We start from the raw sequence: 144,179 nt of genomic DNA, 5'->3' as shown, positions 1-144,179 counted from the left end.
CCGCCATCGCCGCCGCCTCCTAAAAACAAAACCCCAAAAGGAATGAAACACGGGAAGAAAAAAAAAATCCCCCCCCCCAAACCCCCAAACGCATTGCGATTGTTTCGGTTCGGCCTTACTTGGTCAAACGATTGCAGAAGGATGGCCGTAATTTCTGAGGCCTAAGGGAGCAGGGCAGTCCATTCGTCATAATTACACGCGCGCTCCGTGGCCCACGGTAAGCCACGCAATAACTTAATTACTCCATTTATCAGGACGGCGACGGTGTGAGCCCGCCAGGGGAATACGGCACGGGGCTGCACACGCACATGATCTTTGCATCGGCGGGCACTGAGCAAGACTAATGGCTTTTATTAATGGACTAAGCAGGTCACAAACATTGGCCGTGCCACAGTTCCAGGTCGCTTCCATTTACTCTCCTCTCCCTCCCGTTCGCTCGTTCGCTCGCTCGCTCGCTCCCTCCCTCCGGCTCCCTACCTGCCCTATCTTTATCTTCCTCTCCCGTCTCGATCGCCGTCTCTGTTCCTTCCCATCTACGACGGTCGCCTCGCCGCGTCTCCCTCTGCTTCTCAGTTCGAGCGCCCTCTCCCACTCCCGTTCAAACCACGCATCCATTCATCTCTCGCTGCCTCTCTAATTCGCGTCCGTGTCGGGTGTGCGTCCGTCTCAATCGCTCTTCCCTTCTCTCACTCCCCATCACCCTCCCTCCCTCCCTCTACCCACTTCCTCGCTTCAACCTTCCCCGTCCACAGCCACCGGTGGTCTCAGATGCTCAAGGTCCTCAAACTCTCAAGGTTCTCAGCGTCAAAGTGTCGCCGTCTCTGGCCCGCTGCTTTAGCGTCTTAGTGAATATTTCCCCGGGTCGCTGGGCAGACGCGGAGGTGGCACGCGACTTGGAACAACAGCCCCGTCGACGGGTATGCTGGATGCGGTGTGCCGGGTGCGACAGTGTCCTCTTTTTTCCTGGTCGCCGCCAGCCTCCCTCCACACCCCCCCCCCCCCCACGCCGGGAAACAAGAGCCGGTCGAAATGAAACACCCTGGGCTCCCCCCCCCCGCCCTGACTACCTGTGAAACCGATTTAACGAAGCCAAAATCCATCGTTCCGTGGCCTCCTAACACCACAAGGCTGGGGACAAATTGTGTGGAATTTGCACCTCGTGTTTATTGCGTCGGGGTCTCTTTGCCCGGATCAAGTGGGCTGAGATGGTGCTCTTGATACCAAGTTGACGTCAATGCGAGAGATTATTCCACCCGCCAACCAACAACAACAGAAAGTCGCCTTGATAACGGGTGTCATCACGTGCCGAATCCCCGATAATCAGCGTGCGACTGGAAAATCCGTGAGCAAGACGGTTCGAAGTGGAGTTTTAAGGACAAGCCAAAAAAACACATTCATCACGTTCATCATTAACACCCTGTTAAAGCAGAAACACAAAGGCATATAAAGTTACTTTGAAATAGGGCTGTTGCCCAAAACGTTGCCTTATTACAAATGTTTTATGTTCTCCGAGTTGACAACGACTACTTTGGTTGTGTTTTTTTTTAATTCCGTGCCAAATATCCACTTCCTGCATTATTTGCGCATTTCTGATGTTTTTGTTTCCCGAGATATTTCATCAGCTTATTGTAATGCTGGATATTAATCATATAAACTACATTTGTAGTTTTGAGGAGTATGAAATGTGTGGGAAAAAATAGAATTCCGGAGCGTGGAGCGGTGGTGCAGTGGTTAGGCGCACTGCACTACGAACCTCACGCTCCGAGTTTGATTCCCTGCTGAGGCTAACATCAACGGCCAATGATACCTGAACCCGATCCTGGGCCCTCTCCTTCATTCACCAAAGCGGCGTCGACCAGCGTGGTCAGATATGTAACAGAACAACATCAAAAACGAAAACGCACACGGTGTAGGGAGGCCTTCATCCAGCAAGCAGTCGAGTGACAAAGAGCTGAAAATTATAAGAATTATTTATAACAATGTAATAACTCATGCAATTGCTCCAATGAAGCGACGATCAGTAGGAGAGGACATTTTATGAAAACAGACAAGGCAATTTGCGCGTAAATAATGGAGCAATACGCCCATGTATATTTTAAATCCCAAAGTATAGATAAAATAATCCATTGTATCGACCGCGGTGTATCAATACCAGAACATGCGCTATCACTAATCACAGGCACTGACTCTCATGGCCTCTCTTCCCCATCCCCCCTCTGGTTTTGCCGCAGCACTTCGGAGTTAACGAGCCTCCGTGTAGGTTAGATGTGTAATGGCAGCAGAGGTTGCACTGCTTGCATACATCAATTTCAAGATCGCACTCGCCGTCTTAAAGATCCTCCATGGACCCGCGTCTGCCTGCCTCTCCCCCCCTCGTCTCACTGTACTCCCCTCCACACTCGCTCCTACCTCTCTCCTCTCATCTCACTCCACTCACCTCCACACACTCTCCTATCTCTCCCCTCTCATCTCACTCTACTCCCCTCCACGCACTCTCCTGCCTCTCCCCTCTCATCTCACTCTACTCCCCTCCACGCACTCTCCTACCTCTCCCTCTCGTCTCACTCTACTCCCCTCCACGCACTCTCCTGCCTCTCATCTCACTCTGCTCCACGCACTCTCATACCTCTCCCCTCTCATCTCACTCTACTCCCCTCCACGCACTCTCCTACCTCTCCCTCTCATCTCACTCCACTCCCCTCTACTCGCTCTTCTGCCTCTGCCCTCTCATCTCACTCTACTCTCCTCCACACACTCTCCTACCTCTCCCCTCTCATCTCACTCCACTCCCCTCTACTCGCTCTTCTGCCTCTGCCCTCTCATCTCACTCTACTCTCCTCCACACACTCTCCTACCTCTCCCCTCTCATCTCACTCTACTCCCCTCTACTCGCTCTTCTGCCTCTCCCCTCTCATCTCACTCTACTCCCCTCCACGCACTCTCCTACCTCTCCCCTCTTATCTCACTCTACTCCCCTCTACTCGCTCTTCTGCCTCTCCCCTCTCACCCCACTCTACTCCCCTCCACGCACTCTCCCACCGCTGCCCTCTCGGCGAGTGGGTGAGTGTGTGAGTGGGTGAGTGTGTGAGTGGGTGAGTGTGTGAGTGTGTGAGTGGGTGAGTTTGTGAGTGGGTGAGTGGGTGAGTGTGTGAGTGTGTGAGTGGGTGAGTGGGTGAGTGTGTGAGTGGGTGAGTGTGTGAGTGTGTGAGTGGGTGAGTGTGTGAGTGGGTGAGTGGGTGAGTGTGTGGTCGCGATCCGGAGTGCGGTGGTTGACCGCGGTGTGGACGAGACGAGGCAGCGAGGCCGGTCGAACGCGCGTGGAGGACGCAACGTGAGCGGGGGGGGGGCAAGAAAGACACACAAACAACGGCCACCACGAGCCGTAGCGATGTTCGAGTAACAAGGAGGCGACTGATGGCCGGTGAGGAGCGAGCACCCCGGAGTGAGTCGGCGAGTGCTGGACACCTGTAGCACGCGATCTTTAGATTTTTTTTTATTTAACCCCCCCCCCTTCGCGTGTCCACACCGCTTCCTAGGCGCACAAGCCCCCAGAAACTGGGGACACGCACCGCAGTGGAGGTCGCCACTGACGTCTACGCTGAATCGTTACCAGCAGGGTCCACAACCCCCCTCCCCCCCCACCACCCCGGGCACTCACCACTGCCTTTCCATTTTAATAAACCCTCTTGATAACATTCAACTTCACTTCTCTGCAGGCGTCCGAATTATAAGCTCCGCTTAATACGCTTTAATGGCACGCGGCGCTTGCAGGTTTCATTTGCTGCTCGTCGCTACAACGCGATGCCATGGAATTTGGAATTAACTCAAAAGTGTGTGAGTGCCTGTGCATGCAACCTCAAGACGCTGCAGTGACTGGCAAATGAGGGGTGGGGGTTTTTCTCTCTCATGGCCCAGTGACATGACAGTGCATTGGAGATGCGAACGAATGCACTCCATAGACAGACACGGTCAGCATCAATCGGAATATGTTTTTATATACTGGAGGAATCTTACGAGCTATAAAGATCTGGTGTCACAGATGCCGAGTCAATCATAGGGCAGAAGAGAGAAGGAATTCTCGAGACTCGGGGGGATTATAGACAAAATGAATAATATGCACGCAGTTCTGTTGAGCTGGTGGTTTAGACAATGCTGACAGCACTGTACATGCAATGTAGTGTTCACATAACATGGAGGCAAGGCATGATGGGATTCGTGCCTCTCGACCGTGTGGAACCACACGCACGCAGTGGTGTGTAGTTACATCTGTCCATATCCAGACTGCACGAATTCTCCCGCCGAGATGACATTTCTCGTCATTTGTGTAGAGCACGCTGGATTCCGAAGGAAGGGAATTCTTCCACACTGACTGCACGATAGGGGCAGCAGAGGAGGGTCCTCATATCGAGCGAAGTGAAGGTTGACTGACCGAAGGTCTTGGGCTGCCGGAGTGGAGGACAGAGTGAATCGTTTATTAAATGAGTGGACACTGGACAGAATGGTTTGCCGGTGAAGGCTTGCCTTTCTGGGAATTCCGCCACAGCGGTGGTGCAACGGTCAGTGCTTTGTGCTACGCAAGCTGCCGTGTTGAATTCGATTCCCCGGCCGCGGTGAGTGACGTCTGAACCGGTCCTGAAATCCCCTCTCTCCACTCACCCACCCACCCTTCATCAATCCACCCTTCTCCCTCCTTTTCTTGTCGTAAGGCTGCTCATGTAGATGCAGAGCAACATCCTACAATCTCACATTCGGGTGGTGGTCACGCCAGGTGACCCACGCTGACGAGCGTGGAGAATCGTGGTCTACCAAGCCTCACGACAGAAACCGCACGTGAAGAAGCCTTGGACTGAGCGAGGGTTGTCTGTACATTACGTTACATAATTACAGTTGAACCTGGGATATGAGCACGGGACTTGGGAGCAAGGCCACCCCTGCTTACGTGCGGAATTTCGTGCTTGTATCAGAAGTTGACCTTTGACCCCCCCCCCCAACCTCCTCCCATCCTGCCAGTGTAATGTAAACAGGTGTTGCCGATGCCAGAACTGTGCGTATATCAGGCGTGCTTCTATCCAGATTCTTCTACGGAAGAAACGGGGGGAAGGGCGGGGCTCGAGTTGAGCTTTGGGTCGGATCGCGCGAACACAACGTTGAGTTGTGCACCCTCCTCCACCCGACACAGTGAATTAAATAACAAACCGGGCGTTTAGTCATCGCTCCAGCATGCCCGTGTCTTGACGAGCGACTCGCACACTAACGTTACATTGAAGTGCGACATTTCGTTGTCCCTAATTCACCGCTTTGATCGACATCTGCAATTGAATTCTGGCAATCGCCTGATGGTGCTGGCGGAAACCAGCCAGCGAAACGTCGTACCTAGTTTGTCAAATGTGTGTGCGGATCGCTCTTCATCACACCGATGTGTGCTGAAGCAGTCTATAGAAACTGGTGCTCTCGTTCCGGTGACGACACGCATTTGGTCGTGTCGGGTGGAGGAGGGATGCAACAACACAACAGTTGGCATCGGCCCTCGTGCTATCCGACCCCAAAAAACAGTAATCAATTATGATTCGTAACATCGGTCGTAACATTTTTTTTTATTGATCCCGACGTATTTCAAGTCGCAGGCTTTGTTAAATCCTCCTTCTGGAGGCCATACATTACAACGTAATAACATTAGTTTGAGCTCATTATCACAATTAGGGCGTTTAATGAACAACAATGCGGGTTTACAGAAAACCTGAGAACATCATAATTGGACGGGCCCACGCGAACCGGGCAATTTCGCGACAAATTTAAAAACGTCGCGGGCGTTTACTCTCGCTGTCCGTCTCCCTCCCGTCTCCACTTAACTCTTTGCATTCTCTCCGCTTCCCTCAGCACACTTCTCTCTCCGGCTCTCAAATCGCAGAGCCTCTTTTGCATGACCACCGATCGTTATCGTCATCAGTCATGATCAGTCCACTGCTGGATGAAGGCGTGCTCCAACCCTTGGCCATCATTTCTCACAATCCCGTACATTTTGTGACAATCCACCCACTCAGCTACTCATTCTGCATAACAAAACTGTACGCTCAAACGTAAGTCTTATGAGTGTGTGTGTAAGGCACAAGGGATATGAATAATGTGCATGCACAGACCGTTTATCAATCCACTGCTGAATGATGGGCTCCCTATGCCACGTGGGGTGGTGGAGGGTTATTTGACCAGACGTCACCACGGTGAGTGCTGCTGGTAGGCAGCGTAGATGTTGGGGGAGGGGGGGGACACAGAAGTATAGTACAACGGCAGATATGCCGCACCGCCCTCCGCTGTCCGTCACGTAGCCCCGCCGCCTACACCACCTGCTATGCATGGTGGCTAACCAATATCCAAAGCCCTCTCCGCCAGGCTCAAAACCCGGCTTAGCCTCCTTGATCCTCATGAGCTCGGGCGCAGTGCGGAGCGATTTGGTCATCAACGCGCCCATAAACAACGCCGACTTGAATGTGTTTCTTAGCGCTAAGGAACATGAGAAAATATTACAAATGTAAAGTGACGCAATGCCGGTGAAGAAATATAATTACTTTCATCGACCAGACTCTCTTCAAGGATAACAACAACAACAACATCTACAATTCCGCAAAGCGTCTGGCAAACTCTGCCAATTGCCTTGGAGGCAAACGAAGTACATTTCTGTGAACGCGCCGACTTGAAAAGTTAAAGAACCATAAAATAAAAACAAACATCGCGACGGGGGTGACGCCACGGCCGCTGCAGGCTCGGTTTCAGAAAACGTCTTTAATTAACACGGCCTTAATTAAAACTGATGCGAGCATAAACCCACCTCCGTCCATTATACCGCGTCGGCTGTGAGCACATTGAAGCAGGTATTCCTCGTCGGCCTCTTCACATGGACATACAATTAGATGTTTAGTCGTCATCCACCCACTGGCTTTCGAGACGATGTTTTTTTTTCAAGCAACATTTGTTTTCCGTAAACAAATTCTGGACTGGTTTTGACCTTCGTGGTCTCATCAGCATACAGATAGCCTCGTTAAACAAACGCTGCTGGATGATCAGATGCCTGTTGCGACGGGCACACTATGAAACTGTGTCTCTGAGTTAAAAAGCGTGGCCTAAACAATAACAGTGGCCACACGTTCAGCCCTTCCGAGTTGGTGGCTGAGACAAGGCTGAGTGAGAAGTTCTGTGCATGTGATGCGGTGGTCACGTGACACGCACACAGGGCATTATGGGAGTCGTGCCTTCCCTGCTATTTAGAGGGCACGGTGGCGAGATGTTAACTACCTCTCCTCGTATACAGGAGGTTGTGGGTGTGATCCCGACGATGAAGCCTGTATATTCGGAGTGTGCATGCTCTCTCTCCCCGTGGTCGTGTGGGTTTTTCTCCGGGTCCTCCGGTTTTTCCCTCCACATTTAGAATCAACTCGCCCTCAGAGTATTTGGCTGACATACATTTCCACGAGATAAGCCACTCCGTTGAGCTTTCATTTGTGACCACAGGTGGCTTCTAAAAAAGAGCTATATAGCTCAATGGGGCCTTACCTGGTAAAGTAGCTTAGCTTAGCTTGTGAGCAGTAAACCATTGGGTGTGTCCTTGTTTATCTTAATTTCCAGCCTGCCAAAACAACTCTCCCATCTTGAGATGGGGGTTTTTCATCATTTACAGAAATTGGGCTGGCCGGACTTGTATCACTGAATGCCGTTGGCGAGAGGGCTTCATTTTAATTCTCGGTACCTCGTTCAGATGACCGTCGTCGGGTTTTTGTCTTGTTCGAGCCAGAAGCGAGGAGGCCCATTAGTGACCTGGAGAAGCTGTTGTGTAGCCAGGTCAAAGGTCAAGGAGGTAGAGTCTTTCCATTGATTCTGAAGGAGTGGCACGTTTTAGCAGCCCTTTGCCCTCCTCCTAATTAAACTTAAAGGCAATATCTGTGTTTGATGACCATTAAATAGATACAATCAGATAATTTAAGCCAAAATAAACAATTCTAAAGTTGTGCAAGGTCTATAAAGTCACGTGCAACTCGTTTCACGAATGGTTAACCCCTTGGCGTTGGCTGACGGATTAAGAAGCTCACCACTGCACACAACGCTTCGCTCCCAAACGCATTGCTCCGAATTCCTGCGCTCAACGTGGCGATTCGTCGACGAACATCGCTCACAACGGCGTGCGCGCCATCGCGTCGCGTACGTGAGAGTGAACCTTTCGTCGATTCACGCAAGCCATCCGCCGCCCTCGGAATTCGCGCGGTTGGCCACGCACGGCGCAAAAGAAGTTCAACATACGTACAATCCGAACGTTACATTTCGGCCAATGGAGCAAACGCAAGTGCAAAAACGGGGCAGAGAAAAAAAGAAAGACATACGGATGAGTATTGGTAAAAATGTTTTATAATAAATCGTTGAATCGAATCGTGGCTCTGAATTGTGATAACTTATCGGATCACCGAGAGGGGGTGAGATATCACGGCACGGGTTTCCGCGGCTGTGCTGCTGATTCGCTCTCCAATGCGTTTTTGCTTCGTACCGTGCGTTGTTTCAGCATGCATGTCCGACGTTTCGCTACCACGCAATGGAAGCTTCATTGGGAATTCAGCTTCTCGAGATCCTAAAGAAGCGACCCCACTCCCACCAGCTCCCCCGGCACGTGGTAGCGAAACGTCGCACATCGTGACGAAAGGATGCGCGGTACAACCCGAAAACAAATCCGAGTGGGAGACGTGTAATAGTTACGCCCCTTGCTCAAATCACAGACGAGGAAGATTTTCTCGAGCGCTAATTTGGGAGTAACAATTACGTTACGCCACGGTAATGTTTATATGATGGAGGTTTCTTTGGGAGGTTAGATCGCGTAAACAGAACGCGTCAATTCTTCACTAGTACAGCACACCGGTGTGTTGGAGAGCCAAGCCACAACATTCACAATCCGAGCACGACGTTTCGCCAGTAATTACAGCTAGCTTCATCAGGCGGCAACCAGACTAATGGAGAAATCCCCTTGTTTTGTTCTTAAACCACGTAATGTTTCTGCGATTGCTCTCTAAATCATACGGGTGAGGGCCTCCTTAAACGTCTGCATGCTTAATGGCGTGTTTTTTTCTCTCTCGTACAGACACAACGCTGCACTTACATGTTTGTTTAGAACGTGCAGCAAACACACACACGTGCGCACGTCTCAATAGAGTCACTCACTTGTTATTAATCTCCTTTACAAGTCGCCGGGACACATTACGAACATTGCACCACCTTTGAATACTAAACTGAAAACTGCCGCCGCCGGTGTGAAACGATGCCCTGGGAAACGAACCGAACCACGTGGCTTCTTGGCAAGGTGACTTGCGATCCAGAGGTCGCTGGTTCGACTCAATCACCCGGCGCGGAAAATGGACAAAGTTGAACAAATCGCTCCCCCTCCCACCCCCCCCACCACTCACAGTCTCCATCCACCGCAGCCGTATTAATAGGCCCACCACAGTTGGTCGATCGGCAGAGGTCGGATGTGGTGAGTCAAAGTGTTGAAAATGTGTTAAAATCTGGGTTTAATTTCCTGCTCTACTCTCCAACATTGTATATTCTGCCCCTTGAATGCTCTCTATGCTGCTCTTATGTTTTAGACATGTGCCATTGTTTTTTTTTCACGCCAGAGTTTTTTTTTGTATGTATAGTATTGCATACTTTTTAACTGTTCAGTGCTTTGAGCGTGGGAAAAGTGCTATTTAAATAAAGTGAATTATTATTATAATTATTATTAAAGTGTGGGTGGTACTCCCACGGGCACTTCCGAAACGTGTGACCAGCGTGGAAGAGTAGGCCAAAATACCCCACAGTGAAGGCCCATCCACCAGCAGTGGTACGAGCCGGCAATTTCAGGGCTGCAACGTTACCTTTATTTGACTCCTCTCTGGGCAAGGAGATATTGTGGTTTATCAAGTTATTTTTTTTTCTATTCAGGCAAAAGCCCTGGCTTTCGCCCTCCAACCAGGGCCAATCCGTTGAGCCGTTGCGAAGTTGTTCTGCCCCGAAGCAATGCGGGTTTACAGAAAACCTGCCATCGACGGCCCGATAAAAGAGCACCACGCTGGTGTGAAAGGCGGGCTGCTGTAGGTTTGCGCCTGAGCAAAACGTCGCGCGAGCCCCCCTTTAATAGGCTGGCTGACCCAGATCTGTAGTGCCACCAGAACGTGGAAGGCGTTGGCCCAAAGTGAAACATATAATGTATATACAAATTTAAACAAGCTGGGCATGCAAATCCAATAAGCGAGCCTTCAGATTTAAATTATAAAATCCATTTAAATGTAACTGAGCGCAACACGCGACAGATTGTTGGCGCAGGGCAGTGGCACACCATGAAATTACATTACGGACGGCAGGCCTAAGATGTACAGTGGTGGAGTGTAATTTTTTATTTCATCCTTTATATTTTTTGTACAGACGCAATAAAATGTAATCAGCTCGCGTTCGTGTCTATATTTAACCGTGGCAAGCTTCACATCACTGCGTAAAAAAGCCTTTCGGCTAAACAGAATCAGAATATTTATTTATACTGGAGGAAGCCGATGAGCTTCAAGGCTCTTTTTCGCAGATGTCCAGTGGGGGCGGGTAGAACGTTACACCGACAAACAGTACAAAAACATGATAGTAGTATAAAGTACAAGAAAAGTAAACACATCATGCAAACACATACCAACGAAACTAAACCATCCCCATCCTACGAAGGCAAAGCCCACTGAGGTATTAACTTTTTTTGGAGGGAAAAACCGGGGGACAAAAGCAAAGCGCCGTCAAGGCAGAGTCCGTGCGCTTTGCAGGCCAGCGGATTCGCTGCCCGTTGCAGAGGTTCACGGTTCGAACCCTGGGGGCCACCCTGATTAATACCGCGGGTGTGACAATCCCCCACGGATACGCACCGACCGCTTCGCTCTAGACGCAGGGAAACAAAAAGTTATCCGCGAGAGCGCGCCGTTGTGCGCGTCGCCGTCAACGTGTCGAAATTCACGCAAATTGCTCGATTTAAAGTATACACGCGACCGTCGCACCCCTGCAGTGGAGGCTTGGCAGGACCTTTCTGAAGAAGAGCCATGAGACTCAGCGAGACTTTACTAAGTGACCAAGCATGATAATGAAAAATAATAATAATGCTGGCATGCTGCAGGGTTTTAAAGATGGAATTGCTGATGTGACCCAGTGACTCAGGAGTTAGAGAATTAAAGCGGCACAACTGAGATCTTGGATCTGAATCTGGGTTCAATTATGTTTGGTGACCTTTAACACCAATGACCCCGACACACCCTCCCACTTTATTCAACTCTGTTCATGCTTCACATATGATGCCTATCACGCGTGAAATTATATTTCATCTATGTTACATTTAAGATCCATTACACCACATTCAGGATTTCAGGACTCTGTTAGGATAATCACTTTTTGGAATTTATTTTTGATGTAATTCTTAATTAATTGCAAGCAAGGGAGATGGCCGGATGGCTCAAAAGTCCTGAGGTGGCACCACTGAGATGCTGGGTTCAAATTTATCAGACAGCCATGATTGTGTCTCGGTGATGAGGTGTTATTGCGCTCGCCTGGTATACGGGCGAGTGTGGGTTTGATCCCAATCCTGACAACTGCTGTATATTTAGAGTTTACATGTCTCTCTCCCCGTGAATGCCTGGATTTTTCTCCGGGTCCTCTGGGTTTTCCCTCCACATTTAAAAACACGCGCTTAGATTATTTGGCTGCGATAAATTTCCACGTGATAAGCCACTTCGTTGACCTATCATTTGTGGCCAGGTCGCTTCTGAAAAATTGCTATTTGCTCAGTGGACTTTACCTAGTCAAATAATATAGTTTAATTTAAACAGGGTTCTCAAGTGTGGTGAGTCAATGCTTTCAGCTCAGCCAGCAATGACTGTAAAAAAAAACATTTTCATATGATGTGTATATTTAAAATCTATTCTATATGTGTATTTTAAATCTATTTGGCAAAAATTCCAAACTTGAAGAATCAAACATTTTGGTTCGACTTCACATGATGAACATCTCTACGGCGGCACCCCTCGCGTTGATGTGAGCTGTCACTTTGAAGGGATCTCACAAGTAGCTCTGTATCATCTACTGCTGCGAGCCATTCTCTGACACCCGGGGTGGTACCGCACTGCTTAGTGAGAGATTACAATGGACACTTTGTCGACAACTAGGCATTGCTGATAGCACAATTCGCGTAGGGTTGTGAAAAAAAAGATCAATCAAATGTGTTTTTTTTACTTATAAAATGTGGGATTATGCCAAACACAACCCAGCAGGTGAATTACATCCCCAGTGTTAAAGCACCGCCCCAAGTAAAAAACACAGCATATCCATCAAGTGACCGAGGCTCATTCCAGAGATTATTATTCAGGGGTCCTGTTTCGAGACATTTGGGCGATTCCCAAAGCGCCCAGAGAACTCCCAATATACCGACAAGGATGCAATCGCAAACCTCCATACAGAGAGATGTCAGCATCTCGGTCTATGCTGCTATCTCCAGCCCATGCCTACGAATCCGATGCAGGCTTCCCTCTCTGTATGCGGGTTCGATTTGCGCGCTTTTGTGTCTCATATGCGGCTAACCTATTTCCACCTAAAGTTCGCTCCACAGGATGCTGTTTGAGGTCACTTGTGCGTGCTGTGCGCGCGCTATTCGGCATGCAGCTGTCTCAAGAATCGTGTACTTTTGTGAAGTACACAAAAGTGCACGATGCGTGCATTCCACTTATTGATGTAAACTTGCAGTAATTGGCCAAAAAACATCAGAATATAGAGAGGCCCACAGAGCTTGGGCAATTGCTGGCTCCCGATCACGGCCTGGCTGCCCCTCCCACTCACCCGTGGTTCCTCCTTGTGCCTCTGGGTCATTCTGTGTGGCAGCGTGCATGAAGTTGAGACCGTTATTGTAATGCACCACCACTGTGCATCAAGTGTTTAACACGGTAGTATTATTATTCATGTTTACTTACACTAGTAGAGCTATGGTGCTGAGAGTTGGAGCGCTTTTACCAATAATTACATCCGGTAAACCAGCTGTTTAATTTATTTATTAAGCAAGCCTGGCGTGCCGATTAGTCCCAATAATAATAATTTTATAAAGAATAATTTACGTGAATAGCATCCCACGATGATGTACGTTCAGGAGCCAAATGCCATTTTTCGCAAAACTGCCAAGCAACTGAAAACCCTCAGCACAATAAATACGAGTAGCCAAATAAAGAAATGGCACCAAAACAAAAGGCACGAACAAATAAACAAACCAACAACAACAACAACAACGGCAACAATTATCACAGCAGAGAGATGAGTCCGTTAAGTCGACAGACCGCGAATCCTAACTCCTCGCACACACTCAAGCCACGGGAAAACACATCGCGGCAGGGGCTCGTGAGTGCCAAACACGTTTAGGACTAATTTCGACCGATCAGTCAAATCCTCAAATCGTCCAAATCGTCCAAATCAGGCGGCTGCTGCGTAACGCGAGTTCAGAAGAAGACGGTGGCGCTGTTACCGAGTGTGCAGGCGGTGCTACTGCACCGAGGAGGGGGGGAGGGGGAGGTGCAGGGTGGGTCACAGGGGCCCAGGACTTGGGCTAAGAAGAGGTGAGAGGGGGGGGGGAACAGGGAGCGACATTAAATACCGAGCACCGGGACCAGTGCCAACCACACAGTACACAGGGGAGGTAGATCTATTTATGACTCGTTTAGTTGTATGATTGTATTACGCAAAATGTTACACAACAGCTCGTAATTATGTGTGTGAATATATATACTGTATATATGTAACGTGTGCGTCCGTGTGATTCTGTTCACAATCAGTTCGGTTGATTGATGATCTAGAGCTCACTAATTCACCCCAGTCACTCGCACACCGGTAGTGAGTCGCTACTACTGCTACTATCATGGTTACTGTTCCTGTGAACTTTACGCATCGATTCCTCCACACATGTTGAGCGACTCGGTTCTATCAGCCTGAACTGTGTTGTCTCGTCCACACTGTGTGAAACCAACATGCCGCGGGTCGCAACACCCACCCACTCATTCACTCACTCAGCCACTCACCCGCCCACTCACCCACTCACTCACTCACTCACCCACTCACCCACCCACTCACCTACCCACTCACCCACCCACTCACTCACTCACCCGCCCGCCCACTCACCCACTCACTCACTCACTCATCAACTCACTCACTCACTCACTCACTCACACTCACTCACCCACTCATCAACTCACTCACTCACCCACTCACTCACTCACCCACTCACTCACTCACCCACCCACCCACCCACCCACTCACTCACTCACCCACTCACTCACCCACTCACTCACTCACTCACTCACCCACTCATCAACTCACTCACTCACCCACTCACTCACTAACCCACTCACTCACCCACTCACTCACTCACTCACCCACTCACCCACTCACTCAGCCGCCCACTCACCCACTCACTCACTCATTCACCTACTCACTCACTCACCTGCCCACTCACCCACTCACTCACCCACTCACTCAGCCGCCCACTCACCCACTCACTCACTCACCCACTCACTCACCCGCCCACTCACCCACTTACTCACTCACCCACTCACTCACCCACCCATCCACTCACTCACCCACTCACTCACCCACTCACCCACCCAACCCACTCCCACACGGCTCCACTTTTACAAATCCCCCTCCCATTGTCTCCCCATTCTCGAGCCGTCGCAATAACCTCGCTCAGTTCAAGCAACGCGTCGACTCCGATCAATGACAAACCGATGCTCAGGTGGGAAAATGTAAAACTCTCCAGTGCTCGTGGTGCCACTGCGCTCATCCAGGACAGAGACCGTAGCCACGTATACCAACGCAATGCCCCGATCCACAAACACGGAGGAGACATCGCAGCGATGACGCAACTCCCTCCGCTCCAGACGCCGTCATTTGGACTCGACCATCCTCAATGTGAAATTGTAGTCGTCGCTCTTGTTTTTTTTAAAATCCTTTATATTAAGTTAACTTGCTTGCTTGCTTACGACCGTGCAAATCTTTCAGTCGTTTTTTAACCCACTTCCCGTGATCCAATCGAGCTGACATTTTGCACACAGACTCGTCGTGCGTGACAATGTATTTTCCGGAAAAAAATTCCAAAATTTTACACCTTTTAGGAAAAAAAAAATTATATTTAATTACCAATTGCTTAATGGTGGCAGACAATCATCTGACCCTTAGGTGGCAGCCATCTCAAGCCAGAGGACGAGAGGACTCTAGCCGCCCGTTTCAAAGACCAATGTGGGCTGGGTTGTGGCCCATTGAACACGCATATAAAGGATTTATAGTGAAAAACTTTGTTTTTACGGGTTAATTTTTTCGACATGAGCAGCCCCCGTGCGAACGAAAGAAAACGACGAACTTTTGGCCGTGCTGTTCGTTGCTGTCCGCCCGACGTTTGGGGCCGCCGTGTTTCACCGCCGCTTTCTCGCCCAGCTGCTGAACGAGCCCGGTGGGTTGTGGGGTGACGGGGGGGGGCGGTGCCATTCTGTCCAGGTGCTGATTTACAAACGTGCTGTCTGAAACACAGCAGCAGCAGCAGCTGCGTCGGCGGCCCGTGCAAGTTAAAAAGGAAACCCAACGCCTACGATTAAAAATGGAAAAAATAAAAATAACAAAACTAAACCCGAAATTAAAAGCGAGGCCGTGTAGCCGCTGCGTGCAATTTGCTGGGCCCCCAAGCTCCGCACGTGTGCGGTGGGCCCGCATCATCGTTACAAAAGACATCTGTGGAGCCGGTTTGCACGAGTAGGGCTCAGGGGTGAGGAGCGCTCTGCTGGTGCCACAAGAGGTCCTCGGTTTGAATCCAGCCCGGTGACCAGCCGGCTCGAGACGCCACAGTGCCGAGCTGGTGCTGCTTAGACGCTGGGTTCGATTGCGCGAGTCTCAAGTGTACGAGTCGATGGTCGTCGGTCCGGTCACCGATGAGTGCACGACTAAAAAACGAACGTAAACAAGGCGCCTGTGCACTCAATTGGGCTAATTTCCAGCTCGATTTCACGGCCACGTGACGGACATCAGCTCTCACGTGCATGGCACGCGGAACGGCGCTGCCCTCTTTCGTGTGGAACGGAGGCCACTTGGAATGGATCTCGGAGGAAGCTCTCTGCGAAATCCGCTCCCCGCGCGCCGTTTTCGGGATACACTTTCCCGAGAACGGCGCGTGAGGGATCCGAATGGAAGTCTTCGTCTCAAGGCATGGCGCCGATTAAGCAACCACTCCCTTTAACTCCGTGGGAGAAAAAGAATTCCGTGGAAATTTTTGTTAAATAAAACATCTGTGCAAGCCGCGCTCGCTCGCTCGCTCGGCGTTGTCTGTAGCCGGAGAAGGCGGCGCTTTATTGTTTGGCTCGCTCAGGAGTGACGGGCAAAGGTCTGTGTACTTTACATTGAGCTGTTTGCACTGAGGGGGTAATCAGTTGTGCAGAGAGGCTTGTGGCTTTGAGCAAATGAGATCAATTGGGGGGGGGCAGGGGAGGGAGAAGTGCAGCGGCAAAAACCCACGGCCGGACGGGTTTTTAGTTTTTTTTTAATCCAAGGCCTTCTTCGCACTAGCAGCTCGCACTGGCATGCCTATCAGGCACGGGATGAGGCATATAATACTGAACAAAACTATATATATTTTTTTTATTTCACCAGGTAAGGCCCACTGAGCTATATCGCTCTTTTTCAGAAGCGAGCTGGCCATAAATTAGATCTCAACGAAGTGGCTTATTGTCGTGTGCAAATTTGTAGCGGCCAAACACTCCACACGCGTGATGTTGATTCTCAATGAGGAGGGAAAACCGGAGGGCCTGGAGAAAACTCCACGCGACCACGGGGAAAGAGACACCGCAAACTCCAAATATACAGCAGCAGGCGTCAGGGTCGGGATTGAACCCACGACACCACGCGAGTTAGTTAACATTTCGCCACCGCGGCTCCCTGATACATATGGGAGGGCTACATTTCAAAATCATCCCAACGGAAGACTTCGAATGGGCTTGCGACCCAAATCACCCGGAGTATGCCAATTCTCGTCAGATCTTGCAAGCTAAGCAGGGCAAAATAAAAGCGAGCCATGGACAGTTCCGGAGAACGCCCGACAACCCCCGTGACACTCAGCACTCGTCTTGTTGCCCTCGAGACCGGCGGATCGATGATCGATATTCGGTCTCCCCGTTGATGGTACTCGCCGTGATTTCTCGCTCAACGTGAAGGCTGCCCCCATCTTCCACTCCAGCTCACGGTCCGCCCCTGAAACGCATCTACTGCACAGACCGTGGCAGCAGAAGGTGCGGATGGGACCTGATGCACAAATTTAAATTGAAACAAAAAAACCTCTCCGGTAGTGGCGTGCCACGTCGGGCATCGACGACAGACCGTGACAACGAAAAACGACGCAACGCCACCGATTCACGGCCGATACGAAGGAGACATCGCGACGATTAACTCCGCTGCTCCTGACGCGGCTGTCTGGGCTTGACCACCTGTACGGCTACACCAGCTGCGGCTACACCAGCTGCGGCTACACCAGCAGCAGTACAGGAAGAAGAAAGAAGAAGGAAGAGGAGGAGTAAGAAGAAGACTGAGTGCCGCAAATCCGCCAGGCGAGGCCTGCCCTGCCCTGCCGCTGCTCGCAACATTCGAAGCACCTAGCCGGGCCCCCCCCGACACACAAAGCCACCACGCTCAACGGCCGATGAGATCCGATGAGATTGGCCGCGTTCTTTAGGTCGAGGCATTCACGTGGGTCATCGGCGCAACGCGAACGGCAACGTTCATCGGAGACGACGCTGATGTCGCACGACAATGCTGCAGCGTTGTTGTTGTTGTTGTTGTTTTTTAAAGTGGCTCAAACAAAACGAAGCAAGCGAGACCTCGAACGTGGTCGTGGATGCGTGAAGGAGAGCCGTTGGCGCACGCCTGAGCATCGCTGGGCGAGAGAATTCATCGGTCAATGATTTGGATATTTATTTAAATGGGGGGGGGGGGGGGGGTGGACAAAAGGCCAGCAGGAAGCAATATCAAATTACCATCGAACGCATGTATGTTTGTTGAGCTTATTAACAATAACAATTGTGGTTTAATTTCGCCACGAAGTGTTATTACCGTGGCCATTATGACGGTTTTCATTATCATCATCATTATCATCAACCGCAGTCACCAACGATCGTGACGTCTGCGATTCGTGTAATTTTTTCTGTAATGGGTGAAGAGAAGTGACCCGGGTATATGAATCAGTGTGACGGCTATCAGTCCATCTCTCTCTAGACTTTTAACTTTGGGGACCGTATAAGGAAGCGCAGACGTTCCAGAAGAGACACAGAGAGGTTTAAATTGGGCCATAAAAACATCCCCCCCGCCACAGCCAACAGGTTCTCAGCACCTGGCACGAACAGTTTTCTTTTCAAATGTGTCACTTTTATTGCCTGTTTTTCTTCTTCTTGAAATGTGTTTTTTTTGCGAACAAATTTGTGTTCACTTTTTAGCAGAAAGCTGGACATAAGCACACTCCTTTGGGATAGCAAGGCCCGACGAAGCAAGGCCTGGCAGACTGACAACACTGACTCGAACTTAAAACTAAAAAGCTCACTGAGCTATAGAGCTATTTTTCAGAAGCTACCTGGCCACAATTGATAGCTCAACAAAACGGCTTATCATGTGGAAATGTATATCGGCCAAATACTCTTAAACGCGTGTTTTTAAATGTGGAGAGGAAAAAAACAGAAGACCCAGAGACAAATCCACGCGACCACGGGGAGAGAGACACGCAAATTCCAAATATACAGCAGGCGTCATGGTTAGGATCGAACCCACGACCTCCTGCATACCTGGCGGGGGAGTCAACATCTCGCCACCGTGGCACCCCAACTTGAATTCTCAGTGGCTGAGCACCTTACACTTTAGTTTTAACGGCCTGACTCTCGGCATAAAAGCATTAACTTTTGACAGCAAGAGAGATAATTCCCGAACACCGTGAGTCTTCGCCAGGGTTGCGAACGTGTCGTGAGCAATTACTCGTCGCGTGTGGTCCAAACTGCGCCCTTTTGTTCGACGCGAGTGACACCAGTTAATTGGTACGCGCGTACTGCGGAGATGTGTGGAAGGAGCCGGCAAAAGAGAGGAAGTCCCATCGCAGAATGGGCTTGACGACGACGTAAAGGAGTGGTGTCAGAACGATGTGCGCACCACTTGAACGTGTTGGCACACGACGAGACAGAGAGGAAAGTGGAAACAAATGACAAAATGTTGCAGTGGACACCTCGACGGGCTATTTGCCCGTGGATCGTGATGATGATGATGATGACTGTAGAGATGTAATTTTGTTGTTGCTTAAACCCTACATCATAAATTCACGTAATTCGTTTGGAAATAATGCCCACATCTCGTTCATATTTAATCATGTTCATTCAGCCCTGGATGATTATAGATAGATACTGTGGTATGTTGCGAATCAGCGTTTGTTATTCTCATTGTATATTATTGTATATTCTATTGTATATTCTGCCCCCCTATATAATTAGAGAGAGCAACACGTCGGTTAATCGTTAAGAAAGGTGAGCGGGGAGTCTTCGGCGGGACGCGTCAGTTTTTGTCTATCACATTAGGTTTTCGAGATATCAAATATTGTATTTTCAATAAAAACTGCAGAAGAAAAATATTAAATAAATGTGGATATCTACATAAAATGATATTATAAACACACTATCCTAAAAATACAGCACCATATTTTAACACTAAAGCAGTCACTGACTCGCAACAACTTGCAATCATAAGTGACAGAGTTAATTTCGGATAAAATCAATGAAAATGGGGTATGCCGATAGCATAAAAATGAGATGTGATAGAGCAAATCTGAGATCAGTTTTGGAATCAGCACCCTGAAATTAGTCTAAAACAGCTGCAAAAGTCCAGGCCAGAAAAACATGTTTTTTTGTTGTTGACCAGTGTTATTGCATCACAAGAATTTTGAGAGCTGTGTGGCGACAGCGAGGGAGAGGCCTTCATCCAGCAGTGGCTTGACCCTGGCTGACAACGACGACTCTATATTAATATAAGGGTCAGATTCACCTGTTGGCAAATTAGCCAAAAACGCATCGCTTTATTGGACCTATCGTTCTTTCCACAAGAATTGGACAAGAAATAACATTCCCCGACGTGTGAATCAGAACCGCATATAGCCGTTGCACCATCATCATCATCAGCAGCAGCAGCATCAGCAGCAGCAGCCATGGTCTATCCCCGGCTGGATGAAGCGCAAACATTTTGAAGCCGACCCAGCCGCATAAGCCAGCCAGGTTCAGGAAAGGCATCTCTACCATCGACCCACCTACCCACACGCTACAAACGGCCGGCTTATTACAAGGTCGTGCTACAGGATTCCGTCGTGATTCACGAAGGATGCGTTCCGGAGATGCTCGTGAAAACCTTTTGAATGAATTACTTGAAATAAATACATATCGAAACTTTCCCTCTCACATCGTCACTTCATCTCATCACTTTACGTTTCTCTCTCTCTCTCTCTCGATGCGGTCGTGTAGAGTTCCACACGAGATACGCGGACAGCCAATATCGCGGAGAGCAGGTTCGATAATAATGAGGGAATGAATGCTGCCGTGTGGCTGACATGGGGCCTGGTGCTAGGAACAACATGGTGCACCCCCCCCCCTCCAATTCACCCCCCCACCTCTTTTCATAGCCCGGCACCAGGCCCCCTCCGGCCCATGCGCCCCGGTGCAGTTGCACTGCCTGCACACGACCCGACAGGAGCTAAGCGCCATCGCATTTCAGTCGCTCGTCGCGTTCGTCGGCGAGGCGAGAAGCCGGCCGGGTCGTCGCTCTCAGGAAAACAAGTGGGGGGGGGGGGCGGGGCGGGGGGGGGGGCAAATTGTACAATCCCCAACCCCGGCGGTCGCCACTCACCTCCACCCCCTCGACGACCCAACCGGCCCTCGCTGCTCAACCCCCTGTCGGACCACCCCCACCCCGGGGTCCAATGGCACGGAGCGTCTCCCCCGCCCCCCCCCCCTCTCTGTAGATGATTACAAGGTGGCCTGCTCAGTGATGCAAGATCCACCCGAAGCTCATCTGATAGCGGTGGCATCTCGCCAGCGATGCCAACCACCCTGTCGCCTGCTGTATATTTGGAGTTTGCGTGTCTCTCCCTCTCTCTCTTCATCATAATTATCACGATGGCTAGGAGATGTTATTCTACCTCGCCTGGTGCACAGGAGGTCGTGGGCTCGATCCCAACCCTGTCGCCTGCTGTATATTTGGAGTTTGCGTGTCTCTCCCTCTTTCTCTTCCAGTGGTCGTGTGGATTTGTCTCCGGGTCCTCCGATTTCTCCCTCCACATTTAGAATCAACGTGTTAAAGAACACGTTCCTGCGGAGGGAGCTAGTAGGAACGTTGGGTTGCTCGGTCAATGGCCAGGGTCAACGGCGTCGTGGTGTATTCCGCAAATATGCCCGACTGTGAGGGCGGGCACAAGCCGGCGTGAGTAGGTTAAAAGTTGAGTTTCATAAGGGCACCACGGGGTGACCAGCCCCTCTCCACCCAGCCCCACCCTTCCCACCTTCCCCTCCCCACCCAGCCCCTCCCCTCCCCATCCAGCCCCTCCCTCCCCACCCAGCCCCTCCCTGCACGACGGACGGATGGACACAATAATCCCCTGTGGGCTGGTGTAATCAGGAAGTTCCTACCAGTAATATTTGGCTGCTATGCATTGCCACGTGATGAGCCACTTCGTTGGGCTATCATTTGTGGCCAGGTCGCTTCTGAGAAAGAGCTGCCTAGCTCAGTGGGTCTTACCTGGAAAAATAAAAATAGTGAAACAAATATAGAGTTTAGTTGAGTTTAGATGTGCGCGTGCACGTAGACGCAGGACGGAACGCGGCCGTGGTGCCGTTCCATCACGTTTGGAGCGAATGTAGGTACGCGTGTACGTTGAACTTTTTTCACACCGTACGTAGCCAACCGCGCTAATCGGAGGTGCGGGTAAGGACGACAAACACTAAACACAAAGGGCGGTTCTAAAGACGTGAGTTTTAAATGTCGACGATTTAAAAGTGCCAAACTCCAGCGCCTTCCGAACATCAGAAGGAGGAGCGTTCCAGACCGCCGCAGAAGCGCAAACGACCGCATAGAAACAACCTCACGGATGAACGAGGCGGGTTTGGGCGACGACCGCTCAGCTCTGAACGCCTTCGCAGGGGCTCCGAACCCAGCGTGGCTCAGGCTCGAGAATCAAGATGCCGCCATCGCAAGCAGGGGGCCGGTGGGGGTGGCGGGGGCGGGCGGGGGGGGCTGCCCGATTCGTCAATTAAAATCGATTCCTCTACCAATTAGCGGTTCCATTGCACGAATCATCGAACAGCACGAAAAGAGTTGTGGGGGAGGGGGAAAGCAAAACGTCTTAAGCTCCGTTTGCAGAATGTTCTGGATGGGAGGTGATGGGTGGGGTTTGGAGGCACCAAAAGCGTCATTAGTCACGCCATTGTGGGGCCGTGGCTTATAGGGGGTTTCCCACCTTCGCGAGCGCAGGATGTGTCTGGCGCCCGAGTGATCGACCAAAACAAATATTTATTTGTACAGAGTGACAATTTCTCATTCGGCTATATCGAGCGATCGTTGTGCGGCGTCACACAGCACCGGCAGCGTGCGGGGGGGGGGGAGGGGGGGCTCCCACTGCGTCCCACATTGCATTCATTAATCGGCCTCCAAGGGGGGGGGGGGGTGGGGGGACTTTGGAACATAGTCGTGGCACGCGTGCACGCATCACCGGGCCAGCCTACAGGTTAAAGCCGGTTTGCAGGGACCTTCCAAAAAAATACCACAACCCGAACTAAAAACCTTGACCCCTCCCTCTCCGCCCCCTCGCCCCCCGTAGCTCCGCGTCGGGAAGCCGCGTGACGAAATTCCACGATCGCGAGGAATTGCAGCGCGGCGGCACGGAGCCCAACAACGGACGGCACATTTTAACGTGCTCATCGCTGGGACGAGGTGCGGCTTTGAAGGTTACCGAATGTGACGAAGCAACGGATTCCTCATGGTGACGCTCGCCACACCAGGCTTACCGAATGAGCGGTGTGCCTCGAGATTCCGGCGATGTAAGATTTCGTGCGCGGTACGTGGCAAACGACAACGCACGCGGTGCGTTCCGGGCTGGTGGAGCGAGCGAGCCTGTTGGCAGTGAAGAGGGAACGAACAACAAACACTACAAACGAGACGGTGTAAACAAATGAGGCAAACGAGAACCGACTGGCATAGAATCGCCACCCCGAGACAATTCATCGAATAACTGCGCAGGGGACGAATTGTAAGGGGCCAGTCCCTCTCCACCGTGCCCTTGCAGTGCGTTGAAGTGCCCCGTTCCGTCGCCGCCATCGAGTAGAATGCGAATGCTTTGTTGCTGTACATTCTGCAACTGCGAAAATCGACCACGTGCCCTGTTATGTAACGCAGCGTTATCATGGAACAAAGGAGGAAGGTTTGGTGTTGAAGTGGAGGTGGGGGAGAGGGGCTGAGAGGGGGGGTAGAGAATGAAACTTGCCACCGGCTTCAGATATCGCACTCTATAGACGGCCGTGCCGAGTCACAGTTTTACAACTTTTTGAAGTGCGGCCAGGTTCATCAGATGACGCAGAGCTGAAGCGGCGGTGGCGGCGGCGGTGGGAGTCGTCCAAGCTGACCTTCGAGCCGCGATGCACCGAGTCGTTGGGGGCTGTTTGTGAGCGGCATGCAAGGCTGGCTGCGTTGTGGGTCGTGAACTTTATTTTGAGCCCCCACCACCCGCAACAACCCCCCCACTGCTTCTCACACCCCGCCCCCACCACGACCGCCCCCACATCCCAGTGTCCATGTTATCTGACCAGTGCCCATCCTCCACACACACGCACACACACACACGCACTCACACACACACACCCACGCACACACACACACGCACACACACGAACGCACACGCGCGCATTCTAACGGTGTACCCCTGCATCTTTAAAACCACTGTTTCAAAATTGACACCAGTGGGGAGGATATTTTAAATGTTTAATCGTTTCCACGTGTGCCTGCTGCGGTGGAATACGGAGGGGGGGGGGTTAATCTACAGCGGATGGCAAAAGCCCCGGAGGCTAGCGCGCTCGTAAAAGGAGGTGGCAGTCTGCAGCTAGGGGTTCACGGTTACAATCGCAACCCTTTAGATTTGTTGAAGTGGCCACGTGGCTGGGGTTGCGTTCAGAGTAATCGTGTTGGATACCCAGCGTTTAACCACATGTGCTTAATAAAGATCCTCCATTGCAGCAAACGAGGGTGGCAGCATGCAAGGGTTCATGGTGAGAAATCATAGCCTTTCACATGTGGTGATGTGGCCCGGTGGGTCTGTATGTGTGTATTCTATTCTATTTCGGATGTATATAGCGCCCTTTCCAGGCACGACGGATTTGTATGTTGAACTTCTTTAGCAAGCTATGTAGCCAACCGCGCTAATCGGGAGATGTGGGGGAAGGTCAACAATCTAAACACAACAAAGCGTTTCTAAACAAAATGAGTTTTCAATCTAGGTGATTTAAAAGTGCATAGCTCCGGTGTACCAATATCGGAAGGAAGAGCGTTCCAGACGGCCGCAGAAGCGCATCTGAAGGCGCGCGATGCAAAGACAATGAGCCGGTGCTGCTGAGAACCTTCCAGTTTCAGTTTTCAGTTTAATTTATTAGGTGTAGCCCTGTGAGCAATTCGTCTCTTGAATCGGGTGCAACCGCAACAAACAAAAAACTAAAACATGAACAAGAAAGCATCTTAAAGTGACTAAGTGCAAACCGAAATCCAAGAAAAGATAGCAAAATATTGCAGAAAAAGCACCATACACCAACGGGGTGTGCAAAAATCCCAGTGGGATGAAAGTCAAACAACAACAACAACCACAAGACAACTTAGATTAAGGCCATCAGTTTTACTCCGTACTACAACAAACAAACATGGCCAAACCAAAAAACGTTTTCGAAATCAACCAAAATAAAGCCATAAAAGCAATGTAACAGTGATCACGAATTTTCACAATAAACGACATAAACAACATATACCACCAGACCGTGCAGCCATAACCTCGGTTCGAATGGAGGTTTCAGCTGCTCCAACCGTGATTAAACCGGGCTCTTGCTTGCAGTGTAGTTGATGGTCTCAGTCTCGTCATCAAAATGTCTGCACACAAAAAATGAAACCTCCATCATATAACATTTTCTTCTGTCCCTAATTTGGGGGAAATTCCAGCTCTGAGACTTTACAATTTCAGTCTGACTGACATGGGATGAGCGTTGTTTGTCGGGAATTTATGAAGGCAAAATTCTAGCATGGATAAAAGAGGTCAAGCTAATTGATTTCAGAAGAAGCTCTGTAACATGAACCTCGGTAGCTATTCTCTGTTCAATAAGACACAACAATTATGCCGTTCGCGCCGTGATGAACATAGCACAATTAGAATTTAATCGGGGAGAAATTAAAAAAGTAATATTTATCAATTTAATCGTAGAACAATGAGGGCTTGGGAGAAATATGCCAAACATAGAAATATTTATTCCGCTCAGTTTAACACGTAGGCTGTTGTGAGTTTACTCTCTAACACACCGGTGTGCTGTACTAGTAACGAATTGGCATGTTTTGTTTTACACACCGCACCAGGTACTCATTTGAGGCTGAGTCGACCTATGGGAGGCCCAGTACCAGTTCAAATAATCACCAGTGGTATTGGTGGCCGTGAGCGGGAATCGAACTCGGGTCGCCGGGTTCGTAGCGCAGCGCGCGAAACCGCTGTACACTACCACTCCCTACAACACGCACACAAAAACAACAACCGCCATTCGCCACTAAGTGGCGGTGACGTCACCACGACGCTTGTGCCAGGCCATGTGCACCTTAAGGCCACGTGGCCGACACTTCACGTGGCCTCAAGGTGCAAAAAAAAGAAAAGAATGAAAAAAATGTAAAAAAATATCAACACGCACACGCACGCACACACGGACGTACGGCATACGAGAGATGCAGATTATTTCTTTCAGTGAGATCATTCACGGTGGCCGATTGCTGTCGTGCGCCCAGCGATTTTTTTTTTGACGACCGCTGAAAAACGGCCTGCACTTTGGCAAAGTTCCTTTGGCAGAATTTACGGCCAGGCACAAATCCAAGGCCGTCCATGATTGCGACCTCAATGAACCGGTGGTGTTCGGCTTAAGCACTTTCAAGACTCCACCACGAACCTCGTTTGCCTCCGATGTCACGTTAATATTAACGACGGATGATTATCGTGCAAGAATAATAAGTCCGTCGCTCCGTTTGAATTTCGCGACGCGAGATTTTTTTTATTTCCATTTCTTTCGTACGGCAACCGCAGGCAGGGTTGAGAAATGATTTCCTTTGTTTAATGTTTCACGTCGACCGGAACCCACAAAACATGTTGAGAAGTACAATTTAATGAAATAAAACAAATGTTCTTATTAAACACGTGTGCATTTTAAAGTTTATTTTGGATCCATCTGTTGATGACTGCCAGTTTATTTTGACGTAGGCGGCCATTTTTTTCTTCAGGGGGCCTGCTCTACTGTAAAAACAGCGCGTCACATTTTTCATAAACCACTCAATCCAAGTTCCTTTTTTTTGGTTAAAACACAATATTTTTTGAACAATTTTATTTAACTTAAATTTGCCAATGCCCTCCAAAACAAAAACAAAACTTATCCATTTCGGCTGCTGCGTTCAAGGTTAGCGTTCGCTCCAATAAGAGGCGCCACTGTGGCGAGATGTTAACTACCTTGCCTGGTATACAGGAGGTCGTGGGTTTGATCCCGACCCTGACACCTGTATATTTGGAGAATTTGCATGTTCTCCCCGTGGTCGCGTGGATTTTTTTTTCATCCGGGCCCTCCGGGTTTCCCCTCCACGTTTAGCATCAACGTGCGCTCAGAGTATTCTGAAAAAAGAGAGCTATTCGGCGGCTCAGTGGAGCTCTACCTGGTAAAATAAAATAAAAATCTTAGTTTGGTTTCAATGCCGCAACGCAATGCCACGTACGTCGTGTCGAGATGCGGACGCGTTTACCCGCCGCGTAAAATCTAAATCGCGTTGCACTGTTTGTTTCACCAAAAAATATACACGAATACAATGAATCCCCGTGAAATAGGCTCAAGTAATGGACGTTCAGATGCTCTGTGTTCCGCGCCAGCCAGCCACGTTCCATGGTTACCCCAAAGTGCGCTCAGCTCCCGGCAGCGTTAAACCCGTAATCCAGACAGCGTCTCTCATTGCCTCTGCTGCTGCTGCACCGTGGTCACCTAGAATGCCACACACACCCACACGGTGTTTTGTTTCTGCATCTTACAGACTGACAGACAGGCCCGGCGCACTACGGGTGATATATGCGGGGGAGAGAAAAGCAAAACAAAAAGAAACCCTAAAACTATCCTTGTTATTATTACCGTCAGATAAAATTTAACAATTTGCAGGGATATTTTTTTGTCATTTTTTTCACCGTGGCGAGCCTTGCCGAGTGTGAAGACTGCCTGCGGTTTTTTTTTCTTTCTATTTTTCTTTTTCGGGAGGGTCCTGCTATTGATACGTTCGGTCAGTTCCACTGAAGGAGTGGTTTTGCTTCACGTAGGAAGAAAACCAGAGTAGAAGGATGAAAAAACCCACGCATACCCCGTGAGATAACACTCAACGATCCAGTGGGCGGTCACTCATTCTCCTCCGCTGCCCCCATCGTCTGGCACTCCCTACACCCTCTCCCCACATCCATGTGCCTTCAAATCCTTGCCTTTGGTCCAAGTCCAGACTCAAGACCTTCCCTTTTATCGCTGCCTATTAACGACCGCTTCGCTCTCACTCCCCGTATATAAAATAAAAAAAACGAACTTGCCCCGCCGTGTTTTCCGCGCAGCCGCTTGAGATGCTGACCGCTTTGGGACATTGCCCAAATTCCAAATTGAAATCGCAAAATTGTAAAAACACATTGGGTAGGTCGGCAAAAATCCGCTCGCACAAATCCCTGCGTGATCCGCCAACCCTCAACAGCATCCGAAGCGCTCGATTTGGCACATCACGTGAATATCCACTGACTTGCAGGGAGACCGACGGACTAACACAGAGAGAGAGACCCGTAGTGTCACACAGACTAATCTAAACCATTTTTTTTTTATTTTACCAGGCAAGGTCCACTCAGCTATGTAGTTCTTTTTTCAGAAGCGACCTGGTCACAAATGGTAGCTCAACGAAGTGGCTCATCACGTGGAAATGTATAGCAGCCAAATACTCTAAACGCGTGTTTCGAAATGTGGAGGGAAAAACCGGAGGACGCGGAGAAAAATCCACGTGACCACGGAGAGAGAGACACGCAAACTCCAAATATACAGAAGGCGTCAGGGTCGGGATCGAACCCACGACCTCCTGTATACCTGGCGAAGTAGTTAACATCTATAGCAGACAAACCGTGAGTGGTAGCGAGATGGGAGAGATAGCAAGATGCAGATACAACAGAGATGAAAGACACATTAATTGGCTTGTTCATGTTAATTGGCTCGTGATGTCGATCAGGATTCGGATTTCCAGCACAATAATGTTTTCATTAATCTGGATCACACCCCGCCCACCTTGAGCTACTTGGGGGACCTATACTTTTGCTCAGCTTTGCTTGTGCCGCTGTCTGCAAGTCACCAGCCGAGCCCCTCCCAGCCTGTTCTCGCTCGCTCGCAAGGAACCTGTAAACGTAACAAAAACTGCAAGGTTATGTCTGGAGGGGGGTGGATTTTATTTCTTACACTTAATAACCCAGTTAAATGAAATGTAAGTCTCCACTTCCAGTGGGTCTTACGGCCATTATCTTTATTACTACAGTGAAACGCGGGGCTTGACACCGCCACTCAAGGCGTCCAATTTTATACTTTACTCAGTATTCGCTAACGCATTCTGTCTCTGCATGTATAGTCATACATAGTGGTGGTGGAGTTGGGGGGACGACGATATGAACCCGGTGACCCGAGATCAATTCCCGGCATTCGCTAACGCATTCTGTCTCTGCATGTATAGTCATACATAGTGGTGGTGGAGTTGGGGGGACGACGATATGAACCCGGTGACCCGAGATCAATTCCCGGCATTCGCTAACGCATTCTGTCTCTGCATGTATAGTCATACATAGTGGTGGTGGAGTTGGGGGGACGACGATATGAACCCGGTGACCCGAGATGGATTCCCGGCCATCCTGGTTAACATCAGTGGCGAGTGATATCCGAACTGGTCCTGGGCCTCCTTCCCTGACACCCATCTTCAGCAACCCGCCAGCAATGACGGGAACGGTGAAGTATGGTCCGCACCTCCGATTAGAACCCGGTTAAATTTTGATTTAAAGCTTTCGTGACTGCAGGGATTCATATTATTGGTTCTTTCGGTAAAGTCACGTAGAAGGGAAATAATAAATTAATAGAAATATTAAACAATGAAAAAAAATATTCTCACGACGTTTCGACTGCAACACAAGCAATCATCATCAGGTGTGGATTTCACACCTGATGAGAATTTTTTTTATTGTTTTATATTATTTTATTATTTCCCTTCTACGTGACTTTACCGAAAGAACCAAGAATATAGAACCCGGTTGGCTACGTACGGTGCGAACGAGATTCAACGTACGTAGCGAAGCATTCATCCGGCAATGTATTGACCTACGGATGAAAATGATCAAACCCCAAGACAGGTCAACTGTTCTGGCGAGTAAAGGAAAATCGCCATCGTTACGCTCCCTCTCATCCCTTGTGCCCGGTGCTGGACCTCAATGCGCGTTTGAAAACGATGCAGTGCACGCCCGCAGCCTCGGTGATGATGATTCGCGGTTTCCCTACGTGGACGCTTCAACAGCAGTTGAGCGTGCGGGCGCGTGTCAAGCTGCAGAACGCATCGGCGCTTCGATTGTTATACAATATCGATTATCAAGCCACACGCTTGGTGCACGTGATCTCTCCGGCCACCACGTTGGCCAGAATCTTAAAAAGCAAAGGAATCAGTTCTAGATTCGAAATATGACCCTCAAACTTAACAATTCCTCAAATCGTCAGGGATCAGAGGCCGATTAATCATTCAACACTGAAACAGTTATGACCGGGATATTCAATAAATTGTAATGTACATTCGTACATTGCTGGACGAGAACTGCAGTTTTTTTTTTACCATGTTTCATGGTCTATAAAGGCGGGGGGGGGGGGGGGCGCATAGATATGGGAGCATAGAAGAACGGTACAACATTGGATTCAACTGAAGGGTTCACCACTGCCCACCACTTGACAGGGCACCACAGCCGCCTTCAACACCACGTGGTCTCCCCGTGGTCTCCCCGTGGTCTCCCCGTGGTCTCCCCGTGGTCTCCCCGTGGTCTCCCCGTGGTCTCCCCGTGGTCTCCCCGTGGTCTCCCCGTGGTCTCCCCGTGGTCTCCCCGTGGTCTCCCCGTGGTCTCCCCGTGGTCTCCCCGTGGTCTCCCCGTGGTCTCCCCGTGGTCTCCCCGTGGTCTCCCCGTGGTCTCCCCGTGGTCTCCCCGTGGTCTCCCCGTGGTCTCCCCGTGGTCTCCCCGTGGTCTCCCCGTGGTCTCCCCGTGGTCTCCCCGTGGTCTCCCCGTGGTCTCCCCGTGGTCTCCCCGTGGTCTCCCCGTGGTCTCCCCGTGGTCTCCCCGTGGTCTCCCCGTGGTCTCCCCGTGGTCTCCCCGTGGTCTCCCCGTGGTCTCCCCGTGGTCTCCCCGTGGTCTCCCCGTGGTCTCCCCGTGGTCTCCCCGTGGTCTCCCCGTGGTCTCCCCGTGGTCTCCCCGTGGTCTCCCCGTGGTCTCCCCGTGGTCTCCCCGTGGTCTCCCCGTGGTCTCCCCGTGGTCTCCCCGTGGTCTCCCCGTGGTCTCCCCGTGGTCTCCCCGTGGTCTCCCCGTGGTCTCCCCGTGGTCTCCCCGTGGTCTCCCCGTGGTCTCCCCGTGGTCTCCCCGTGGTCTCCCCGTGGTCTCCCCGTGGTCTCCCATCCGAGCGCTACCAAGACTGGGCCCTGCTTAGCTTCAAAGAACTGACAAGGAACGTTCACGTCGCGGGCGATGATCCGGTAGGCTACTAGCCTTGCAAAGAAAAGTTACTTGAATACTCAAGCAATCAAAACTCCTCACCATCTGAAACGATGTTTAAACTAAACAAATATATTATTTTACCAGGTAAGGCCCACTGAGCAATACAGCTCTTTTTCAGAAGCGACCTTGGCCAGCACAAATGAGAGCCCAACGAAGTGGCTTCATCATCGTGTGGACATGTATAGCGGCCAAATACTCCGAACGCGTGACGTTGACTCTAAATGTGGAGGGAAAAACCGGAGGACCCGGAGAAAAATCCACGCGATCGCGGGGAGAGAGAGAGAGAGAGACACTCACACTCCAAATATACAGCAAGCGTCAAGGGTCGGGATCGAACCCACAACCTCCTGTAAATCAGGCGAGGTAGTTAACATTTCACCCCCATCCGCCACCCTCCACAATCGTTATCAGAAGTGCGTCAGCAGTGCCCGACCATGGCCACGGCCTGCGGTCACGTGACAACCACGCCGGCACAAGGGTACTCGTTCACGCACGTGCATCCTGTTCAGCAGCCAACACTTCTGGGGACTCGAGGGAGAAGGGTGGCTGCGGGTGGGGCAGGTGGGGATGGGGGTGGGGCGGTTGGCACGGGGTGAATGATGGGCAGATGAGGTTATAGAAGGAGGAGGTGTCTTTGTTTGGGGGGGGAGCAGGGAGGGTGAACGTGGGTGGAAATGTGGGGGTTATCAGAATCAGATGCTTTATTTTAACGGGGGGAATCCGAGGTAGCTTTGATGAGAGTTTACGACCAACTCTATTTCCCGCCTAATTGCCATCATCATCATCATCATCCTCAGCCACGATCTATCCACTGCTGGATAAAAGCTGATTCCCGTCGCTTCATCTCTGGACGTTGCCAGCCCACCGTGCCCCATCTAGCGACGCGTCCTGGCCCGAGCCGGCTTCGTCACTCCTCGACAAGCCCCGCCGACCCCATCGCTCCATGTACACAACGCGAATTGCGGCCGCGCACGGTTTGTCTGGCTTCGTAGGGCGCGAGGGAAATTCCGCGTAAGGTGCACGCGTGCGCGTGCCAGAAGCCGAGGCGCGTGCATTGGAAATGAATTCTCGTCGTGACCCCTCCTGAGCCACCCCGACGGAGCACGTGGCCACGGTGTGCGGGAACACGCGCCCTGACCAGTTGGCATGGGCCTCGATGCCACGAATTAAATGTGAGCGGGGGCCCCCCTCGCCCCCCGCCCCCCGCCTCCGCCCCCTGTCTAATGTCCTCATCTCTGGCCCCGTGGGCCCTCACTGTGGTGGTTGCACTGGCTGGACAATGATTTAGATATGCCGCTGCGCGACGGACGCCGCTCAATGCCAATTTGGTGGTGTCCCACCGTACACTTGGCAATGTGTGTTCGGGTTGAGCACAAATGGTATTGCTTGTCTCGTGAAACAAAAATAATCCAGGCTCACAATTACTCTGCGGTTTAACAATAATCAGTTGCAGGCCTTTGTCGGTCTAGTGTTGGATAGAGGCCTTCAAACGCTACATCACTCACCAGAGTTTGCTTGACCACACTTAATCACAACACCATTCGGTGCTGGTTGGTCAAGGAGAGGGGCTGCCCCAGCGCCGCTTCAGAAGTATCACTCAAGGAAGATTTAGCCGCGGTCAGGAATCGAACTCGGGATGCCCGTTAGGTTCAGAGCGTGCCACCGTTTCACCCGCAGGCGAACCCTAAACCTTGCAGGAGGGTAGAGAAACGTCATAACAACAGCTGTGCTTCTTACACAGGCCTGGAGGTAAATATAGCGGCAACGTTTCAGTTGACTTCTTAAAAATTTTTGCTCATTTCCCACAAGGGCCCTCAACTGAAACACAGACCTTGGGATGTTAATGGACACTGATGTTTAATAATGCATTTTATTCCATGCAAATGATCTCAATTATTCTCAACGCTTTAAAATGGAATTACATTTCAACAATGCTCGAACATTACTTAAACTTTAATTGGCTAGTTTGGAGTGAAGACAAATTTCGTAGAAATATTGCGCCACAATTGGCTCTTACAAGGATTAACATAAAAACTTTAATTCGTTTACATTCGCGCACAGCCTATGAACGTAGACACACGCATTGATACACATCGCCATCGCCAAAAAACCACACAGACACACACACACACACACCGCGATCGGCTTATTTGATAATTACGCCGTAAATTCCAGTTTCGCACACCTCGTGCAAAGTTAACAACTCTCGAGCCACGCGTCCCGGCGCTGTCTAGCACACCGGGTGCCCGCAGATTTAAACAATTAAAAAAGCTTTGTAATAATTGACGGGGGCGCTTGCGAGAGGCCTCGCCCGTACTCACCTGTTGGTCCCGCGCGGATGGTAACGGTGGCGATTGCAAAAGAAGTAATGAGTGCTCCTGGGAGCGGCCGGGTAGCGATGCGAGTTGGAATAATGAACAGGCGCGGGGCCCGGCCCGGCCTTGTGCAGCGCTCTTCCGCACAACCTTCGGGGTGTGTGTGCTCAATTATTCATGCAAACCGGGCAGGTGCGGAGTTAACCCAGTGGCGGCCGCTCTCGCGCCGCGGTCTTTCCCGCTGTCCACGCGCGCGGAACGAGATCGAACGCCCCACGTCCGACGTTTCGCTCCGCGGCAGCGCAGCAGGTTACGTTTTGTTCGCCGCTGCGGCGTAGAGCGGCCGTGCGTTCGTGGACGAAGGGTGTCGGCTTGGGGAGGGGGGAGTTCTCGAGGCCGCCCGCGCGGCGCTTGGAGACGGGAATTTGCGAGCCGGCGGGAGAGGAGGAGAGGAGAGGGTTACAACCCCAACCCCCCCCCCCAGCGTGATGCATGCACCTCGAACAAAACGACGGCGGTAATAACGTCGAGCTCTTACACGGCCGCGCGCGCGGGGGGAACGCGCGTCCACCGGTGGAATAGCCCCTCGAGTGGCCACGTGCGACGAGAGAGAGCCGGAGAGGGGGGGTGGGTAACCGGCGCTTGGTGAACTCGAATATCGGACGAGCGGGGCACGGCTGGGAGCGATCGTCCTTGTGTCGGGCTGGCAGCGCCGTGAACGAGGGCGCAGAGTTAGCCTCCGCTCCCGGGGCCCCGCGTGCATTTCTCCTCCGTGGAGTTTCGCTCGCGGAGGCTTCAACCCGGCGCGTGTTGCTGCGCTTCTCGGGGAAAAGGGAAGATAAAAAATAAAAAAAACCTGGTGTACGGCTCATTACCGCGCACGTCAAGAACGAGCGCGGCGTCGTGATTGAGGAGTCTCGCAGCCAATTACACGGGAGCTTAAGCGATCGTGCAGGGTTTCCGCATGAATCAAACGCGCGCCGGCGGAAAGCTGATGATGCGTTTCAACTCGGCAGAGATGTGGCCGCGTCCACTGCTCGTGCCGTCGCGAGAGGCGCCGGGGCAAAATGAAAAAAAAATAAAAGCGCTAAATTGTAAACAGGCGAAGGAATTTTTGCCCAAGCGGTGTCGGGGTCCCGTGTCAGGAGTGCAGTGCGTTGGATTGGTACCGGTTTAACGCATCATCTGGTGCTGTATTAATTACCGCAACAACAACAACAAAACATTATGGTTATATAAAAACAAATACAAAGCTGAATTGGAGAATGTTTGCGACGCGCGCCACAGTGCAACATTAATGGCCGCGTAATTGCTCGGAGGGACAAAACGTCACAAACAGGAGGAATTTGGAATGTGTGGGGGATGGGATGAGGGTTACTGACCGTGGTCATTATGAAAGGGTCGTTGCGGTAATTCCCACGAAAGCGCTTTGAGCGCACGAATGATGGGAAATGCGTATGGTGGTAATAAGGCAGAGTCGCATTACACCGTTTCGCTGCAGAGGCTAGTGTCACACACACACACACGCCATGTATGCATGCATGAACACTCGTCAATTACTGTACACTGCACACACATTCACAATACAAAGATGCCTTTGTAGATTCTGGGAACTTGTATTGGAGGTCTATAGCAGGAATACATTGTTTCTTATGCTCATGATACATGCATCAAATTGTGTGTGTGTAAAAAAAATTTATGAGCATGGTTTATGCAAATTATATGCAATGTTTGTGTGGGGGGTTGGGGGGGGGCAGTGGACATTGGACAAAAATTCGCAACAATATAAACCAGGCGGTAAAAACGAGACCAAAAAACCCAATCGAAACGAGACTCTCAATCGTGTCGATTCATCGCAATGCCAGGGACCATGGTGGTGAATTACTGCATGGCAAGTGAGCGCACACGTACGTACGTTATATTGAGATGTTACCACCACATTCAGACGCTTTGTAGATCCAAACAAACCGGAGCGTATGGCGTTATACGCACAGTTGCTGACTAAAAAAAAAACGAATTCAGCACAAACAAGTTTAACATGAGTGAGCAATTTTTTTTTCATGCGCGGTCCTTTGTCAATCCACAGCTGTACGAATGCCTCCCAAAAGGGCGGAGTCAGTTTTTTTTTTTAAATAGATAAACTCATACTTCAACACGAAGATCAGCACCATTCGCTTGCAGGGCGAGAGCGCCCTGGACCGGTTCAGGATATCGACTCGGCGGTCCCGAACGCTCGCCACGGACGGGAGTCGAACCCAGGCCTCGCCAGGTTCAACGGCAGCGCAAAGTGCCGTTGAACTGTCGCGTGGTCTGTCATCGCAAGCTTGTCACGGCGTAACAATCCCACAGGTGTCCGTCCGTCATTGTCAGGCTGCACACACACACAGACATCTTTCAAAAGTGCACCGAACAAATACGTAGATGATTGCACCACGCTTCGCCATTTGCGCACCGTGTATGCCGCATTATTTGTCAGATTAATCTACGATTACAAAACTCGGTTTCCCATCGTAATTACATAACTCGTGTTACAGCGAGCGCGCGGCCAATACTCTGGAGCGGTGAGCATCAGCTGACGTTTAGATGTGGTCCGTGTTGGAGTGTTGTGTAGGTATTCTGTGCCCTCGGCGTCACACACCCAAGTCCATGTGCCATTGCACACAGCTCGAGCGCCGCAGCCAAGGATGACCGCGTGTGTGCACATTCTATAGCATCGTGCGTGCATGCGTGATGCGCGCATGTGAATATATATCTACGTTTGTGTGTTCATTTGTGTGTGTGCGCGTGTGTGTGTGTGCAGAGGGGAGCGGTTAACGCGCTGAGCTACGAACCCGGCTACCCGAGTTCGATTCCAGCTCATTGCTACCGCCAGTGATGATTATCTGAATCGGTCCTGGGCCTCCCCTAGGTCGACTCTGTCTCCAATGAGGACCTCGTGCGGTGTGTAAACATCGCCAGTAGGGAGACAACGGCGGCCGGGCGTGGTAGTGTTCGTCCACCCCCTCGTGTGCCGTACCGGCCTTCATAGGTTCTCGCAAACAGCGCTTGCCCCGACAGTCTGTTAAGGCAATTCAGGAGATATTCGTATTTGTGTGCATAGGAGGTGCACTTAAGTTTCAAACAATACGCAACAAAATCCACCAGCCGCTCCTGAAGAAGTGCATTGAGGTCCTCTGGCCTTAGGTCACCATCAAACGCAATGGAGAAGGTGTGACTGACTAACTGACTAACTGACTGACTGGCTGATTGACTGACTAACTGACTGACTGGCAGCAGTGATGCAGTGACAGACAACCAGGTGTTTGTCCTCATCAGGGCTCATCGGCACAGGTGAGTCACCAACGTTGAAGTGCAACAACACAAAAAACCAATTCGATCCGGAGCCCAAAACCATATTAAAGTCTCCAGGCAGTTGATGCCCTCCCAAGTGAACTGTTCAGGAGGGAGGGTGGCGATTGCGTTCAGGCTATCTTACATCACTGCTTGGACAGCTTCCACGGGATTGGAAGAATGCTGTGGTGCCCCTCCCCCTCCTGATTAGAATGTCTTGTTGGGGGGGGGGGGGGGCACACAGATTGCATAAAAAATATCACGGCATCAACCCAGCTCAGTGGGCTGGAAATTCTCGTGATCATTAAGGACCTTAACGAAGGCAGGCAGGCAGGCTTGTCCGGTGACCTCCTGCCAGCGAGTCTTCATCACTTCGCGAAATCTCACAGTGCACCTAGCCTGGCACGAGCACCGTGCTGGTGTCACCGTCGCTTCGTGGTGAATGGAAGTTGTGCGTCTGTGTGCGTGTGCCTTTGCATCACAGTGCCTGTGTGTGGATACGTGCGTCTGTGTGTATGGATGCATGCGCACGAGGCTTATTCTGAATTATTTATGCACTAACATGCATTTGTCTCATTTGCGCAGGTACAGTCTAGCACTGCGCTACAAGCCGCATGAACTCACATCGGTGCCGAGCCTTATCTCGGCATTTCCCTCTCAAGCAACCTGCACTGCCAGGTGTGGTGAAGTATGGTCAAACAATCTTAATGACACGCTCTGGGGAGGCAGCTTTCATCCGGCAGTGAATTGGCAAAGGTGCTGTACAAAGCATGTGTCAGCCCCTATGCACGCTCACTATGGGTGCACACATAGGTGTTGCGCTGAAAGACGTGACACTGTCATCGTCGTCCAGAAGCCACGTTCGATCCACTGCTGGGTGAAGGCCTCCCCGGGCCGTCGCCGTCTCTCTATCTCGCACTGTATCTTTTGATGTAACAATCTCAACGAAACTATTATTTTTGTTTCACCAGATAATGCCCACTGAGCCATAGAGTTATTTTTCAAAAGCGACCTGGCCACAGATTATAGCTCAACGAAGTGGCTTATCACGTGGACATTTATAGCAGCCGAATATTCTAAACGCGTACTTCTAAGCGTGGAGGGGAAAAAACGAAGGACCCGGGGAAAAATCCACGCGACCACACGGAGAGAGAGAGAGAGAGAAATGAGTCGTCAAACTATACAGGCGTCAGGGTCTGGATCTAACCCACGACCTCCTGTATACCAGGCGAGGGAGTTAACATCTCCCCCCCCCAGCGCCATCATGCGAGCCTGATATCGTTTCGCCGTCTCCAAAAGTTACATCGAATAGCTGCAGCCGCTGCTCTGTTTGATATTCGTACGACCCAACACACAAACACGCCCACGCAGCGTCTCACTTATTGGATGCAATTAACTTGCCGCAATCTATATTGACTGTCCTATTTGCAGATTTAAAGTAAAAGATAAACAAGGTCCGAAACAAAATTCCCATAACTACCGCGTGCGGGCAAAGGTTAGCTCGGTAGTTCATATGCGACGCAACTTTAAGTCCCGAATTGAAAAGTCAATTAACAAAACTTTTTTTTTGCCCCAAAGAAAGCAAGCGGTGCAATACGTGAGCACTGTCTAATAGCGGGACTCATTTAGGCGATTCGGAATGCACGAACGGATGGATGGGAGAAGACGATGTGGAGATGTGCTGAGAGACGGGGGATATACTGACAAACTATGATAAGGAGGAGGGTGGCATGTGCACTCGTGCAATTTGCAATAATATACTTTGTCTATTTGACGCATTGATTTCTGTGAATTGCTTACCTTTCTGTGAAAAAGAGCGTCATAGCTTTTATCTGATTTCTCCAGGATAAATACATGTTCTGATTGTGGCATATGTAAAGTAATGGAAAATTACTTATTAATTTATCCCGGAAAGCCACGCCGAGTCCAAGTAATAGCTACGGCAAGGAACCGGGAGACATAACCCATCCAGAATAGAATAATCAAAATCTTCATGTATCCTGGAGGAATCCGAATAGGAGACGGACATGGAAACTCGACGCAGAAAGGAGCCCGCGTGAGCAACCGAAAGCAGCTCCGTCTTGCTGCGAGACACACACGGTTACCACTGCGACACCCCGCCACCGCATCTGGAAACAAATGACGAAGGGTGATTCCGCAAGGGAGACGAAAGGGGGGAGGGGAGGGAGATGCAGGGAACGGATCGCCTGGTGGGATGAAGCGAGACGTTGGATGGGAGAGACAATGAAGATCGCAAAAAGGTGGAAAGTATCCGACACGGGCATCACAACTCTCGATGCCATTCCACAGATACATTTTGATGGAAAAGACATGGCGCAGACACAATGCGTGTGGTCAAAGCGATTATCCCCATCCTCATTGGGCACATCATTACCTGCGCATATGCAGAAAGACGAAAACACGGACGGAAGGAGGATCAGAAAGACAGTCGGGCGCACAGAGACGGACGGACGGACGGACGAAGGTTTGACAAGAATCTCTGTCACTGTTGTTGTCGTTGCTGCTGCTGTTGAATGAGTGGTGGTGGTGCGGTGGGGGAGGGTTTGGGGTTCAGACTCACAAAACCCCCCAAAAAACTCCCGGAGCAGACGAGACGACACCAGTGAGCGACCGTGACAGGCGGGAAAGGCGGGCGGGCACCCTTTGCCCACGCAAGTTGCAGGCGGAGTGAGGTCCCCGCGGGGTCCCCGAGAGGATACGGCCGTCGGAAACCTGTCACCGGTTGGCGCAGGGCTGCCCGACTCCCAGAAGCACTTGCGAATGGGATTTGAGTTTTGAGTTGCACCTGCGCGTGCCGCTTGCTCACGCGAATGTGTTGCACCCCACCCCCCAATAATACTCACCCTGTCGCTCAACATCGCATCTCAAATTCCATAACAATGGGGGGGGGGGGGTGAAGCAGCGCTCTCTAAACATTGGCGTGTCTTCACAGCTCCCACTTCTTCAGCGTAAACAGACGCAATCACCCCCTCCTCCGCAACATGAGTGATTCGTCAAAAAAAATCCTCCTCTCACTCTACTTGTTCGCTTTATATCGTCCGCAAGAACACCTGGGCCGTTTTACTCCGGGATCTCCTCGTGTCTTTATTTAGCTCTGCAGCGCCGAGAGGGATGCGTTTTTGTATTTTGACATGGATGTCGAGCAGAAAAATGAAATATACTCAATCGTAATGCCTCGTGTTATGAATTTCAAGCGCAACGGAATGCCCTGGCAAACGAAACATGTTGCTCCAATCTCCGTGAGTTTTTGTTTTGGTTTAGGAATATATAAATCCGTTAATAGTAGTTCCCACGTAACTCGTTGCCTTTCCATAGTTTTCGATTTAAAGCTTTCGTGACTGCAGGGATTCATCTTCTTGGTTCTTTCGGTAAAGTCACGTAGAAGGGAAGTAATAAAATAATAAAAATAAAACATAATAAAATAATTCTCACGACGTTTCGGCCACAACGCAAGCAGCCGTCCTCAGGTGAAGACCAGGTCTGTCGGGGAGACAGCGTCTGGTCTTCACCTGAGGACGGCTGCTTGCGTTGTGGCCGAAACGTCGTGAAAATTATTAAACGAGTACCTGGTGCGGTGTGTAAACATCGCCACTGGGGAGACAAAGCCGGTCGGGCGTGGTGCTAGCCACCCACCCCCTCGTTCGTGTACCGTTCCGGCCTTCATAGGTGCTCGCTAACAGCACTTGCCCCAACAGTCTGTTAAGGCTATACGGGGGATCTTTGTCTTGTCTGTGTGTGTGTGTGTGCGCGGCGATGTCATTAACGTGGCAAAAGTTAAAGGGAGGGTACGAGGGCAGATCCGCGGGGCGAGTTGACGTGCTCCCACGATGCCCGTAAATGCGCAAGCGTAAAAAGAAATGTTCCCACAGAGAAGTCGAATGCCCTCCGCTGCAACAAGATGGGTCACGCAGCCGATCGACTCATGACTCGGAACGTGGCAGCCGCGCTGACGATTTTGAGCTCACCTACTTTCTGCGAAGTTTCCAACGAATCAATCCGAGCGTCCGGCCAGACCTCCCTTTCTTTAACCTTCACCCCCCCCCCCCCCCCAATAAGTCCACGCTTAGAAAGAAGAAACCCAGAGCCCTGTTAAGTTTTAGTTTCGTAACTGAAACAAAGACAAAGACCGCCGTGTATGACTAACACAGGCCATTGTGTTGCGCAAACGCCCGTTAGCGAACGTTTATAAAGATTGGTAACGGTGCGAGTTGGTGGCCAGCGATCAACCTCTTGAGATCCACCGGGTTTTGTAGGAACCCGCCGTTCCTCCCCATAACACGCGCAGCAGTCGCGTTCCCCTACAACGCGGCGCTGGTTTGCGTTCCTGAAGAACACGGACCGCGCTATTGGGGAAAATTGCGTTGCACTAAATCATGACATATAGCGCAGGGCTAAAGCACGGCCCGCGATTAACACCGTGCGGTGCGTAACGCAGGCCGAACAAAGACCGAGGCGCGTCGGTGGCGTCGAGAAGCACCCAGCAGTATCCCGCCCCGTGGGATCACGCTACGTGGAGGCGGCCGCACGACCGCTTGTTCCGACTCGCGCGACGGAGTTCGGTTCGCTCGATGGCGTTCAATCCAAATCGCATTGCGCGTGATGGAAACGCGCTCCATAATACGGTTCATCGCGTTGTATCCAATTCGCGTCGTGGAAACACGACAGCTCCCCACAACACCCACGCACACACGTGGGCATGTGCGTGCACACACACACGCACACTACATCACACCCCACCACTCCCCACCCCACCATACCCCATCAATCCCACCATACCCCACCCCACCATACCCCACCCACCACACCACACCCACACCACCCACCCACCCACCCCCACCACACCCCCACCCCACCACACCCCACCCACCCCACCACACCCCACCCACCACACCCCACCCACCCCACCACACCCCACCCCATCCCACCCACCACTCCCCACCCACCTACAACACCCACCCCCACTACATCCAACCCACCCCAACTACACCACACCACACCCCACCCCCACCACACCCCACCCACCCCCACCACAACCCACCCACTCACCACCACCACCCACCACACCCCACCCACCTACCCCACCCACCCCACCACACCCCACCCACCCCCACCACACCCACCCCCACTACATCCAACCCACACTCACCACACCACACCCCACCCCCACCACACCCCACCCACCCCCACCACACCCCACCCACTCACCACCACCCACCCCACCACACCATACCCCACCCCACCCATCCACCCACCCCCACCACACCCAACCCACCCCCACCACACCCCACCCACCCACCGATCCATCTCGCCGGGTGTCGTGCGCATCGCAACACGGCGCCGTTGACATTCCGTCAACGGCGCCGTGTCCGTGTCCTCCGGGGAACCGCAGGCACCCAGGACTGGATGAACGGAGCGGCTTCTTTACTAGAGGCGGGGGTGGGTTGGGGGGAGGGTCTCGGATTTTAAACTGGCTCCATAGACGTGTATGCATACAAATGTAGATATGTACCGCTTCACGAAAGTCTAGCGATCTCTTGCTCAAATGAGCCTTGAGACGAGTTCTCATCTCCCGTCGCGCCCCGTTTACAGCTCTGAGCCAGTGGTGGGAATTCCACATTCCTTTGGCAGGGACGGGGCTATCCACAGGACAAGGGCTGTTCACATCGGCTGCTGACGTCCCCAGTATTTACGTTTCTACCGTTCTGCAGTTTCTAATGCACTGTGTCTACCCATTGTAAAGAAGAGGTTGAAAATGCAATACTCTAGCACGACAATGCATTACATAGTTTTTTTTTGTAATCAATGGCATTCGTGTGTGTGTGTTACTACCAGCTACTTGCCAACATAAATCAAAACACTGCTGCTTTGTTCCTTTAACCTTTGATTTAGCATCACGACGATTACATCACGTTTTACAAATCAGAAATTAAATAACTAATGTGAATACTCATAATAATAATATTAATATTCGGGCGTTTGGCAAACGGACATGATGGGTGGAGGTAAAACATGTCAAGGGAAGGCATTGAATTCAACAATAAACAGACGTGGGTTTCCCCAAAACATAACAGCCTTGGGCCACCATCAAACGTAATCCGGCCTCGCGTGAACCGCCCACCACCACCACAGAGTCAGCCACGCTGGCAAGCCCACCACCACCACCACAGACGACCCACCCCCTTCCACGATCCGATAGTCGGGGTCTGGCTTCACGCCAAATGCCACCACCTTCTTTTATCTTCTCGCCGACTACCGGGTCACGTCGCCACGTAGAACTTTCGGTGACCTGCGTGTCTTCACCACACATCCACGCCCGTGCGATGCCTCTGCGTTTTGGAAGCGCGCCCGTCAGCGCGGCTCGTGGCACGGTTATATTGGTCAACTTTTGTGTGTGTGCGTGCGTGCGTGCGGTGTTGGCCACCCACCCCCTCGTGCGCCACCGTGCCGGCCTTCATAAGTGTCACTTCGCGCACAGCACTTGCCCCAACAGTCTGCTACAGGCCGTACGGGGGTTTTTTTGTCTTCGCTGGGCTTCTTTCGCACCGTACGTAGCCAACCGTGTTGATCGGAGGTGCGGGGGAAGGGCAACAAACTAAAATACAAAAAGTCGTTTGAAAGAAACGAGTCTGTAATCGAGATTTAAAAGTGCATAGGTCCAGTGCCTTTACACACACACACCAACTGGAACACGTGCGTCATCATACACACCAGTTAACGCACAAAACTTGTCAAAAAGACAATGACAAAGATCCCCCGTATAGCCTTAACATTCTGTAAGGAGCAAGTGCTGTTAGCGAGCACCTATGAAGGCCGGAACGGTACACGAGGGGGTGGGTCGCCAGCCCACGCCCGGCCGCTTTTGTCTCCCCAGTGGCGATGTTTGCACATCGCACCAGGTACTCATTTGAGGTCAGGATTGGTTCAGATAATCGTCACTGGTGTTGGCCGTGAGCGGGAATCGAACCCGGGTCGCCGGGTTTATAGTGCAGCGCGCTAACCACTGCACCACCGCTCGATATGCACACACACACACACGGTGCGCGCGCTGCAGTGGCGTGCAGCGATCGCTCGTTTGCTTGTTTGTTTGTTGAGCTGATGACGTCGTTCGTCTCAGTGCGGCTACAGGTCTGCGCTCCTGTTTAACCAGCCACTGGGGAGGTGGCGAGAAGACGGGTGGGTGTGTGGGTGGGTGTGGTTGAGGTGGGTGGGTGGATAAGGGGGAGGGTGTGTGGGTGAAGAGGGTGTGTGGGTGAGGTGGGTGGGTGAGGAGGGAGGGTGGGTGAGTGAGGAGGCTGGGTGAGGAGGGAGGGTGAGGAGGGAGGGTGAGCGAGTGAGTGGGGAGGGTGGTGAGGATGGAGGGTGAGGAGGGAGGGTGGGTTAGTGAGTGGGGAGGGTGGGTGAAGAGGGAGGGTGAGGAGGCAGGGTGGGTGGGGAGGGTGGGTGAGGAGGGAGGGTGGGTGAGTGAGTGGAGAGGGTGGGTGAGGAGGGTGAGGTGGGAGGGTGGGTAAGGAGGGAGGGTGAGGATGGAGGGTGGGTGATTGAGTGAGTGAGGAGGGAGGGTGAGGAGGGAGGGTGAGGAGGGAAGTGGGTGAGTGAGTGGGTGAGTGGGGAGGGTGTGTGAGGAGGGTGAGGAGGGAGGGTGGGTGAGTGAGTGGGGAGGGTGGGTGGGTGAGTGAGTGAGTGGAGAGGGTGGGTGGGTGAGGAGGGCGGGTGAGCAGTGAGGGTGGGTGAGGTGAGGCGATGTTGGGGTGAGCATCAGGGAAGACTGCGGTTTAGGTTCCGTGATTGACGCTGCTATATAACATCGCAGCCACCACTTTGTTGTTGTTGTTGTAACGATCAACACTTTTTTTCCGGCAGAAATTCCGCGCATAAAATGTAGCCGAAGCAAAGCAGATGCCAAAATAAATAAATCAAAAACTGCCAGGCAAGAACATCCAAAGTGAAGGTCGGTTAAACGGGAGCAGAACTTCACGTCATTCCGCTCAAAAACGACGTCACCGTTTGCCGGGGGTTGGAAACGATCGATCGACGACTCGGCAGCGGGTACCTTGGATAGCGACGAGAATGTCCCCTTTGCTGTAGGATGCGCGCATTTGTCGGATTTAAGCAGCACGTCGGCAACGCTGCTGTAGAAGGGGTCAACTTGCTCTGGCGGGGAGAGTCGTGGCTTATCGCCCGGTATTATCAGCAGCGACGACCCCATCACAAAAAAAAATATGCTCACGAGAGGAAAACACTTCTGGTGCAGTTTTGTTATCCTAAGGGGCCGCCCATAAATGACGTCGCGCACCTGGGGGGGGGGGGGGGTGGGGGTCAGACATTTGTGACGATGTGTGACGAGGGGGGGCGGGGGTTGAGAAATGTGACGTCACATCAAAATGCGCAACTTTAAATAAACATAGACAACACGTTTTACTTAATTACATATACTTTTCAATAAATGTTTTCTCCTACAACATCAGAGTGCAGCGCCACATTAAAAACACACTACAATCAATGACACTAGTTTAAAGCGATTTGAAGCATGTTTTTTTTTGGGGGGGGGGGGGGGCAGAGCTTTGTGACGTCATATTTGAGGGGGGGTCTGACTTTTTGTGACGCCGTGTGACGACGGGGGGGGGGGGGGGGTCAAAAATCGTCCAAAATCGCGTGACGTCATTTATGGGCGGCCCCTAAATGCTCGACACACACACACACTCTTTTTCTTTCTCTCTGAATGCGAAATTGCCAAGTTAACAACGTGTGCTCGTGCCGCCGTTACCAACGCCGGCCGATTGCTTTTAAAGGGTCGGTGTTAGTTTGTTGTTGTTAAAGTTCTCCGCGGTGTTATACCCTCTCGTACAATGTCACGGGCGAAAACAAATAGCTTGATTCTGAACACCGGCCGTAGTCCCCAGCCGTCCCCAGCCTCCTCACCCCACCCCCGCCTCCTCGAGAGGTTAGATCAAGTACTTCGATCAAAACGCCGCCGATGTATTACGCAGGCGATCGGTTGTTTGCATGCAGATGTTGTATACCGTTTCCGTTCGTGCTTAAAATCCGCGAGGCGTAAATCTATAGGCGCGCGCGGCTGTGCAAACAGTTCGTCTGCCGAGGCAGAGATGGCGGCGACCCCCCCCCCCGCTCGCGAGGTTCGAGATAGTTTTTTTCTTACAAACGCGGAGCGGAATGACAGATGAGGAGGAGCTCCACTCGGGCGGGCATTCGGTGCCTCGTGGCACCAAAACTTTGCCGAGCGCAATTCCACGGGACAGCATCGTTTCGTGCGCCGAGAAAATATTTTTTTTGCGACGCAAATCAAAGGGGACCAATTATTATGATTATTGTGATGATGATGATTTTATTTTTTCTTCATGTGGACACAATATAATGGCGTCGGGCGTAGTTCAAGTGCGTTCTCGTGTTCGCCGCCGTGGGTGTTCTCGACTCTGCATTGATTTTGAGTGCGGTGTTTCGGTCTGCTATCACTTCCGTTTTCGGTGATTATCTCAAAATGCCCCCTTTGACCCGGCGCCTTCGATGCGCACCGGCGCGTGCTCGCGAGGGTCCGTGCAAAAAATCATGACGAACAGATGACGATTGTGAGAATGATGAGCGGCTGGCTTAGTGCGTGAGAGATTGAGTTAGTGGGTGAAAGAGTTAATCAGCGGGTGAGAGAGTGAGTTGGTGGGCGATGTATGTAACCATGAAAATATCTCTGTAGGAAACCATGTATGTATGCATCTATGTATGGAACAATGTATGTAACAATAAAATAATAAAAATAAAACATAATAAAATAATTCTCGCTGTCTTCCCGACAGACCTGTTCTTCACCTGAGGACGGCTGCTTGCGTTGTGGCCGAAACGTCGTGATAATTATTTTATTATGTTTTATTTTTATTCTTTTATTATTTCCATTCTACGTGACTTTACCGAAAGAACCAAGAAGATGAATCCCTGCAGTCACGAAAGCTTTAAATCGAAATTTAATGTGTGTATATATGTAGAGACACGCGGTGTCAAACAACGTGGCGAGTCATTCGAATTGGCACGTCAGCCACCAACCACGGCATGTTGCCCCCCCAACTCTGTCTCGATTCCAAGTGTCACGAGCCGCCACTGGGACAACGCCGCACGGAAGTTGTCTCTTGTTTGAAAGATTCACTTTGTGTCCCGTCCTGTCTGACGCGACTCCCGACGGCCCCACGTCGCCTCTTTGTGGATGATGCATCGTGGTTGGTTACTAATGAGCCATACGGATTGCAAAAGGCAGTGGTTTTGTTCTCAAATCGTGCGGTCTGCTTTAAAGCGCACATTAACAACTCTGTGCATGTCCTTACGAAGACGATGATCCCCCGTATAGCCCACAACAGACTGTAGGGGCAAGTGCTGTTAGCGAGCACCTATGAAGGCCGGCACGGCACACGAGGGGCTGGGTGGCCGCCTTCGAACCAGATACTCATTTGAGGCTGAGTCGACCTAGGAGAGATCCATGACCGGTTCAGATAATCGAACTCGGGTCGCTGGGTTCGTAGCACAGAGCACTAACCACAACGCCCTTCACGTATGTACGCACATGCACGTACATAGTTCCTTCCCACGCCATAGGGATGATAGGGGTTGTATTTAACCGGACTTCACCACACTGGTCAGTGGGGGTTGGGTGAGGGCGGTGAGCATAGGGAGTTGGAAGCGTACAAGTACAGCACAATAATTACAATTTTGCCGCACTGCCGTCCACACTGTATCCCCACAGTAGCCTATAGCACGTGTTGTGCACTGTGATCACCCGCACAAGTACGACCCAGGCTCAATATTGGGCATTCGCAGGTGCTACGTGGAATTGCCACCTTTGCAAGGCAGTGGCAGCCAGCGACGGCTGGCAAAAAAACTTGCATCCAGCAGCAGATTGACCATGGCCGATGATGATGACGACGACGATGATAATATACTACTGGGCATCTGTGAAAAAGAGCGTTGTAGCTACTCGGATTCATCCAGTATGAATAGTAAATACATATTCCGATTCTGAATTAACGCCGTTCAAGTCTGGACGATTGGAGGAGGCGATATGTTAACTACCTCGCCTGGTATACAGGAGGTCGTGTGTTCGATCCCGACCTTGACGCATGCTGTATATTGGTATTCTTAGGTTTTTTCGGTAAAGTCACGTAGGTAAAACATTAAAAATTAATAAAAGTAAAATAAAATAAAAATAAAAATCACGACGTTTATTTTATTTTACTTTTATTACTTTTTAATGTTTTACCTACGTGACTTTACCGAAAAAACCTAAGAATATGAATCCTTGCAGTCACGAAAGCTTCAAATCTAGAATGTATATTGGTAGTTTGCGTATTCTCTCTCCCCTCCGGTTTAGAATCAACACTTATAATCAACGTGGGGTTAGGGTATTTGACTGCTACACATTTCCACGCGATAAACCACTTCGTTGAGCTATAATCATTTGCGGCCAGGTCGCTTCTGAGCTATATAGCTCAGTGGGCCTTACCTGGTTAAAATAAAAATAGTTTATAGCTTTTATAGTTTATAGGAGACTCGCTTTACGGACAAAGTGGTCTCAGATTGACTCCAAAGCAAAGCAATACAGAATAGAACAAAGGGCGGTTGGGGGGGTAATATAATAATAGTTGTTGTTGTTGTGTGATGGCACTCACCGGCTCAGGCATCGCTGAAAATTTGCCGTGGCCACCACCGCCAACACCACGACCACCAAAGACAAAGATCCCCCGTATAGCCTTAACAGACTGTAGGGGCAAGTGCTGTTAGCGAGCACCTATGAAGGCCGGCACGGCACACGAGGGGGTGGGTGGCCAACACCGCGTCCAGCCGCCTTTGTCTCCCCAGTGGCGATGTTTATACACTGCACCGGGTACTCAATTTATGCTGAGTCGACCTAGGGGAGGCCCAGAACCGGTTCATATGATCGTCACCGGTGTTGGCCGTGAGCGCGAATCGAACCCGAGTCGCCACGCCACCGCCAAGACCACCACACCACCACCACCGCCACACCACCACCACCACCGCCAACACCACCACCACCTCCACCACCACCACCACCGCCGGCCCGGCCTCAGCAAGGAGATGCCTTGGGGCTACTCGGCGGCGAGAGGGGGGAGAGAGAGAGAGAAAGCATCACCCCCCCCCCCCCCTTGGCACGGGGAGATGAAAACATCCCCTGAGAAAAGGCGAGCTCGGCTCAGTAATAGCCCCCTTTCATAAGCGAGACAATATGAATTGCTTTCACGCGATCGTTTGGACCACAATGTGTTTTTTTTCTTCATACGTGTATATAAAAAAAGAAAATATACACTTCCTTAAGAGCGGTTATCGTCTAGCATTGCCCGTCACCACCCCTGCCCTTCTCTCCAATATATCTAAGGCTCTCTCTCTCGCGCTGTACATATCAATGTTTCCTTGAGAAGGACAGTCAGTTTCAAGACAAACACCTTCCATTCTTTTTCTCAGTTACATAAAAAAAAATTGCGTGAACAAAAACAAACAAGACAACGTGCCGGCGAGCGAACTTGGGCCCTGAAAATCCCAGAGGTTCTCCGGTTCGATTCCATCTCCCGGAGCGGCAGCTGAAAGAGTGGTGCAACTTTCTCAAATGCCATCCACCAAGTGCGCGCTAATCACTGCGCCACCGCTCTCCACACCCCCACCCCCACCAACCCACCCGCAACTGGCCGCCCGCTGCACGTGCACGCGAGTTCAATTAAGCACAGCTGCTGCCTCTCCTGCTGCTACCTGCTGCCTCTGCTGCTGCTGCTGCATGCAGCTTCACTTTTTGCAAGGCGTAAGCCGGAGGCAGAAATAGGCGGAGAGGAGTGCGAGGCGCCGTAACGCAATGCTGCGGGAGGGAGAGAGAGAGGGAGGGGGGGAGGCCCTTTCCTTGCAAAGGTGCGGGTAATTAATCATGACTGGCGCGAGCTTTGCGAAGGGAGCGATTGGCAAGAGAACGGGGCAGCCACCAGTGAGAAGCAGCAGCAGCATAAGCAGGATGCCAGAGGCGTGGTAGCACCCTCGCTATGCAGAAATATCCTCTCCCGATCTCCCTCCCTACCTCCCTACCTCCCTCCCTCCTTCCCTCCCTGCCTCCCTACCTCTTTCTCCGCTTCCTCGACCCCTAAGCAAGTCCCCTTCACCCTCCGATACAGGACGGCAGCCGTTCCCTCTCATTCACCCGCAGGGACCACCCCGTTCGTCTCCCCTTGCCAGCCTCGATCAAATCACTCACGTTCGCTCGCTACCGCCGCAGCCGCCACCTCCCTCCCCAACCAACGACCCCCCCTCTCCCCACACAGCTATCTTCCCTTTCATATTCTTAGGTTTTTTCGGTAAAGTCACGTAGGTAAAAAATTTAAATTAATAAAAGTAAAATAAAAATCAAATAAAAATCACGACGTTTCGGAGGCAACACAAGCTTCCGTCTTCAGGTGGAACCGTCACAGTGATACAGCTATCGTCGTGATTTTTTATTTAATTTTTATTTTACTTTTATTAATTTTAATTTTTTACTTACGTGACTTTACCGAAAAAACCTAAGAATATGAATCCTTGCAGTCACGAAAGCTTCAAATCTAGAATTAATATATTCCCTTTGTTTTAGCCGATCAGACGCAACTTTAGCTGCGCTTTCACTTTCATTCATCTTATCAGCGTTTTTATTTTGTGTTGTGTTGCAACGTTGAACGTTTACGAACGGTCATACCTGTCCCCATTTGTCGACTAAGCACAACACATATCGCTCTGTGCCTGGGATTGATGTAAAATAAGTATCCGAGAAACAGGTCTAGATTTGACATTTCAGACGACCTGAATTTCATTCCCCCCCACTCCCCCCCCAGCATTGATCTAAACAAATCACATCCCAGGAAGTAGCATCCACACTTTTCCACCGAATACGTGACATGTCATCTCAAGACGTCACTTTCATTGGCAAAAAGAAACGTTAAATGACCACAATGTAAAGGTGTCCGAATAGCCCCCCCCCAAAATGCGATTTTGTTGTTAAAATGATAAACTGACCACGATTGGTGGCAATGTTTACAGCGGGGGAGGATCTTTTCCTTCGTGAATCCTTGGGCGTGATGTGACTCAAGGTACTCCGTTGTTTTGAGATATTTAACACAAACAATTACATTTCCCTCCCAGACTGCGATAAGAGATTTTTATTTTTTATAATTGTTATTTTCTGGGTATGAATCAGGGCGGCTGGTGGTGCGTTTGTTTTTTTATTTGTTCGAAATAATTTTCAAAAATCATTGTTATCGATAAACCACAGCTGTTTTCATTTGATAGACCTTTAAACCACCAAAAAATGTTGAAATATTGAAATGTCATCAAAATAATTCGTGTTTTGTTCACCCTGTCTGGAGTATTGTCTCCAGCCGTGGAAGATGATTTTTGGAAAGTGCTTTCGCTGTGGAATGAAATAATTCACCGTCATCCTGGACGTTTCATCCTCGACGAGCCAACGCCACCTTCACGCCAAGCCCGGTCAAGTCGCAGGGCATCGGCAATTCTTGTTCTTGCGCATGCATCTAATAGCGGCGCGTGTACGAATCTACGGTTAAGGAACCGTCCAAAGTGTGTGCAATTGCCGCGTTCAGGACTGCGTGGAGCAAATCGAACTGAACGTACGAGCCAGAGGAGGAAAAAACTGTCGGGAATAAATACAACATCGAGACTAAGGAGATCGCTATCTTTGGTCAAATCGTCGGTTTCAGATTGTGACGATTCAGAAAAGTGTGGGGTCGGTGAATCATTGCATACTTACGAAAAACATTTGTGTTAGGCATCTCACCATGAAATAACAATGTTGGCAATAACAATAATATCGTCACCACCACTACCACCATTATCCATGATCAATCCACAGCTGGATAAAGACCTCGCCCCTCCACAAACTCCGCAACTGCTGCCTCAGCACCTGCAACTGACCAGAATGGTGAAGTATGGTCAAAGCCTCCTACCTTGACTGATGCACATAAACCATAATATCGTCTTCTTGGTTCTTTCGGCAAAGTCACGTAGAAGGGAAATAATGAAATAATAAAAATAAAACATAATAAAATAAAAATAAAATAAAGGATATAAAAAAATAAAAAAATACAACAGAATAAAATAATTATTTTTATTATTTTATTACGTGACTTTACCGAAAGAACCAAGAAAATGAATCCCTGCAGTCACGAAAGCTTTAAATAGAAACCATAATATCGTGTTATAATAATAACAAACACCGCAGGAAGGGTCACGCGTTGGAGCCAGGTCAGCCGATGTCGCAGGACCACGAGGTCTGAAGGCTTGTGGAGAGGCCCTCATCCAGCAGTGGATATATCGCGGCTGATGCACAGTTACCTACTCGCGATGTAGGGGGGGGGGGATCTCAAGTGGAGAGACGTGACCAATCAATCTCTTCTTTAACATTCCCGTGAATGGAAGCAACTCTCGTGGCTGTCAGGATGAGAGAGGTTCCCAGTAGATGCGGCAAATAACAATTGTAATACTAACTCACAGCCCCTTCGGCAATCAATTGCTAGCTTAAGAAGGCCTTCGCTCATGCCATGACCGACATGCTGGGGGGGGGGGGGAGTTGACCATACATCACCATGCTGCTCAGTGCAGGTTGTCGAAGGGGGTGGACCAGGAGCGGTTCAGATACCACTCGCCACAGATGTTAGCCGTATCCAGGAATTAATCGTATGTATGTATAATATGTATGTATGTATGTTGAGATTTTGTCGCACCGTACGTAGCCAACCATGCTAAACGGATGAGTTACGGGGAAAAAGGACAACACGCTAAACACAAAAAAGCAGTTCTAGAGAAATGACGTTTCAATTGAGACATTGAAATCGTGGAGTGCGCTAACAGCCGTGCCACCGCTGCCACCACCACAGAGGTCGCAACCGGGTACCCGATACCCGTACCCTACCCGATACCCGGCTACCCGTACCCGGCCGGGTACGGGTAGCCGTTTGCAACCCTGGTGCGGCTGGGTATGGGTACGGGTAGGCCGTGAGTCACTGGTGAGTCACCGTTTGTCACTCATTTCGGGTAGGGTACGGGTTCCCATTTGCGACCCTGGTGCGGCCGGGTACGGGTACGGGTAAGGAATCAAAACCCGTTTGCGACCTCTGCACCACCACCACCACCGCCCCGCCCCGACACAAATCACACAACGTGGATTCTCAACTCGCGAATGGATACGCGTGCAGCGTGAGTTTCCAAACACCGACTTCGCATCTGGGAATCGTCGAGACACCACGCGGCCTGCTGTACACACCGCCCCCCTTCGACAGGCAACCAGGGCCCCCTTCAAGCTCCCCTCCGCCCGGCCCCCCCCCCCCCGGAGGACGGCAAGACAACCGGCGTTCACCGAGCGGCGACGAAGCGTCTCGGTCCGACTTTCGAACCCCTCGTGGGTACGACGAAAGCCAATGTCTGCGAAGTGGCACCGCCGGCAGTCAGGCGTGCGTTGAGATTAATTGCGCCGCCCCCATTACGCCGTCGGGCCTGAGACACGCGTGCGTTGCGCGGGCACCTGCCAGGCCCGATCGCGCTCCGGGTAATTTCACGCGCGCGGGCGGGCGAGCGTGGGAAGCGGCGGCCACCGACCCAAAACGTGCGCCTTGCTGGCGCTCGTAGGTGCTACTCGCTAACGGCACTTGCACCAAGAGCCTGTCAAAGCTACAACGGGAGCTCTTCGTGAGCGGTGGCGCAGCGGTTAGTATGCTACACTACGGACCATGCGACCCGAGTCAGATTCCTGCTCACGGCCAACACCGGTGACGATTATCTGAACCGGTACTGCGCCTCCCCTAGGTCGACTCGGCCTCGAATGAATACCTGGTGCGGTGCGCGTAAACATCGGCACTCGGGGAGGCAAAAACTGTCGGGCGTGGTGTTGGTCACCCGTCCCCTCGGTGGTGCTCCTCGCTAACGGAACTTGTCCCCCAAAAGTCCGATCAGGCCATAGCAGGGCATCTTTGGATTTGAAGGGGGGGAGGGGGGGTGCGGCTGCGTTCGAGCTTGTGTACTGCTCCCGAGGGGGGGTGGGAGTAGATTTGAACGTTCACAGATCGCCGGTGGCGGCGGGACTGCTCCCTAATCGGCGGGCGTCGATGTAGCCGCGGCGTTGGGCCCGTTCGCTCGCTCGCTGGGAAGGTGATAAGGGGAGCAAATGAGTCTGCAGTCGTGTTTCTGGTAAAGTGAGTCACGAGCCCGCGCGCACAAAAACAAACCAAAAAAACTCTGAATGCAACCGTCGCGGAGCCCACAGCTCCCCGCTCCCACAAACGCTGTCCTTGACGGCTTATTATTTAAATTTATTTCCCGGCACAATTTGTGTAACGGCATTTTTGTATGTGTTTTGCCCCCCTTCCCCCCCTCCGCCTCCTCGCTGTTGTAGAGATGACAAGTTGCAGTGGGGGGGGGGGGGGGGGTGGCGGAATTTGAAATTTAAGTCGAACGCCGCCGCCGACATTGGTGGGCGAAAATCAGAGTCGGGGTTTTTTTGGGGGGTTGGTTTTGTTTTAACGCAGTTTGACGAATTGCTGCGCTGGACGTTATCGGTACGAGATGTGCAGATGTGCTGATAGGCGAACGCTGTTAATAAAGATGCCCCCGTACCTCCCCCCTTTTAGCCTGTAAAAGACTGTTGGGGCAAGTGCCGTTCGCGAGCGGCACCTATAAAGGCCGGAACTGTGGCACACGTGGTGGTTTAAATGGCCAGCACCCACGCCCGGCCGCCTTTGTCTCCCTAGTGGCGATGTTTACCACGCGCGGCACCGGGTACTCATTTGAGGCTGAGTCGATCTAAGTCATTAATGCACACACACGCACACACACTGTTGTGCGTGACTTTTTATCACACGTGCACTGCATTGCTTTCATGACTCAAGTTTCCCTTGAAAAATTGACGTTCTAGTCTCAGCGGGCTTTCACTTGCTTTAAAATAAACGTTGCTTCTCCTCCGTGACCCTGAGCTGCCGTGGTTTAATTGTCAGAGCGCTGGAATCGCAATCCAGAGGGCGGCTGGTTCGATCTCTCCGGCGCGGCAGTCGCGAAGAAACGGCCGAGCTTATCAAATCCACCACGGCCTCTTGTCCCTCGAGCCGCGTGAAAAGGTCAGGGCGCGGGTCGTCGATGGGCGGGTCGCGCGTGGTGGGGTGAAGTGTGGGCACTCGCGCCTGCTCAGTCACGTGACCCTTCATCCGTCACGTGACCCTTCCGTGAAGTCACAAGGCGCTCGGAGCAACGAGAGCAACACGATCTTGATTTGAAGCTTTCGTGACGGCAGGAATCCATACTCTTTGGTTCTTTCGGTAAAGTCGCGTAGGTAGAGAAAATAATAGATCGCATAGATCAACGCAAGTGACGGTCGCCTGTTGTTGCGATCGAAACGTCGTGATCTATTCTTTTTTCTACCTACGTGACTTTACCGAAAGAACCAAAGAGTATCGAGAGCAATACGATTACACAGAGCCGCGCGGTACTTTCTAAAACACGGAAGGCAGAAGCAGAAAAAGCCAAAAAAAAACCCACTAAAACAATGAAATAATTAGAATACGCCCACACCCCCGAAGGTCAAACGGCATTTTAAATTTCCAATCGCGCGAACATTTAAAACAATTCGAGCGCTGTACGCGTGGCCGGTGCGCAGCTGCCGGGAGACGATCGTATCGGCGGCGCGCCGGGCCCAGATGCTCCGGATGACGAAGCACAACAGCCGCGAATTTGGCGTCGGGGCGTCAAGATTTTCGTGTCGGCGCAGCCCGAGTAGCGGCAAAATGTTAGAATCCAATGCCGGCGTGTGGGCTGATGAAAGCCGGTGGCTGACCGTTGGCTGGAGCGGACCCGCCCGGCTGGGCTGAGGTTTGTTGTTGTTTTGTTTTTTTTGCCCGGCCGACGAAGAGCAGGTGACCCGCTTCGACGAGCGTTGTCACGCCCGAAAATCAGAACGCACGGCCGTCGGCGAGACCACCGATTCCGCCGCCTCAATTCCTGGTCGCAACCAAAACAAATTCCACCACCACCACCACCCCCGCCCCCTAACACGGAGCCGTTGGAACGCTTCGTTTGCAAGCGATTTCGCCCACTTACAAATGTCTGTAGCGCCGCGTAGAATTTTCCGCTCCGGTGCCGCGGTATGGCCCACGCCCACGCGCCGTTGTCGGGTCGCGCCGCCGCGCGTGTCCGACGTTTCGCTTCGCGCCCCGGGAGGTTAAAAGGCTGCTCCTGCTGCTCCATTCGGCTCCTGAAGAAGCTCCGAGCACGCGGAGCGGAACGTCGGACACGGCCAAGCGACCACACCCGACGTGGCATTGGGAACGCCTCTGTCCTGTAGGGGAGTGATTACAAAAAGGCCGCAAATGATTGTGATAATGACGATGATGATGATGATGACGATAAGACACAGGATTGGAGAGGCTTAGTTTCAGTTCCTGAAGAAGCTCTCAGCACGCGTAGCGAACCGACGGACAAAGCACAGTTCAACCAGACAAAGCACAGCGGAAAGCGACGTTTAAATGTTTGTTTTCGGATGCAGTGCTGCAACGGGGATGCGATTCTTCCCACGTGCACCCGCTGTGCGTTTGACCATCGATTGCGGTAAGTTATTAAACGAGATTAAAATGTGCTTCAATAATAAACGCATAAATTACATCAATCCAACCGGTGTCTAACAACTCCCGCCGTGACCCTGAGAGTTCAAGCGGCATTCATCTAAAACCCTCGGCGGAATTCCTTTACACTTAAAAAAAAAATGCCCTCTTAAATTATTGAAGAAGGGGGGGGGGGGCGGTGGGTGGGGGGAGGTGGGTGGGGGTGGGTGGGTGGAAGCCAATATAATTTTTCCCTAATTAATAATTCCGTTTCGGCTACGTTGCGAACATAAATTATCAACGGAGCGCCAGATTAATTAATCTGGTGTTGCTGGCGGGAGTCTCTCTCCTCCCTCCCTCCCTCTCTCTCTCACTCACTTGCCGCCGAGTCTGTCGCACGCACGCACGCACGCGGGCACGTTACAAACCTCGGGGCCCGCAGTGTCACGCCCCCAGCCACCCCCAGGCGCCCCCAGCCAGAATGCTTCACTCGACCCTTTGCCCCCAACCTCCAACCCCCCCCCTATCCCCGCCGCCCCGGTGCCATCCCAAAGGGCCCTAACAAGGCTGGGCTGGCAAGTCGGGGAGGGGAGGGGGAGATGCGGAGTAAAGAGGTCACGGGGCAAGTGGTTTACCCTCGGCCACCTGGGATGGAGTGAGCGCAGCGCAAGAGCTGTCATTCCGCCGAGACGAACTCTTTATTTGAAAAAGCTGCCGGGTGGATTAGATTTAGCAAATTATCGAGCAGCGTCGAGGGGTGGGTGGGTGTCGGGGGGGTGGCGTGGGGGGGGGGGATACTCACCCCGTGTTTGCGCGAGCCTGAAATTGTCAAGCGCCGTAAGCCGAAGGTGCATTTGCGGGCCTCGTCGACGCATCGTATTGCCGAGTGAGAGCCAGGAGGTTGGGGGGGGGGGTGCAGGGACACGTGTCCAACGGTGACTACCCTTGTGGAAAAAAACAAACGAAACCGCTGTGCAGTTAACGGCAATGACGGAAACACGATGTTAGCCACGGCTGGGAATCGAACTCCAGAGCGCACCGGGCTAACCACGTGTACCACTCACTGCTCCTCCTACCAGTGCAGTAATTCAATATGTTGGAAGCTATTACATTCGTTATTAAATACCGTATTAATTTTTAAATTTCGACGTTGAATTGCCACGCGGTGGTACATATGGTCAGCGCGCTGTACGATGAACGAGGTGACCCAGGTTCGATACCAGGCCACGACTAATATCAGTTGCAAGTCATATCAGAACTGGTCCTGCGTTCCGAGGCTCCTTTACCAACTCACACTAACCAGTGCGGTGAAGTATAGTAAAAACAAAAACTAAGGTTGACATGGCGAGGTGAAGCCTGTATCCACTGATGGATTGAGAATCGTGGTAATATATTTTTTATGAACACCACAAACTGCTGAGTGGCAGCAGAAGGGCCCAAGAGGACGTCTACAATGGAGACGGAGCGAGGAGATCGGCCCCTTGTGCAGTCGCCGGGCGGTTCGTTGGATCGCGGGACCGCGTGGGACAGTGGCAACTTCGCGAAGCCTGCATCCAGCAGTGGATGGAGCGCGGCTGCTGTTGACCACCACGAACAAACACCACAGCGGCCACCAGCACCACGGCGCCAAGCCGCCGTTGTTCCCACGGTAACATTAATCCCGATTATATTTCTCATCCTATCGAAGGGGCGAGGGTTTATCGCCTCGCTCAGGTCTGAAAGATTCTCAAAACGGCGATGGAGGTTTTTTTGTGTCGTTGTTTAAACCGCGTGAACATCGCTCACGACATGAACGCGCGTGCAATCGCTGTCATGAAGTCGCGGCTAGGAAGGTGTGAGTGGGGGGGGGGGATGAAATGGGTCCAGTCGCAGAATGGCCAGCGAGTGCCGTCGTAAATTGCCCCAACTTTCATCTTCTTGGTTCTTTCGGTAAAGTCACGTGGAAGGGAAATAATAAAATAATAAAAATAAAACATAATAAAATACAATTCTCACGACGTTTCGGCCACAATGCAAGCAGCCGTCCTCAGGTGAAGAACAGGTCTGTCGGAAAGACAGCGTCTGAATGAAACACCACCAGGATTGGCAGCGTATATTTAAGCTGGGTTGTAGGGGGAAGATGCTTCCCTGCAGTCACGACAGCTTTAAATCGAAATTGTCCCAAGTTCGATGTCACCGCCCGATTCCTCGCCACCGAAATCCGTTGGGGATTCCGTTGCCCAGGTTGGATGAGCGCGCCGAGGGATGTTGAAACCCACCGCCTCGCTCCAAAGCGTGAACTCTTTAGGAGTGTTTTGTTAGAATGCACACTCGTCTCATTGTACGACTACACTCCTCGTGCAAGGTGTCAAGTCTGCATTAACCACACACACTTGTGGCAAAAAATGCAAACAAACATGCTCTGATAATGGATATGCATTGTCTTCGAAGCTGACTGGCCTACACCACAGACAGTCATCTGTATGGCCTTGTATCACCAGTGTTATACCAGAGAACGGGACCTGGCAAAACGGTCCCGTAGATGCAACTGATATAAGTGTTCTGACACGTGCATTGTCTTTGTACTGTTCGCCTTTTGGCATTCTCTGGTCTAACAGTGGTTAGACAAGGCCATTAAGAAGGCTGTCTCTGGCGTAGGCCAATCAGTGTGAAAGACGATACGTACATTAGCAGAGCGTGTGTATTGGCAGTTTTTTTCACAAGTACTGTGTATGTGTGTGGTTAATGCAGACTTGATGCCATGCAAAATGTTTCTATTTGGTGTTTGAACATCTTAACACCTCTCGTTTTTATTGCCAGAAAGGACAAACCCTGTTCCTATTTATCATTACACTCGTGTCTACAGCTCGATTGGGATGTGTCGTGCATTTGGGATGAAACATAGCAAATAATCGCCACGCACCCCCCCCCCCCCCCCCCGCAATTGACAGACTAATACCCCAGGTCACCCTAATGTGTCAGGTCAAATGAGACTAATCCTGATCTCTTGATTTATCACCTGGTTCACAAAAAATTAACCCGTAAAAACAAAGTTTTTCACTATAAATCCTTTATATGCGTGGCGGCTAGAGTCCTCTCGTCCTCTGGCTTGAGATGGCTGCCACCTATGGGTCAGATGATTGTCTGCCAGCATTAGGCAATTGGTAATTAAATATTTAAAAACATTTCCCTAAACAGTGTAAAATGTTGGAAAAAAATTTTCACGAAAATTAATTGTCACGCACAACGAGTCTGTGTGGAAAATGTCAGCTCGATTGGATCACGGGAAGTGGGTTAAAAAACGACCGAAAGATTTGCACGGTCGTAAGCAAGCAAGCACGCAAGCACGCAAGCAAGCAAGCAAGCGAACTTAATATAAAGGATTTAAAAATAGACGTGAACTTGAAGCATCATTATTATCACCATCATCTGCTAGGCAAATGCCTCTCCTGACCATCGTCATCATCATCGCCGTTTGCGTCTTCATCCAGCCACTGATATGTGAAGGTCTCTCCAGGTCGTCATTATAATCCTCATCATCAATGCATAGTAACTACATTGTTTGCAAGTCAATCAGCATGGTCTTGTCATAATAATATGTAGATTTCACATCATGTTCATCATTATCAGCCAATGGCTAGCCACTGCTGGAAGAAGCTCTTCCCATTCCATCGCAATCCCTCACGGCCCTGATGTACATTAATACGTTGAATTAAAGTATAATTATCTTACCTCTGTCACTGGGTTAAGGAGCAGTGGTTAGCACACCGCGCAATGAATCCGGCCACCTGAGTTCGACTCGCGCCCACGGCTAACACCGGTGGAGAGTTGTATTTGAAGCGGTTACCGGCCCATCCGTCACCAACCCCCGTTGACTGACATGTATGGACAACAACAATGGAACATCCCCATGACCGAAATGGCAATAGGGAAGCCTTGGGCAAGGCACTGGGTTTGACTCAGATCTGTGCAAGATTGTCTCGTCATCACGACGAAACCCGTGCCAATCCGACACTCCTGCTCAAAATCAGAATCTTGTTTTTCACTGGAGGAATCCGATCAGCTATAAAGCTCTGTTTCACTGATGTCCAGTAGGGGTGGGTCAAGAACGTGACAACAAACAGGACAAAAACACACGAAGTATAGGAAAGGTCAACAAATCTCTAACAAAAATATATGTACAAATAAAACTAAACATTTTTTATCATACTTTTTGGTTGTCCATACTTCACCATTATTTAACACGTATGCTTTCGCGACCAATATTCTTCATAATAAAGGTTTCTGGGTTATATCGCGTAAGTATAAATGCGTCGTAACCCGCCACCACCCGACACAGCCAACCAGTAAGGTTCGTCACGTGACCAAAACGTGTCAATGAGTTACTCCTTGAGCCCGCCGGTGTGTTGGAGAGTGAATTCACCACATTTAGCAGGTGAAGCCCACTGACCTCATAGCTTCTCACTCAGAAACGACCTCCGCCCACGGATGACAGCTCAACAGAGCGGCTTGACCACCGTGTGGAAATGTACAGCAGCCAAATGCTCCGAAATTCCAACTCGCACTCACACCATGAGCCATCTCCTGGGACAAACCCCGCAGTCAGGGCTCCTTCCCCCGTTGGCACAAACCTTTTTGAAACGCAACACCGAGGTGACTTGTATTCTTGGTCACGTGACGAGACATATTGCTCGCCTTTCGAAAGCGTTCCACAGCGCGAGCGCCGGCAGCTGCCCATGTGACGTCGCGCACGTGATCACAAACTAAGCCACCAAAGAGCCAATCGCATCCACGACGCCGCCGATGATGATGATGATGAACTCGCCACCTTGTTGTTTACAACATTTCAAGTTCATTTCAAGTTCAAGTTCATTTATTAGATATAGCCCCGTGAGCCATTCGGCTCTTGAATCGGGTGCAACCGCAACAAACAAAAAACAAAAACATGAATAAGAAAACATCTTAAAGTGAATATGTGACTAAGTGCTAACAAAAATCCAAGAAAAGAGAGCTAAATATTGCAGAAAAAACACCGTACACCAACGCTGTGTGCAAAAATCCCAGTGGGATGCAAGTCAAACAACAACAACAACAACCACAAGACAACTTAGATTAAGGCCATCAGTCTAACTCCGTACTACAACAAACAAACGTGGCCAAACCAGTAAACTTTTCGAAATCACCAAAATAAAGCAATGAAACAGTGATCATAGGAACTGTGACGGAATTTTCACAATAAACGACAAACAACATGTACTACCAAAACCCTGCAACCCCGGCGGTGGACGAGAGAGGAGACGCGCCCACAATGACGGATCGATATTGCCAGAGTTTAGTTGTTTTACGTGGACGGGACACGGGGAAGTCGACGAGAGAGCGTGCGTGTGTTTTTTTGTTTTGTTTCCCCCGGCGAATGATGTTTGCGCCTGCCATAGCAATGTGGAATTTCCACCGCTGGCTTCTCGTGGGTTGTTGCGGGGCCACGAAGCAACATCGATAGACAAAGATCCTCCGTGTGGTCTCAACAGACTAATCTGCACGGTTGGCTACGTACGGTGCAAAAGAAGTTCGATATACATACATACAAGTGCTGTTAGGGATCACCTGTGAAGGCCGGCGCGGCGTGGCCAGCACCCACGCCCGGCCGCCTTTGTCTCCCCCGGTGGCGATGTTGACACGTCGCACCAGTTGCTTATTTGAGACTGACTCGACCTAGGAGAGGGCCCAGGACCGGTCCAGACAACCGTCGCCGGCCTTAGCCTCGAGCGGCGATAGAATCGAACTCGTATCGTCGTGCGACGCACTCAGCGCGACACGACCGCTCCCCCACACGAGGCAATATCGAGCACCTGCACGCGTGCGACGTTCACTTTTCTTTTTGTTAAGCCAGAGAATGCGCACGGGTATCGGTGTGGGTGGTGGAGGGGGTGGTGTTAATGGTAAAATAAAAACACCGCTCCCTCTCGCGCCGCTCTGATATCTGATACACCCACGTGCAAAACCGCGTCATCGCGACGAGCTCGCGTATGTGGAACAAAAAAAAATCTGCTATTGGTGAGCTTCGAAATGATGTGTTGTTTGGGTTGACAAGCATAGTTCATATGCCTTGACAAAGCCTACAAATCAAATGTTGAACAAGCCTGACGTTATTCCCATCTGCGATGACTCCCCCCATCCCTCTGCCCCCCAACACCCACATGGACCTTCATCATATTCACAATAACACAGCAATGCCAATTAATAATCCAGGATAGGTTGAACGAGTCTCAGCACTCGCTTGCAGCTGGGTTCTGCTGCATTGGGATGTGTGGCCAATTCCGTGTTCCTGCATGTTCATATTGGCTTGGTGTGCCAGGAAACAACGGAGAGGGGAGAGCACCCACCGTCGATACGAGGGTGTGGCATGTCCCTGGGCCTAATGTTAAGATAATTCTATAATCATAATCGTAAATGTGAAACAATCTTACAGCTGACTTATTTCCCCCTTTCTTATCCCAACTCTCCTCCCCACCTCCATTCCCCATCATTAGCACCTCTTTCCAATTTCCCGACCCACGCATCACACTCACCATCATCAAGCACTCATCGTCACTCTCATCATCATCATCGTTTAATTCACCGCATCACCATCTTCATCATGTACTACCATCCTCATCACGCCGTCTTCACTGTACAATTGCCAATTCTCCGTTGAGCGCATTTGTTAATGCGCCATATACATTAACGGAAGATAAGATCATCAGCCACTGGCTGATAAAGAAACATAGCTTTATTTAAAGATAATTAAACAGACATTATCATCATCATCGTCAATATCTCTGTCAAGATCACCGGCTCTTACAAAAACCTATATCAATGTTAAGATATTTCTTCCATCACCATTAACCAATCAAATCATCAAGTTTAAAGACTCGTGGCAGGAGAAACACTATAACCGAAATGAAATAATAACATACAACACAATTACACTTCACTACACCAGGTCAATGACACAATAGGCAGTAATCTGTACAGTCACTGCCTACCACGTAATTTAGAAACACATTTATTTTTTTGTGGGTGCATAAAACTTGACTTGTACGAACATCGGTTACTGAACGACTATTTTAGTTTTATGGGGCCGACCCTTAACAAAGACAAAGACCCCCCTCCCCCCGTATAGCCTCAACAGACTGTTGGGGCAAGTGCTGTTAGCGAAAACCTATGAAGGCCGACACGGCACATGAAATGGTGGGTGACCAGCACCACGCCCGACTGCCTTTGTCTCGCTCGTGGCGATGTTTTACACATCGTACCTGGTACCCGTTTGAGACTGAGTCGACCTAGGGGAGGGTCCAAATAATTGTCACTGGTGTTGGCCGTGAGCGAGAATCAAACCTGGGAGGCCGGAGTTCGTAGCGCAGCGCCTCTAACCGTTGCGCCATCGCTCCCTAACCGTTGCACTACCATTGACGAACAGCACACACATACACCACAAGGACATGGTAGCATTCAACACCGCGCAAAGATTAAAACATGTTACCGGCCTTCATTAAGCGGAACAGCGAGACAGGCGCGATGACCCCATGCCGGTCTCGCCGTCTCTCTCTCTCTCTCGCCCAGTGTCAACTGCGTGCGATATTAATCACGTTCCACTGTACTTAAATAGGCTCCAGTGATTGTTTTTAAATGGACTCGAAGAATTTTACAGCGGGGTGACCTTCCTGGCAGCCAGAGGCAGACTTGTGGCCCGGGTGACCCCCGCTGACCTGGACACGCACGATTGAAAGTCCTTGTGCATCCTGAAAGCTCAGCCTCTCTCTGCGCGCGTGTGATGAGTGTATGTGCGCGCGTGTGTGTGAGTGTGTGCATGTGTGTGTGAGTGCGCGCGCGTGTGTGAGTGTGCGCGCGTGTGTGAGTGTGCGCGCGTGTGTGTGCGCGCGCGTGTGTGAGTGTGCGCGCGTGTGTGAGTGTGCGCGCTTGTGTGTGTGTGTGCGCGCGTGTGTGTGCGCGCGCGTGTGTGAGTGTGTGCGCGCGTGTGTGAGGGTGCGTGTGTGAGTGTGCGCGCGTGTGTGAGGGTGCGTGCGTGTGTGTGTGCGCGCGTGTGTGAGGGTGCGTGTGTGAGTGTGCGTGCGTGTGTGTGTGTGTGCGCGTGTGTGTGTGCGCGCGTGTGATGAGTGTGTGCGCGCGCGTGTGTGAGTGTGCGCGCGTGTGTGCAAACATTCTCACTCGCGCGTGCGAACGAGCGAGCGAGGGTACAGCATGTCCTATTGCGCGTGTGTTGTGTGTTGTGGAGTGTAGCGGCGGTGTAGCGGTTAGCGCGCTGCGCTATGAACACGGCGCCCCGAGTTCGATTCACGCTCACGGTCAACACCGGTGACGATTATCTGGACCTGATCCTAGGGCTCCCCTAGGTCGACTCAGCCTCAAATGAGTACCTGGTGCGGTGTGTAAACATTAGCGCTTGAGAGACAAAGGCCTTTCGAGTGCCGTGCCGGCATGGATAGGTGCTCACAAACGTACCTTGGCCCAGCACTTTATAAACACTTCACGGGGGATCTTTGTATTTGTTGTTAGGAGTGGTGGTGCATTGGTTAGTCCATTGCTATGCGATTATGCGACTGCATCGTATCTCAAACCTGACCTGGGTGTCCTCTAGATCGACTCAGCCTTAAATCTGTTAGGGTATATAGTAGTTTCCAACACTTGGGAGACAACGATGGCGGTGTTTGGTTATGGAAACACCGCGTTCTTCATGCGACAGGCTGGCCTTAGTAGGTGCCTGCGAACAGCCCTTGCCCCACGTGGTCTAAGAGGCTTAACAGGGTACCTTTGTCTTGTGTGTGTACGTGTCACTGTATGTGTGCTCTTGCTGAACCCAAGACAGAGGCACTCGACCCACTCAATACCACCCCAGCCCCTTGTGCAAACTTGGCAACCCCAAATCAACCACACAGAGAGAGAGAGAGAGGGGGGGGGATCACGGTCGGCCGTTATTAAAGTGCCACTCTCTTACGAGTTAATTTGTACGGGGCTGGGGAGTGGTGGCGCAGTGGTTAGCGCACTGCGTTATTAAGGACCGTGCCGACGATCAGTTTCGATTGCTGGGCTCGGCTAACGGCAGTGGCGATTGACGTGCGAACCGATATTGGCTGCGAACCAGCCGACCCTTCACCAATCTGCACTCACTCACTGGTGAATGTTACGGATAAACAACAACACCAGCTTCTTGGTTCTTTCGGTAAAGTCACGTAGAAGGGAAATAATAAAATAATACAAATAAAACATAATACAATAATTCTCACGACGTTTCAGCCACAACGCAAGCAGCCGTCCTCAGGTGAAGACCAGGTCTGTCGGGGAGACAGCGTCTGAATGAAACACCACCACGCTTGGAGCGTCTATTTAAGCTGGGTTGGAAGGGGGGAAGGGCGCCTTGACAAAATAATTCACCTGAGGACGGCTGCTTGCGTTGTGGCCGAAACGTGCGTGAGAATTATTTTATTATGTTTTATTTTTATTATTTTATTACTTCCCTTCTACGTGACTTTACCGAAAGAACCAAGGAGATGAATCTCTGCAGTCACGAAAGCTTTAAATCGAAATTTAACAACAACAGCAACAACAACTACCCATTTACATCCAGCAGCGAACTGATATGAACACCAAAGAAGCTGCGAATACGACATCTTTGTTACAAACACACGACGCGTTGGACTACATTAGCGAGTGTGCACACCGATCAGCGCCAACATCACTGATGGGCCCTTCGTGCGCGTACATTCTGCGTTTACAAATCTCTCGCGCGCCCCCCCCTCCTAAAATAAACTATACTAAACTGTGTTTTTTTATTTGAACAGGTAAGGTCCACTGAGATATATAAAAACATATCTTTTTCAAAAGCAACCTGGCTATCACAAATGATAATAGCTCATCGAAGTGGCTTATCGCGTGGGCATTTAAAGCGGTCAAATACTCTAAACGCACGTTGTTGATTCTAAATGGAGGGCAAAACCGGAGGACCCGGAGAAAAATCCACGAGAGAGAGAGAGAGAGACAGAGACAAACACACAAAATATAAACATCGGTCGTCAGGGTCGGGATCGAACCAACGACCCCCTTGTACACCAGGCGAGGTGGTTAACATCTCCCGAGCTACCGCGGGCGTCCTCGGGACAATTTACCCCGCGCGTCTCCTCGACTGCCTTCTCGGGAGAGACTTTGGGAGTCGAGGGGAGGGAGGAGGTGGGTGGGCGAAGGAGGAGGAGTGGGGGGGGGTTATGTCTGAGCATTTATTGTGGCCTAAGAGACATGGGCGGTTGGGGTTTGGTGTGCGTCGGGCGTGTAGGGCGGGAGGTGATGTTGATAGGTGGGGTGGGGAGGGTAGCGGCGGTGGTGGTGGGTGATGGGTGGCGTGGCCAGGGCGGAGGGGGAGGGGGGGATTGTTGGGGTGGTCTAGACGCGGGGCTGTAACAGCCCACCACTTTTTTTTTCCTTAAACAAGGCATGCCAAGTCAGAAGGCTAAAAAAAAAACCCTGTTTGCCTGTCAGGCCTTTGCAAGGATTAGCTGACCCCCCTCTTGTCACTGGCGTTCAATAGCCGTGTAGAGGGCAATGCTCTCCAAACAGGGCCAGAGGCAATTGCACACAGGCAGTGAGGCCATCCTGTCAATCAACGCGCACACACATGCTCTCCAGCGCTCTCACGCGCACTTCACTCAACTCCAACCCTCCCACTTCATCCCCCACCCCCCCCACTCCACCCTGCTCCTGCTTTAAACAGCTTCACCCCCCCCCCCCTTGCATCACCCACACCCTGTTCCTCCTCTCTCATTTTTTTGAGCAGCACACTGCCTTTAATAAACTGACACACCACACACACACCAGCCCACACAGACTTACACTCTCACGTGCGCGCGCACACATACATATGGCCTTAACAGACTGGAGGCGCAAGTGCTGTTAGCGAGCACTCTATGAAGGCCGGCACGGCACACGAGGGGGTGGGTGGCCAACACCACGCCCGGCCGCCTTTGTCTCCTGAGTAGTTCTGTTTACACACCGCACAAGGTACTCATTTGAGGCTGAGTCGACTTAGGGGAGGCCCAAGACTGGTGTAGATAACCGTCACTGGTTTTGGTCGTGAGCGCCACCGCTTCCTTAAACACAATACACACACATACTGGCTCTATCGCACATATTACACGCGTACATCAACTATCAAAAACAACAAAGACAAAGATCCCCCGTATAGCCTCAACAGACTGCTGGGGCAAGTGCTGATAGCGAGCACCTATGAAGGCCGGAGCGGTACACGAGGGGGTGGGTGGCCAGCACCACGCCCGGCCGCCTTTGTCTCCCCAGTGGTGATATTTACTCACCTCACCGGGTACTCATTTGAGGCTGAGTCGACCTAGGGGGGGGCCAAGACCGGTTCACATAATCGTTACTGGTGTTGGCCGTGAGCGCTAATCGACCTCGGGTCGCCGGGTTTGTAGCGCAGCGCGCTAACCACTACACCACCGCTCCCCACCAACTATCACACACACACGTAGCTAACACTCATTGCTCTCACACACATACACATATATACAGTTTCTCCAACATGCACACACACACGCGCTCCCAACTCATACCCGCAACACACAAAGACAAAGATACCCCGTTTTAATCTTAACAGGCAAGTGCTGTTAGCGAGCAGCTTTTGAAGGATTGCCCGGCACATGAGGGGGCGGGTGGCCAGTATCACGCCCGGCTGCCTTTGTCTCCCCAGTAGTGATATCGCACCAGGCACTCGTTTGAGGCTGAGCTAACCGAGGGGAGGACCCGTTCAGTGAATCGTCACTGGTGTTGGCCGTAAGCAGACATCGTGAGCGGGAATCGAACTCGGGCCGCCGGGTTCTGCGCGGAAAGTGCTAACCACTTCGCTCTCACCCACACAAAGATAAAGATCCCCCGTGTATCCATCACATACTGTTGGGGCAAGTGCAATCACACAGACACACACACAGATACCAATTCTCCCACAGACACACAAACACGCCGACTCTCAGACACAGATACGCACCAAATATCATCGTTCCCACACACGAATTGCACACGGGCACAAACCAACGCACACACACCAACTCCCACACACACCAACTCCCACACATACCAACTCCCACACACACACACACCAACTCCCACACAGACACACACCAACACACACCAACACACACACACCAACAAACACACCAATACACACATACACACCAACACACACACACACCAACACAAACACACTAACTCCCACACACACACACACCAACTCCCACACAAACACACCAACACCCATACACACCAACTCCCACACACACACCACCACAAACACACTAACTCCCACACACACACACCGACTCCCACACACACCCACCAACACACACACACACCAACACACACACACCAACTCCCACACACACACACCAACACACACCCCAACACACACCACAACTCCCACACCACAACACACACCACAACTCCCACACACACCCCAACACACCACAACTCCCACACCACAACACACACCACAACTCCCACACACACAAACGCGCGGTATATGAATCAGACCACAGACTTTGTTGTTTGTACAGTTGGGCAACTGTGTATCTTTTCAAAAAGCAAGTTCCCTTAGTTTCTCGTTCTATTAAACATTTTAAGATATTTTGCAGAAAATTGGCGAAAGTAAGACAGCATATTAGAGGCCTGTCTAATATGCCTTCTTATGTAGCTTCAATCTGTTAGTTTCTTCAAGAACCAGAGTAAAGTATAATGGTATCTGAGGAGCCATAAATACGCGAGCTTCAAGCTTCCAGCACTCGTGTGCGGTGTTATATGTTTTAATTGCGTCACGTACTTCTGTCAAATTAATGCTAAATATAACATTTGCCAAATAAACCGGTGGGAAGCTGGCCAACTATTCAGTATCAATGTTAACTCCTGTTTTTTTTCAGAGGGGCGGGGTGGCATCTTCATTTAAACTCAAAGCCATTTTTTTATTTCAAGTTAAACATCATGCAGCATACAATATAACCAGCGACGTAAATTTTGAATGATGGTTCTGGGAGGGTTACAAATAGAGAGCTGACATTTAGACACAGAATGTAGTCAGTTCTGTGCTTGTACAACATGCAATTATTCCTAAAAACATTTATTTTTTTGACAAAATTCAGAAATCCACGATCGTATTTTTGAAATTTCAGTGGCCAAAAATAACGTTGATTTCACTCAGAGGGCAGGACCAGCCTCGAATGTTTCACAATTAGTTTGAGTCTCGTGCTAAAAACACCCGCACCTGCGATTAGCACGGTTGGCTTCGTACGGTGCAAAAGAAGTTACCCATACATAAACACTTACAAATACACAATTCTCAATAATCAGTGCACCTTGTAATTCCACCCCCCCCATCCCCTTCCTTCGTTGAGTGTGACACTAAAGCTGATAGAAGGCGAGCAAATCCTACTGATGTGTAATCGTTCTCGCGCCTACCGCGTGATGTGTAACGGCGAGTGGATATGGAACTTGCCGTGGACATGACTCTTGAATTAGTTTAGAATGTAGTTTAAAATGTAGTTTATAATGTAGTTTATAATGTACACCGTACTCAAGACACTGCTGTATGGCGGCTTCCTGCACCGAGAGGGTGGAGTTGCGGCGCTTTCAATCTAAAATTAATTTTCAATCTCGAATTGGGAACTAATTTGTCTCGAACTGCTTCGTTTGCTTCGTTTTGTTGTCCTTCCCCGCACCTCCGATTAGCGCGGTTGGCCACGTGCGGGTGCGAAAGACGTTCAACATGTGTATAAAGGTCCCCCGTGTAGCCTTAACGGACTGTTGGGGCAAGTGCTGTTAGCGAAGGGGGGGGGGGGGTTGCAGCCAGCACCACGCCCGACCGCCTTTGTCTCCCTCGTGGCGATGTTTGCACACCGCACCTCCTTTGAGACTTAGCCGACCTATGCGATGACACACACACTGCTCGATGCAAACTCATTCATCACACGCCTCACACAGGAAAACCCCTTCCTCCCTCCCTCCCTCCCCCACGCTCACGACCACCATTCAGTTCTGCCCACCCCCTTCCCTCTAAATAAAAAGTCCACATTATTTGAGGGTAGGGGAACACCCGAGCAGCACCATAGGGGGGGGGGGATATTTTTCATGATTGCAGATAACACTCCATTATCCGTGGGCTGATAATCCGGTTTTTTCAGAAGCACAACAGCCCACGACTTCACGGGCCGGTTTCATTAGTCGCCGCTGCTCAAACTCATCGATGGGTCTGCTACTCAAGTGTCCGAGCGATCGGTAGATATGTATAACAGTATAGAAATTATATTTGGCGATAGTCTGTTGACTAGGTTTATGTTTCCCCGCGCGCTGTGATAGTTAAAGTGTATTTCGCGATACTACGCTGGAAGTAGCGCGCGAGAAGCAGTAACAAACACAAACTCGGCACACTCCTCAACAAAACATTGCCCTATAATACAAAACAATATTTGCCGTGGATGAGGGCCATTCCCTGCAACGTCGCCTATTATATTATCTATTTGTTTTCTATTTAAGGCCACGGTGTTATTGGTGAATGCGTAGATTTTTTTTTGTTATTTACGTTGGAATATATGTCGGCAAACGGGATAATTTAGAGAGAGCGAGAAAAAACAATCAAAACAGACCACACGGTTTTACATCGTCTCCCCCATGTCCACAGGGGAATAGGGCAATGCACGTGTTTGTATAGCCTCTTTTACATAGCGGCAAAGGCATGGGTGGAATTTGCAGGAAGTGGGGGCACGGGGGGCACAGAGGGAGGGGGGGGCACGTGGGGGGGGGGGCACAGGGGAGGGGCTCAAAGCCCGCCCAAACTGTACACGTTTATGAATTTATTTTCAGTAGTTCACAATTCGGATAACAAAATTAATTAATTTTATTCACCCGCGATTCCGAATGCGAGGGACAAAGCGAACCCCTGCTGCATCCCCCCCCCTCCCCTAATAAAGAAGTCAAACTCCGCCTATGGGTGAAGGTGCAGCCCCTGCAACGCCTCGCTCAAGCCACCGCTGGTGGAAAGGCCCCCTCTCCCCCAGCAGCCCGGGAGAGATGGCGGTCACCCAAATGTTGACCCCCCCACCGACGATCTCAGAGCAACCGCGTGGCGTGACCCAGTGGTCACTACTGACCCTTCACAGGGGTGGCTGGGCAGGGGGGGGGGGGTGGAGGGGGGGTAACGTTTTTTTAATATATTTTTTTATTAAAGAAACTTGCAACGGTGTTTCAACCGTCCGCGCTGTGAGATCGAATCGCACCTTCCGATCAGCACTCTTGGCTACGTGCGGTGCGAAAGAAGTTCAACGCACGCGACCACACGTGCCGTCGCTGCGGCAACCACTGAATTGCAAGCCGAGCGCTCCTGCCCTGAACGCCGGCGTACTACGCACTGCTTCGTGTTGTTTTGTTTTCGTTTCGTTTTTAAAACCGGGAAACCCCTCCAACAATCACCCCCGAAAATCGCATTGTTGACCGTGCGTGTTTTATCCCCCCTTGCTTATTTATCCCGCACAATGCAAGCGAAGGCTGCAGGTAGCTGTCGCGGCTGCTGCAAGTTGCTGCCTGGCAGGCTGTCGAGATCGCAGGGCAGTAATTTCACAAAACGCCCGCACCCCCCTCCCCCCCCCTTCTCTCTCCTTTCCCATAAATCCCCCCAGCAGCCAAGGTAAGCTCAGCCACGGCCCCCCCCCCCGCCCCCACCACGGGATGGTTCAAGGGCTCGCCGATTTGAAAACCGCCAGGGCGCCGGGCTTTCTGTTGCTCGCCCGTGACAGATGACGGGCTCTGTGCGGGAGCGCGTTAAGGGGTGGCTGTTCAGCCAGCTTGCCCACGTCAAAAAAAAAATCAACCCGACGACACCCTGTCACAACGGCTGGCCCATTATGGGGGGGGTCCGACTCACCCGCGCGTCTATAATAATGGGTCCGCGCGCGGGAACAAACATCGTGGCGGTTCGGGTGGCTCCCGTGGTCCGGCTGAATTGACGACGCGCGGAGCAAGTCGAGAAAGTGGGCAATTGCCAAAGGGAAAATTGAAAAAAAGGCCGCGACTGCGGTGAAATGAGAACTGTCTCGCCTGGTCTACAGGGGGTGGTCGTGGGTTTGCGTATCGCTTTTTCCCCCGCGGTCGCTTGGATTTTTCTCTGGGTCCTCCGGTTTTTCCGTGCAACATCCACGCGTCGAGAGTTTGTGGCTGCTCCCATAAACTTGGACGTGACGAGAAGCCACTCCGTTGAGCTCTCATTTGTGGCCAGGTCGCATCTGATAAAAAATATGCATAGCTCAGTAGGCTTTACCTGTTTAATAGTTTAGAATACAAGCTGCAAAGTGCACACAAAGAACAGTGGGGGTGGGGGGTCATGCATGGAATTGCACTGGGGCAGGAAGAGGGAAACATTGATTCTATAACCAATACGAGTCAGAGATATCGTGTTTACTGGTCAAAGTAGGCTCGGGCAGGACACGTTGCGACAAAGGATAATCGAGACTAATGGTGGAGTGGTAGTCAAAGGAGTGAATATCCCTCCCCCTCTGGAGAGGACATCCCTTGTGGAGGCAGAGTGAGGACATGAGCTCTTGTGCAGGTGCTGGATGGATTGTGGATTGGTACATCACGGGACTTCGATATAAGTCGGGTTAGTCAGGTTAATTCTGTTTAACCAGGTGACGAGATCACAAGAGACCAGGGCATACGGTAGTACCATTTTCAGGCGTGACCAGGGCTGGTTGCAAAACAACGTGAAACAAAAGATATACGATGACAGCTTGGGAAGGGCTTCATCCAGCAGTGGTGACGACGACGACGATGATGACGATGATATGACTCATCCCAACTATTAAGTTTGTTCAACCGAGCTTAACTTCCGAGATCGGACACACGCTTCAGCGAATACACTCTCAAAACCCGACGCCCCCCCCAACCCCAGTTCGCTTGTACGATATCGGGCAGCGAGCGCCACCTCCGCGGATCACGTTGAGACGCGGCGCAAATCCACACTCCACGTGGTATTGTACGGCGCAACACAATGCACCAACGCCGAACATAAACATCTGAGATGTACAACTCCCGCAGGCGAGCCATGTGCAGTAGCCTTGTAATTCTGGGGAGATGGGGAAAGGGCAGGGGGGGAGGGTCACGGATGGCCAATGCGAATGGTTTAAACAAAAAAAAATTCCACCGTTCTCGGAAGCCCTCTGTTGCTGCTACTGCCGCAGCTACTGGCGCCGCTTGCAATGCACCCGCCGGCGCGCGCACACACACACACACGCACTTACACTTGCACGTGCGTCTTGAACGGCGTCCTGGCTCGCGGTGCCTGTGTGTGTCGGTGTTGTGTGTTGGTGTTTGGGCGCGTGCGCGAGAGAAATTCCAAAAATACCGCCGCGCGCCAACGCACAATCAATCAGCGGCGTTACGCGCAGGTCCCCTCGACGTTCGCGCGTGCACAAACTTGCATTGCATTTATACAACGCGGCAGACTCCGTAATGTATGTCCCGTGCAGCACTCGCAGGCTAAATTGGCTGCTCGGATGCTAACTGTGCATGTCCAGGCCCATGTGGGTACGCGTCTCGTCCTTAATTAACCATACGAGTCAATTGATCTGAGCGTATGACACGCTATTACCCACGACGCAACCCCGATGCCAAGATATAGGATCGTCTCGAAACAAATGTTGACCTTGGTGGTGCGTCTGACTGTGGGTGCAGTTTCAAGGAGACTCGTAAAAGTACTGCAGCTTTCGCCACCGAGCACTTGCGTCTGTGAGCGATACTGTGTGTGGCTATGTACGTCGGGTGACTCAGCCTCAAATGAGTACCTGGTGTGATGTGAAAACATCAGCACTAGGGAGACCAAGGCAGTCGGGCGTGGTGCTGGCCACCGCCCCCCCTCGTGTGCCATTCCGGCATTCAAACGTGCTCGCTAACAGCACTTGCTCCAGAAGGCTGTAAAGGCGATACGGGGGCAATCTTTGTCTTGTTTACGTACGCACGAGTGTGTTTGCATGGGCAGCCGCATTGAAGTAATTCGCACTCTCCTCGAAGAAACTGCCGAGCTGAGTTTGAATCCCAGCCGTGGCTAAGACAGATGACATCTGAAGCGGTCCTGGGCCTCCCCTCGGTCGACTCAGCCTCAAAGCGAACACCCGGTGCTGTGTTCGAAACGTCAGGCCTTGATCCAGGAAACACGCCGCTCTCCCCGTGTGTGTCGTGCCCGCGGCCTCAATAGGTGCTCGCAAACAACAATGAGTCCAAGAGTCTGCGTTTTGTAGGCTTACACGTGTGTGCATCGAACGAACAATTAAAACGTACTGTACATGTACACACGGATAGGATGCGATTCACTGCAGTGGAGTTATTGCAATGCAACAAAAGAAAAGAGATTCTTTCGAAATCCTCGCTCGGGTTGTTGTCTTAGTCGTGTTATTGTTGGCGAGCTGAGCCCCCCAACCCAGGGAGAGATCCGGGTCGTTGTGCACAGTTGCACGTGCTACCACCCGGGCAAATTCGTTCTGAAGTTGGTTTCGTGTTAGCGAACGTTTCAAACACGCGTTTCGGGTTTTTAGTATTTTTTTTTAAGTAACACGTGTTGCGTCGCGTTCATCGGCTGCAGCAGCAGCGACGATCGATCAGCCGGGTTAAAAATCCACCCAGCCTAGGGAAGACAAAGGCGGCAGGGCGTGGTGCTAACAAGCACCACCCCCTACTTCCTCGTTCGCGCTGGAATTCACGGCGGGGGCTCGTTACCAGTGCTGCACTTCGTTGTCCACCCCAACAGCCCGTGATTTTACAACAACAACAACAAATCCAACTCCTAATAATAACACTGGTCAACAAAAAAAAAACATTTTTTTTACTGGCCTGGACTTTTGCAGCTGTTTTAGACTAATTTCAGGGTGCTGATTCCAAATCTGATCTCAGATTTGGAATATCACATCTCATTTTTATGCTATCGGCATACCCCATTTCATTGATTTTACCCGAAATTAACCCTGTCACTTATGATTGCATGTTGTTACGAGTCAGTGACTGCTTTAGTGTTAAAATATGGTACTGCATTTTTAGGATAGTGTGTTTATAATATCATGTATGTAGATATCCACATTTATTTAATATTTTTCTTCTGCAGTTTTGATTGAATATGCAATATTTGAAATCTCAAAAACCTGATGTGATAGACAAAAACTGATGCCAGATTTGGAATCAGCACCACGAAATTACCTTAAACCCGTTGGAATACCTTATGCCAGAAAAAGTGTGTTGACCAGTGTAATTATAGTAGTAGTAGGGATAGCAGAGAGCTCACCAACAACCCTTGGCATTTGTGCTCATGTGGAATTCTTTTTTTTTTGGGGGGGTGAAGCAGATTCAGGACTTTTGCTTGAGGGGGGTCTCACTGGGATGTTGAAGATGCCAGAGACGTCGCATTTGTCTTCTACAAAGGCTTACGTCGGAGGCTAAAGTGCAATTTCTGTTCAATCCAGAAATACCTGATTGTGACGCTGTTGCGAATTAACCGTATAAGGGAATGTTCAAGGGTGTGTGTGTGTACGTGCATTTCTTTTTTTAAATTTCACAGCTGCTGAGCCACAGAGGCAAGTGCCTCCAAACGCCAAGTGGCTAGCAACAAACGGCACTACCGGAGGTACATACTTGAATATAAATGCGTATTGAATGGAGCAAGGTGATGAGGACTTAGGAAGAGAGACGATGATGGGGAGGAGGGAATTCCAACGTGGAACAGTGCGAGGGCAGTAGTAGAAAGTTGAAGCGGTTTGACCTGCAGCGTGGTGAGTGGGTGAGTGAGTGGGTTAGTGGGCCTGCGAGGGAGTGAGTGGGCGAGCGAGTGGGTGAGTGTGTGAGCGAGTGCGTGTGTGTGTGGGTGTGTGTTTGCGAGTGTGTCGTTATGACCTTCAGTGCGGTGAGTGGGTGAGTGAATGGATGAAGTGGGTGAGTGAATGGATGAAGTGGGTGTGTGAATGGACGAGTGGGTGCGTGTGTGAGTATGTGAGTGCGTGGGTGTGCGTTTGCGAGTGTGTTGTTGTGACCTGCAGTACGGTGATTGGGTGAGTGAATGGATGAGTGTGTGAATGGACGAGTGGGTGAGTGAATTGACGAGTGAGTGTGTGAATGGACGAGTGGGTGAGTGAATGGATGAGTGAGTGTGTGAATGTTCGAGTGGGTGAGTGAATGGACCAGTGGGTGCGTGTGTGAGTATGTGAGTGAGTGAGTGGGTGTTTATTGTTGTGACCCGCGGAGTCGTCCGAATCCTCAACGCGGGTGGAGGATTCAACGACTGAAGTTCATGCGAAACAGCAACAGTGGTAGTAGCGAGAGAAGGGTGATAACGAGACTGCCGACCGCCCGCGAGCAACGTGAGTGGACCATTAATCACTCTGACTTCTTCAGCTTGAATTCTATCACGTACCGTGGGCTAGAAACCGCGTGGCTATACTCCATATATGGCCACGATATAGAGCTTACATGGGGAGTGGTGGCATGGTGGTTAGCACACCGTGTTACAAAAAACCCAGTGACCCGAGTTAGATTCCCGGCCATGGCGACAACACCATTGGCAAGTTCTATCAGAATCTGTGCATTGCTCCTCGTACGTCGATTCATTTATGAGATCAGTGCCCGGCGGGGTTTACAATGTCACACAAATCACTTAAAATGCATCTCATTGGCTTGTTTGTTTATGCTTTTAACTTTGAACGACGTGTTTAGGTATCGTTTAATATTTCAACCACTGTCGCGATGCTAGCCTTGTGTCAACATCGCGACAGCACGGGTGTTGCTTTGGTAGCACAACTCTCACCTGGCATTTAAATAAAATACATTCATCGATTGATGCGCACACATCGAGGTAGACACAGATCCCCCCGTACAGCCTTCACAGACTTTCGGGGCATTTGCTGTTAGCGATGAGTATCCATGAAGGTCGTCACGGCGGCACACGCGGAGGTGGGGAGCCATACACCACGCCCGGACGCCTTCGTCTCCCCAGTGGCGACGTTTACAACATCGCACCGGGTACTCATTTGAGACCGAGTAGACCTAGGGGAGGTGCACGACCGGTTCAAATAATCGTCGCCGGTGTTGGTGGCCACAGGCGAGAATCACTCTTGGGTTCGCAGCGCAGAGCGCGCTAACCGCTGCGCCACCGCTCCCCACGTGGGGGTAGACATTGGGCAGTCCGCGCGCCGTGCTATCTATGACCCCGGCGATCTGGGCTCAACTCCCAACCACCGCAAGCGTGCATCCCCTTCACGTCACCCGCAATGCACCAGCGTGGTGAAGTATGATCAAACACAAACCCTCTGGCACGTGGGGTTGGAGTCGGGGGGAGGGGGGGGCTTCATCTAGCAATGCATCGATGATTAATTTCGCGGCCGCGAAATATCACGCGCGTACGAAATCAACAGCGGTGCGATGCGGTGCGGAGGGGTGGCTATGCAGAGCAAGGCGAGAATGGCAGCCCACACGAGGCATCGCGGCTCTGCAGCGAGACACACGCGAATCAATTTCAAAGAGTCCGCACGTGGTTACTGGAGCGTGTGCGCGCGTGTGTGTGTGTGCGTGCGCGCGTGTGTGTGCGCGCGTGTGTGCGTGCGCGCGTGCATGTGTCAAACATCTTCATGACATCACGTCGAACTCAGCTGAGCGAGAAGACTTTGCGATCGCTGTACCGGTCCGCCTACATTCCGCCGCGTGTAGGACAATGACAAAGATTCCCCCCACCCACCCACACACCCACAGGCTTCACGGAATTTTGAGGGAAGTGCTGTTTGGCGAGAAACCGTGAAGGGTGACACGGCGCGACACACGAGGGGGGGGGAGGTGGCCAGCTCCACGCGCGGCCGACTTTGTCTCCACGAAACACACGCACGCATGCAGACACACATACATACAGGTGCACACACGCACAGGTGCAGGCACGCACACACATAGACATGTGCACACACACACATAGACATGTGCACACACACACACACGCATGTGTGCGTGTGCGCACAAAAACTGCAATTCGCCACTAAGTGGCGGTGACGTCGCCACGGCCTCTGCGCCAGGCTATGTGCACACGCAGACACACGCAGACACATACGCAGACACACACGCAGACACACACGCAGACACACACGCAGACACACACGCAGACACACACGACCGTGAACAATCACCCACCCATTCAAGCCCTGTACGTTCACACACACACACGCGCGCGAGCGAGCATCTTTGCCGAGGTAGCTTCTTGCACAGCAGAATAAGAAACACAGCGGTGGATGCAGCTGATATTTTCTCTCCCCCCACCCCTCCTCCTTCTCCTCCTCCCGCACGATGATTTATATTCGTAGGATTTCATTAATGCGCCCGAGGCAGTGCGGGCCAAATTAAGCGCTCCACCGTATGATGTACAACACTTCTTCATTGTACGGAGGGGCAAGACGAGACACACACGCAACGCGCACTCCACGGGCTGCTTGCTGCCCCCTTGGATGTCGTCGAGCGAAGATCGCGCGCGTGGCCACAGCGGCGTCGAAACGTTTCCACGGTGTAAACAAAAACATCAATAAAGCAGCAGCAGCAGCAGCAGCAGCAGAAGAAAATATAATGAATAAAGAGAGAGAGAGAGAAAATGTGGGGGGCGGTTTGGGGGCGAAAGGCAGAAAAATATCTCGCGGCGGCTGATGATATAGCTGCCTCGCCGGTTTTGTTGGTAACCCGAGATCCCAACCATCGTGGCTTGCGTGGTGTGTGGGGTGGAGATGTGGAGGATGAAGTGCCTGGCTCACACAGACTCACAGAATGCGGCGTCCCCCCACCACCTCCCCCCACCACCTCCCCCCCATTGGAAGAAGGCGGTGGGGTGGGGTGGATGGGGTTGAGGTGTTCAGCCTGTGGGTGATGTACGCATCGCCACGTGGTCCCGCGACACGGCCTCGTCTCTTTCCACGAGAGGAGGAATGCGTTCGTGCCCAGAATCCACCCCCCCATCCACCACCCACCCCCCCCATCCACCACCCACCCCCCACGGCTGCGCTTCTGGAAGTCGGCAGTAATCGAGGGTTTTCCTGAGCTTCGGTCACCGTATTGGCGAGCCACCACCACCGCCACCACCAACAACAACTACCACCACCCCAATTATCAAAACAATCCTAAAAGCGTCGTTTTGGAGAATATATATTTTAAACACATATCGGTAAACAGGTACGTCATGTGTATATGTCTCTCTTTGCAAATATACCACAAAATGTCATCCCTTTACCAGCGGTGCTGCGGCCTCTTCTGAGATCGAACTCTCTCGAGAACTTTCGTTCAGTAGAAGCAAACCCTGAACCGGTTTCGACGTACAGTGTCTCATCAGCAGAGTCAGTCTTGCTGCCAATATTTCAACGGCAAGGACTCTATCTCTCTCTGTTAGAAACCTCCTCCCTAGTTCAACACAACGTTATATAACTCGTAACTCACCACAGTTCAAGCACCCTTCACCCGTTTAACCAAACGTCTATTTGTTTGGAACGCAAATGACTGCGCGTGCCTGATGATTGTGATGCGATTGCAGAGGGCGCTGACTGAAACGAAGACATTATCTTGTCTTTTAACTTGTGCACTATCATACAAACGACAAAGATCCCCCTATAGCCTTAACAGATTGTCGGGGCACTATCATTCACGTACGCACACACGCGATATCTGTATTATACTGAATAGATTCTGCCACGTGGAACTTCTGCGGGATCAATGCTCTATATGTCACATGGGACACCGATCTCCTGCTTAGCCTGAACCTACTGTTTGGTACAAGTGTTGTTTAGTGAGCACCTATGAAGGCCCACACGGCACACCAGGGGGTGGGTAACAGCAGGTACTCATTTGAGGCTGAGTCGGCCTAGGGGAGGCCCAAGACAGGTGCAGATAACCGTCACTGGTTTTGGTCGTGGGCGGGAATCGAACTCGGGTCGTTGGGCTGTCATTACTGGCGTAACGTCGTACTCAGATTGTAAATGTTGTGGCTTGGCTCTCCAACACACCGGTTAGTGCTGTACTAGTAACGAATTGGCCTGTTCTGTTTACGTGACAAACCTTACTAATTGCCTGTGCCGGGTGGTGACGGGTTTCAGACATTTATATATTTACGCGATCTAACCCCCCCCAAAAAAACCTGTATTATGGATGATATTGGTTGCGCAAGCCTACTTCGTGTTAAACTGAGCATCTAAGCGGGATAATTTGCGATTGAAACCGAGAAGATTGTAAACATGGGAAGGCCCACCGTAGTGTGGTTGTTTCGCAAATGGCGTTTATCAAACCTCTCTGTAACTTTTGACATTAAGAAACTATTGCAATGCTGTTGATGATGGCGACGATGATTTACCGCATCGCAGAGCACGATAAATCAGAAACTGCGTGCCTTCAATAGAATGTTGCGTTACATCTCGCGACCTTTATTTCACTAATTAACACCTCGCTGACATTTAATAAGTCATCTTTGAATGGGAGACAAGGGAAGGACATTCAGGGTCAGTGCACCGCATTTATTTATTTATTTCATCGATATGTTTGTTATTGGAATATGGATTGCAATGCAGTCGACTGTTATGGGCTGTTGGGGCAAGTAATAGGTATGTATGTTGAACTTTTTTTCGCACCGTACGTCGCCAACCTGGCGAATCGGAAGTGCGGGGGAAGGACAACAAACTGGCCAACAGCAAGAGGCAACAACAACAACAGCAGCAGCAGCGGTCACGGGCGCACACTGAGACAGTGCCGGATTAAGCTAGTGTGGGGCCTGAAGCATATCTTATAAAGGGGCCCTAAAATTAAAAAAAACACGTAAATATTAAAACACACATCTTTTTTTACTTACATAGTAATGTAATTGTATTTTATCATTTGCTGTACGAAAAATCGCTAACCTTAAACACCCAGTCGTTCATAAAAGTTGAAGGCGGTATAGTACTATTGTAATAGAGCAAGTGCAGAATCACTGAATCGGAATTGATAGCTTGAAAGCATTTCGCGCGGGGCCCTTGAAAATGTGGGGCCCTTGAAAGTGCGGGGCCCGCACCACGTGTCGCTACTTTTGCTACGAGGATAATCCGGCACTGCAATGAGGCCACGTGGGGCGATGGGAGGCTTGCTGGCATAATGTCGCAGGACAGACCCTAGGTGTTTTGGGTTAACTACCCCCCCCATCCCCTCCACTGTGCCAACTTGCTGTGTTTTTTTTTAATGAAAAGACGCAGATCGTGGGAAAGAACATCTCACGGTGCCGGAAGAGGGGAAGAACTGCATGCAAATTGCATCGTCTTCGGTGGTATATTATTATCATCGTCGTTATTATTACGCAACATACAAAACCTGGACTTTTAACGTCGCGGAAAGACTTATCGATCTCACCAATGGAATGATCCTTGGAAAACCGGAAGAGGTGGAAACCCTATTTTAAATCGATACCCCCTACGCCACCCCTCGCTCTTGTTATCGGGAATGGCCAAGCAGCTGCTGGAAACGAACCGTCTCCTCTCTGTGCGAAAAAAAATTTGCTTCGGTGCGGACCGCGCTGACCACACAGGGAAGTGTGGACCGAGACAGCAAAATTACACGAAAAAAAAAACCTCTCGCCCGGTGCAATGCTCCACACCGCCCACGGTTGCCACGGCCGTGTGTCTCTGTCACCGAACCCCGCTAATTTCCCATTGCTTACATTGCACGGTTTTAAACACAATAGGATCACCTGTAAGGGCTTGTCATAATATGACCTCCGGGGGATATCACTCCAGCGGCGAATACACCACGATATATATATAAAAAAGTTTTCGCTCATTTGCAAGTTTGTGACTCTCTGTACGCTCGCCAGGGTTGCATCTGCCGCGTACGGGAAAGAGAGAAAGATCGGGGATGCAGCCGAGCGGATTTGCAGTTCTAACCCGGCGGCCGCCCCTGGGTAATACTGCTGGCTGTTAACAAAACGGCAGCAACAACAGCAACATCTACACGTGCCGTCTGCTTCACAGATCGCGACAAATGGGCTGCGCGTGTGTGCTCGCGTCACGGGCCACATTAGACAAACTTGAAATATTACCCGCAAATAAAATTGCATTCCGTTAAACAAATAAAAAAAATAGCAGGGCCTCATTTCTGATGGAGCTGTCAAGGGTTGAGCTCCAGAAAATACAGTTATCCATCACCCCTCCCCAACAGTGCCGGATTTCGCTAGTGCAGGACCTGTAGCATTTGTTACAAAGGGACCCGAAAAAAAAAGTTTTACTTGCACCACGCCCGGCCGCCTTTGTCTCTACACGCCGCACCAGGTACTCGTTTGAGGCTGAGTCGACCTAGGATAGGCCCAGGACCAGTTCTGATAATCGTCACCTGGTGTGGCCGTGAGCGGGAATTCGAACTCAGGTTCCCGGGTTCGTAGCACAGCGCGGTAACCACTACACTACCGCTCCGCACACGCAAAGACACAGACAAAGATTCCCCGTATAACCTTAACAGACTGTAGGGGGCAAGTGCTGTTAGCGAGCACACAGAGCAACACACACGGGCAGAGCGAGCGACTTTGCACCCGGCACTTGGGACGGGGGTGAGAGGGGCGGGAGAGAAGGGCCCCCGAAGTTTTTAATTTGATTTAATTATATCCCGGCCGCTGCTTCAGCATTTCATGATGATTGTCGAGGACGTAACAGAATGGAAATGACACCTGGAAGAAAAAAAAAGCGAGCGTTGTGTTAGCCATTGTCGCGGGAAGCCGTCCATCGTGACAGTTGTCTGCCCGCTCGCTCGCCCGCTCGCCCGCCCGCGATCTCCATGCGGAATTCATTAAAGAGGGCGCTCCGATGATGAGCTCTGCTCTCCACTTGATGCAGAAGAATCGGAGTGCTTTGTATGTTTCCTTCTTCTTATTATTTCCTCGGCATCGTTTTAATTTCCTTGTGTTTTCCCCAAAACATTTGGTTTGGCACGCCGTTGACCAATCAAACACGCGCCCGGGCTGGGTTTTTATTATTATTATTATCACCACCACCACCATCATCATCATCTTTCTGTCGTCCTCTCTATTTGTTGTGCCCACCACTGAAACCCAAGAGCCAAACTCGCGTTGAGAGGCGCGACGCGGGGAGCGGCACGCGTTTTTTGGGGTCGGCGTTCGGGGTAGTTGATTAACAGCGCCGTGGCAGATTTTTAACTCTGGCGCCTCCCGTCATGCGGGTTCCGTGCCGATTGTCGCACGAGCTCATAAATTAATGAATTGCCCGTGAACCGAGTTTGGCGCCTTCGTGTACATCCCTCGCACCGCGAACAAAATCCTCGCCCGTCTCATCAAGCTCATGCGCTCCGTCCTGGTGTCGCCGACGCATCGAGGGGCCAACCTCAACGAGGCACGCTCGTCACGATCGATCCCGTGCCATCAGCGGGACACAAAGAAGTGCATTGACAACGCGTTGACTATTCTTAGGTTTTTTCGGTAAAGTCACGTGACTTTACCGAAAGAACCCAATAACATGAATCCTTGCAGTCACGAAAGCTTCACATCTAGAACGCGTTGACTCTCAGAGAGAGAGAGCGAGCGAGACTTTTGACTTTTAAACAACTTTTATTGCCGCCAGCAGCCACAGCACTGGATGCGATTTCGATATGAAATACACAAAGTCACCAGCAAACAAATAAAACAAACGTTATAAATCCACGCGCTGTGGCGCTAAATGCACCGCGCACAGAGCGAGAGACCTGGATGTGAGTCTGTGGGTCTCTGTGTTGTGAAGCTGTGGGCCTCTGTGAGGAAATGTTGTGCAGCGGCTAGCGCCGTGCTACGAACCCGGTGACCCGAGTTAGATTCTGGCTCATGGCCAACACTGGCTCCTGCGCCTCGCCTAGGGTGACTTAGCCTCAAATGAGTACCTCGTGTGATGTGTAAACGTCGCTACTAGGGAGAGAAACGTGGCCAGGCGTGGTGCTGGCCACCCAGCCCCTAGTGGGCCACAACGATCTTCATAGGTGCTACTCGTTAACAGCACTTGTCGCAAAAGTCTGTTCAGGGTTTCCGGGGTATCTTTATATTGGGTCTGTGTTAGTCTGTGGATCTCTGTGTGGGAGTCTGGGTGTACCTATGTGAGTCTGTTGGTCCCCGTGTGTGACTCTTTGTATCTCTGTGTGAGTCTGTGGATCGCTGTGTGTGTGAGTCTTTGGATCTCTGTGTGTGAGTATGCGAGTGTGCGGACCTGTGTCTGTGAGTGTGTGGATCTCTGTGTGCGAGTCTGTGGGCATCTGTGTGAGTGTATAGATATCTGTGCCATCAATGGGAGTTCTTCTCAACTCGAATAAACCAATGTGATGTCCCTTTGCAAAGTAGGCCCGAGCTCACTGATGATCATCCTCAGCTGCCTTTCCCACTTTCCGGTATGACAACAGGAGAGGTTTGTTTTGATAATCTGTCATATGTCGAGCCCTACAATTTATTTTGTTCCTAAAATATTTTACGAGCGCTAATAGTGAGCAAGCCCTCCTTGCTGGGAAAAAAAATCCGATTGCGGCAGGAGTGAAATCGGTATATGCTAGTTTTGGAATGCTGCCAAACAGCAATGATTGGCTTGGGCGCAAATGCATTAATTTGTTAATATTCAAATAAACTTACGTCAGTTGCAATTTCCCAACATCAACAACAAAAAACGTGCGCGCATCAGAATAAAAAAAGTAAGAATTTTAAATGCCAGAAAATGTCATCATTTAAACAGAGTGTACACGATGTGCTCTCGACGAAACTACCAGAAGAAAACAAACCCATGATAACTTTTGGTCCATTACCCACGCCGCTCGGAGGCTGTCTCGAGGCCGTACACTTTAAGTCCTGCTCATCACGCAAGTCAAAGTCCTCTCCCACCAATGGGAACAGCCCCTTGGCTGTGGAACGACACAAATGTCAAACTTATGAGTGCCCACGTGAAAGATGTTTGCGACCGCGTGGCTTTTTTTTCGCTGCTGTGGTTGCGCTGTCGTCCGCCACTCCGAAGCGCTCTCGCGTCGTTCTGCGCGATTGTCCGACGTTTCGCTCCTCCTCCTCCACGACTCTGCCGGGTGCTTCTTCCTGGTGGGACGAGAGCTGCTCAATTCGATTCCCTTAAAAAGCTCCCAGCACGCGGAGCGAAACGTCGGGACACCGCGCCCAAACAAATGCACGGCACGAAACCAAAACAACGCATCGGAGAGCGTTCGAAAGGTGTTCACGCCGCACGCCACGGAGGGGATTGCCCAGAATGCAAAGCAAATGCCCCAAGCATCTGAACATGGTGGGGCCATTGGATACATAACGCGCTTAGTAAAAGGTGCAGCCCTGAAATGTCTCGCTCACGTCTGGAGAGCCCATTTCTACAAAGGGTATTTGGCCTACTCTTCCAAGCCTAGCAAATCACCTGGAAGCGGTGAGGAGTACCCACACTTTACTCCACCACACGTGACTCTAAATTGACTCACTACGGTGTACCCAATTGTACTGCCGGGGCGGACAGTGGCAGTGGGTAGGGGGGGATGTAAAATCTTGCTCCCATTGCTGCAACTGCAACGCCGGGGCGCAGACCTCAAAACACGAGTATCAATCGATAAATACCCGTCGTTGAATGCCGAGCGCGAACCCGTGCACGCCATACGTCTCTCGTTCAAGGGAGTCCTACAGGTTACCAATGCGGTGCGCGTGTGCTGTGAGGTGATAGCGTCGTACGGGGGGGGGGGGGGGTTGAAATATTAAGAGATACAGAGAAAAAAAGCTATCAAGCAATCGCAACACCATGCAAGACTGATGCATACCCATATACTCTTTCCTATGTACTTATATGTCTGTGTGCATGTGTGTCTTAGGCGAAACGGGCGATCTTTGTCTTTGTGTGTGGGGAGCGGTGGTGCAGTGGTTATCGCGCTGCGCTACGAACCCGGCGACTCGAGTTCGATTCCCACTCACGGCCAACATCAGTGACGATCATTTGAACAAGTCATGGACCTCCCCTAGGCCTACTAGAGGAGACAAAGGCAGCTAGGCGTCGTGCTGGCCACTCCACCACCCTCGTGCGCCGTTCGCAGCCTTCGTAGGTGCTCGCTAACAACACTTGCCCCAAACGTATGTTAAGGCTATACGGGGGGGGGGGGCTTTATCTTTGTAAATATATGTGCGTGAGTGTATAACGAATGCGATCCTGCCCTCAGGTACCGGCAGCGCATCAGCTCTGCCCTCTCACCCGGGCGGTAGGTTAAAAGAGGCCGGCCACTGTAATTTTAATGTCCGAAGTTCAAGGCGGACTTGACACACATTACATAATAGGGCGAGGAATTCCCCCAAAACCAAATAAACTACGGCGGAATGCAGAGGGGGTGGGTTTGCGTGTCAGAAGGAAGGCTGCAGGCTCGGAGCCCTTCGCGAGATGCGATGGATGGGAAGGTGACGGGTGGGGTTATTAAGGAGGGGAGGGGGGGCACAGAAGTAGGATGGGACGGCACTATTAGAGGTCAGGTAAGAATTGATTTACGTCTCCAAAAGAGAACACGTAATTATTTCTGGGTATCGTTCTATTTGGAGAGAGTTGTTGTGAACTGCTGTTGCTGTTGCTGCTGCTGATTCTTCCTGGGGCAGAATTGCTCACTCATACGGCCGGCACTTCCGCTCCACGTCGCCAGAGATGGGCCCATCGTGCCTCGCGCATGGACCCATAATCCCATCATTCCTCACTCCGTCATTCCTCGTCCCATCATCCCATCATTCTTGTCGCTATCATCCCATAATTTCTCACTCCATCATTCTTCGTCCCATCATCCCGTCATCCCTCACTCCGTAATCCCATCGTACACCACGATGGCGTGTGGGATTTTTTCTTCCCCTTTTCTTGTTACCACGATCACACGATCAGCGTCCCGTAATGAGTCAAATAATCAATTTGGAACTGCCTGAGCAGTGCAACCCTTTGTGTTAGAGAACAGCACGTGGAAGTGTCTTTCACAGAGCGACCTCCGAGTTCCTTTCAAGTGACAGAGTGGTCCAGGGGACAGCATTTTTGTTTTACCCACTCTGCCACTGAAAGTATATGGTTGCCACATGATGGCCAAACCGATATTTATAATTCTCAGGAGACTGCAATTTAGGAGAATAAACTCCAGAAACCAAGTTTAATACGAGGGAGTTGTTGTTGTGTACAGTTACTGGTGATTCGGCTGCGATCGTAAAGTCACCGCACAGTGAGAACTCGGTTTGAGCACGGGCAGCTGGCTAGATTCGAGCAATGGATGTCAGCGATGCCAACTCATCACTCTGACCTCTGAGATTCGGTGGCTTTTTAAGTGCCCGACAAAATGCAAATCCTTAACCTGCGTCTTTATCCCACTATCAATCCATCCTGCGCACGGATTGTGTCGCCCATGAGAGGACAAAAATTCGCTCCTTTCGAAACACAACTACGGCTAGGACTCGACATTATGAGGCGGATCTGTTTGGCAGCATTCCTCTATTTACGATCAAATGATCCTATTTTACAACCGTGATAATCGCCAATCGCTGAGCAGAAAACAGCACAGCACGTTACAAAAACATACCTGTCAACCCCTTATCACATACCAATTCAGACCGTATTTGTTATTCCGTTCCCTTATAAATGTCCAACGTTCATCCTACAATAGTCCCATCACAAGGGAGAAACACAAACATATATTGCCTGTATTGAAACGTATGGACTTGAAAACTCAATTTCCCTGTACAGGAATACTGGGTAAACCGTATGGGTTGAGTTCCCGCACGTGGTTCGTCGGGGAAGCTATGAGATGGACACATATATAAGTAAATAAATAACGTGGACGCACAAAGACAAAGGTCCCCTGTATAGCCTTAACGGGCTGTGGGGCAAATGCTGTTAGCGAACACCTATGAAGGCCGGCACGGCACACGAGGGGGTGGGGTGGCAAACACCACGCCCGGCCGCCTTTCTCTCCCCAGTGGCGATGTTTACACACCGCACCAGGTACTCATTTGAGGCTGAGTCGACCTAGGGGAGGCCCAAGACCGGTTCAGATAATCGTCACCGGCGTTGGCCGTGAGCGGGAATCGAACTTGGGAAGCCGGGTTCGTAGCGTAGCGCGCTAACCGCTACACCACCGCTCCCCACACACATGCACACGCACACGTGCACACACGCGCACACACAACGTACACTCATATCAATCAGCCGTGCTTAACTAAACCGCCGCCGCAACTCCGAAGCACTGCGAGCTACGCTGGGCCGAAATCTTCTCTTGCTGTTGTTCCGTATTGTCTCTGTATATTTGTACCAAAACAATAAAAAGATTACTTAATAAAACAAAGAGAAGAAGAGAGGGGCATGCGAACGCGGGACATCTTTTTGCGAGCAGGGTAGGATAGGCGGCGGCGGTGGTGGTGATGGCAAAGGGATTGGGAGACAAAAAAACCAGCCCAAGGCCCCTTTATAATAAACACTAAACACACAAACACGCGTGTGCGTCACGGTGGGGGCTAGCGAGGGTCACGGGGGGAGGTGGTGGGTTGTGGAGGTTCGTAGAGGCTGAGTGTAAGGGACTCTGACGGCGGTAATCCCCGATAATTACTCGCCCCTGGTTCGGCAACTTGAAGACCCTCTTCTAACCGAGGCAATGTGCGGGGTGGGGGGGAGCGGTGGCGCAGCGGTTAGCGCGCTGCGCTACAAACCCGGCCAAGCCGACACAGGTGGCGATCGGTCCTGGGCCTCCCCTAGGTCGGTTCGGCCTAAAAAAAACGAGGACCTGTTGCGGTGTGCGAGCGTCAGTACTGAGGAGAGAAAGGCGGCCGGGCGCGCCTGCTGTTGCCCGCAATCGTTAGGGGCCGTCGATAAATGACGTCACGCACCTAGGGGGGGGGGCATCAGACATTTGTGACGATGTGTGAGGAGGGGGGGGGGGGTTTGAGAAATGTGACGTCACATCAAAATGCGCAACTTTAAATAAATATAGACAACACGTTCTACTTAATTAAATACACTTTTAAATAAATGTTTTCTCCTACAACATCAGAGTGCAGCGCCACATTAAATACACACTACAATGACAATAGTTTAAAGCGATTTGAAGCATGTTTTTTTTTTGGGGGGGCAGCGCTTTGTGACGTCATATTTGAGGGGGGTCTGACTTTTTGTGACGCCGTGTGACGAAGGGGGGTGGGGGGTCAAAAATCGTCCAAAATCGCGTGACGCCATTTATGGACGGCCCCTTATCCACGTGCACAGTGGGCATGCAAGTGAACAAAAGAAAGCTGCGTGTGTGTGTGTCTCGGTGTGCAGAACGTGTAGTGGTTAGCGCGCTGCGATACGAACCCGGTCATGTGGGCCTCCCCTAAGTCGACTCAGCCTCAAATGAGTACCTGGTGCGGTGTGTGAACATCGCCACTGGGGAGACAAAGGTGGCGGGACGTGGTGCCGGCCACCCACCCCCTCGTGTGCCGTGCCGGCCTTCATAGGTGCTCGCTAACAGCACTTGCCAAGAGCAGTCTGTTAAGGCTACACGTGGGATCTTTGTCTTTGATGTGTGCACACGGAAGGGTATAACAGAGAAGCTGTTGATGTGTGCCGGTGGCCGTGTGGTGCCGCGCCGGCCTTCGTGAGTGCTAGTCGCTAACGACACTTGCCCTCAAAAGTCTGTGCAGGCTACACGGGGGACCTTTGTCTTTGTGTGTGTGCATCCACTACTGAGCTGTAAGAGCCCCCCCCCCACGTGCAAAAGCAGCGAGTGACGCAATAACTGGTGACTCACCAGCCAGCTCTTGTAAGAACGAAAGCCTCAAACCGCCACTGTTTCACGTTCTGTTTTACTTCGCCTCAAATGTTTTGCCCCGTGAACCTATTTAACGAGTCGTGCTCGCAGCAACTTCAGACTCCCACACCCCCCTCCCACTCGCCCATACAACCCTCTCCCCCGCCCCAGCAACGTACCGCTGAATCACGATCCCGAATTGCCTCCCCCCCAACCAACCACCACCACCAGCACCCACCATCCCCTTGTACTTACCCCGCAGACGGGTTCGTCACGTCGTACAATGATGGTCGGTCTGCCCTGCGCCCCGCCGAAGAGGCGACGGGGGGGGTCGACGAGCGAGGGGGTTCAGGGGACGCTTTGCATAGTGTAGTGTATAGTAGTGTATAGTGTATCGTGGTGTATAGTAGTGTATAGTGTAGTGTATAGTAGTGTAGTGTATAGTGTAGTATATAGTAGTGTATAGTGTAGTGTATAGTTTAGTATATAGTAGTGTATAGTGTATAAGTGTATAGTAATGTAGAGCCAGGGCAAGGGAGGTGTGGACCACCACTACTCCACACGCTGCCGCCACGACCCTCGCCAGGACGAGCGGACTGCAAAACAAACGAAGAGCTTCGTCGGCCCACGTTCAGTTTTCTAGTTGACACACAATCCACACATCCGATTGGCACGCTTGACTACGCACGGTGCGAAATAAGTTCAACATACGCACACACAAACGACATCCGTGATGTGCATGATTAATGACGCACAGCCAGGGTCACTATCTCTCTCTCTCACTCCCCTAAATGTAACCATATTGTCGCAGAGTGATGATGGCTCTTTCCTGTAGCAATAATAATTAATTTAGTATTTTTAAAACGGCATCGTTGGTAACAATTGCTTCTCGAAACGCTGCGTTGGTGCGTAACATTCATCGTCTTCACGCCGAGGCACAGGAACCTGTCGACAAGTAGAGAGAGGTTTAACACGTAGCAGGATTTCGCGACCAGTATGATTCATAATAAAGGTTTTTGGGTGAGATCGCGTTATTATGTGTCGCAACCCTCCACCACCCGACACGGCCAATCAGTAAAAAAATGTGTCACGTTAACGAAACGCCAGTTAGTTACTTCTTCAGCCCACCGGTGTGTTTGAAGAATTCATCCCCCCCCCACCTCCGCCTCTGATCTAGAATCCTGATGGGGTTCAACAATGATGACGTCATCCTGCACTATTTTAGACCGGAAATCGCCCGAAGATGCTGGATGTAATTACCAGAGAAACGTCGTGCTCAAGTTCTAAATGTCGTGGATTCACTCTTCAACCAAAAAAACCTTTATTATGAAGTAGAGGGAAAGGCAGCCAGAATTGGCACCAACGATTGCCCAAGTTCTGTGATCCTATGGATGGGATGTTTGGTCAACTCCAACAACGTGGGTTGAACTAGCGCCACCCTGCCAATGAGAAGTCAGACCTGGTCCGGGCTTTCGTTCGTTTCAACTGAATGCCGCTGGGAAATGATGGCCGGGGAACAGTGGCACAGCTTCCACAACAATCTGAAATCAAATAAAATGAGCGATTACAAATCGCGCCATTAGCGATACATTGCAAAATTTATCATTTTATTATCACACGATATATATCGTAGTATCGCCACACATCGACAACCCTACCATGGGCAACACATTTAACTCAGCTCGTCGTCCGAGCCAAGATGGCAATTTGACAGTGATGCCGTTCAACAATTGGTGAACTATTTTTTGTTGGTGTGCACGAAGTCCTATTGACTCGCGCGCGGTCAGAGGTCACCGAGCACAGATGCAGGGCTCGGGGGGGGAGGAGGTCAGGTGCGCACGATGGCACGTGCTCCGACAATTCTCCGGCGTGCCGGGCAGCACGTGCCGCAAGCACAAGGACCCTGTGCAGACAACGGAGTGAGTGTGGTATGAGAGGAGAGAGCCACTGTGACCTCAAAGTGAACAACCCTTGCATTAGCGCCCCCCCCCCCTCCCCCCTGCACACCCTCCCACACCCACAAACACAGCCCAGCACAGACGCAGACAACCACCATCCACCCACTCTCCTCCGGTTCCCATATCCTGGAGCCAATCGCGGTCCCTCCAGGCCCTCGCTCTGACACGCGGTGACCTCGACAAAACCAACCCCGAGACAAGGGAGTCCCATCCTGTAAAAACAGAATTCCTCTTTGATAACCGGTGACCCTACAACCACCCCCCACACCCCCCCCCCCCATTCCCATCAGCATTGCTCCATCCCTCATCCATTCCCTTCTGGCAGAGGGACAGGTCCAGGGTGCTATTTGTGCATTTATCCTAAAGGCTTTGAAAGTGCCACTGAACGGTTTACAGCTGAAACTGTGGAATGTGAAAGTTTCAATATTATGAGCATAAAAAATTGCACTGGTATCTGCAGTGAGGCTGTGGCTATAGGAGCAGCTGCCTTACTTCTTTGGATATTGAACCATTAACAAAACATATATTACATAGCACAGTATTTTTTGGTTTGTGGGGGTAGGAGAGTGGCGGCACAGTGGTTAGCGTGCTGAACTTTGAACCCGGCCACGACTGACACCAGTGGCGAGTGATATCTGGGGCTGCCCCATTGAGACTCGCAAACAACTCTCCTTGGGGGGAGGGGAGGTTCCATCCAGTTGAGGATTGACCAAGCATTGAACATTATTATAACTGTCATTATTAACGTAAAAAAATATTCGTTTATGTGCAAGTCAGTGATAACAAAAAATACAACATCCTATTTACATAGTTTTTCATCAGATTTCCAAACAGTGTCCTAATGGAGAACACATTTCCAAATTACCATTCAAAGCCTCTGCCAGTTACGTGATTGTATTAACCGTTATCCTATCATCCGCCTCGTTGTTGCGTGATGCGGTGCCACTGTGGCGAGATGTTAACTACCTCGCCTGGTATGCAGGAGGTCGTGGGTTCGATCCTGACCCTGAAGCCCAGAATATTTGGAGTTTGCACGTTCTCTCTCCCTGTGGCCGCGTGGATTTTTTTCTAGGGGGTTGTCCGGTTTTTCCCTCCACATTTAGAATCAACATCACGCGTTTAGAGAATTTGGCCGCTATCAATTTTCACGTGATGAGCCACTTCGTTGAGCTGAAAAAGTACTTGTTGTGGGCCTTACCTGGTAAACTAAAAATAGTTATACAATAAAAAAAAGACGGTGAACTCTACACCACCTCGTGTTATGCGTGGGGAGACGCAGTTTATAAGATGGATTCAGAACTTCTGGGATAGTGGAATGATCATGGTTGATGAGAATTATGATGATGATGATGATGATGAGAGGGATGAAGGGTTGAGTTGGTCCCCCCCCTTCCCGCCTACCAGAATCGAACCGATAACATTCCAAACTGCAAGATTGATCCATGATCTAAAAGTAAACCTTTCAGCATTAGCCTTTTGATAGACATCAAACCTTAGTAATATCAATTGCAAAAATCGCGCGAATAAAAACCGCGTCCTAAATATACAACCCATCTCGCCACAATAAGCGAACATAAGCCTTTAATTTAAACGCCGTTAATGTCGCTATTACTTTATTCAAATAGTTAATCCCATCTCAACAGGTTAGCGCTCGCCGCCGCAGCTACAAGGTTTAACAATAATTAACAATAAAAACAGACATCGCCTTGAAGGTTTATGATTAGCGCATCTGAAATGATTAACCATAACTGCAGCCATAAACGCATGTTTCATTAGCCCAACGAGAAAGGGAGCAATTATAACGCAATAACAAGAGATACTGTATCACCGTGCAAGGCCCCTGGCTCGTTGTGAGCGCTCGGAGCGGTGCAATGCGTGGGACACGTCGCCTTCGAGATCCAGAGGTCACCAAATCCGACTCGATCTCTCCAACGGCACGTGGCAGCTAAACGAACGGGAACGTGTTCCCAAATCGTCTCCCCTTCTTCGGCCGTGCACGTTCTCCACCGGGTTGTCAGTCGATCGGCATGTGCCGTGCGGTGAGCCCTAAAAAAATGCGTGGGTGCTTCCACGTGCGTTTTTTTGGCCAGCGGTGGAAGAGTAGGCCAAAATGCCCTCTTAAGAGCCACCGCGAGTGGAGGAGGCCCTTCCAGCAGCAAGTGGACCGAGCAACAGAGGTCGCCACCGGGTACCCGATACCCGTACCCTACCCGATACCCGTACCCGTACCCTACCCAATACCCGTACCCTACCCGATACCCGTACCCTACCTAATACCCGTACCCTACCCGATACCCGGCTACCCGTACCCTACCCGATACCCGTACCCTACCCGATACCCGTACCCGATACCCGGCTACCCGTACCTGGCCGGGTACCGGTACGGGTACCCGTTTGCGACCCTGTTGCGGGCGGGTACGGGTAGACCGTGAGTCACTGGTGAGCAACTGTTTGTCACTCATTTCCCAACGTCTTGTCTCTTCTCACAATTCAAGTTCCTGGAATCAACCCACCCGCGCCTGCAACATGGCTTCATCCCAGAGGTCGCAATCAGGTACCCGATACCCGTACCCTACCCGTACCCGGCCGTGTACGGGTAGGGTACGGGTACGGCCGGGTACGGGTACACGTTTGCGACCCTGGTGCGGCCGGGTACGGGTAAGAAATCAAAACCCGTTTGCGACCTCTGGCGAGCGAGCAGTTAGCTGGGCCTGCAACTATGCCCTTCCTGACCCTTCGACCCGTAGAGCCCATCTGAGCAGGTCGCTTTGAGAAATGGACGTGCGGTGAAACGGTTCAGTGTTGTACGATTAACGTTGAAGCTAACGCGTTGGCGTCGCTACTTCGTGTTGCCGTTGTTATCCGCGGACTTCGTGCACCGCGAAGACCGTCGCCCTTGCACGTGTGTGTGATTGACAGTGTGATCACTGGGATTTTGCACACAGCGTTGTAATACGGTGTTTTTTTTTTCTTCTGGAAGATTCGCTGGTTTATCCAGGATGTTTCTGTTGCGCGTCGTCGCTTTAAGATGTTCTCTGTTCATATTTTGTTTGTCGCGGTTGCACCCGACTCAAGAGACGCATGGCTCACAGGGCGATACCTAATCAATGAAACTTGAAAACTTGACACGGGCCTGGGAAACGGTGCAGCGGTGCGAGAGCAAATTACTCTTTCAGCGCTGCCCCTTTGCCCCCCCCCACCCCGTTCGGTCGATGCGTCGGAGTGCGTAACAAAAAAGTATTTTTTTATTGTTTTATATTGGTATTATTTTATTATTTCCCTTCTACGTGACTTTACCGAAATAATCAAGAATATAAAAAAAAGAAATATGTCACTTTAGACCTGTCGTAAAAAAAACAAATGATACAGTTTCCATGGAAGGTTGCTTCTTTGAAAAACAAGTTAGCACTCTGTCTCTAATGCTCCCTCTCTTCCCCCATATCCAACATTGCATGAGAAACGGCACTTTAGCCACCAATTATAGCTGTTGTTTATTGTGTAAAAAACAACCTCTGGTTCGTAGTTCGTACACCCCTGCCACTCATCACGGGTTTGCTATACTTTATATTTTCCCTTTAGAACTGCGTTTTGTGTTTCGTCTTTTTGTCCCTCCGCCCCCAACGCACCTCCCATTAGCACGTCTGGCTACGTACGGTGCGAAAGAAGTTCAGCATGCATACGTACGAAGCGTGCTCATTGCCAACACAAGCGTGTTGTGTGCGCGGGTGTATGTTGCTGTATATGTGTGTGCGCGCGCGCGGGTGTTAAAAGTGAGACAAAATGACTTTGGCACTTTTTGTTCGTAGAAATCTTATATTTCAAGCGCTCCCACCCACCATGGCAATTCGAAGAATTTTGATTTCGACCGTTTTTCAAGAAAATTACAGTTTTTGTCGTTGTTACCGTCTCGTTTCTATCCTTTCCCATCCGTTGAGTCTTATTTGAGCTCTACTGTTCACCCCCCCCCCCCCATTAAGCCTAAATGTGATACTAGCATATGGTACGATTCTAATTTGTATTCGTAAGTAAATAAATCATCGTGCCAAACGCGAATCGAAGCGTGCATAGAGACATGTTATAATTTCAATCGAGGAATCCACGTAATGCTAACACCCATCCCTTCCCCTAATTTGATCTGGCACAATCGCACACTGTCGTGGAAGTGAGCAATGCAAGGATTTGTATTTTACTTATTTAGCAATGCTGCGACCGCTTTGGGTGATATTCATCCAGCAGTGGAGTTGACCATGTGAGCAATAAAAAAAACTAAAAAGTTGTTATTTTGTGTGCGAAGAATTCATAAGCGGCATCGTTCTGTTCTTTCGCACGTAGCCAGTAGTCCATGAAGTATTTAAAGTAAGAAATATATTGAAAAATAATGTGATAACTTTATGCGTGCACCCCTATAAACTTTCTACACGGTAAAAAATAAAGGCCACCCGCTCTCATCTGCCTAAATATTTTGTTAGCTACGATTCAATTTTGTACAGTGCATTTGTTTCCACCGCTCATGTCGTTTGTTTATTTTTGAGACAAATAACTTGCAAACAACATTCGAAGGAATGAAAAATATGAAGTCAGAAGGCAAGCCACCCCCAATACTTATGCCAATCTATGGCATAACTGCATCGGCAAAAGGGTGCCTGCCCACAAGCGTGCAAAGTACCGCACGCTCACAATGATTTGTTTTAAATAAGCAAGCGGCATGTGTAATTTGCGCGAATAACTGTAATATCCAACTAACAATAATCCTGTGTCCTTGTGAAATGTGCACACTCTGATAGCAGGCACGCTATCTCAACACGAGACTCACTCCACTGCTGTCATCTTTTTGACCAATGGCAGAGGGTGGATGGGACTGCAGCTCGGCCAATCGCATTCAACCGGCTCGTGTCACGTGATCGTCTTGTCTCTGGGGCGAAAGAGCAAAGCGTTGTTTAAAGTTCTGAAAGGGAGGGCTTCTCCCTGCCTCTCTCCCTCCCCTCTATGCCGCTCTCCCCTCCCTCCCTGTCCCTGTCTCTCTCCCTCTCTGCCTCTTCTCCGTTTCAATGGGACAGATAATGTCATAAGCCCACAAGCTTAACTGACCGCAGTTCCATTCAAAGCGACACTTATTCCAAGTTTGCAGACTTGAAACCAGCAGTCCTTTAACTTTAATTGGATGTCTATCTCCAAAAAGAGTTACACGCTTGTCAGAGAGCTCTTGCAAATAAACACCTTACGAGAAACATATTTATTCAACTTCACTCACTGATTCCTCCAACCCATGTTTGAGGACTCAAGTCCTACCAGAGACAGACTGTTTTGTCTAATTCACAGCCACTTATTCACTCCCCCACTCACCCACCCACTCACTCGACCACTCATCCACTCACCACACCACATGTCACAACGACACACTCAAACACACTCACAAATACACACCCACTTACACACTCCCCCACTCACTCACCCACCCACTCACTCGACCATTCATCCACTCACCACACCACATGTCACAACGACAGACTCAGACACACTCACAAATACACACCCACTTACACACTCACCCACTCACTCGCCCACATACCTACTCACTAACCCACTTACCCACTCACTCACCCACTCACCACGCTGCAGATCACAACGGCACTCTCACAAACACTCACTCATTCACTCACCCACACACTCACAACAACGGTTATCATTCTGCTTCTTCCCTAGCACTGCTCAGCTTTGGGATTCGCTCTCGTTAGATACCTTTGCAAAGCTTTTACAACCTCGCTCGAATCATTAAACGGGTCAACTATCATCTATTAAACCTCCAATGGAGCTGTTTGTGCCTGTCTCCTTTGGCATATTGGGCCCTGTTCTCAGCAAACCACGATTTAAGGAAATGTTTAACGAACAATACTTTTGTCCACGTTAATATACACAACAATAATGGTGTCATATGTTGATACAGTAAAGCCTCGCTGAGTTTGAAAGCTGTAATATGATGTTTTGGCCAATTCCCTTCATGAGTGTATTTAGCCTCAGACGGGAGAAGTCTGGATAACTCGGAGATAACCCACCATAAGTACTGGTGTTAACACCCCCAAAGCTCCACACAGATGGATTCAATAAAATACATGAACTCTGATGCTACAGACGTGGACCGCCCAGTTCACATAAAAGTCAGCCCTTGCTTGAGCCAATTGTCCCAAAATATCTTATCAGAATGGCAAATGCTTCCAATGATTTTCTTGGAAAATGTTATCATTTACATCACACATTTGTATCATAGCAAGGTCACTGTGGTATTTTTTTTGTATGGAAAACAGTCATTAAAGTGGGGGGGGGGGAGGCACTGTTGTATGTTTCATAGGGGATATCACTTCAGAAGAAAATATAAGTGAGATAGATAGGAAACAACTATGCAATGTGAAAATAAATAGTACGTGTGTCTATTAAACGTGTACGGTATGTACGCCAATATTTTTATCCTTGCTGGATACCGGCTCTGGTGGTGGACATTGGGCCTTGGTGGATGCCGGTAGCATTTAGAACCCCAGGTGACACTCACCGACCCCTACGGCTCACGGACTAAGAGGAAAAGGGTTAAACAAAGTTACACAACCGCAAAGATAAAACTTAATCAAGATATATCATTACATATATTGACAACGTACAGGCCATGTACCCGCTCATCAGCCAAATTACACAATTGTACAAACCCGAAAATTAATACAACAAAAAAAGTGCACTCTCTAATCATCAAATCATTTATGCCGAACGGTAAATTTCGCAACGAGTATTTTTTCCCCCGTTTCGCCCCACGAGCTTAGCTCATTGAAATTGCCGTGCGCCTTCTTTGTGAATATTTTAACGGCTGTGCGGGCGGAACGAGGTGCCCGAAGCGACGCCGGGAGAAGAGGGGGGACCGGTCCTGGGCCTGGCCCTAGGTCGACTCAGCCTCAAATGAGCACCTGGTGTGTAAACATCGCAAACTGGGGAGACAAAGGCGGTCGGACGTGGTGCTGGCCTGGCCCACCCACCCCCTCGCGTACCGTTCCGGCCTTCATAAGTGCTCGCTCACAACACTTGCCCTAACAGTCTATTAAGGCTAAACGGGGGATCTTTGGCTTTGTGTCTCGTACACCATTCCTCCCTCCGCACGACGCAGCAAATGAATAACATTGTCACGAAACGTGCCCATTTGTTACCGCTTCGTTGCTGAATAAATCAATGAATTGGCCGTGTCGGGTGGAGGGAGGGTTTGCGACACACACATTTTACACGAGCGATCAGAGCCCCAACAACAAAAAAGTCAATAATGGAGTTCAGAGGTTCAAACACGGACGTAAACACATTCCTGCGGAGGGATCTGGTAGGAACGTTGGGTTGCTCGGTCAATGGCCAGGGTCAAGGGCGGCGTGGTGTATTCCGCAAATATGCCCGACTGTGTGGGCGGGCACAAGCCAGCGTGAGTAGGTTAAACGTTGAGTTTTATAAGGGCACCACGGGGTGACCAGCCCCTCCCCTCCCCACCCAGCCCCACCCTCCCCTCCCCACCCAGCCCCACCCTTCCCACCCAGCCCCTCCCCACCCTCCCCTACCCACCCAGCCCCACCCTCCCCTCCCCACCCAGCCCCACCCTTCCCACCCAGCCCCTCCCCACCCTCCCCTACCCACCCAGCCCCTCCCCACCCAGCCCCTCCCTGCACGACGGACGGACACAATAATCCCATGTGGGCTGGTGTAACCAGGAGGTTCCTACCAGTAATAGTTGTCTATCGCTGTCTGCAGCACGGCTTCACTCATAGGCGGTGTTCGTACGATCGAGCGAATGCGTGTGGGTGAATGCGGTATTGCTGTTGGGCTGCTCCCTTGTACAGGCTTGGGAATTAGTGTACTTGTGCCATTTGAACTTTTGTACGTTCTCAATGTTATTTATATCTAGTGATTTGCTCACATTTCTTATAGTTTGCACTCCTTCGGTTTTTTTTAATTGGACATGTGTGAAAAAGAGCTTCATAGCTCATCGGATTTCTCCAGGATGAATAAAAGATTCTGAATCTATTACGTGCAATTACCCACAATTTTGTTTGCGTGAGATAAGCACAGTAAAATTGCAGACAACCCCCACACATTGTCGCACTTTAAGAGGAATTGTTTCCTGCCATGCAGTTCACCGGGAGAGGCCATGTGCTGTGAAACATCTCAAATACATGAATTACTTGCTGGTGTCACGGAATAAAATGCAGGGAAATTAGTAGCATCACGAAATTAAACATCGCGCAATTGAATAAACTGCACAACAAAAATCACAACAACAATCACAACAACAATAATCACAAAATGATAGAAAATAAAACAAACGAGTTGGATTTACCAAAAAAAAAAAACATTGACCTAAAATAAAATAAAAAATAAGCATTATCCCTCTATAGGTGTAGAGATTGTCGGAGCAAACATGAATTAAAGCCAGCACGGAGCAAGAAGTATGCACATCTATGATCTGTGTGTGGTGTCTATGTGTGCGTGGTGTGTCTATGCATCTGTGTGTGTGTGTGGGGTGAATCTATGTGTATGTGTGTGTGTGGTGTATCTATGTGTGTGTGGTGTGTCTATGTGTGTGTGGTGTGTCGATATGTGTGTGGTGTGTGTGTGTGTGGTGCATCTGTGTGTGTGTGGTGTGTCTGTGTGTGTGTGGTGTATCTGTGTGTGTGTGGTGTGTCTATGTGTGTGTGGTGTGTCGATATGTGTGTGGTTTGTGTGTGTGGTGTGTGTGTGTGGTGTGTGTGGTGCATCTGTGTGTGTGTGGTGTGTCTGTGTGTGTGTGGTGTATCTGTGTGTGTGTGGTGTGTCTATGTGTGTGTGGTGTGTCGATATGTGTGTGGTGTGTGTGTGTGGTGTGTGTGGTGTATCTGTGTGTGTGTGGTGTGTCTATGTCTATGTGTGTGTGGTGTGTCTGTGTGTGTGTGGTGTGTGTGTGTGGTGTGTCTGTGTGTGTGTGGTGTATCTGTGTGTGTGTGGTGTATCTGTGTGTGTGTGGTGTATCTGTGTGTGTATGGTGTGTCTGTGTGTGTGGTATGTCTGTGTGTGTGGTGTATCTGTGTGTGAGTGGTGTGTCTGTGTGTGTGTGGTGTGTGTGTGTGGTGTGTCTGTGTGTGTGTGGTGTATCTGTGTGTGTGTGGTGTATCTGTGTGTGTGTGGTGTATCTGTGTGTGTGGTATGTCTGTGTGTGTGGTGTATCTGTGTGTGAGTGGTATGTCTGTGTGTGTGGTGTGTGTGTGGTGTATCTGTGTGTGTGTGGTGTGTCTATGTGGCTGTGTGTGTGGTGTATCTGTGTGTGTGTGGTGTACCTGTGTGTGTAGTGTGGCTGTGTGTGTGTGGTGTATCTGTGTGTGTGGTGTATCTGTGTGTGTGTGGTGTATCTGTGTGTGTGGTGTACCTGTGTGTGTGGTGTGTCTGTGTGTGTGTGTGGTGTATATGTGTGTGTGTGGTGTACCTGTGTGTGTGTGGTGTATCTGTGTGTCTCTGTGTGTGTGTGGTGTATCTATGTGTATCTGTGTGTGTCTGTGTGTGTGTGGTGTATCTGTGTGTGTGTGTCTGTGTGTGCGTGGTGTATCTATGTGTGTCTGTGTACATGGGCGACTACGCGTGTTGACAATACAGTGCCAGCATCACACTGTTCATTTTTCTCCCCGTTGATTTGTAATCGCCTTGTCCTGTCAGTCCCCACAGACTTTTCTCACCCCATAGCATCACCAGTCACCACCCTCTCCCTCACCCCCCCGGTATTACCCCACTCCACCACCCCCTTCAACCCCATCCTCTCGCCTGCACGGGTTGCCCTCACAACCAAACCCCGCACGACATCCCATGGGGGGCATCTCTCTCCTCTCGCTCCCCTCCCCGATCTCACTCTCCTTTCACTCCCCTCCCCACCCTCTCTCATTCATCCACCCACCCCCATCCCTCCCCCACCCATTTCACCCCCCCCCCCCTCCAATTCCCTCTCACCTCTCTCACTCCATCTCTCTCCTCTCGCTACCCTCCCCTATCTCACTCTTCTTTCACTCCTCTCCCCACCCTCTCTCATTCACCCACCCACCCATTCCCCCCTCCCTCCCCCACCCATTTCACCCCCCCCCTCCAATTCCCTCTCACCTCTCTCACTCCATCTCTCTCCTCTCGCTACCCTCCCCTATCTCACTCTTCTTTCACTCCTCTCCCCACCCTCTCTCATTCACCCACCCACCCATTCCCCCCTCCCTCCCCCACCCATTTCACCCCCCCCTCCAATTCCCTCTCACCTCTCTCACTCCATCTCTCTCCTCTCGCTACCCTCCCCGATCTCACTCCTCTCCCCACCCTCTCTCATTCACCCACCCACCCATTCCCCCCTCCCTCCCCCACCCATTTCACCCTCCCCCCTCCCATTCCCTCTCCACTCTCTCACTCCATCTCTCTCCGCGCTCACCGCTCATTCAGTACCTCCGCCCTCCCCCTCCCCCCCAGTCACATCCCAACATCGCAGCTGAGCGGTGGCAGCACAATCCCAACAGCAGAGATGACGGCAGATAAGAGCCGCGAGATACACCACGGGCGGTCACGTAGTTCCAGACAACGCGTAAAACCTTGTGTGTGTGTGCTCATGCCTTCTCTCCCCCCCTACCCCTTTTAAAGCTGTCATCCACGTTGACGGCGTGAAAACGCGAGCCCCCTCCCCGTCCGATCAAAACGCCGCCTCGTTTTTGCGCCTTCTTTTACGTAATGACCACGGCCCCAATTAGTCAATCGAGAGTCATCAATCCCTCCCCCCTCCCCCTCCTCATCCTCCTTAGCATCCCTCGATGGGCATGGCCGCTTGGCAGCAATCCAATGAGCGGCGTGGATGGCTCCACGCGACTCCAAACGAGCCGCGGTGACGACCGGAGCCGGCTGCGCGCGCGCGGGGCCCAACCCTCGTTGCTTGAGCGTCGACCGAATTAGCGGTGCATTTGATGCGTGCGCGGGGAATTAAATCGAGCGGTTGAAGTGAGAAGAACAACCCCCACCCCCCCCCCCCCCAAGTCCCACAGGCTCATGCACACACAGTTCACAGGGCCCCCTTATGATCTGTTATTGCGCACAGCGTTGACCAGTGAACGCGCAACGTTGGCCCGACGTGCCACGTGTGGTGGGGGGAAAAAGAGGAACGCTTCAGTATTTGCAGCAACAACAACAAAAACAACAATAACAACAACAAAAGCCTCGACGAGTGCCGCTGATGCGGGCACCGACTGGGCTACCTCAAGACGACGCCTACACGTGCAACATTTCAGCAAGTTCCATTGTTTGCAACACGAGAGGAAGTACAGAAGACCGCATTCGATCCGAAATCCTCCTCACATCTCCCTACGAATCCTCAATACACTGATTAAATATGTATCACTCACCCGGGATACTTTGTTCAGGGTAACGTTCGCAATGCAGCCCTCCGTCACCTGCTGAGAAACGAGCGCGTTATTTGAAGTCAGCGCGGGTATTTATAAATGGATCGCCCTGCGCGTGTGTGTGAATTACATTCAAATATGGGGAGGGAAACCCATTTTACCTGGAGGCCTTTTTCAAATTGGCAGCTATTTACTCAGCTGCACTTAACAGAGAGATCAGTCAGAGCGGATAGCAATGACTGCCATGTTATATTGGAGGTGGCACGCGATTGAAATTAATGATGGTTTATCCCACTTTGTCTTTGTGTTAACCAACATTATGAATGTCACCGCCGCAGCAATGTGCTACAGGGGTTGACGGTTTGGGCCAAATGTTACGTCACACGACGTTACTTTTCGGCAAACATGACTCACTTTTCAAGAGGCTCCTGTACGGTTTTGTGTTATTGTTGCGTTGTATGGTTAGGCATCATGATAAAACGCTTATAATCTAAATATGTCACGTAGGCTTTCGCAATCAATGACTTTCATCACACAGTCTTTTTTGGGTTAGATCGTGTAAATATATAAATGTGTCGTTGAAACCCGCCACCACCCGACACAGCCAACTAGTAAGGGTTGTCACGTAAACAGAACGTGGCCAATTCGTCACTAGTACAGCACTAGTGTATAGTGTAGTATACTAGTACAGCACACCGGTGTGTTGGAGAGCCAAGCCACAACATTTACAATCGGAGTGCCCAGATTGTAAATGTTGTGGCTTGGTACTCAGATTGTAAATGTTGTGGCTTGGCTCTCCAACACACCGGTGTGCTGTACTAGTGACGAATTGGCCACGTTCTGTTTCCGTGACAACCCTTACTAGTTGGCTGTGTCGGGTGGTGGCGGGTTTCAACGACACATTTACATATTTAAGCGATCTAACCCAAAACAACCTCTATTATGGAAGGTAGATATGTCAATGGGATTGGCGGATATGGATTTCTCACGGGAAGATGCCTTGTGACCCCCATTTCATTGGAAAAAAACTGATATATTTAATGTATAACAATGGGTGTGAAAACAGAAATTAATAAGCAAAATACAAAACACTAGGGGTCAATTGATTGGTGGGGTCACAAGACATCCGGACCGCCCTGTAAACTGTAACGGATAAAAACCGAGACTTTTAACGTTAATGTTCCGAATTCCCAGCACAGCTTCCTCACAAAAAAGAGGAGCATTGTGGGAGAAAAAAAACCGAGGAGAGGTGGCAACCGTATTTCAGGAAAGGTGGGTAATTAAAAAGAAACCACTTTTGAGTTTATTTTATTGGTTACACGGATGATCCCGTTTAGCCAAATGTCCTGGCTATTTTACCAGGGAGATCTCTCTTCCATTGCCTCCCCTCTACCCCAAGAGGCTGGCAACATCGTGGGCCTGGGACTTCATCACAAGAAGGGGGGGGGGGGGGTCGGGAGGCGCACACATCGTGAGGGGGGAATACATTGTGCGTCAGTGGTACGTCACGTAATTAATCATCGAGAGCCTGCCCTCTGATTGGTTAAGCTGGATCCTTTTCCACACACGTACAACCCCCCCCCCCCACACTCAACACATTCGTCAACAATATTAAAATGACAATCATATAACAGGCGACGTTTTGGGCAACGGCCCTTCAGAATTGTTCGGGGCTTTTGATTCTGCGTGCTATGAAGAAGAAGCATTGCCCGAAACGTCACCTATTATATTATTTGTTTCCTTTAAAGGCTTGCAGGGTTTGTTCGAATCTTTCGCATGTATTCCAAGCTCGCGTTGGAATTATTTTCTTAATGAATCCCCCCGGCAATTCGTCCAGTACATGGCAGGGGTGGGAGTGTTGTACAAAGTACACGGTGGACTACATTGGGGAACCGGGTACAGATGTCTTGTGACCCCCCCCCCCCTCCCCATTGAATTCTCTAAAACTTAATATTTTTTGATAATAGGTTTTTCCCATTTTTTCTGGCAACAAATACTATTATTTTGTATACCAATGGGTGTGAAAATAGAGAAATAAGCAAAGAAAAAATGGGCTCGGAGTTAATTAATTTGGGGGTTAACAGGACATCTGTACCACCGTGTACAATGGGGCCTACTGTAGTGTTTAACAGGTCTAAGTGCTCTGAAGATTGCTATGGCCGCGAACTATAATTGCATTATCAACGGGACCCTTTTTGCCCGGTATCAACATGACGGCAATAGATATAACTGCTCAACCCCGAGCAATTACTGCCTTGATATTTGCATTGCATTGGTGCTGTTCGCCTTTTGGTGTTGTTCTCCGGTCTAACACTCGTGGTGAGACGAGGCCATGAAGGAGGCTGTCTCTGGCGCAGGCCAATCTGTTTCAAGGACAATGCACACATTTTCTTGGTTCTTTCGGTAAAGTCACGTAGAATGGAAATAATAAAATAATAAAAATTAAACATAATAAAATAATTCTCACGACGTTTCGGCCACAACGCAAGCAGCCGTCCTCAGGTGGAGAACAGGTCTGTCGAGAAGACAGACTCTGGCTGCTTGTGTTGTGGCCGAAACGTTGTGAGAATTATTTTATCATGTTTTATTTTTATTATTTTATTATTTACATTCTACGTGACTTTACCGAAAGAACCAAGAAGATGAATCCCTGCAGTCACGAAAGCTTTAAATCGAAATGCACACATTATCATCACGGCAAGTTGGTTTACGTGTTTTTGCCACAAGCATGCGTGGCTCATGCAGACTTAGGTGTCTATTTGGTGTTTGAACATCTTTAAGACTTAACACCTCCTGTGTCTATTCCTTTTTTTTAAATAATTATTTCATTGTTTGTCAACGAAATGCGTTAGCCATTCTTAATTCATGACAGCTTTCATTTCATTGTTTTTATTAAGTGCCCAAGGAATTAGCCAGTTGCACTGTGAACCTGAAATCCTGCGTTTGACTCCTGGTCACGATTAATTAACCCCCCTCTCACCTTCACTAACTGTTACTGATGACCAACATAGTGAAGTATGGTGAACTAAAAAAACGAGCCAGGACTGACGTGGAATAGGGGGGGCTTCATTTAGCAGTGGACTTATAAACAGCTGAAACGTCATATATTTACGCGATTTAACCCCCAAAAACTGTATCATGGATGAAATTGGTCGCGAAAGTCGACTTCGTGTTTAACTGAAACTTATAAATATATTAATTTATAAATGCGACTACATTTCGAGACGTTTTGAACAACGGTGGGATAAAGTGTGCTATCCACTGCATCACCGCTCCCCCCTTCAACTAGATGTATGTGGATGCGCGCACACACACATATTGCACTGCCCTTCATCAATCCACCACTGGACGAAGGCCTGCCCGCACTGTGTCCGATAATGGAGTTGTTTGGCCATAACTTGGTCACGCTGGTGTCGTTGGCACGATCTTCTTGGTTCTTTCGGTAAAGTGACGTAGAAGGGAAATAATAAAATAATAAAAATAAAACATAATAAAATAATTCTCACGATGTTTCGGCCACAACGCAAGCAGCCGTCCTCATGTGAAGAACAGGTCTGTCGGAAAGACAGCGTCTGAATGGGCACCACCAGGCTTGGCAGCGTATATTTAAGCTGGGTTGGAGGGGGGAAGGGGCGCCTTGACAAATACATTTGCATATCAAGAGGAATTTAGCATATGTATGGGAAATGCAGATATGGGATTAGTCACTACTTGTGGAATACGTAGGAGGTGGGGGGGTTTCAAAGTCATATTATGCCCGTGCATTATGCAGTATGCAGGATTAGCATCATCAAAGGGAGGGAGTAGGGTTAGCAGTAATAGAGGGAAGGAATTTTAATAGTAAGGAGCTGCAGCAGATAAACCACCACGTAAATAAACTAAAATATAAACTACATCAGTATCTTTCGATTTAAAGCTTTCGTGACTGCAGGGATTCATCTTCTTGCTTCTTTCGGTAAAGTCACGTAGAAGGGAAGTAATAAAATAATAAAAATAAAACAACAAATTAATTCTCACGACGTTTTGGCCACAACGCAAGCAGCCGTCTTCAGGTGGAAAACAGGTCTGTCGAGAAGGCAGAGTCAGACTCTGCCGAAACGTCGTGAGAATTAATTTGTTATGTTTATTTTTATTATTTTATTACTTCCCTTCTACGTGACTTTACCGAAAGAACCAAGAAGATACATCAGTATCATCAATATACTAAATATTCTCTCCAATAAGCTGAGCTACTAACAGCACGAGTTAGCGGGGGGTGGGGGCGGATGGAACCGAGGAACGTTCCAGATGCGTCGGCCCGTACCCTCGCGTTAAACCGCGGGGGGCACTGGAGTCTAACTCGGGTGGGTCACCGGGGCGGATCGTGGCGCAGTGCGCTCTGCGACTCAACCCTGGCTGCATTTACACCGCCCAATAAATCCAAACCGCGGGTAATAATAACAACAACAACAATAATAATAGCAGCAGCAATCGCATTGTGTGGAAGTCCCATCGTGGGTTTCCGCAGCGTCAGTGAACGACAACTCTGCGTTTTTCACCACCCACCCACTCCTGCACCACGACTGCCCTGCACGTTTTTTTATCAAACGAAAGGAGCTCATTGTCTCATCCCTCCCCCCGTCATTCTCTCCTTTTCCGCTATCCCCAACCCCTTCCGGGAGTGTATCGTGTGTGTGTGTTTGTGTAGGTGTGTGTGTTGTGTAGGTGTGTGTGTGTTTGTGTAGGTGTGTGTGTGTTGTGTAGGTGTGTGTGTTTGTGTAGGTGTGTGTGTTGTGTAGGTGTGTGTGTTTGTGTAGGTGTGTGTGTTGTGTAGGTGTGTGTGTGTGTTGTGTAGGTGTGTGTGTTGTGTTTGTGTTTGTGTAGGGGTGTGTGTTGTGCTGTGTAGGTGTGTGTGTGCTGTGTAGGTGTGTGTGTGTGTTGTGTAGGTGTGTGTGTTGTGTAGGTGTGTGTGTTTGTGTAGGTGTGTGTGTTGTGTTTGTGTTTGTGTAGGGGTGTGTGTTGTGCTGTGTAGGTGTGTGTGTGTGCTGTGTAGGTGTGTGTGTGTGCTGTGTAGGTGTGTGTGTTGTGTAGGTGTGTGTGTTGTGTAGGTGTGTGTGTTGTGTAGGTGTGTGTGTGTGTAGGTGTGTGTGTGTGTTGTGTAGGTGTGTGTGTTGTGTAGGTGTGTGTGTTGTGTAGGTGTGTGTGTTGTGTAGGTGTGTGTGTTGTGTAGGTGTGTGTGTGTGTAGGTGTGTGTGTGCTGTGTAGGTGTGTGTGTTGTGTAGGTGTTTGTGTTGTGTAGGTGTGTGTGTAGGCGTGTGTGTGTGTTTGTGTAGGTGTGTGTGTGTGTTTGTGTAGGTGTGTGTGTTGTGTTTGTGTAGGTGTGTGTGTTGTGTAGGTGTGTGTGTGTCTGTGTTTGTGTGTTGGAGGAGCGGTAGTGTTGGGGTTATCGCGCTGCGCTACGAAACTGGCGACCCAAGTTCCATTCTCGCTCACGGTCAACACGACTGACGATTATCTTCACCGGTTCTGGGCCACATCTAGGTCGACTCAGCCTCAAATGAGTACCTGGTGCGGTGTGTAAACATCGCCACTGGGGAGACAAAGGCGGCCGGGCGTGGTGTTGGCCACCCACCCCCCTCGTGTGTGCCGCGTCGGCCTTTCATAGGTGCTACTCGCTAGCAGCACTTGCCCCAACAGTCTGTTAACGGCTACACGGGGGATCTCTGTCTTTGTCTCGTGTGTTTCCCCGCTGTGCAACAAAAGGAAGTCATAAAACACTCCAAATCGTGCGCCCCGCATATGTAAGACAGCGGCTGTTCGTTGTACGAGCGTGGCGGACAGTGAGTGATTATCGTTCCGTGCTTTTTATTATATATTCATTGTTTTTATCTCGATACAGGGGTGACGCGGCATATGTGGTGGTTCGTAACACAAGCCCACTTCGTTCTCGGCCGACGGGGAAAGTGGCTTACGTGAGCAAAGGCGGTTCTGTCTGTACGTGTGGCCCACATTGCTTTACTGTCGTCCCACACTATGCTATGCATGGCGGATTGTGCAAGTGACCTGTGCCTTTCATATACTTTGCACTCCTATTGAATGTGGTTTTTTTTATTGTGTGTGCTGTTGTGATGTTCTGATCCAGCGCCTGTTGGAAATCTGTGAAAAAAAGAGCATCAAAGTTCATCGGATTCCTCCAGCAATAAATACATATTCTGATTCTGAAGTTACAAGGTTACATTTTAAATGCCAAGTCTCAATTCTGAGCAGTCCCCTTTAATTGCAATGCAATTGTAGACATTGTTAAAACGTCGGGATGCTTGTCACGTGTCACCAGCATGACATTACTTTGCTCCTGACTAATTGATTAAAACAATGTCCATTATTTACCCAGAAAAAAAACCCACGTGTCTGAGTCCCACGGTTTGTCTTGCAGGAGGGCCCTGCCCGATGTGGAACTAAGAGGCACCCAATCTAGCAGCGGTATTTGACAAAGGGCTGGACCTACTTGGTTTTGTTTGTCATTTTTACAAAATCATCCTCACGTCCAAAGGCTGACTTTCTTGGTACATACATTGCCCAACCACCCCCCCCCCCGCAGATATTTTCACGAGGCTCTCCAAACACGCGTTGACTGCCCTCCGCCCCGTGCCCGCAGATGCGTACATAACGGAAGACGCGAATATATCACATTTAATGCGGGGAGAAATTACATAAACAGACAAATTAGGCAGATGAGTAAATTGCACCGATAATGGACCCAGACAGATAATGAGCCTCATAAATGAATGCGCACCAACATCCGTCACCCATTTACCCCCAGCCCACTACTATCACCCCCACCCCCATGGAACGCTGCGAATCGAAAGGTCCCCCCCCAAACCCCCCCCCCCCCCCTCGTGTACCCCCTTCTGAGCCTTTATCCCCACACATGACATCATTGTGCACACGAGCATTTGCCGCGGTTATCTGCCAAGTTCGGTTATTGTATTTGTATAGAGGGGGGCTTATGCTTTAAACAAAAGATGGGGGGGGGGGGGGGGTGACGTCTCTGTTAGCGAAACGGTCCATGAAACGAGTTGTGACAGTGTAGGCTTGCGCGGTGACCAGTGATGGATGGAACCTGGAAAGTTCTGCGAGAACGCAGCCGTGGGTCCCCCGTTCGCGAGAACTGTTCACCCCTCCCCGTCCCCCAGTGAACAGCGAGCAGTGCATCACCTTGTGCAGCCGCGCTTTGCGGCGACGTGATCTAACGCTTCGAAATGCCAAAGGTCGTTTGCAAGGCCGGGTTTGATGCATAAGTTGAGTAAGCTACAGGGAAGGGCCTCTAAATACGACGAAAAATATATTTCTAATAAGTTTTAAGTTTTACATAATCGGTTGACAAATGAAGAAGATAGAGGGGAAAATTACTCTCGGAAACGGTTATTTTCATTCCCATGACAAAACATATACAGGAATTCCTCGATGGGACCTCTTAAAATTGGCGTAGCTTATGGCCCCAGCAATATCATTATCCGGTCCTGGATTGCTGGATCGTGCAGAGATCTGGAGAAACTGGCTGGGGCTGTGAGTTTGAACGGGAAGTGGCAGTACAGTGAGTGGATTGAATCCAGCTGTGCAGAGTTTTTGGTGTCACTCCCTCATATTGCATGGAATATGGGCTTCTACCGAATTGTCTGGTCAACTGCCACACGCTCATGAACGGAATTGGACACATGGCCCAATACGGGACACTGCTGACAATCTTGAGATTCAGTCTCTCTCTCGGATAAACAACGGGCCCTGATTATTATTATTTAGCATATTGCAGCCCACATAAAGTAATACCATAACTCCCTTTGAAGGCCATTCAGTAGGCCTCTTACGCTAAGTTTGTTATTGAATGTATGAGTCACGACTCCAATCTCGGTTTCTGTTCCGCCACAACACGTTGGCTTAGCTCGTCTGAGACCATCATCCGGTTTGAATAATTATCGGGCGAATGCAATCAGGATCCAAACCCCAAGGATCTCAACGGTGCAGGCTCCGACTCGGCCTCGGCCATTGCGAGTCCCTTTCCCGCAGTAGGCTACTTGGCCACGGAGTGTGTTTACGACACTGATAAAATTAGCTTTCGGTTTGTGTGCAGGTCAACTTGACCCTCTTATCAATGTTGATGCCATGGTGCAACAGCACACGGGGGTGGTGGTGGAGGGGGGGGGAGGTGATAATTTGCGATCCAGTGGTCAGTTATCTGATGCAATCTCCCGGCACGGCAGCCTGAAACAACGGCTCACGTTGTTCCTTAATTCATCTTACGTCCACTCGCCCTCATGCCCAAGGGGTCGCAGCAGATTTTCGTTGATGGCCAGGTTGCGTGCGGCGAGGTAAAGTTGTGGGCGATTCCCGCCGCGCTCTAAAGGCCAGTGTGGACTAGCACGCAGACACGCCGTCCCGGTAGGAGGGCTCTTGTGCGTGTGTACGCTGGACTTCTTTCGCACCGTACGTAGCCAATCGTGCTAATCGCACCTCCGATTAGCACGGTTAAGCAGGGGTTGCACTTGCAGGGCTGCACCTTTATGGGTTTTTTTTTTACTCATCAATAATGTAGTCAATACATGCACATTCTTTGAACTTAAATTATATTAAAGATATATATATAGTGTAAAGCTCTTGGTCAATCCACTGCTGGGTGAGGACCTCTGCACTCCATGTGGTCAGTGGGGATTGTTTGACCATACTTCACCACGCTGGTCAGTGTGGGATGATTTAATGCCGATTGTTCATTTATTTGTGTATTTCATCAACGAGTTAATGAAGAACTAACGGACAATGTCAATGTTTTCAGAATTTAGGTCAAATGACACTGATCTAGGCCACTTGGACAAGCTGTGTGCCGCATATGTAACGTGGATATATTGTTCATTATCCACGACAGTTAATAGTAACAATAATATACTTACGGACCATTGTCAATCCACTGCTGGATGAAGGCCTTTCTTTGTCTTCTTGGCTACGGGGGTTGTTTGACCATACTTCACCATTCTGATCAATTGCTGGTTGGTGCTCCACACAGGTTCACGGATATCACTCGCCACTGAGGTTATCCGTGGCTGGGAGCTGGGTTAATTCCCTCCCCCCCCCCCGAGTCAGATTTCAGAAATGAATTTCGACAAATGTGTATACAGTGTACAATGCTTGCATTATCAACGGCAGATAAGCACACACAACAAATATGTACTGAGCATTCTATGTTGTAATCAATTTACTGTAACATTTCGATTTAAAGCTTTCGTGACTGCAGGGATTCATCTTCTTGGTTCTTTCGGTAAAGTCACGTAGAAGGGAAGTAATAAAATAATAAAAATAAAACATAATAAAACAATTCTCACGACGTTTCGGCCACAACGCAAGCAGCCATCCTCAGGCGAAGAATGAAACACCCCAAGCTTGGAGCGTATATTTAAGCTGGGTTAGAGGGGGGGGAGGTGGGAAGAAGAGCGCCTAAACAAAATAATTTGCATATCAAGAGGAATTCAGCATATGGAAAATGCGTAGGAGGTGGGCGGGGGGGGTTTCAAATCAATACTATGCCCGTGCATTATGCAGGATTAGCAGCATCAAAGGGGGGGGGGGAAGGGGGGGAGCATTAACAAAGGAAAGGAATGTTAATAGTATGTAGCTGTAGTTACTAAACAACCACGTAAAAAACTACAGTATAAACTGCATGACAAACTAAAGTATAAACTACATAGCATCATCAGTAAACTTACTATACTCTACAATAAGCTGAGTTACTAACAGTAAGTAATACATGAAAAATTCTACGTTGTAAAAAAAAAATTATATAATATGCTTCCATCTAAACTTTATTCTCTTACATCACACGCGTCTATACCGTACTATATACTTCCATAGGCAAAACCAACATTAAATTACATACTGTATTGCTATAAACCACCTTATACATTTTTAATATAACACTATGTATTATTCTACCCACCCTAATGTGTATCAAAATGGTTTATTACGTCCTTCCAGTGATTGCTAAGCCAGAATCCATCTTCTCGGTTAAAATTGTCTCTGTGTTTGTAAATGTGGATCGCCTCATGTACGAATCTCTCATGATAGCCAGATGGCTTGCAGAGAACCTCTGTCTTGGAGAAGTCAATGTCATGTGAGCCCACTGAGTTGTAACAGTGATCTGCCACGGCTGAGGTGTTTGTCCTACAGTGTTTCAGGTCAGCTTTATGTTCACGGATGCGGTCCGAGACATGTCGTTTGGTTTCCCCAATGTAACTGCTACCACAGAGGCAACTTAGTTTGTAGACACCAGGGTACTGTATGTCTGGAACCACATCTTTTACAGACGGTACCAGATCACGGATTTTATGTACTGTGTTGAATCGGACCTGGATCTTGTGTTTAATCAGGATTTTGGAGATCTTTTTTGTGACCCCAGCAATGTAGGGTAAGGTGATGGTCTTGAAAGGCTCCTCAACAGGATCCTTCTTGGTGGTTGGAGTGATGGCTTTGCGGATTGTGTAGTCGGAGTAACCATTAGCCTTAAGAGCTTGGCGTACGTGTTTGAGTTCACTGGAAATGTGTTCATGGTCGGAGATGCATTGGGCTCTATGATATAGAGTCTTGATGAGGGAATTCTTCTGGGATGGATGGTGGTGGGAATCCGGTTTTAGATAAGCATCCGTGTGGGTGGCTTTCCTGTAGACAGAGTGGCTCATTGAACCATCAGGTCTCCTTTTGATTATGACATCCAAAAAGGGTAGCTTGCCATCATTTTCGACTTCCATGGTGAATCTGATGGCTGGGTGTATGGAATTGATATGGTCGAGAAATTGGTCTAGAGCAGGCCGGCCATGTGGCCAGATGACAAAAGTGTCGTCTACGTACCTCTTCCATAAGGTCGGGCGTAGAGTGGCAGTCTGGATGGCGTCCGTCTCAAATTTCTCCATGAAGATGTTGGCTACAACCGGAGATAAGGGGGAGCCCATTGGGGTGCCCTCAATTTGCTTGTAGAAGGTTCCATTCCAGGTGAAGTATGTATTGGTTAAGCAGTGTCTCACCTGTAACAGTGACAGAAACTCCAAGTTAACATGACGGAATTCATTAAAAAAAATAAAAGTACGAAAATAAAACTGACAGCCTTCATAAGCGCATCATTGAAATTACATTCATACAGTACTGACATTTAACATTGAATTACAAAAAAAAGTAGATCGACCTATACGTTACAAAGTTTCAATTAAAAACATCGCACCTTCTCTTTTCCCGTGACGTTTTCTCTCTCGCTCTGTCTATTTTATTCCACATTTTTTGTTGTTCTTGTTGTGGAAAACAACAAAAAAGCTCTCTCGTTTCTGGAAAATAACAAGTTGCCCATGGCAGCAAATTCTGCTCAGCTCTAACCTCCCTTGACCAGAGCGGTCGGCGATTTAGCGCGGACACAATGGGACAGCGACAAACGCGCGGCACACAAAATCCCTGGCGTGTCACTTCAGCTCCAACCTCACGCCATATAATGCGCTGTGCAGGACAATCTGTGCGTGCGTGCGTGCACACGCGGATCTGTGTGTGTGCTGGCGTGTGTGCGCGCGTGTGTAGCGGTAGCGTGCTGCGATACGAACATGGGGACCCGGGTTCAATTCTCGCTCACGGCCAACACCAACAGTGGCGATTATCTGAACCGGTCCTGGGCATCCCCTAGATCGACTCAGCTTCAAATGAGTACCTGGAGCGGTGCGTAAAAACATCGCCACTAGGGAGACAAATACGGCCGGGCGTGGTGTTACCCACCCACCCCCTCGTGTGCCGTGCCGGCCTTTATAGGTGCTCGCTAACAGCACTTGCCCCAACAGTCTGTTAAGGCTACACGGGGTCTATTCGTCCTTGTGCGTGGATGTTTCCCTGTTGAATGGTGTTGTGTGGTGGCTAGTGCACTGTGCTACTAAGCCGGCAACTCGAATATGATTCCTGGCCATGCATAATGTCAGCAATGAGTAGTATTTGAACTCTGTCCGGGCCTGCCCTAGGTCTGCTCACCTTCATGTGAGTACCTATTGCGGTGTGTAGACATTATCGACGGGTAGACAAATAACAGCTGGGCGTGGTGCTCACCACACGAGTCTCCCTATGACATTCTGGCCTCAATAGGTGCTTGCTAACAGCACTTGCACCAATGGCCTGTACGTCTGTATGAGTGATTCCGTGTACGTTTGACCGTGAGGGATCATGCAGGTGGTACATTTGTCAATCACCCTGGCAATTTCAACTGGAACATTGGAAATTGTCTCGTGAACCCCCCCCCCCGTCCCTGCCAGCAAGCCTCCACCACTTCACATGGTCTTAAAGTGCACTTGTTGTTGTTGTTATCATTGTCAGCCTGTAATTTCCCACAGCTGTGCAAAGGCCTCCCTCATTTTCCTGCATTCCCTTCTCCCCTTCGCTGCTGTTTTGCAGGAGCGACTTCCGAAACTCCGGCGATGTCTTCCCGCTTCTGTCGTTTCGTCCGCCGTCTTTTCCCGGTCTCACCCCCCCCCCCCCCCCACGGTGCCGGGTTTCGTCTCTCATCCCTCATCAGCTGCTCCGACGGGTGCTCGCGCGCCGCCGCGTTTCATCTGACTTTCCTTTGCACGAACGGCGTCGGTGAGCCCACCCTCTTACGTCTTCATCCATCAAGAGATCTCTTCGGGCTCACTCCGGACGAGCATCCACCCCCCCCCCCCCCATGGGCCTTTGGCGAAGTTTGCGGCCACTTTACACGCCTGCTGGGGCACTTTGCCGCGGTGACATCGCCGTCACTTAGCGGCTGTGGTGCCCGTTCATGTTTGTTGTTTTGTTTGTTTGTGGTGGTGGTGGTGGGTGGATGGCCGTGAAGCGACGGTGGCCAGGGCCCGGGTTGCCGGAAGGGAGCGATGGCTTGAGGACGTCGTGCCCCGGGACTGACCTTTGAAGTAGATGGAGATGGGGGGGGGGGCGTGATTGACGTCACACACGCACATGTCGCGAAGCGTGATGGCGCGACCAAAGGTTGTTTCTCGTTTTACTTTTTCTTTTTGTAATTCCAATAAGCGTCGTTTATTCCTATTTAAGGTTATTTTGGAAAGTTAACAATGGGGATGAGGATGTATTTATATGTCCTTTCTACCCACGAACAGGATGTAAATATAATCATGTATGTCCTTTACATCTTGTTCAAAAAATACATTTAGCATGCAGCGGTTGCGAATTAAAAGTGAAGATATAGGTAAATATAAATAAGTCGTTAAATCCGCCACTACCCAACACGGCCAATTAGTAAGGTTTGTCGCGTAAACAAAACGTGTCAATTAGTTACTAGTTCAGCACACCGGTGTGTTGTTTACGTGACGAACCTTACTAATTGGTCGTGTCAGGTGGTGGCGGGTTAAACGACACACGTATATTTACGTGATCTAACCCCACCCCCCCCCCCTTTATGATGGATAATATTTGTCGCGAAAGCCCACGACTACGTGTTAAACTGCAGTGAGGTGCACGTGACAGATCCCGTCCAATCACAGGCAAATCGCAAGTGATTAGCGAATGGTGCAACACACCGCCCAGTTCACGGCACACGGCAAATCGTAGTTGCCGGCAGAGAGCAACGATTTCGTTTTGCGAATTCGCGAAAACGAAATAACACAACTCATACAAACTCGTCCCGACTCGGATGAGCCGCGCGACTTCTCACACTTCTCGTGGGAAGCCCATTCAATCGCAGGCCGCTCATTCCGCACCTCGCACTCTTCGCCTGCCTTCTGTCCCCCTCCTTTCTCTTAAGTTCTTCCTCGCACACACTTCTCACCCCCCCAGTGGTAGGAGGCCAGATTGGTATGATAATTAATTGGGGAATTCATTGGGTTGGCCCCCTGTCCAATTTCCAAACCCCCCCCCGCCCGCCTGCCTGCCCCCGACCCCTCTCTGGCCGGTGGGTCCTGGTGCAGTTGCACCGCCTGCACACTCAGCAGCTACGCCACTCCCCCAATGCAACAACTGCATGGTGAGAGAGGGAGAGCGAGAGAGAGAGAGAGTCTTCCATACATCGCAGTGCTCTTAAAGACACGAGCGTGCCGCGCCGATATTCGAATTCAAGGACACAACGGCCTTCTTTTGAGTCCTGTGACAGGGTCTCGTGGTGGGCTAAAAAAGGCGATGGTCCTTTATCCAGACAACACTCACGCGTGGTCTTCACGCCATCGCGTCTCCGTGCTCGACAAGCCGTCGGCCTGCGGACCCGCGAGTGGGCGTGGGTCGTGAGCGCGCGTGCCTCGCGAGCGCTCCGGACGCCCCTTCAAACCATCGGAAAGCCGTCGCAGGGCAAAGCGCGTGGCCTCTCACGCGTGAAAGCTGTTTCGCGCACGCCCGCCCGCCCCCCATCCGACCCCTTTTTAAAATAAAATAAACGAACGACGGCGAGCCCACGCAAGGCAAGCCCTTGCGTCACTGCGAGGCGTAATCTCCGAGATAACATCAGATCAGCGCGCTGCAACAGGCGCATGATTATAATGGGGGTGAGTGGTGGCGCTGCGAGTGTGTGGATTTTTTTTATATTTTTATTTTCCGGAAGCTTTGCGCCAGACACGATGTCAAGAACAACAACTCTCCCGAAACGGCAAGCCGGGCCAAGCCGTCCCCACGGCGAGCCGTTCCCTTTTTTTTTCTTTCGATGAAAGGGAAATAAATCCGCATCTAGTAGGTCGGGCGGGGTGGCTCAGGGAGCTAATCGCGGTGTCAGAGACACTGAGCGGGCACTGCTGAAACTCTGGATTAGTGAGAATCTGGGTTAGAGTCGCCGTATGAATAAACTGGGTTCTCAGGTCGAGCGAATTGATACAATAAAACCCATCACGTTAAGTACAAATTTCAGCGAAATATAAAACTTACAAAAAAATCAGTGATGTAAACACTCTGCGGTGCATATTCATACAAGAGTGACTCGGCCACTCCAATTGTGCGACTTTACCACGTGCCCTGTTATGAATGTATCTGCCGCGTGGCAATCAAACCAACATTTGTATTTTCATTCTCAAGTGCCACAATTTTTGCCACATGATTGTGAAACATCTAAATTAATATCTTGCACAGCGATTTGCCATCTGGTTGTGACCATCGACTCGCAACCCTTGAGAACCCAGCGTGTTCATGGGTGGCTGATTCCCGGATTTGGACCCAGGATCTCAGTGGTGTCAGCTCAGCACTCTGACCCCTCACCCCTGACCCCAGAGTCTCCTGGCCACCCTTCTCTACTCTGCTGTCCAAACCAATGTCCAATTCAAATAAAGAGATTCACCTTTGTACACGCTTGAGCACACGCACACAGACAAAGATCCCCCACATAGCCTCAACAAACTGTTGGGGAATGTTCTGTTAGCGAGCACCTTTGAATGCCAGAATGGCGCATGAGGCGGTTGTGGGGTTAGCACCATCTCTGTCTCCCCGCACGCAGTACTTATTTAATGCTGAGTCGACGTAGGGGACGCCAAGGCCCAGCACAGATATTCACCGGCGATGTTAGCCATCGCTGGGGAATTGAACTCGGGTGGCAAGTTTCGTAGCGCAGCGTCGCAAATCCCAATATGCCCTCTCTCCGAGTTGAGAGTCATGGGGTAATAAACCAGCGATCCGTAAAATGATCTTTCTCTCATGTACGTTGCTGCGGGGATGGAGCAATGAGATCAACTCATGTGCATGGGGCGACACGGTCGTGAGAGATTAACTATCTCACCTGGTATACAAGACGAACGTGGGTTTGATCCCGACACTGACGCCTGTTCTCGCTATGGTCGCGTGGATTTTTCTCTGGGACCTCCATTTTTCCCCTCCACCTTTCGAATCGACGTAGCGTTCAGAGTTTTTTGGCCGCCATAAAATGTTCACGTGAGCTATCATTTGCGGCCAGGTGGCTTCTGAAGAAGAAGCTCGTGGCTTAGTTGACTTTCCCTGGGAAATGTTGGGAATTTACTTTCCAACACACCGGTGTTGCAGCAGTAGTAACCAATTGGCACGTTTTGTTCACGTGACAAACCCTTACTGGTCGGCTGCGTCGGGTGGTGGCGGGTTTACTACACATGTATACTCACGTGATCTAACCCCAAAAAAAACCTCTGCCATGAAAAATATTAGTCGCGAAAGCCTACGTGTTATATAGCTCAGCGGGCCTTATCCGGTAAAATTAAAAAAGAGATGAATAGCTTCAGCACGATGAGCGAGATGGTAAGTGGTGGCATCACGGAACCAACAGAGACGGCGATGGAGCGGAGGAGGCCTTTATCAAGCAGTAGACAGAACACGGCCGATCATGCCGACGGAGATGCTGATGTTGACTAAATTAGTCTGTGTCACCGCACAGGTTGTGAGGGTGTGGACTCGTACAAATCTATTTCCACTTTGGTCGAACCGTATCCAAAATTACTTTTTTTTGGCCTACGCCTCACCTAAAGTGCATAATGACACGCATGTACACTCACACATACACGCGCGCGTACAAGACATACAAATCTCTCGGACGATCGTACGAGTTAGTCCTGCACGCAAGATTTTAAAAGGAATGCGAATTCGCCAATTCGAGCGCCGTGAGTGTCACGGGCTCAAACGAGCTCATCGGAACGACTTCTCGGCCACACACACCGAGAGAGGCGCGCCACGCTGCTGCCGCTTCTCCGCCGTGATGGTGCGCACGCTGCACCTGTCACCCACGCGTCGTCCGGTTCGATCCCATCTCCCGGCAGAGCGGTTCATATAATGCTGCGAATTTTGTAAAAACCCACGCCCCCCCCCTACCACAGCGTCTTTCCACCCAGCAGAATTAAGGGGGGTTCATCGCAGTCACGTCGAGCGGCAGGTGGCTTTGCGGTGGGGTAAAGTGTGGGAACTCTCGCTAAATGTCGCGGCCGCCGTAGAAGAACAAATCCGAATTCTAGATTTGAAGCTTTCGTGACTGCAAGGATTCATACTCTTAGTAAAATTTTTAATTAAAATTAATAAAAAAAATGCTGTGACAGTTTCACCTGAAGACGGAAGCTTGTGTTGCCTCCGAAACGTCGTGATTTTATTGTTTTTATTTTTATTAATTTTAATTTCATTTTTTACCTACGTGACTTTACCGAAATAACAAATCCGAACACCCTCCGTCCGTACAAGGCCTTTCTCTCTTTCTCTCTGTAGAACTCCCGACCAGCAGCGGAGGGGACCTTTCGCCAGTGGTGGCGCGACGGGGCAAATTGCGGGGGGGAGGGGGGCGCTGGGCCTTTACCCCGCCAACCGCTGAGCGCCCTCCACGTTAAGGGCAGCGTCGAGAGGAGTGGAGCGCTGGGTGCGCGAGAGGGGCGTTCACCGCATCGCCCGTCGCCACTGACCCCCCACCCCCCCCAACGTCCGCATCGCCCCGCGGCGACAGGGCATTTGTCCGGATATGCGGCTTAATCACTGGTGCCGTGGCAGGGCAAACGCGTTTTCGGTAGCATTTAAACGCTCTTCAACCGAGATCACCAGTGTCATATTTTCTTGAGTACGTTGATCCATAACTGAAATAGTTTTCCCGTCAACTAAAAGCATTAGCCCATCAAGTTTTGTGTTGGGTCGCGGGCGTGAGAGAGAGAGGGAGGGAGGGAGGATGCCTGCACGGGTGTCCTCCCCATGCCGATTGTTGGCCGCCCAAATGTCCGCGCTAAGTGTAGCTATGCCCGTCGGGCAATGGAGATCCGACTGGGAGCTCACTGACAGGCAGGCCTCACTCGGAGTACCAAGCCCGTAGGGTGACCTTGTTTAAAGGTGAAGGGGGAATGGGGGGGGCATACAACATTCTTGGGGGGCCACGACACAGTCTTCATCGCTAATATCCCGATCACCAGCACCACACTTTACACCATCACACGTGGCTTGCCAGTCTAATAATTTATACTTCTGGGTAGACATATGCATTGTGGGGGGGGGGGGGGTTAAGGTGGGGCAGGTGGGATTCAAGAAACTTGGTCCCACCATTTCATCAGTATATCAATTAAAGCGCGCTCTAAACCATTGTATCGCGATAGCTAAACAATTCGAGCCATTTTGTTTCATCGGTGGCAACAGGTTCACAGATTACGGAGAAGAAGGAAAAAAATAGAAAGAGAACGGTCGTTAGTTAATAAACCGGACTGAGGTGCTAAGAGGTAGGTGTGTGTGTGTATGCAGTGCCGGATTAAGCTTGTAGCATATGTTATAAACTGGCCCTAAATAAATAAAAAAGCACATATATTTTCAAACACAAATCTTTGACTTACATAGCACAATAATTGTCATTGTTTCATTTGCTATACAGCCAGATAATACGCTAACCTTAAACACCCAGTCGTTCATTAAAGTTGAAGGCAGTCTAGTACTATAGTAACAGAGCAAGTGCAGAATCACTGAGCTGGAATTGATAGCTTGAAAGCATTTAGCGCGGGGCCCTTGAAATTGCGGGGCCCATAGCATATGTAGCTACTTTTACTACTAGGACAATCCGGCACTGTGTATATGGGAAGCTGGGTTCTATAAACGAATAATTATAATTAATGAGCCAAACTGCACAGTGTGGGAATGATTCTGGTTGTGCAGGGTGGTCTTCTCACCCCCCCCACCTCCCGCTCCGGTTTAATTCTCTAAAACTTAATATTTTTTGCAAGTAAAGTTGATTTAAAACATAAATTAATACGCAAAGAATTTTTTTTTTATATTTAGGGGTCGATTAATTTGAACCACCCTGTGCAGGGCATACATTCTGTTTGCCTAGACTCGCCGAGAGAGCTTTTTTTCTTTAAATGCTAAATCCAGAAACGCGTTGCGGTGTTCTTTGTCAGGAAGAAACAGGAGGAGAGCAGAAATGACGTTAAGCATGAAGTCCTCTTTGCTCTCCCTCTTCGGACTTCGATTGGTGCACTCCCAAGCCTTCTCCGCCAAGTCCAGATTTACGCTGCGGCGTTCTTTCCCGCAAGCGGCGTGCAAATAAGAATGCAATGGGGCAAAGGCTTTTTTTAATAGAAATATTTAATATCACAATCGGCACACGCCGATTGCATTTTTAGAAAGTAAAAAAAAGAAACAAATGTTGTTTTCTCTTTTTGTTATTCGGTACAAAATAAAGCTAAGTTTTAACACGTCCGCGTTAAATAAAAAAACAACGCATCATCTGAATGTGTGCGCGTGTTTTGTGTGCGTGTCTTTTTGTGTGGACCGGTAGTGTAGTGGTTAGCGCGCTGCACTGCGAACCCGGCGACCCGAGTTCGATTCCCGCTCATGGCCAACACCAAGTGACGATTATCTCAACGGTTCCTGGGCCTCCCCTAGGTCGACTCAGCCTCAAATGAGTACCTGGTGCGGTGTGTAAAAACATCGCCCCTAGGGAGACAAATGCGGCCGAGCATGGTGCTGGCCACCCACCCCCTCGCGTGCCGTGCCGGCCTTCATAGGAGCTCGCTAACAGCACTTGCCCCATCAGTCTGTTAAGGCTATACGGGGGATCTTTGTCTTTGTTTTTTGACGCAGCAATCAATTGAATATTTGATTACAAACAAATCACTGCGACTTCGGCAGCACGTGGCGTTGCAAGGCGATGCTGGAGGGGGGGGGGGAGCCGTGTAATCTCCACGCTATGAATGTTGAGTGTGCGAGGCGTTCCTGGTGACGAGGCCCCCTTTTTCCCAAATCGCAAATGCGGTCCAAACTGCAAAACAGTTGTCGGCTGTGCAAACAAAATTACTTAACATAGAGACAGAACCCTTGGTCAATCCACTGCTAGATAAAGGACTTCTCATGCGTTGTCGGTCGTGGTGTTGGGGGTGAGGGCTCAGTAGGTATTGGTGAAGTGCGGGGTTGGGGCTGCCGAGAACACGTTCGAATGCCGTTCGCCACGGCTAGGAATCAAACTCGGGTCGCCGGGTTTTTGGCGCGGCGGACATCCTCATAACTTGAGCTAAACTATTTAACTCAACGATTCGTTTTTATTTTACCGGGTAAGGCCCACCGAGCTACGTAGCTCATGTTCGCAGGCGACCTGGCCACAAATGATGTCTCTACGAAGTGGCTTATCACGTGGGAATTTAAAGAGGCAGCCAAATCCTCGAAGTTCCACTCACGAAGGAGTAATACCAGGCATAGCACTTACAAGGAATCCGAATTACGCTTGAACGGAGCGCACGCACGCGGGAGAAATGTTTACGGATGTATTTGTCGCCATGCCAGACCCTCGGGTGTGATTCTGTTTTTCAAAGGTTTTCGGAAAGCCAGCATCCAAGGAGCGGTGTAACCCAGCACAATTAAACGAACGCATGGCCCCGCATTCCCCAGGAATTGACAGCGATGGCCGAGTCCTCCTTATCATTTTCTGAGCCTTGGGGGCTGAGTGCAGGAGAGCGAAAGGGGGGGCGTGAAAGGCGTGTGGTTTTTGAATGATGATGGTAAAGGTGTTTTATGTTTGTACATTGCGCGAGTGCGATCCGTGAAAACATTTCAGTCAGACAACCCATAACACCTGGGGTCTGCCCCATGACCTCCTGCCAGCAGTGAGCCTTCAAGCCTTCGCGAGGCATCAAAGTGCACCTAGCCTGACACAAGTTCTGTGGTGACGCCAACCGCGACTTAGTGGCGAATGGCAGCGGCTTGTGCTGTTGCTGTGTGAATGTGGGGCGCGGCAGTGCAGCGATTAGCACACAGCATTGCAAACCCGGCGGCCTGGGATTCGATTCCAAAAGCGCAGATAAAATCAGCGCCGAGCGATATGTGAACTGGTCCTGGGCCTCCCCTAGGTCAGTTCAACCCCAAAATAAATTCCACGTGCGGTTTTGTAAACATAGCCACTGGGGAGACAAACGTGGCTGGGCGTTGTGCTGGCCACACTACCCCCTCGTGCTCTTTTCCAGCCTTCATAGCTGCTCACTAGCAGAACTTACCCCAACAGTATGTTCAAGGCTACACGGCAGATCTTTTGCCTTTGTGTTTGTTCATATGTGCTTTGTGTATTTTTTCTCGTGTGTGTGTGTTTGTGCATCTGTCAATGTGATTGTGTTTTTATTTGTTAATGTGGTTGTGTGTGTTTGTGTATTTGTCTATGTAGTTGCATGTGTATTTATCTATGTGGATGTGTATTTGTCTATGGGGATGTGTGTGTATTTGTCACTGTGGCTGTGTGTGTATTTGTCCATGTACGTGATTGCGTGCATAGTTGTTTGTGGTTGTGTGTGTATTTGTCAATGCGATTGTGTGTGTTTGCGTATTTGTGTGCGGAGTGTAGTGGCACAGTAGTAGTCTGCGGCACTGCTCGTATGTGAATAGCAACCTGGGTTCAACCCCAGGCCACAAACTTGGCAATTCACAGATCAATGAACAAACATCCAACTCTCTGCATACATACGTGTTTTTCTTTTCTGGTTCATCGGCTTGCCGACCGATGTTTCACAACAGCATGTTTACCCAGACAAACTTTGGACCCGGTTTCAACCTTCTGGGTCTCATCAGCAGCGAGACATTTTTTTAAACCGTTTACCAAAACCGCGCAGCCAATTCAGTGCAAAACACTAAACTATATTTGGCGACTGGCATCTCAACCTGCCCGAGTTTCTCCCCAGGAGTTGACTGAGTAGCGAGTGTGTGCACGTGGGTATCGGCATCAGAATATTTGATTCATTAACGGAGAAATCCGATGAGCTACAAAGCTCTTTTTCAAGGTACCGGAGAGACGCACGCAGGTGAACAGGTATGGTGCTGGCCACACCACGCCCACGGGTGCAGTACAGCATTCGACTGGATAGGTGTAAATAGCTGTAAATAGGTACTTGCTAACAGCGCACTATGTGCCCACACCTTTTATTTCAGAGCCAAACACTCCTGACGAGTCCTTGCAGAGTCCACCGCGGGATGAAGACCCTCCACATGTAGCGTCAATCATGGGGACCCTTTGACCATACTTCACCACGCCGGTCATTGCCGATTGGTGGCGGGGTTGGGGGGAGGGCTGCAGGCAGGAGGACTGTTTCATTTGGGAAAGTTGGGGGGGGGGGGGGGGCAGCTTCCACGCTTCTAGTGTTTTGCCACGACATTTTTCAATCATGTTTTTGCCTTTTCACAATTACAGTAGTTATCTTTGGGTTTGCATCGTGTCACGTATAACGTCATTAAAAAAAGGTATTCTGTATCTAACCATACACCACCCGACACAGCCAATTAAATCAGGTTGTACACGTCACGGACAAATGTTTCCAATTGATTTGGTTTATTGGCAAACCCGGAGTGTGAGCGTTGAATAGCAAGCGAAATTTTTGACGGTTTGTGCGTACTATGTTGAACTTCTTTCGCACCGTACGTAGCCAATCGTGCTAATCGGAGGCGCGGGATTTTTAGGTTTTATTTTTTGTGTTATATCCGACGCTTCGCTGCACCGTTAACATCCAGCATCACCGGAGATTGTTCACAGAGGCTCATCCCCCGTGTTTCTTGCCCACGTGGCAACTTAAATCGATTGGCTCTGTCGGGTGGTGGAGGGTTATCATGAAAAAATAATGGCATTATACCAACACGCTCTATTAATCCAAAAAAATTATATATTAATCGTAATAGTGCTTGTGAAAGTTTTCATGGAACATAACACGTAGGCTTTTGCGACCAATATCATCCATAAGAGGTTTTTTGGGGTTAGATCGCGTAAATATATAAATGTGTCGTTAAACCCGCCACCACCCGACACAGCCAACTAGCAAGGGTTCGTCACAATTTGTGACGAATTGGCACGTTCTGTTTACGTGACAACATTTACTCGTTGGCTGTGTCGGGTGGTGGCGGGGTTTAACGACACATTTATATATTTACGTGATCTAACCCAAAACAAACTCTATTCTGGACAACACTGTTTGTCGTTGTATTGTCCGCTTTCATTTCCTAATCTTTTAGCAGAGTTCTATTTTATTCAATCGATGCGTTAGAATTTCTCATCAATTTTTTTAGTTTTGTTTTCTCCCCTTTCTCAAAATATTTTTCTTAGCTCCGGACGACATCACCCACTTGAGCCAGAGGACGTCCGCCCGCCCACCCGCCGGCAAGAAACGGAGCAGTGGAACGAGCTCGCGTGGAGGTCGTAGCTGGATGTGCAGTTGAGTCGCGGCACCACGAGGGATGGTGACAGCTTAGGGAGGTCTTCATCCAGCAGTGGATTGATCATGGCTGACGATGGTGATGGTTGATGGTTGTGTGCGCGGTGGTGCAGTGTCGCTTTTCGGTGGGTGGGAGGGTATGCATGACTGATAGAGAGAAGAAAGATGGACTCTTTGGCACTACAGTGCCGGCCACTATCAGCCGGTTACAGTAACTGTGTGCTCAGCCAACGGGGCCAAGGCCGGAGAGAGTTAAGATCGGGGAGGGGGGGGTGGTGACGAGTGGGGGGCCGGGGGGTGGGGGAAAGGGGGGGGGGGGAGAATGTGTGGAGCGGTAGCGTAGTGGTTAGCGCGCCGCACTACGAACCCGGCGACCCGAGTTAGATTTCTGCTCAAGGCCAACGCCAGTGACGATAATCTGAGATTGACTCAGCCTGAAATGAGTACCTGGTGCGGTGTGTAAACATCACCACTGGGGAGACAAAGGCGACCGGGCGTGGTGTTGGCCACCCAACTTCGCTCGTGTGTGTCGTGCCGACCTTCATAGGTGCTCGCTAGCAGGTGACATGGGGGATCTTTGTCTTCGTTGGGGAGGGTGGAGGGGGAATAACCATCGTCATTTGCCAACCTTCTATGCATGTCAATGGCTATCGTTGAGAGTACGCGGCCGCTGTACGGTGTTGCGTTTTGTTACAGTCGACCGCAAAGTGTTGCTGCTCGGCCCACTTGTAGGCACAGAGGCCGACCTCGTCACAGCTGGCAGCAGGAGCGCTGGCACCCGCGTGGAGTGCTGGCAATACCCGCAAACTTCCTGCGCTCACTCACTCGCTCACACTCTCTCCTGCCACGTGTCCAATTTTTTTTTCTTCCATCAACCGCCTTTTATTTTCTCAAATGGAAAAAGTTGCCATCCATTCGCCGGCCTTCGCAGAAATAATGGTGGCCACAGTTGCCAAGAGGCCAAAAAGCTCGTGATTTGTGCGTGCGTGAGCACGACCCCCCGCTCGCGTGCGCGCGCGCACGTGTGGAGCGCGGACGATGCGTACGTGGCGATTGTACACCCGGCTATTTCACAACTTTATTTTTTATTATTTTATTGCTATTATTTTTTCTATCCATCTCCGTGACTTTACCGAAAGAACCAGAGTATATTTCACAACCGTCACGTTAATTGCGCGTCCTCCTGTCATTTTGTCTGGCTAAGGTTAGGCTCTTGTTTAGCCACGGGCGCTATTGCGCCCCCACTCCCGCGACTTGTCGCCTTTAAATAGGAGGATTTTTTTGTTTCATTTTATAAAATAAAAACCCGATGGCCCAGCTACAAATATGCCATTCCCACACCGGCGTGGTCAAAGGGAGCAGTAGAACTGGTAACACAACTGCAGTCACTTCCAGTCTAACAGAGACATATGAGTGCCGCCCTTCCCCCACCCCCCCCCCCGATGGGGGAAATTGACCCGTTTGTGCCCACCACCATCATCGTGGGTGCGGCATCGTGGGCAGCAACGTAAACATTCTGTCCTACAAACGCGGTAGTCGCAGCGCCACTGAAGAGTAACCGCGTTGTGGGAAAATACTCGTTGGCAATAAATATGTAACGCGGTCTACGGTAACGCGCGCGGTGCGTAACGCAGGCCGAACGAAAGACCGAGGCGCAGTGGGTAGCTTCTAGAAGCATCCAGCAGCATCCCCGCCTCGTGCGATGATGCTACGCTGAGGCAGCGTGATGTACATCCGTTCACTCGATCGCGTTATATATCCAATTCACATCGGCGGCATGAAAAAAAAATGTGTTCGCCAATAGATTCATCGCGTTATATATCCAATTCACATCGGTGGCATGAAAAAACAATGTGTTCCCCAATAGATTCATCGCGTTATATACAATTCGCGTTATGAAAACTACACGCCGCGTTACAGGAGAACAGGCTGTACAAGAAAACCTCTGTTCAGTGTCTCCACGTGCATTGTCTCTGTATGCATTCAGAAATAAAATATGTTTCTACTCATCGGCCGATTCGTTTTTTGTTACCCATAATGCTGGACAAGAAACGTAGAATGAGTTTGTATACAACATTGCGTTTTGCGTAGAACAGGGTCCCATTGTTTAGATGGTGGCCGTCTGGAACGCTCTTCCTTCCGATATTAGGAATCCACTAGAGCTATGCACTCTTAAATCATCATCTAGATCGAAAACTAATTTATTTATAACTGCTTTTTGGTGTTTACTTTGGTGTCCTTCCTCTGCACCTCCGGCCATCGTGGTTGGCTATGTACGGTGTGAAAGAAAATCAACACACGTGCATGAAGTGCCTTTGCCAATGACATCTAGCAATCCAGTAGCGTTCGATTAACAAGTCGCACTCAGCTGGCGAGACACAGAGCTTCGAAACTGGTCAAGGAGTTTGCTTGCTTAAACACATGCTGTTGGATAATCTTGATCTGCAATTAAGCCAATACGGTGACGAAGTAATCATTTATTTAATTTGTATTACGGAAACAAATGTAAATTCTGCTTATATATGTTTTAACCCATTATACTCTGTAAGAATGCGTTATGAGTTTGTGTTCATCCCGATTGCTAATTTTGGCTCCGGCGATTACCAACACTGCGGCTGATGTACAGCCCACAACGATGTGCAAATCTAGGGTCTGATTTAGAGCAACACAAAAACACCCCACCTGCAGCTCGAGAAGAGCCACTGTGGCTGAGTGACACGGGGGAATCGTTTGGCCAAGAGGCAGCGCATTCGTCCCTCCACTGACCTTTGATTTACGACGCCACAGAAGCATAATATATCTTAATGTTACACTTTAAAAGGAGATAACCCCTCCCCCCGCCTCACCTCACCAACAAAAAGCAAACAGCTCTTAGCTGGCGATTGCGCTCCGAGGTATTGTGTCCCAGGGTGTAACAACCATGAGTTTGAAAGCTCTCCCATGAAAGAGCAACCAAAGATGACTTCAAAACTACGGTCGGTTGCTGCGTCGATGGAAGCGACATTCACTCATTTCCTCAGAACTGCTCTTTGTGTTCAGTTTATTGCCCCCTCCCCGCACCTCCGATTATCACGGTTGGCTAAGTACGGCGCGAAGGAAGTTCAACGTACGCACGCATACACTGCTTTGACGCCGCGTAAAAGCGCACGAGGAGTGACCTCACTTAGAGCGCTGTAATGGTTCGCTTGATGAAGTTTAAGATATGAACCTTTAAAGTCAATTCCTCTGGCATGGGGATGCACTGCGTGGCCCCTAAGTATTATATAAGAATCGCAATTGATGTCACCGTATCAGTAATATAGGAGCTATGTGGCTTTTTTTTGGTGGGTTGAGACTCGTTCGTAAAAAAAAAACTGAGCCTCGCCGATTGGACGGGGGTCGCCTGTTCGTGTCCTTTGCACCCCGACGAGCTGACCAATAGAAAGCGCCCGTGCGCTCGTCTGACCTGTGGTCCAATCTTCGAAAGTGAAGCGTGGAGGGGAAAAGTACGGAATGGTTTTCTAAACTTCCAGTGACGACCTTTTTTTAAAGGGGGAAAACATTTTTGCCCGCGGCTTTGAAAAGAGCAAATCCGAAATGGAGAATTCTAAAAGTTGGCTGACTTTGTCCGGTAATTTATTAGGAGCAGTGAAAAGCTGGAAGACGATTTCAGATCAATGCAGATTGGTTCCAAAAGTAGGCCGCAGTTTCATGTTGTAAAGACAAATAATATTTAACGTATATCTTTACACTGGTATAAAGACCAAGATAGTAATGGTAACAGCTTATATCCATTTGAATATTTATCGCTGCACAAAAGCTTCCCCACACTTTGTCAGCAATAGGAGGGCTGTTTGACCATACTTCACCATTCTGGGCAGTGCAAGTTAGCTAAGGTTATGCATGTCGAGCGTCTGAATGTTGAACTTCAGCCTCGCCGTGCGTTGCCAAAGACCAATTCAGACGTCTCTCTCTCGCTAACCGACGTTAAGCCGTGGACGGGAAATCGAAAGCAGGTCGCCGGGTTCTGTGCACAGATCCGCTAACCGCTCACGCTGCGCCAATGCCGTCGTAAAAAAAAACCCACAACGAAATAAAAAAACAAAAAACCAGCCTCCCTTTATCAACGGCTTTCTCTGCAATTACAGCAAACGGAGAGACATTGAGGTCCTCTTGAAAGCACTTCATTTCTCTGCAATAATCATTATGGTATTTCAGTCAGCCCAGTCCAATTATCTACTTTATTGGAGCACAGTGAGTGAGTAATGGTCACAAACAACCCATACACCAACAACAAATTCAAATAAAATAAATATATCAGGGGAACTGTGTTGGCAGTGGTTTACAAGTGCAAATAAAAGGCCCCCCTAAAAAACCACCTGCCTTCCAACAGAGAGTTGTATAATTAGCCAACGTTTCAGATGGTGGCCCCTTCGACAGCACACAGCATGTCGAGTAGCTCATGCGTGGAGCTTGGGGTATGCTGTTTGTGAGTACAATGTAAAAATGTGGTTTATGTTAGACATTAATGGTATAAAAAATTTCAATGTATTAATTTTAACGCCAGTTACATTCCAGCGAAGGAGCGGTGGGGTACAATTATTTGCGTATTTCGCTGTGAATCGAGTCACCTGACCTCGACTCCCGGGCATTAGTGGCGAGTGATATTTAAACCGGTCCCTGCACCTGCCCCTCCTTATTTTCCAACCTGTACTGACCAGTGTGGTGAAGTATGGACAAATGACCCCTCCCGCCCCCCCCCCCCCGTCTGGCACTGCATGGGGACATCTTCATCCAGCAGTGGGTGAACAAAGCTTTGTTTGTAAATGCAGTGGGTTGGAGCAGTAACTAATTGGCACGTTTTGTTAACATGGCAAACATTGATAATTGTTTTTTTACCCTTTTATCTGGCAACAAAACTGACACCTTTTTTACGAGGAGTCATGTTTGAATAGACCACAATACCTGCAGTCATAATGCAAAAAAAAACATAACTCTGATAATGTATGTAGGACAATGAGGTACCAATGATGGCAAACATTACTAATTGGCTGTGTCGGGTGGTGGCGGGTTTAATGACACATTCATATTTACGCGATCTAACCACCCAAAAAAAAACGTTATTACGGGAATCGTTGTTTATTGTCATTATTAATGTCCACCTGTGCCATGGGTCTCGTGTGATCAGATGCAGAAGTTTTCATTTGGAAGTCTCGCAGTTGGCTATGCAGCACCCGTTGTCAAAGAACCACACATCACTTCTGAAGTCACTTCAAGCCTCTTCAATAAGCTGCTTCATCCAAAACGATGGGCCTAACTTTTAGATAAACTGAAAAAGTCTTCATCACATTTCAATCAAACCAACATTTTATTTTAATTCTCACTAATGTAACAAGCCAAAGTAGGTCAAAACCCAGATATAATATAATACGATGTGCAGTAATTGGTGACCGAGCTGAGACCATTCAGCCTGTTCGCCACGGTGACGAGATGTTAACTACCTCGCCTGATATGCAGGAGGTCGTGGTTTCGATCCCGAACCTGACGTCTGCTGTATGTTTGGAGTTTGTGTGTCTCTCTCCCCGTGGTTGCATACATTTTTCACCGGGTCTTCTGGTTTTTCCCTCCACATTTAGAATCAACTGTGGCTAGGCCTAATTCAGATTTCTAGTTATTATTATGCCTATAATATGTGTACGTAATAAGCCACTTTTCTGAGCTATATCATTTGTGGCCAGGTCGCTTCCGAAAAAGGGTTATGTAGCTCAGTGGGCCTTGCCTGGTAAAATAAAAAAAAACATAGTTTAGTTGAGTAATTTCGTCATTCACGCTTGAGAACACGGTTTCATCACGGGGCTGCTGGAACCTGGATTTGAACTCTGGATTCTCAGCGGGGCTGGCTCAGCATCTGTGACACAGCATCATCTGTCCCTGCATCATTCAGCAACATCTAAATTGCCTCTATTTGTTTGGCGAGAATTTGATTCACAATAGGCCAGGTCGTGGAAATTCTCAACAAAGCAAGATTTTCAGCATTCAAAAAATTGAAAAAGCGATTTGTGTGTTTTACTTCCAACAAAAGCTCAAAACACCCTAATGGGCCGCGATTCTGAACATCAACAGCTTCATGAACAACAATAGCGAATGAGTAAAAATTTAGGGAAAGTGCTCGGAAGACAAGTGTAATTAGCGGCACTTTATGGGTCCTCTCTGCCCACTTCCTGAAGTTTCCAGTAAAATCTTTACGGCAAGGATCGATTTTTGTTTTTATTCGGAAGCGAGAGGAAATTTAATTCGAACATCCTTCAAAAATTGCTTTAAAAGTGCCTTATCTTGCTGGGGAAAAAAAAACAATAAAATAAAAACAATCCAGACTCTTAGATTGCCCGGCAACAATGATTCCTTTTCTTTTGGCAGAATGAGTGTGGCGCCGAGGGCCGGCTTTGACGAACACAAACGGTGTGACACTTCAGGAATAAATAATGAAATAAATAAATAATTCACCAGCCCCCCCCCCCCCCTCCCCATCGACCCCCCTTCACCTCCCCCGACAGAAAAAAATCATTACTTCCACAGGAACATCCGGACAAAAAAAAAAATTACATTTCAAATCCGTGCAGGACTTTTATGTTGTGCACCTACGCGCATTTTATTTATTTAAACATGAGAGGCGGTTTGATTTTGTAGCGTCAATTTTAAATGCACGGACCACGCAGGACGTGGCCTCCCGGGGCCGTGGCGGCGCGCGCGGGGTTGTTCACCTCGATGTCCGACGTTTCCACCCCTCCCCCACCCCACATGTTGCGCTGGGAGCTTCCTCCACGAAAGGAATTCGGGAGAAGCTCCCTCCCAGGATGTGTGCGGCGCGAGACGAAGGCCGTCGTGCCGAACAACGCACGGTACGACCTTCGACATCACCATCGGAGAGCTGAATGATAACCATTGTTCATACACGTGCATTGCCGTGTATGTACTTACATATTTTATGAAAATTTGAATTTTTTTCTTTTTCTTTTACCAGTTAAGGTCCACTGAGCTGTACAGCTCCTTTTCAGAAGCAACCTCGCTCTCACAGATGATAGCTCAACGAAGTGGCGTATCACGTGGACAATTATGGCAGCCAGATACTCTAAAAGTACTTACAGATACAGACCCCCCGTATAACCTTAACGAACTGTTGGGGCAAGTGCTGTTAGCGAGCACCTATGATGGCCAGAACGCCTTTGTCTTTCTAATGGCGGTGTTTTTACCCACCGCACTAGGTACTCATTTGAGGCTGAGTCAACCTAGGGGAAGCCCTGGACCGGTTCAGATAATCATCAGTGATGTTGGCCGTGAGCGGGAATCGAACCCGGATCGCCGGGTTCATAGCGCAGCTACACTATAACTACACTATATACACACACACAAACAAGCATAGAGCAAACATTAACAAACAGCCTCTGCACCTAACCGAGCCGCACATTTGTAATGAAAACCCACATGTCCCTGCCTACTGGGACAACGTAACAATTGCCGGACATTTAAAAAAAAAAGTTTGGCTGCGTTGCAGGACGAACAATGGTTTATACTTCGCAGAAAAGAAAAGAGAATTTTAAAAAAAATTCCTCCACGTCTGTGCCATCTGCAAGTGAGCGGAGGAGCACTGCAAGTGGAGCAAATAACTCGGCCCGTTTCGTGCGAACAGCGGCCACGTACGTAGTTTATTGGCATAACCGGGGTGTGAGCAGTGAATAACAAGCAACGTTTATGACGGTTTGTACGTACGTACGTTGAACTTCTTTCGCACCGTACGTAGCCAACCGTGGCTAATGAGATGCCCATCGTCATGTGCTGGAGGAGCAGTGCAGAGCTGACGATTCAATCACCTGCGCCCCCCCCCCCCTCCCCCTGTACAGGGTGCCGCAATGGCTGGGAGATGTTAACTACCTCGCCTGGTACACATGAGGTCATGGGTTCGATCCCGACCCTGACACCTGCTGTGCTCATCGGAGGTGTGGTGGGGGTGGGACACAACATCAGCATCAGCGATGAACCCGGCACGCGCAACGCTTTGCCGTCTCGTAATTAGCCCTCGGTGTCAACTATCAACCACAGCCCCATTTATTTCCTTCCAACGCATAAGCGAACAACAAAGTGGACTTACACGCGTGCGTGCATCCGCGTGCGTGCATCCGCGTGCGTGCATCCGCGTGCGTGCATGCGCGTGCGTGCATCCGCGTGCGTGCATCCGCGTGCGTGCATGCGCGTGCGTGCATCCGCGTGCGTGCATGCGCGTGCGTGCATCCGCGTGCGTGCATCCGCGTGCGTGCATCCGCGTGCGTGCATCCGCGTGCGTGCATCCGCGTGCGTGCATCCGCGTGCGTGCATGCGCGCGCGTGCATCCGCGTGCGTGCATCCGCGTGCGTGCATGCGCGCGCGTGCATCCGCGTGCGTGCATCCGCGTGCGTGCATGCGCGCGCGTGCATCCGCGTGCGTGCATCCGCGTGCGTGCATGCGCGCGCGTGCATCCGCGTGCGTGCATCCGCGTGCGTGCATCCGCGTGCGTGCATGCGCGTGCGTGCATCCGCGTGCGTGCATCCGCGTGCGTGCATCCGCGTGCGTGCATGCGCGTGCGTGCATCCGCGTGCGTGCATCCGCGTGCGTGCATGCGCGTGCGTGCATGCGCGTGCGTGCATCCGCGTGCGTGCATCCGCGTGCGTGCATCCGCGTGCGTGCATGCGCGTGCGTGCATCCGCGTGCGTGCATCCGCGTGCGTGCATGCGCGTGCGTGCATCCGCGTGCGTGCATCCGCGTGCGTGCATCCGCGTGCGTGCATCCGCGTGCGTGCATGCGCGTGCGTGCATCCGCGTGCGTGCATGCGCGTGCGTGCATGCGCGTGCGTGCATCCGCGTGCGTGCATCCGCGTGCGTGCATCCGCGTGCGTGCATGCGCGTGCGTGCATCCGCGTGCGTGCATCCGCGTGCGTGCATGCGCGTGCGTGCATGCGCGTGCGTGCATCCGCGTGCGTGCATCCGCGTGCGTGCATCCGCGTGCGTGCATGCGCGTGCGTGCATCCGCGTGCGTGCATCCGCGTGCGTGCATGCGCGTGCGTGCATCCGCGTGCGTGCATCCGCGTGCGTGCATCCGCGTGCGTGCATCCGCGTGCGTGCATCCGCGTGCGTGCATCCGCGTGCGTGCATCCGCGTGCGTGCATGCGCGTGCGTGCATCCGCGTGCGTGCATCCGCGTGCGTGCATCCGCGTGCGTGCATGCGCGTGCGTGCATCCGCGTGCGTGCATCCGCGTGCGTGCATGCGCGTGCGTGCATGCGCGTGCGTGCATCCGCGTGCGTGCATCCGCGTGCGTGCATCCGCGTGCGTGCATGCGCGTGCGTGCATCCGCGTGCGTGCATCCGCGTGCGTGCATGCGCGTGCGTGCATCCGCGTGCGTGCATCCGCGTGCGTGCATCCGCGTGCGTGCATCCGCGTGCGTGCATGCGCGTGCGTGCATCCGCGTGCGTGCATGCGCGTGCGTGCATGCGCGCGCGTGTGCGTGTGTTTGTGTTTTCACAGGGAACGGAGTGGGGAGGCGGTGGTGAACGAAACAGCGTACCGGTTCGCTCACTGGGCGACACGAACTCGGCAAACAATTAGCGGGCGATAGATATATCGTAACAAATTCTGGGTCTCTCCCCGAGGTTGAATCTGATGCAAGCGAGTACCCGGGGCAACGTGCATCTATCATGCAGAGGCAGCCGAGTGTGGCTCTGGTCTCATCAGAAGTCTTCTTGTTGTTGTCGTACGGCTGTTGGTGTGAATGCTGAGAAACAACCACAATTTCACCATTCAGGGGGTCAAGCCACGTAAACGCGTCAGGAGCGGAGGAGTTGTCTTGGCTGTATCGGCGTTCATATGCTGCACTGGTGCTCGCTAACAGCGCTTGCCCCAACAGTCCATTCTAGTCTATGCTTGTGTGTGATGGCAATATGGAGAGGGGAGTTTTTTTGTATTTTTGCTTTTCTTTCATTGACGGCGCGCCGGCATGGGTGGTTAAACGTCGTGGCCCTGCGAGACACGTGTGACAATGGCCACAACACACACACACACGCACACGCGACTTTATGCGCGAAATTTGTGGCGTTTTGAATTCAGAAATCTGCGGAAGCTGTCCAAAGAGTTATCAAGTATGCCCAGGGGAGAGTGCTCCGGGCCTCTCCTGCTTCCGCAGGGTTTTCCTGTTTATAATAAATAAAAGCCCGGCGTTCCGTTTGTCCGTCAAACTTAATTTATGAGAGAGCCTTTCAGAAAGCTTGAAACAAAAAGTTATAGAAAGTGGGACCCCCCCCCCGCCCAGCTGTGTGGGTGAAAAGTTGATCCAACAGGTTTCCAAAAATTGTCGACCTCCCCTGCCCTTAAAATTAAAATGATTTTGTCGGCATATATGCCTACACGCCCTACATAGAGTCCAGATTTCTTTCGTAGGCAGGAGCTAGAATAAGGCTGCCGAAATTCTAGTCCAATAAAGTTGCATCTAAAAGTACAACTCACAAGCCACAGTTTGGCCACAGCTGATCTATAAGGCGAGCGGAGGATTCACGCTCCAAATTTATTCGGGTTCAACTGCGTGTGTATGCGGTCATCATCATCATCGGTTGTTTCATAAGCCGGCTTCGTTTCACCCGGTATCTATAGACCACAAATGCAAACGGATTAGGAGTGTAAATTTTAACAGCATGGTAAATTTTGATTTAAAGCTTTCTTGACTGCAGGGATTAATATTCTTGATTATTTCGGTAAAGTCACGTAGAAGGGAAACAATAAAATAATAAAAATATAAAACAATAAAATTCACACGACGTTTAGACTGCAACACAAGCAATCATCATCAGGTGTGAAATCCACAGCAAGAATATATGAAAAAAGGATGGTAAATATTTGCAACTGGTGCAAATGTAACAACACTCATAGACTTGTAACCCTATGCAGGGCATTTGATTAGAGTCGTCAACTTTCTATGGACCAGACCCTGGACTCATTTATCGTTCTGCACTCGGGACTATTAAATCAGTACGGTAGTCCGACAAAACTTCAACACAACACCGATACCAGATTTCGATACTTATTCAATTCCTGCTGCCACCCGATCGCAGATGCCAATTTCCTGGACTGTCCTGGGTCAAACTCGGGTCAATTCTGGACAGGTGGCATCACAAACGCTTGATTTAGACCAGGTTGGCTGCAGCAGCAGTAGCAAGCTCATTGTACAACGGCAGTAGCAGCAGTAGCACCTACTGTACATCAGCAGTAGCTAATGTACAGCAGCAGCAGCAGTTAATATGCAGAAGCTAATGTACAGCAGCAGCAACAGCAGCAGCTAATGTACAGCAGCAGCCAATATACAGCAGCAGCGGCAGCTTAGTGTACAGCACACGCGAATGTACAGGCAATGTAGGAGGATGATGATGTGTGTGTGTGTTTGTATTGGCGTGTTCTTACAGGTGGTGGCGCGGTGGTTAGCGCACCGTGTTCACCACTGAGCCACGAACTCCGGCCACTCGAGTTTTATTCCTGGCCACGGATAACATTGACTGCAAAGTGGCCTCTCAACTACACCCAAGGTTGACTCAGCCTTGAATGAGCAATGTGGATAGTGCGTAAACACAACCAGAGCTGCTGGGGGTGTGCGCTGTGCCAGCCTTAATAGGCGCTCGCAAACAGCGCTTCCGCCCAAAAGCCTACACCGACGTAGCAGGTTCGCGTGACGATGTGTTGTTTGCACGCGGTGGGCATGCGTGCGTGCGTCTGCGTGTTGACAACTGCGACTACCGTGGGTAGATTTGCATGACTGGTGGCGAGTAGTTTGAGAGAGAATGTTGGGAATGAAACGCGACCGTCTATTGTCTCTGGCAAGTGGGTGGTGTTCATCTTCTTGGTTCTTTTCGGTATAGTCACGTAGAAGGGAAATAATAAAATAAAGCATAATAAAATAACATAATAATTTAATTATGTGTTATTTTTATTACTTTATTATTTCCCTTCTACGTGACTTTACCGAAAGAACCAAGAAGATGAATCCCTGCAGTCACGAAAGCTTTAAATCGAAATTTAAGTGGGTGGTGGTTACCCCCCAGCCACCCCCCCCCCCGTATATCGCTCGCCACTGATGTTAGACATGGCTGGATATTTGAACTCAGGTCTCCCAGGTTCATTGCCCAACGCACTAAACTCTACGCCACGGCTCCCACAGTACAGTAATTCATTTATATATCTTAGAGCCTTTTTTTTTAAATAAAGTCGTGCGAATGAATTCATGTGTGTGGCTTATTAAGTCACGTCGATTTTAGAGGCAACATCCCTCGCAGTAAGTTCACGGAATTTTCACGTTTGCAAATGCTGTCGATGTTGAAGCTATTTCAAATTATCTTTAATTAATTTAATACACTCTGAAAATAATCACACATCACACAGCAGTGGCTGAAATTCCTGGAAACTTTCATGCCTGAAAATTTAAAAAAGCGGCTCAGGAAAAGCCAGTGCTGAACAGCGGGTTCATGAACCCATCTGTGTGAACATTTTGAGTGTTAACCCCCTCACGTGTGCTCTAAAGACAAAGATCCCCCGTATAGCCATAGTAGACTGTTGGAGCAAGTGCTGTTAGCGAGTAGCACCTATGAAGGCCGGCACTGCGCACGCGGGGAGTGGATGGCCAGCACCGTGCTGAGTCGACCTAGGGGAGGCCCAGGAACCGGCCCAGATAATCGTCGCCGGTGTTGGCCGTGAGCGGGAATTGAACTCGGGTCGCCGGGTTTGCAGCACAGCACGCTAACCGATTTATAATGACCCATTCTTTTGACTTCCTTCTCAAACAGCTGATTGAATATTATGAAAGCCACGGATCTATATCTTCCAGAGTGTAAAGAGATTTGATAAGCGCATTGGGATTGCTCGGAGACACGCAGAGGCTTTGAAATAACATGTTGTGTTCTCGATAATGATCGTTTTATTATAGTGGGGCATCTAGAAATGGATCTACAAACACTTGTTCATTTGCAAAGACACCCTGACACGGGACCCTCTTGCAAACAAATATTTACACAACCGAATCAACTTATTACATTTTTAACGGCACTAACAATAATGCCCATACCTGCAGACTAAATTAGAAGTGAAATTCATGTTTAGAGGGATGTATTGTACTCTTATTAATAATAATAATGATTGTGAGAAATTACAGTGGCTTTGGTAGGCCTTCGTCCAGCAGTGGATGAACCAAGGCCGATGACGACGATGATGATGATGATGATGAATCGTGCTCCAGACTAAACGTTTACAATCATAAAATAATCGAATATTAATTTCCCTTTGGATCATCGTTGCATTCCACATTTTTTTACAGCAAGCAAACAAAGACAGAGACCCCCCCCCCACCCATATAGCCTGTAACAGACTGTTGGGGCAAGTGCTGATAGAAAGCAGCACCTATGAGCACGGCACACGAGGGGGTGGGTGGCCAACACCACGCCCGGCCACCTTTGTCGCCCCAGTGGCGATGTTTATACGTCGCACCAGGTGCTCATTTGAGGCTGAGTCGACTTAGGCGAGGCCCAAGACCGGTTTAGATAATCGTCGCTAGTGTTGGCCGTGAGCGGGAATCGAACTCGGGTGGCCGGGTTTCGTAGCGCAGCGTGCTAACCGCTACACTACCGGCTCACACACACACACAGAAACATCTGCACACATTTCCCGCTTCTCAAAAAAAAACGTTATCCTGCATTTCCTTAACCCCGGAAATGGAAGAAAATGTATAGTTAACGTTGCGACCAAGTAGCATTCACTTCGCACGGAAACGCACTGACCTTATGACAAAACACGACCACAAAAAACGCGCAGAGCACCGATGTTGGGGAAGAAACTCGACAAATGTTAATTACATTTAACTACAACTACACGAGGAATAACACGTGATAGCTCAACGAAGTGGCTGAACAGCACGTGGGAATTGTCTGGCAGGCGAACACTCTCAACGCGTGATGTCGATTCCGAATATGGTGGAGGGGAAAAACAACCGGAGGACACTGCAGAGAAAAATCCACGCGAGCACGGAGAGAGAGGGACACGCAAACTCCAAATATGCAGGCGTCAGGGTCGGGATCGAATCCACGACCATCCTGTATACCTGGCGAGGCAGTTAACATTTCGCAAATCGTGTCGAAGTGGAGGTTTCCCCCGCCATGCAAACAAAACTCCACTCCACTCAAAAAATACGAGTAAATTTTAGTGCTAACCGAATGTGACAAGATCCTCGCTCTTTCTCGGATTACTATCAGGCCGGAGCGTTCAGGGCTCGTTAAAATTTCACCGCTAATCAGCGAAACCCTTATCCTTCCTGCATTTTTTTTTTTGCAATGAACACGTTTTTTTATTCTCCCAGCAGACGTTTAAATAACGTTCAGTTGGGACAGCCGGGATGAAGAAGCAGCATCTCCCTGACAGCTCGCCAAAGCCTTCCATAGCATCACCTTGTGAATAGGCGTAGAGGCAGAGGGGAGGGCTTACAGACACTCAAATGAACCTTATGGCATGACCCCGGAGTCCCATAAGCCCCCGTCTCTCGCATAAACTGCGTTGCGACGTCGTTTTATGTCTGTTGAAGGCGAACGACACGGCGATCTATTCATCTCGACGAGCTCTACACGATGCGCTAATCAAAGTTTCAAAGTTGTGTTTCTTCTGCGCATTCGTCCTCGCTGCTGCGCTTGAACACGACGCGGCAACAGAATGATCCGCCACAGGTGGGTCGCGGCGTTTATGTGCGCGGTGGGACGGAGTCGCCAAAAATAAATTCATCAATTGTGATTTTGACTTCCGTTTATTCGGGACCCGGGGTCCCGACATAAGGTCCACGATGTTAAACGCTCCAACAGAAAGAGTGACGACGCCACCTGACATTGCCCATCATGCATTGCGGCTCTGGCTCTCGACACCTGTGTGCACAGGGGGGGTGGGTGGACCGTCCATAAATTACGTCACATCAAAATGCGCAACTTAAAATAAATATAGACAACACGTTCTACTTAATTAAATAGACTTTTTTTTTTATAAATGTTTTCTCCTACAACATCAGAGTGCAGCGCCACATTAAATACGCACTACAATGACAATAGTTTAAAGCGATTTGAAGCATGTTTTATTTTTTTGCGGGGGGGGGCAGAGCTTTGTGACGTCATATCTGAGGGGGCCGGTCTGACTTTTTGTGACGCCGTGTGATGAAGGGGGGGGGGGTTCAAAAAGTCGTCCAAAATCACGTGACGTCATTTATGAACGGTCCCTGTAGCCGCGACATATGTATGTTGCGTGTCGACCCTTCTTTCGCACGGTACGAAAGCCAGCCGTGCTAATCGGAGGTGCTGGGGAAGGACACATTTGTGCTTTTGTGGGCAACCCCCTCCGACGATTCCTGGGAGTTTGTAGCTGGTCAAGAGGAGCCTGCAATTGGTGTGAACTTTGACGAAAAACCACCGCCGCAGGTAATCATTGTGCCAACATTGTTTGACTTGTGACTATGCTTCACAGCAGTAGGGGGGTGAGGGGGTGGCAGACCCCCCCCCCAACCTCCCCCCTCAATAAACTCTGCGGGGCCGCACTGCTCGTGCCGATTTTTTCTGGGGCTTTTCTGTTAGTCTTGGGGAATGACTCATTAATTCATTCATTCACTCACTCATTCATCACCCGCTCCAAAGAATCCCAACAGAACGCGCAGGCGCGCGCGCGCGTGCGTGATCCATTCCTGGCAAGCCTAGCACGGCTCTTGAGCTTGGATTCGAGGGGCATCACAGCGGCACACGTAATCGGCACCTCCACGCTCTCTCCACGCGCACGAATACAAACACAACGTTGAATTAGCCCTCGGACAACCGGCAGCTCCGTCAGTACCCGCGGCACCACTCCACGGGAGCGCATCGCGAGCTTGTAAACAAACAAAAAATTGTCAATGATGTTGATTCACTATTCAACACACCGGTGGGCTAAAGTAGTGAACTATTTGTCGTTTGTAAACGTGACACATTGTTTTACTGTTTGGCCGTGTCGGGTGGTTGTGGAGGGTTACGACACATTTATAAATAACGCGATCTAACCCAAAAAACCTTTATTATGAATATAGCTGTAGATCAAAGCGCTCCGGTCAATAGCATTTAGCAACAACAACCAAAACGAGCGTGGCACATTTGCTTAAACAAATGCCTCAACGCTGATGGTCGGTCGCAACCGGTCCACAGTTTCGTTTTACTTAAAAAAAAACAACCCTGCAGGATGAAAATGACGATGATGTTGGTTCGGAACGCCTAAACGACGCGAAAACAAAGAAATCCGACCACCTTCTTGGTTCTTTCGGTAAAGTCACGTAGAAGGGAAATAATAAAATAATAAAAATTAAACGTAATAAAATAACTCTCACGACGTTTCGGCCACAACGCAAGCAGCTCCTCAGGTGAAGACCAGGTCTGTCGGGGAGACGTCGTGAGAATTATTTTATTATGTTTTATTTTTATTATTTTATTATTTCCCTTCTACGTGACTTTACCGAAAGAACCAAGAAGATGAATCCCTGCAGTCACGAAAGCTTTAAATCGAAATGCGACCACGCGCGTGCGTGTGCCGCGACAAAGAACGAGACCAATGATTGCAGGAGAGGTGGTGGCGGTGGGGCCGTCAGCTCGCCGGCACCCACCCACGCCCGCTCGCCCGCCACGTGTGCCGCCTGGACCTCATCCCACAGGGGGCCGTGCCCAGGGAACTGTACAGGGGCGCCCTAGGCACTTTGCGTTCGCGAGGAAATGCGTAGGTGTGTGGGTACAGTGCTAGCGAGCTGGCTCAGGGAGGCACCGGGGGGTTGCCGTTGTGGGGGCGAGGGCTGGGGGTTGCCACCTGTCCGGGTTTGACCTGGACGATCCTTGGGTATTGGCGTCACGCGGTTGCAGGGATGGTGGGGGCACAGCAGCAATTGATTTGTGCTGGGGTCTGGTGCGGGGAATTGTGTTGAACTTTTATGACCGTATCCTGCACGGGTTTGATATCAATACACGTGTGGACGTAATATTGTGCTTGACTGGGAAAGGAGTCCCTGGTTCGGTCTGCGGTCGGAAAACAAAAATGTGGAAAGCGTAAATGGGGTCACGTGCGAAGAAAGGCTTTCTGGGTGCGTGGGGCAACTGCCGGGGTTGGCGTCTGCGCGACGATGGGAGGAGGTCATCCCCAAGTGGAGCAGTGCGAGGGAAGATTCGGAAAGGGAAGCGTTGTCGTGACCTGCGGCATCGTGGTCGGTCTGGTAGACCAAGTCCTCAGCAAGGGTAGAGGAATCAAGGAGGGGAGCTCTGGGGAACAAACACCACGGTCGTAGTGATAGAAGCGTGATTACGTGAGTGAGTGGGAAGGTGCGTGAGTGGGAGGGCGAGCTGGTGGCTGAGTGAGTGATCAGGTGAGTGACTGAGCGGGTGG

Source organism: Lampetra planeri, chromosome 17 (assembly GCF_965212315.1).
Source record: "Lampetra planeri chromosome 17, kcLamPlan1.2.h2, whole genome shotgun sequence".
NCBI lineage: Eukaryota > Metazoa > Chordata > Hyperoartia > Petromyzontiformes > Petromyzontidae > Lampetra > Lampetra planeri.
This window is presented reverse-complemented; position numbering follows the sequence as displayed.